We start from the raw sequence: 137,013 nt of genomic DNA on the forward strand, positions 1-137,013 counted from the left end.
GAAAACTGGATGTGGAAGTGAAAGTCAGAGTCCTCCAGCACAGGGTGCATATATATATATATATATATATATATATATATATATATATATATATATGTATGTATATACACACTCATCCCTCGTTAAATGAGTACTTCACTTATGAGTACTCGCTTAAAAGAGGGACACATTTACTTACCGTCCTTCACTCTACAAGTGAACTCCCCCCGCAATACAAGGCTAATCCCTTTCCCCAGGTTCCAACCTGCCCCAGTCTGACGCCCCGTGCTGGTGCCATAGCCCCTACCTGCAGCAGCCTGACCCCTCTCCCAAGCCGCCGGCCCCACAGACTGGCTCTGCAGCAGTCTGACCCCTGTGCTGGCCCCCTGTCCCCAACCTGCAGCATTCTTAACCCACCCCTCACTGGCCCCGCAGAATGGCCCCATGGCAGCCTGACCCCCACCTCCCCCCGCTCCCCACCAGGCCACACACCCAAACTTCAGCAGACTGAACCCTCCACCCACCCCACAGACCCAACCAGCCACCCGGTTTTAACCCCTTCTCCCACTCATGGCCTTAAACGGCCTCCAGCCTTTCAACTCCCTCCCCCGAAACCCGAGGCTCACTCACCTTTCAAAAGCAGCAGCACATGTTGCCGCTCCTTCCCGAGCTCTAGGAACAAATCAGAGACTTTTACGTGTATTCTCGTGAGAATTCAATGTCCCTCTGATGAGTTTTCGCCTATGAGCACAAAGTTGGGAACCAATTGTGCTCATAGAGGAGGGATGAGTACATATATATATGTGTGTGTGTGTGTATATATATAAACTAATTTTTCAGTCAAGTGAGGAATTTTACCCAATAACAGTTATGTAATTTCAATGACAGTTTTGGATTGCTTTTCAGCTAGCTCTGATGTTTCATTCGTGCTTGGGTTCACTTTTCTCTCATGATGTCTGGATTTATTTTTATGATCGCTCTTTTTCCTCTACAGAATGTTAAGAGGAAGGCTGTTACAATTAGTAGAGGACCTGCTTTCCTCACTGGAGACTTAGAAGTGAGTTCTGGGGAAAACCTATGCTCAGAAGTTTGATAATTACCATGCAGTCAGATAGGTGGCCAGATCACTTGTTTAGAGGTACATAAGTATCCCACTTAAAACTGTAAGGCTATGCCTGAATGAGAGGGTTTATCTGACAAAACTGGGCTTTTGTTGAAAATCACCCCGGAGCATCTACACGCAAAATGTGTTTTGTCAACAGACAGTTGACAAAACCCAGCACATCTGCTGGCAGCATTGTACCTCTCTGCACTGAGGAATAATGCCTTTGTAGACAGTTTCCTGTTCACAAAAAAACAGCGTAAACACACCGGGGCCCATTTGTGGACAGACAGGCCTTCTGGTTCACCAGCAGTCCTGTTTGCTGAGCTTCTGGTTGGCCATTCTGTTGACAGAGCAGCCGGGCAGTCTGGCTGCTTCTCCGTGGACCGCGGATTGTGACAGAAATTTTGCCTGAAGATCTCTTCTGACAATAACTTTGTCGACAGATTGCTGCAATGTTGACAGAGCCTATGAGTATCTTCCAGTAAGGAAACACCCCTATGTAGGGATTTCATTGGGTATTTGATTTTACAGAATCATAGGGCTGGAAGGGACCTCAGGAGGTCATCTAGTCCAGCCCCCTGCTTCATGCAGGATCAACCCCCACTAAATCATCCCAGCCAGGACCTTGTCAAGCTGGGACTTAAAAATCTCAAGGGTTGGAGAATCCACCACCTCTCTAGGCAACGCATTCCAGTGCTTCACCGCCCGCCTGGTGAAGTAGTTTTTCCTAATATCTAACCTACACCTCTCCCTCTGTAACTTTAGACCATTGCTCCTTGTTCTGCCATCTGACACCACTGAGAACAGTTTCTCACCCTCCTCTTTAGAGCTCCACTTCAGGAAGTTGAAGGCTGCTATTAAATCACCCCTCAGTCTTCTCTTCTGTAAACTAAACAAGCCCAAATCCCTCAGCCTCTCCTCATAGGTCTTGTGCTCCAGCCCTTAATCATTTTCGTTGCCCTCCGCTGAACCTGCTCCAGCAAATCCACATCCTTTTTATACTGGGGGGCCCAAAACTGGACACAATATTTCAGATGGGGCCGCACCAGTGCCGAATAGGGGGGAACAGTCACTTCTCTAGGTCTGCTTGAAATGCTCCTCCTAATGCACCCCAATATGCCGTTAGCCTTCTTGGCTACAAGGGCACACTGTTTACTCATATCCAGCCTTTCATCCACCATAGCCCCTAGATCCCTTTCTGTTGTGCTGCTGCAAAGCCAGTTGGCCCCCAGCCTATAACAATCCTTGGGATTCTTCCATCCCAGGTGCAGGACTCTACACTTTTCCTTGTTGAACTGCATCAGATTTCTTTTGTCCCACTTCTCCAATTTATCCAGGTCCCTCTGGATTCTCTCTCTACCCTCCAAGGAATCTACCTCTCCCCCTAGTTTTGTGTCATCTGCAAACTTGCTGAGAACATAAAACATAAGAACATAAGAATGGCCATACTGGGTCAGACCAAAGGTCCATCAAGCCCAGCATCCCATCTGCCGACGGTGGCCAATGCCAGGTGCCCCAGAGAAGGAGAACAGAAGACAATGATCAAGTGATTTATCTCCTGCCATCCATCTCCTGCCCTTGTTATGAAGGCTAGGGCACCATACTTTATCCCTGGCTAATAGCCATTTATGGACCTAACCTGCAAAAATTTATCAAGCTCTTTTTTAAACCCTAATAGAGTCCTGGCCTTCACAGCCTCCTCGGGCAAGGAGTTCCACAGGTTGACTGTGCGCTGTGTGAAGAAAAATTTCCTTTTATTAGTTTTGAACCTACTACCCATCAATTTCATTTGGTGTCCCCTAGTTCTTGTATTATGGGAAAAGGTAAATAATTTTTCTATATTCACTTTCTCCACACCGTTCATGATTTTATATACCTCTATCATATCGCCCCTCAATCGCCTTTTTTCCAAACTGAAAAGTCCCAGTCTCTCTAGCCTCTCCCCATATGGGACCCTTTCCAAGCCCCTAATCATCTTAGTCGCCCTTTTCTGAACCTTTTCTAATGCCAATATATCTTTTTTGAGGTGAGGAGACCACATCTGCACGCAGTACTCGAGATTTGGGCGTACCATAGTTTTATATAGGGGAAGTATGATATCTTTTGTCTTATTATCGATCCCTTTTTTAATAATTCCTAACATCCTATTTGCCTTACTAACTGCCGCTGCACACTGCGCGGATGTCTTCAGAGAACTATCCACTATAACTTCAAGATCCCTTTCCTGATCTGTCGTAGCTAAATTTGACCCCATCATGTAGTACGTGTAATTTGGGTTATTTTTTCCAACATGCATTACCTTACACTTACCCACATTAAATTTCATTTGCCATTTTGCTGCCCAATCACTCAGTTTGCTGAGATCTTTTTGTAGTTCTTCACAATCCGTTTTGCTTTTGACTGTCCTGAACAACTTGGTGTCATCTGCAAACTTTGCCACCTCACTGCTTACCTCATTTTCTAGATCATTGATGAACAAGTTGAACAGGATCGGTCCCAGGACTGAGCCCTGGGGAACACCACTAGTTACCCCCCTCCATTGTGAAAATTTACCATTTATTCCAACCCTTTGTTTTCTGTCTTTTAACCAATTCCCGATCCATGAAAGGACCTTTCCTCCTATCCCATGACCACCTAATTTACATAAAAGCCTTTGGTGTGGGACCGTGTCAAAGGCCTTCTGGAAATCTAGGTATATTATGTCCACTGGGTGCCCCTTGTCCGCATGTTTATTAACCCCTTCAAAGAATTCTAATAGATTAGACAGACACGACTTCCCTCTGCAGAAACCATGCTGACTTTTGCCCAACAATTCGTGCTCTTCTATGTGCCTTGCAATTTTACTCTTTACTAGTGTTTCTACTAATTTGCCTGGTACTGATGTTAAACTTATCGGTCTATAATTGCCAGGATCTCCTCTAGAGCCTTTTTTAAATATTGGTGTTATATTGGCCGTCTTCCAGTCATTTGGTACCAAAGTGGATTTAAAGGATAGGTTACAAACCACTATTAATAACTCCGCAATTTCACATTTGAGTTCTTTCAGAACCCTTGGGTGAATGCCGTCTGGTCCTGGAGACTTGTTACTATTCAGCTTATCAATTAATTCCAAAACCTCCTCTAATGTCACTTCAATCTGAGTGAGTTCCTCAGATTTGTTGCCTAAAAAGGCTGGCTCAGATTTAGGAACCTCTGTAACATCTTCAGCCGTGAAGACTGAAGCAAAGAAATCATTTAATCGCTCCGCAATGGCACTGTCTTCCTTGATCGCTCCTTTTATATCTTTATCATCCAAGGGCCCCACTGCTTTTTTAGCAGGCTTCCTGCTTCTAATGTATTTAAAAAACATTTTACTATTGTTTTTTGAATTTTTGGCTAGCTGTTCCTCAAACTCTTTTTTGGCTTTTCTTACTACATTATGACAGTTAATTTGGGAGTGTTTATGTTCCTTTCTATTTTGCTCACTAGGATTTGACTTCCACTTTTTAAAAGCTGCCCTTTTCTCTCTCACTGCCTTTTTAACATGGCTGTTTAGCCATGGTGGTTCTTTGTTAGGTCTCTTACTGTGTTTTTTTATTTGGGGTATACATTTAAGTTGGGCCTCTAGTATGGTGTCTTTAAACAGTTTCCATGCAGCTTCCAGGGATTTTAGTTTAATTACTCTACCTTTTAGTTTCTGTTTAACTAGCTTCCTCATTTTAGTGTAATTCCCCTTTTTGAAATTAAATGCCAGAGTGTTTGACCGCTGCGGTGTTCTTCCCAACACAGGAATATTAAAAGTTATTATATTGTGGTCACTATTTCCAAGCGGTCCAGTAACAGTTACCTCTTGGACCAGATCCTGCGTTCCAGTCAAGACTAGATCGAGAATCGACTCTCCCCTTGTGGGTTCCTGTACTAGCTGCTCCAAGAAGCAGTCATTTAAGGCATCAAGAAATTTAATCTCTGAATCCCGTCCTGAGGTGACATGCACCCAATCAATATGGGGATAATTGAAATCTCCTATTATTACTGTGTTTTTTATTTTGATAGCCTCTCTAATCTCCCTCATCATTTCAGCATCACTATCACTGTCCTGGTTAGGTGGTCGGTAATATATTCCTAATGCCATATTCATATTAGAGGAATGAATTGTTATCCATAATGATTCTATGGAACATTTTGATTCCTTTAGGATTTTTACTTCATTTGATTCTATATTATCCTTCACATATAGTACCACTCCGCCACCCGCACGACCTGTTCTGTCTTTCCGATATAATTTATATCCCGGTATGATAGTGTCCCACTGATTGTCCTCATTCCACCATGTTTCTGAGATGCCTATTATGTCAACTTCCTCCTTTGATATGAGGTACTCCAGTTCACCCATCTTATTAGACAGACTCCTAGCATTAGTGTAAAAGCATGTTAGAAAACTACCACTATTTATATGTCCGCCTTTCACAGACGCGTTGGATTTTTTTATGCACGATTGTTTCACATCTGATCTTGCCCATATATTATTTCCCACGTTCCCTATCTGACTAACTTCTAGGGAATCCCTGTCTATGGAGCCTCGTGTAAGAGAAGTCTCCGTCCGATCCAGGTGCTCCCCCGCACCAATCGGCTTTCCCCCACCTCTTAGTTTAAAAACTGCTCTATGACCTTTTTAATGTTTAATGTTTTAATGAGGGTGCAATCTAGTCCCTCATCCAGATCATTAATAACGATGTTGAACAGTACTGGCCATGGAACCAATCCTTGGGGTGCTCCACTTGAAAATGACCACCATACAGATATTGAGCCATTAACCACTACCTGTTGGGCCCGACTGTCAAGCCAGCTTTCTGTCCATCTTACAGTCCATGTGTCCAATCCATATTTCCTTAACTTATGGGCAAGAATGCTGTGGGAGACTGTATCAAAAGCCTTGCTGAAGTCAAGGTATATCACATCCACTGACTTCCCCATGTCCACAGAGCCTGTTACCTTGTCATAGAAGCTGATCAGATTGGTGAGGCAGGACTTGCCCCTGGTGAATCCGCGTTGGCTACTTTTGATCACTTTCCCCTCTTCCAAGTGCTCCAAAATGGATTCCTTGAGGATCCCCTCCATTATTTTCCCAGGGATGGAGGTAGGGCTGTGACCAGTTTATAGTTCCCTGGATTGTCCTTCTTTACTTTCTTAAAGATGGGCACTACATTTGCCTTTTTCCAGTCATCTGGGATCTTTCCCGATCTCCAAAAGTCTTCAAAGATAATGGCCAAAGGTTCAGCAATGACCTCTACCAATTCCCTCAGTACCCTGGGGTGCATTAAATCCAGACCCATGGATTTGTGCACATCTAGTTTTTCTAGATAGCTCAGAACTTGTTCCTTCCCCACAGATGGCTGCCCTCCACCTTCCCATGCTGCATTGTCTGGGACCGTCGTGTGGGAGTTGACTTTGTCCGTGAAGACTGAGGCAAGAAAGCACCGAGTACTTCAGCTTTTCCTCCATCATCTGTCACTATGTTACCTCCCTCATCCAGTAATGGCCGCACACCTTCTCTGATACCTTCCCACCCTCTTATGGTTAACCTGCCTGTAGGAACCCTTCTTGCTACTCTTCACATCCTTTGCCAGCTGCAGTTCCAGCTGTGCTTTTGCCTTCCTGATTACTGCCCGGCATTCTCCAGTGGCATGTTTACACTCCTCCTTAGTCAACTGTCCATGTTTCCATTTCTTGTATGCATCCTTTTTGAATTTAAGCTAACAAAGGATTCCCTTGTTAAGCCAAGCTGGTTGCCTACCATGTTTGCATTTCTTACTATGCAGTGGGATGGTTTGTTCCTGTGCCTTCAGCAAGACTTCTTGACAATACTGCCAGTTCTCCTGAACTCCTTTCCCCTTCAGCTTTGTTTCCCAAGGGATCCTGCTCATCCCTTCCCTCAGGGAGTCTGGACAGGCAGAGAAGTAACATAACCAGATTCGAAACAAAAAAGCAGTCAAGTAGCACGTTAAAGACTAACAAAATAATTTATTAGGTGATGAGCTTTCCTGGGACAGACCCACTTCTTCAGCCCATAGCCAGACCAGAACAGACTCAATATTTTAGGCACAGAGAACCAAACACAGTGATCAAAGTTGACAAATCAGAAAAAAATTATTAAGGTGAGCAAATCAGAGAGCAGAGGCGTTGGAGGGGGAGTCAAGAATTAGATTAAGCCAAGTTTGTACCTAAGGGCTTGACTGTGAACAATGGATCTAGCTGTGTGTGCAGGATGGAAGCTAGAAGGGTGCTAACCAGAAGCTAACCAGGGTCAGGGTGGGGTCATGGGGGTGGGGCCCTGCTCTGCCGAGGTGGGGAGGGGTCTTGGGGGCAGTGCCCTCAGCTGTCTGAGTTGGGGGAGGGGCTGCGGGGGCGTGACCCTGGTGTGTCTGAGGTGGGGGTGGGGACATGGGGGGGCGGGGCTCTGAGCTGTCTGAGGTGGGGGAGGGGACATGGGGGTGGGCTCTGAGCTGTCTGAGGTGGGGGTGGGGACATGGGGGGGCGGGGCTCTGAGCTGTCTGAGGTGGGGGAGGGGACATGGGGGTGGGCTCTGAGCTGTCTGAGGTGGGGGTGTGGGACATGGGGGGGCGGGGCTCTGAGCTGTCTGAGGTGGGGGAGGGGACATGGGGGTGGGCTCTGAGCTGTCTGAGGTGGGGACATGGGGGGCGGGGCTCTGAGCTGTCTGAGGTGTGGGAGGGGACATGGGGGTGGGCTCTGAGCTGTCTGAGGTGGGGGTGGGGACATGGGGGGGCGGGGCTCTGAGCTGTCTGAGGTGGGGGAGGGGTTTCTGAGGGCGTGGCTCCTCCCCCAGGGGACAAGGCCGTCGCTCGGCCCCGATTGGTCCGCGTGAGCGAGGCCGGGGGGTGGGGCCGAGACGTGGCAGAGCGAGCGCGGGACCCGGGGCGCGTCCCCGCGCTGAGAGCCAATCGGCTTGAGCGGTGGCGCGCGGCCCCGCCCCCGGCCTGCCTCCCGCGGGCGCGCGCCTTGGTCGCGGGTGCGGGCTCGGCGTGCGGGGACGGGCGGCCCATGGCCTCGGCGGGCGCGGGGCGCTGGGAGCTGGTGCGCAGGGGCCGGCGGCCCGCGGGGGGCGCTGCGGGGCGTCGGGCGCTGCGGGAGGCCAACAGCGCCCGCCTGCTGCCCGCGGCCCGTGAGTGGCGGGCGGGGCTGGGGGGTGCGGGGGTGGGGAGTGGGGATAAGCTGAGCTCAGCCCCGGGGGTCCGGGTGGGGTGCGGGGGTGGAGGAAGGGTGACCGGGGATAAGCTGAGCTCAGCCCTGGGGGTCCGGGGGGGTGCGGGGCAGGGAGCGGGGGGAAGCTGAGCTCAGCCCCGGGGGTCCGGGTGGGGTGCGGGGCTGGGGGGGGTGCGGTGCAGGGAGCGGGGGGAAGCTGAGCTCAGCCCCGGGGGTCCGGGTGGGGTGCGGGGCAGGGAGCGGGGGGAAGCTGAGCTCAGCCCCGGGGTCCAGGTGGGGTGCGGAGCTGGGGGGTGCGGGGGTGGAGGAAGGGTGACCGGGGATAAGCTGAGCTCAGCCCTGGGGGTCCGGGGGGGTGCGGTGCAGGGAGCGGGGGGAAGCTGAGCTCAGCCCCGGGGTCCGGGTGGGGTGCGGGGCAGGGAGCGGGGGGAAGCTGAGCTCAGCCCCGGGGTCCGGGTGGGGTGCGGAGCTGGGGGGTGCGGGGGTGGAGGAAGGGTGACCGGGGATAAGCTGAGCTCAGCCCTGGGGGTCCGGGGGGGTGCGGTGCAGGGAGCGGGGGGAAGCTGAGCTCAGCCCCGGGGTCCGGGGGGGGTGCGGGGCTGGGTGGCGTGGGAGGTGCAGGCAGCGTGCAGGACTGGGGGCCCTGGGGTGCGGGCAGGGCTGGGGGGTGCGGTGCAGGGAGCAGGGGGAACCTGAGCTCAGCCCTGGGGATGTGGGTGGGCCTGGCCTGCCGAGGGGGAGTGGGGCTTTGGCCCCAGGGGGTCCGCTTTGGGGCAGAGTGGGCCAGGGGGTGAGTGCAGGGGCGGCCCTGCTGCACAGGCTCCTGGCTCAGGTCTGATGCAGGGCGCCACCAGGGCTGGGCCCGGCTGTGCAGGAGCTGGGAGCCTGCCCGGGGTGGGCACTGCAGGCAGGTGGGGTACCATGGGTGGGGGGTTGTTCCACATGGCCCAGTCCTGCACAGCTCTCCCCAGGAGCTGCATGTCCCCCCGAGCCTGGCATCTGGATACTGCAGCAATGGGCATGCCACCAGCAATGCCCAGGCGGCCCTGAACCCTGCCGCAGCCCTGGGGGAGTGGGTGGGCGATAGGGGGAGATGCATGCTCCCCTGTTGTCCAGGATGCTGCCCAAGGGAGGTAGAGGTGTTAAGGAGCCCCTGCCTCCTAACTGTTCTATTAATTTCATACTTGATTTACCTTTCCATGGGGTCTTTTTCAGCACATGTGCTTCGTTCCTAAAGATCTGCTTGTACTTGAGCTGCCTTTCTGTCCCTTCTCTGTGTTTTTCTTATTTCTAGTGCCAATTGCTACATCAGACACCATTTTTGAGCTGGGGTTTGAGAAACCCTCGAAGAAGCAGAACAAAGAGCAAGTGCCTCCAGCCCCTGCACCTGAGCAGCATCACAGAAGACAGAACATGGGGAAAACTGCTAAGAAATCAGCTGCTGTTGATGCAGGACTCAAGCAAGGCAAATTCCGAACGCTGGAGGATGCACTGAAAGCTGTGAGTTTTAAACCTGCTGCTGCTGGGGGCCTCTCTGCTGGATATTTTGGTGATCAGTCGACTGGGGGTCAATTTAGTAGGGCTGGGACCCACTAAATCAACTGCAGATAGCTCTCCCGTCAGCTCCAGTACTCCAGTGGAAGAAGCATAGGTTAAATCAAAGAGAGAGTTTCTTCCATCAACCCAGTGCTGGGTAGACCATGCAGTTAGTTGATTTAAACTGTGTCAACTCCCGCTACGTTATTGACATAGCTGGAATTGTGTGACTTAGGTCAAATTGACCCTGTGGCATAGCTCCGCCCCAAGGCAGGAGGGCCTGAAGAGCAGGGGGTGAGAGTTTATATAGGGATTGCTCCTCTGAACTTGTCCTGCTGTTGTCATAAGAGGCCAGGCCCAGAGCTGCAGCAGAGCGTAGGGTGCCCGTCGTCTTCCACCCGTGTGAAAGTTTCAGAAGCTGAAGAGCTGCACTTGGCTAGTGGAAAAGAGCAGCTGCTTTTGTAGAGTGGTGCAGCTGTCCGAGACGTATGCGTGAATCTATGTAAACACCCGCTATTTGCTCAAGGCTGTCCCAGAAACACAGCCCTTAGCCTGAAGCTCTTAGCTTCCAAAATTCAAACACAGGTGAGGAAAGATGCATTGGAAAAGCCATTGTAAGGCATTCCTTTCCTCCCCCCACCTTTCCATTTTACAGGTACTACCTGCTCTTTGGGGTGGGGTGGGGTGGGGTGGGGAAAGCACTTGCCTGAGGTGCGCTGTATCAGTGGGCTGTGTGGAACAAGTGAGCTTTTAGATTGAGAGGGGGCGTGTTGGGACACGGGGGGGGGCTGAGATTTTGTTTGGTGTGTTGGTGAGGGTGCTGCTGGCCTTTCTCAGCAAGCAGTTCACTGTGCTGGGATCAGTTGTCTCCAGCATTTGCTCTGCGGGGTGAAGGACCAGGTTGGGCACATGCTGTGTTATAAAATAAATATATGGAGATACACATCTCGTAGAGCTGAAAGGGACCTTGGGAGGTCATCAAATCCAGTCCCCTTCCCTCTGGGCAGGCCCGAGCGCTATCCACTTTTGTAATCTGTTTGCCCCAGATCCCTAAATGCCCCTCAAGGATAGAACTCTCAGCCATGGGCTTAGCAGGCCCATGGTCACCCCCGCCCCCGAGCTGTCTCTCCTGTAGGAGTCTTTAAAGGTGAAATGTGGGAGTGGGCTGAAAAGGAAAACGGAAGAATGTGGTGTGGGGGGAACATCAGGTTGAGAGCGTGACAACAAGTAAAGGAATATCAGAGAGGTGGCCGTGTTATTCTGTAGCTTCCAGAACAGCAAGAAGTCTTGTGGCACGTTATAGACTAACCGATATTTTGGAGCATAAGCTTTTGTGGGCAAAGACCCACTTTGGGTCTTTCTTTGCACACCAAAGCTTATGCTCCAAAATATCTGTTAGTCTATAAGGTGCCACAAGACTTCTTGTTGCTTTCACGTGGAGGAATGTGGGTCAAAGGGAAGGTCCGTGAGCTCGTGGGAATAGAAAAGTCAGAGGACGTAAATGAAAAACAGCTCTCAGGAGCGGTAACGGGTCATTTCAAGTGGAGGGGAGCATCAGAATGTAGGAATCGAGAAGGTGAAGGTTTCTGACCTCACTCCTCCTATGCTGGGCTCTTTTCTCTGCCCTCTCCTGTCCTGGGGACTTGGATACTGGCCTTGATGCTTTCAGCGCTGGGAGAGGGTGCTTGTCCAGACTGGTGGAGCAAACGGTAATGCCTGGCTTACACATGCACCTGGGGAAGCAGCGTTCTCTTCTGTGCCTGTTCTGGGAAGCCCCCATCTTAGCTCATCTTAGAGCTCAGATTTCAGAGGTGGCTGTCTGTGATGTGCCTTTGTCCTCACTGAGCCAAACTAGTGGTTTGCTGTTCACCACAGCATTGCCTGGATAAGCAACAGGGACTCTCTGGAGCTGTAACACACTCTGGGTTGTCTGACTTTTAAGCCAGCCTGGGTGCTTGCCGGTAATTGGAGCACGGTGCTTGCTTGTACGGACATGCTTTCCATTAACCTGGGTACTGTAGAATTCGAACATTAGCATTGATCACACTTCTGAATGTTGGTGAGGAAAATGTGCCAGGGAAGCACACGGCCTCTGTCCCCGTATCACTCTTGAGCTCCCAGTGCGGGTGGGGGCGGGGGGCTCCCTTCGCAGTGACGTCTTGTAGTGAACGTTGTCTTCCCTTTTAAAGAGACCTTGTTGCTCTGACTGGCCAGTGTCCAAGCAGGGGCTTTCTCTTTGTTCTGTGTTGGCCCAGCCTCTCCTGCAGTGGGGCTGGCCCATGACTGAGGCTTTTGGCTGCTACTGTGATATGGTTGGGAAGGAAGCACTGGCTTCTCTTCCCCCCACTCCTTGTGCGTATGGGAAGGGCCCAGGCGACGCTTTGCTTGCTGGGAACATTTGTTCTTCCGCAGCGTGTTCATCATGCATCGTGGTGAAGTGGGCTGCAGCTCAGTGGCACGAGCGTCACCTGCTTTAAGGAAGCCTGCCGGGCTGCATGTGCGTCTTGGTGCCTGGCGCGGTGGCTGAGGGGAGGCTGACTCTTCTGGGAGGATTACATTGGAATTCACCCTGGAGAGTTTCCTCCTGACCTGCAACGTAACGAACACCTGACACACCAGCCATCTGCTGGGCTCCTCAAATCAGTTCCTTCTGCTTTATCTGGGTTCTTATTCCGTGCTCGTCAAAGAGGGATGTGCCCTTTCTCTGTTGGCGAAGGGTGTTACCCTTTGTGTTTGGATTATTGGTTTAACCCTTGTGCCTCACGTGGGTGTTTTACACGAGCAGCAGAAGTTGGGTGGTAAAAAGAGCAATACAGAACTAGTGAGCAGGGAAGGTGGTAAATGGGCCTGTTTCAAATGAACATTCGGAACAGAAGTTAGGAAGCTGAGCGGGCGAGCTGCTGAGCGTGCGGTGGGATAGACTTCCCGTTGCTGTGCAGTGAAGCTCCCAGACACACAGGGCCCGTCCTGGGGTTGGGCACATTCTGAAATCAGCCAGAGGTGGCCCTTGCTCCGAAGGGCTCACGATCTCATTTTAAGCGGAGATGGGACGGAGGAAGAAGGTGACAGCTGCAATGAAGTATCTTCAGGTAGACTAGTTGTTGGGCCAGTGTGTGGGTTTAGGGTTACTCAGACAAGTAAGGAATACTGCTGTCAATTCACATCCTGGCTCCAGGACTGACGCCCCAAAGCGCTCTGATTCTGATACACTTGTGCACAGCCCCTAACTTGTCCTGAAGTGTGGACAGCTTGGCATGGCTGATTCTCACACTGCTAGAAGAAATGCAGCTATGTGCTCCCTCATTGTCTTCAGAGAACGTCTTTGGTAACACCTGTGTGGTCCCCTGGCCAGCTGGTGAGAAATACACAAGGGGACCAATTGGCCTTTTAACTGAAACTTAGCAAATAGTTCTGTTGAGTCAAGAAACAGCAGAGTTCAGCTTCAATAGAGCGCAGTCCCTCTCAGCTGTGGGCTTGCTAGCGCTCCCAGGAGCTTAAGGTGGTAAAAACGTGTTTTAGTCGCTGGCTCTTGCTGTGATACTCACTGGGAAGGAGAGGGGCCAGGTTCCGCAGGTCAGAAGAGCACTTTGTTTTCATTTGCTCTCCCAGCTCCCAGGCTTCCTTTGTAAATATAATCAGCTCTGGACTCGTGTTCGGCTCCCTGCACATTTGTTCTTTTTTCTTTTTTCCCTCAGCATTGGGCTTGACTGGTTTTGACAGTTTCTGCATCAAACACCAAAACCCCATCTTGTGTGTCAATACCGCTGCCGCTGTTCAGCAGCGATGACGCAAAGGGTTGGCGAGTGGAGGCAGCAGGGTTAGTTGGAGCTGTGGAATCCTCTATTTCCTGTCTGGGAAATGTCGGGCTCTTTTTTGAACCAGGACGAATGGAGACTTGGTTCAGGGAGAGCGTGTGGCAATACCATTGAACTAGCTTAGAGTTCAGCTCTCGCGCTCCCCTACGGAGGGTCCTTAGGTGCCAGGCCTGTTCTCCTGAGCGTGGATTGAGATTTATGCCGTATTCTTTGCGTGTCTCTCTCAGCTTGATTTGGCAGAACTGCAGAAGGAACTGGATAAAAGTCAGAACATGTTTCCTGAGAACCCGTCTGTGTGGGTGAAGGACCTGGCTGGATATCTGAACTACAAGCTGCAGGCCCCTCGGAGCGACCCCACTCTCAGCCAGCATACTCCAGGTCAGCGGCTCGTTAAATAACAAACTGTGCAGCATGAAACGTCGGGCAGTAAAACTTCACCTGGTAGCCACGCTCTGCTTTACAAATGCTGAGCTCAGCCTGCGTACGCAATAGCAGGGTAGCTGGCGAGAGCACTCTGACCACTTATGTTCCTCTGAGTCTCTGCGCTCGCTTCTACCAAGCGAAATGAGTGATTAAAATGTAAGCAGAAGAAGGTGGAATTGAAATGAAAGGGAGAGACAGAGGTTCTTTCCTGGCTGGAATCCCAGTGCATTGCTGTGGAACGCTGTGTTGAAGAGAGACAAGCTGAACCTGTGCTGGCAAAAATGGACCCATCACATGTCGCTCCCGGGTGCACTCGGGCGTTGCAGAGCTGGAACTTGTGGTGTAGACTGACCGCAGGCACTTCTACCATTCTGTCGTCTGACCCTGCGCGGAGCAGCTCTGCGTGGCATTTGTGCTTGGAATTAGTCAGTCTGCAGAGCTGCTGAATAGCGCTTGGCTAGCAGTGGCCATGAAGAAACCTGCTTCTAACCGTAAAGGCAAGGGAGAAGTCTCACTTTAAACCTCACTCGATAGCTTCCAGACAAGCCTACTCCCCCTTTGTCCCTGCATATTTGTACCCCAGAGGGGAACTCTTGAACCTGACATTGCACAATATGCTAAAGAAATCGAGCTCTCATTCATGCTGTAGTTCTGTTGTTCCTCATACATGTGGCCCTGGAGGGTGAGAGCAAAAGCCAGGATAGTAGTTGGTGTCTCTGACAGACCACCAGGTCACACAGAGGAACCAGGTGATCGCCTCCTTAGGCGCCTATCTCTGGTGTGTAGGAAAAAGGTGTGTAAATACAGGGGACTGCGGCCGAGTGACCCGTGCAGGCATCTCAGGCTCCCAGTAGTAAAACATCCTTGGACTTTCTAAAGATTAGGGGCAGTCTCCCAACTCAAACGGTGTTGCAGTCAGTGCTGGGGAATTCTGTGCCAGCACCTCTAACAGACAGAGGAAGAGTTTGAGGAACTAAAAATTAACGGTAGCTGAGATACAGGAGAACGCAACTCGATCACGTTATAACCCACAGCCGGACGACCTAACTGCACGTGTGGTGCTTTAATCGGGCCAGTTCCGCAGAGCTGAAAACAATGAGGAGGCGGATCAGCTGGGGGGATATTGGCGTTTCTGTGAGGGGGGAGGTCGCTAGCGGACAGCGTGCGTTAAATCAGGGGTTTACTGTGTCCCTTTTCACAGCCGGGGTGGAGCCCTGCAGCCTTTGTTTCCGCACTGCTGCGGATGGCGCAGAGCTGTGTGCTGGCCCTGCATTGCCTGTGGTCTGGGGGTTGCTGTGTTTCCTTGAAGCCACTTGCAAGCTTTATAGTAGCATCCGTTAGTGGGGGCCCACAACATTCATTTCTGTTTGTGTGTCCCCCTGGCTCCAGATTATCCCTACAGCCTGGTAAACAAGGAGCTGAGGAGCATCATCAAGACCCTGCTAGCAAAAGCCTCTGGCGTGCTGGAGCTCTTCTTCGATCACTGTGTTTACACCATGTTGCAAGAGCTGGACAAAACTCCTGGTAAGAGCCCACCGGCGCAGGGGCCAGGCAGGCCAGCCTGTCTCTAGGCTATGGGCTTTGCACATGTCCTGGCCCAAGATCTGGTAGTGCTGGAGGCCCACTCGGCGCCTGGCCGGGAGCTAGTCGGTGTGGGAGGGTCTGGGGCTGAGGAAGGTTTTGAAGCTCTAGGAGTGTCTCTTTGTGTTTCTCATCCGAACAGCTTGGTAGGGAGGAGGGCGCTTGTATTGCAAAGACCCGTTCTCTCAGCTCAGACTGAACTGGGGGAGGAGGGAATTCCTGGGCTGAGGCCCCTTGCTGGAAAATACCATTTCCAGCCCTGAGCTTTCCAGAGCAAGCCTTGAGTGGTTGTGCCATGGGGCTTGGGTGTGTCGGACACTGGGGGGGCCTCGTGCCCTGCTGCTGCAAGACCTCAGTGGCTCCCCTTCTCTTCCCACAACCCGAGCCAGAACCTGGGCTGAACGTGTGCCCAGGGCGTGAACTGCTTCTGTCTGGCGCAGTGGCTCTGACTTGCCCCATTGATCGCAGTGATTGTTCACTCTGGAACCTAAGGACGACACCAGCGCTTGCATTGGTGGTTTTGCAGCTGAAGTTTTAGCAGCGCCATTCTGCCAGTGAGCTGATGCTACAGCCTGAAAGCGCTGCCTGTGCCTCTTCCACCCTCAGGTTTTCATTCCCGGGGAGCTGCCGCAGAATGGCTGTGCTGTGCACACTCGTAGTGAGTGGTGAGGAACCGTTGGGGGCCTCTCGCATCCTGCTCCCATCCCACGTCACCCTTTCTAATTTAAGCAAGGCTGAGGTTCGCCCAAGCTGCTTCAGCCGAAGGCGGTACCTGTCTGGAAGCCGGCAGCAGCCCCACCCCCTGCCTTTCTTGGAAGCCTGGGCTAGGCAGGCGATTCTTCTGCCTGGAGAAACTATTGGGGATCTTTTCTGAGAGCCTGGGTGGGGCTGGGTCTGCTGGAGATCACTACAGTGCTGTGGTTATCCCCTGTGGTGGGAGTGAGCTTCGCTTGCCCCAGCCGGAGGTGTGCGCTGCCAGTGCAGCGGGGGGGGGGGAGGGAAAGGGAGAGCAAATGGGAAGTGAGGGGAGTGGGTAAGAGGAGGTGGACTCCCAAGCATCTTGCAGGGACCTGCCTCTGTTACCAGCGAGTTAGTGGGTGAGAAGGGGTGCCGTTGTGGGGGGGGTTGCTACAGAGCTGTGTGAACCCAGCCGGCTGTGCTGTTCCAGGGTAGCGTTTCCTTTTGCGGCCAGGATGTCTGAAAGTGACATGATGGTCAGCCGCTGGCATTCAGTCCGGTCCTGGTGCTGTGTGTGTTGCAGGGGAGTCGCTGCACGGGTACCGGATCTGCATACAGGCGGTGGTGCTGGACAAGCCCAAGATTGCAACGGTGAATTTGAGCAAGGTGTGTGTCCGGCTGCGGAGCCGTGAAACCGAAGAGCGGAGCTCTTCTGCTTGAGTGCTGCTCCTTCTCTTGTCCCTTGACCCCAAGGGCTCTGCTTAGCCTATGGCAGAGCATTGCGCACCCCTGTGCATCCCGGGGCTGGTGAGCGTGCATAGCAACCGGGGTACCCAGGGTGCTTCCAGGGGTACATCAGCTCTCCTAGCTGCTTGCCTAGTTTGTCAACAGGCTACATAAAAAGCGCTGGTGAAGTCAGTGCAAAGTAACGTTCCATACAGACTATGCCCTGTTTCAAGTCCTCTGTACACACCAGACCCAGAAGTGCAAGCACGGTAACGTGTTCCACTAGATTTGCACTTGTACATTAACGGCAAGAACGCCCTTTGTCAGTGCGCACCTGCCGTGACACTTGTGTGTTTCAGTCTGGCTTTGTAAGCGAGTCATTTGGAAGGGAGGAGAAACGGGGAGGTGCAAGACAAACCAGACTCCTGAAAGGGGTACAACAGACTGGAAAGGTTGGGAGCTGCAGAGCTAGTGTGCCCTGAGAGCTGCCTTCCCAGACGGGGTGTAGACAGAGTTCCCATAAAAGGAAGTATCAGAGGGGTAGCCGTGTTAGTCTGGATCTGTAGCAGCAACGAAGGGTCCCGTGGCACCTTATAGACTAACAGAAAAGTTTAGAGCATGAGCTTTTGTGAGCACAGACTCACTTCTTCAGATGCTGGTCCTGGAAATCTGCAAGGCCAGGTATAAATAGGACAGAGCAAGGCTGGGGATAACGAGGTTAGCTCAGTCAGGAAGGCTGAGTTGTATTGTCATCAGTAGATCTGGAGGTGTGAACTCCAAGAGCGGGGAAGCTCCTTTTGTATTTAGCCAGCCATTCACAGTCTTTGTTTAATCCTGAGCTGAGGGTATTGAATTTGCAGATGAATTGTAGCTCAGCAATTTCTCTTTGGAGTCTGATCTTGAAATTTCTTTGTTGCAGGATAGCTACTTTTAAATCTGCTACTGTGTGGCCTGGGAGATTGAAGTGCTCTCCTACGGGTTTTTGTATATTGCCATGTCTGTTGTCTGATTTGTGTGCGTTTATTCTTTTACGTAGAGACTGTCCAGTTTGTCCGATGTATATGGCAGAGGGGCATTGCTGGCACATGATGGCATAAATTACATTGGTAGATGTGCAGCTGAATGAACCCACGATGGTGTGGCTCACAGTAGCAGATTTAAAAGTAGCTATCCTGCAGCAAAGAAATTTCAAGACCAGACTCCAAAGAGAAATTGCTGAGCTACAATTCATCTGCAAATTCAATACCCTCAGCTCAGGATTAAACAAAGACTGTGAATGGCTGGCTAAATACAAAAGCAGCTTCCCCTCTCTTGGAGTTCACACCTCCAGATCTACTGATGACAATACAACTCAGCCTGCCTGACTGAGCTAACCTCGTTATCCCCAGCCTTGCTCTGTCCTATTTATACCTGGCCTTGCAGATTTCCAGGACCAGCATCTGAAGAAGTGAGTCTGTGCTCACGAAAGCTCATGCTCTAAACTTTTCTGTTAGTCTAAAAGGTGCCACGGGACCCTTCGTTGCTGCATAAAAGGAAGGACAGGCATGCCTCCCGCGCAGGCATGCAGAGGGAGAGTAAATACAGGTGCCTGCCTAATAAGCGGCTTCCTTGCTAGAGGGTGCTGCCAGCTTTTCGCTGGGCTGGAGAGAGAGGAACTGGTTAGCTTTGCTTTTTGGTGTTAGTCAGGAGATGAGATCACAGAATCCTAGAACTGGAAGGAACCTTGAGAAGTCCCCAAGTCCCATCCCCTGCCCTCATAGCAAGACCAAGCACGATCTGGACCATCCCTGCCTGGTACTTGTCTAACCTGCTCACAACCTCCCTAGGCAATGCTTAACAACCCTGGTAGTTGAGAAGTTTTTCCTAACGTCCAGCCTAAACCTCCCTGGCTGCAACTTAAGCGCATTGCTTCTTGTCTGTCCTCAGAGGTAAAGGGGAGTAACTTCTCTCCCTGCTTCCGTAACAGCCTGGGCTCCTCCTCAGCCTGTCGCTGCTTGAGCTTATGGTAGTGCCTGGCTCTCCAGTCCTTCCTCTTGTCTTCTGCATCCATTTCTTATAGCCAGTCTTGAGGTGCAGCCTGATTAGAGCTGGGGCTGCATCTGTCCTGGGGCGTGTGGGTGGGGGCCATGCACTAAGTGCGGGCTGGTTCTCAGGGTACCGGTGTATTTGTGGGCAGTGTGAGTCCAGAGCCTGGGAGTGGTGACTGGGGATAGGATCGAGTGCGCAGCACTCAAAGGACAGCAGTGGCCTCTCACCGGGTGCTCACTGCCGCCCCACTGCGTGTCTTGACGGCTGGGTTAGTAGCGGTAGCTCACCTGTATCCTCAATGCACTTGTAGATTGACTTGGTTTAGTCAAGGCGCGTTGTACAGCCTGGGGACTTGCACCCTGTGCAGAAGTTATGTGCAGGCTAATTACGACAGGGCTTGTGCTGCTGGACCACGTATTTGTTCCCTTGCTGGGCCCTGAAGCAGCAAGTCAGCTTGGAGCCAGCTGTGGTGCGTTGCCAGGGGCATGCCGGAGCCGAAGTACAGAACATGGCCCGTGGCAGCCTCCTCTTACAGCGGTTGCTTTGACTTTTGTGCAGTTATCTCCCTTGCTGCAAATGCTTCCGTGTCAGACTAGCCTCAGCTACCGTTGTCGTCGTGTTTCCTGGCCCCAGATTCCTAGCTCCGGGCCATGGCCCAAGGTGGGTGCGCTGAGGTCAGGATGGAGACGGCAGCTGTGAGCCTTTCTCTACCATTGCTTGGGCGAACGTCGGGATGAGAGGAAGGCTTGGAGGTTCCTTAGTGTAACACCTTTGATGTTCCCGGCAGTACTTGGATCTGCTGCGGTCCTATCAGAACCGGCCGATGAAATGCCTTTTGATCATGTGGGCTCTGGGACAAGCTGGATTCACAGACCTCGCTGAAGGACTGAAAGGTGAGATGGGGTGAGCTGCCTGAGCCCAGAAGAGGCAGTCTGGGGAGACCCAGGAGCGAATTGCCACGCGGGCGCTTGTCTTGCTCTGCTTGAACGCAGGGCGGGTGCTGCTGGCATGCCCCTGTGGGATGCTGCTGGGGAGGGACCCCAGACCATTCCTGCAGGACACGTGAAGGCCTGGTCAGGCTCCTCTCGTGAATGGCCTCGGCCTTCCTGTACCTCACCCGCAAGATGTTTTCATTGCGGGGGTAAATCCTTGTGAAAAGTAAAAGCACGGGGTCACCTGACTTGTTTGCCTGTGAGATAGCAGACGTCCCTCTCAAAGTGGGGCTTGGGGGAGGTGTCAGTGCAGCGCAGCGCAGATGTAGAATGTGTTAGGATCACCGCCTGGCCTAGGAACTCTGCTGCTTGTTGGCTTTGCACATTCCTTTGCTGTTTAACTCTGGCACGAACACGCACTGAATTTAAGCAGTGATTGACGGCTGGAAGGGGCTCGTGTGTGCTGTGCCTCCGTGTGCTCCCTGATCCATAAAGTGCAGCGTCTCAAACCTACCAGCTGGGTAGCTGCAGGACGCGGTTTGTTACTTCGAGGGCAGCCGGGGGCATGGGCAGAGGGGAGCCGCTGTTCGGGACAGACGGTGGCGTTGGCCGTGACTCTACGCAGCGGTCTGCCTTCACTGTGGAGCGCGGCCGCATTGTGGTATCCTGCCTCTGGAAGGCACCTCTGTGGTACTGAAGGTTAAACGGTCTCCTGATGGTGGGTGGTGTCCATCCTGGTGATAGACACAAACCTCCGCTGCCCAGCACCTGAGACTGCTGAGCTCATCCCGTGGCTCAGCGGAGAGTCTCACTTGTTGGAGAGAACTGATGGGCCGGAGCCAGGCTGCTCCGTGGGGGGCAGGAGGGGGCGGGGGCAGACTCACTACAGGCGTAGCTGATGGACTGGCCTAGTGGTGCATTCTGAGCAACGTTCTAGAGCCCAGACAACCCAAGTTAGGCCACCTCTCCGTGTATGGCCGTATGCGTGGCGTGCTGCTGTGCTGGCGCGGGGGTGGCGAAGATGCTCTGGGCGGATGGGGAGCTTTCCTTGGGGTGTAAAACCCCGCCTCCGGGAGCTGTCTGCCGGCTTAGCGCTGTGCCACGGCCGTTTTCAGCAGCCTCACTTCTGTCCCTCGGGTGCTTCCCCACCACCCCGCACAGCATGAGCCTTAGTCGGGTGATCGCACCCCACCAAAAAGGAGGCCCATGTACCTTCTGGGAAGCAGTTCCTGTCTCCCAGGACGTTCCCCTTGCACAGAAGTCGAGCAGCTGAGAGTGTCATTTTTTCTGGCAGTAGTTGCGGTATCACTTGTATATGTTACAAAGCCCTGTGTCGCGAACAAGCCCGCCATTGTAAGCGGTCCTCACCCCATTCGCTTTGGTCAGTCCTTTTCCTGTCTGTGGTTTGGCCGCTGCATCCCACCAGCAGGTACAGAACTCTGTCTCAGCCGGTGTCCGAATCGCCATGCCTGCGTGTGGGCTTTGAGAGGCTGCTGCTCTTCTGACGCCAGAGCCGTGGCCCCTTTGCAGTGTGCTGTGGGGTATGTGACCTCGGTAAATGGCACTGGGGGAGAACACGTCACCTTCAGCTAAGCTCTGCTGGGGGCTCTGTGTGCGTGGTACCCACTAAGGTGTGGGCTGCACCCCCCACGTGCCGGGCTGTCAGGCGGGGCTCTGGGTTAGGGTTACTTATCCAAACAGTTCTGGCCCTTTGACATTTCTCTCCCGGCCTGCCTCTCTGTGGCTGTTTGGGTGGAACCAGGAGCGGATCCCACACAGCTTCAGGCAGGGGAGCTGCTGGTTCAGAGGTGGACCTTTGCCCTGGTTGAGTTGCCGGACAGTCATCAGGAAATGCCAGCAGACTCCCTGGTGCTGCCCTAACAGCTTTCTCCTTCTGCGCAGTGTGGCTCGGCATTATGCTTCCTGTGCTGGGGATCAAGGCGCTCTCCCCGTACGCGATTGCCTACCTGGACCGGCTGCTGCTGTGAGTTACACCTGCATGTCATTGATCTCTCTCTGTGAGGGACAAACCTGGCCCAGTTGTCCTGCAGAGCACTGCCTGGCTCAGGGCGCTCGCAGCCTGCTGCCCCTGAGAGTCTGGAGGGGCTCACCCGCCAGAAGGGAGCTGGCCATGTAGCCATGGTCATGTGACAGTCCCTAAACTTGCACTGAGGTCACTGGGTCTACCTGACGTATCGGCGATGACTGTATCTGATCATCTCAGTAGCTCACAGAGTCTGGGAAACCCTTAGAAAGTGGCTGCTCCCCCCTGCGCGCTCCCTCCCTGCCCGACTCCGGAACCTGACAGCGCTAAGCCCTCCAGGAGAGACGGGACCGGGCAGGCTCTCCCTGGCTGCGCAAGGACGGTGCCCGTGCACGAGAGAGCACTTAGTGAGTTACGTTGCTCCAAAAATTGTCCGTTGCATGAATTCATAAACTAGAATTCCAGGTTGACAACCTCCTCGTGGTGTCGTGTGCCCGAGAGTTAACAGCCCAGCGGAGCTGTCCCGGAGGCCCTGAAACCTGGACAGAGAGGGAGGGATTAGATGCCTCGGCAGCAGAGGGTGGATTGGGTCCATGTGTCTGATTTTCCTTGCAGAAGAGGTGTGAGGCGTATCTTAGTGCAGGGCCGGGAGAAGCGCTACAGAGTACCCGAGGCTGGGGCAGGTAATGCCAGGACAGACGTCGGATCATTGGGCACGTTAGTGGGGCGTGGTGGGGTAGTTGTTCAAAGGCTATGCGCTGTCTGTCCTGGAGCGAACGTAGGGGGCTGGGCACTGCAGGAGGACAGGGCAGGTGTGCCCAGACAGCTGGAATGACCCTGGGCTTTAAGAAGGGGGTGAAGAGACTTTCTGGCATGGGCTACACAACGAATAGGCTGAGTCTAGCCTGCAGCCGAGGGAAGTCTATGCTTTCCTCGCACCACTGCATCTTGCTGCTGGGAGCCGCTAGCTCTCTGACCAGCCCTTCAACTCCTTCAGGCACAGGATCTAGGCCTCCTGGTATCTTCTCCTGTCCCTCGTACACGCAGAGACTGGTGGAAGAGAGAGTGGGGCCCGACAGCCCCACGGCGGAGCTTTTTACCCACAGCATAGGGCTGTGAGGGCAGGCTGCACAGGGTCCTCAGCATCCTTCCTCTAAAGGCTGGAGAGAGGCCATTTCATGTTGGTCTGGGAGGGTAAAGGGGATGTGCTCTCTTAGGCAGCCTACAGCAACCGAAGGAAGTCCAGAAAAGACGGGGGTTTTTCCCCGTTTGCCCTTTCCCTCGGGAACACCACCTCTGCCGTGTCCCAAGCAGTCCTGTGGGGCCTTAGACACTAACGTGTTGATGGGCAGGACCCACTCATGAGCAGCCTTTCTCCAGAGTCGGAAGAGAATGAGGAAAGAGGGTGTTACCAGTGACCCGGGGGCGAGGTGGCAGGGCACAGTGTATTCTGGAGATACCCGCTCCTAGGGAGGATGTTAAACCGTTTCAGAGGCGTCCATGTGCTGAGGAGGTGAGTGCTCTGTAGGGAGGGTAAGCAGAATAACACAGCGGGGTCAATTTTAGACTGGCAAGTGGTGAAAGGCACGACTGTGGCTTCAGTTGGATGGGCAATGACACTGCCCCAGGCCAGGACATGGTTATTGCCAAGGGTCCCTGGGAAACTTGTAATTTGGCCTTCAGTGGACTTGTTAAAATCTTTACTATCTGGTTTTTAAGTAAACAGGTTCCAGACGGTTTTAAAGATAACTGGACTATTTTAATCCCAAAGGTACAGGAAGAGGAGGAGTTGGCTAAATTAGCCTCCTGGAGATCGCTACCAATTGGCTGTTTGAGGGGGGCAAGGTCCAAAAACATTTACAAAACAACCACAGATAATCGTTTTGCTGTGGACAAAAGGGTTCTCTCTTGGTTCCAGGTTGTGAGGAAAATGCAGCAGCTTTAGATGATTTAATTAAAGGGCCAAACAAAGTGGCCAGTAGCCAGCTATTGCTTTGGTAGATTTGGCCGAAGCGTTTGACTCGGTAGGGCAGGGATGTAACATGGCAGGCGTTTAGCGGCTTGGCATTAATGAGAGATGTTTGCAGTAATTGTGTCCTTAGGGTGTGGGTGGGTGAGAAGTGCACTGAGTCTGTAACGTACCCAGTGGCGTCCAGCAAGGAGACCCCTTGTCTCCAATCCTGTTTACTTTGGCTGTTGATCGTTTGCTGGTGAAGTTGGAGACTGAGGGCTTGGACTTTAATATTCAAGGGAAAAGTATTAGGGCCTTAGCGTTTGCCGATGACATGGCGATTTGAAGCAGGACAAACCAAGGGATGATTAGGAACCTTGAGCGTTTTTTCTGCAGGAATGCTAGTTTGCCGGTAAATGTTCGGAAAACAAAAGGATTTCACTTAACAGTTAAGGGTGAGACCTGTGTAGTTCATCGAAGGGTAATTGGAAAGTGAGTGAAGAGAAGATGGGCTCTGGGAGCCAGGAAGGTTTGAAAACAATTGGGGTGCAAAGTGAAGCCCGAGCAGCCTGCTGGTCTGTCACTTGAGGGGAAATTGACTGAGTGGCACAATAAATTATGTGAAGTGCCTCTGAGCCCTGCTCCCAGACTTTGCAGCCGTGCGCTACCCAGTCTGTTCTTTCACTGAGCCTCCTTTCTATGGTTTGGATGTTTTAGTGAGGGTTTTACATATTCCTCAGTGTACAACTGATGGGTTATTTTCTGCTAGAGGAAGAGACGGGGGCCTTGCATTGACTAAATTTAGCACAGGTTGAACCTCTCTCGTCCAGAACTCTCCTGCAACAGCATCTGCAGTCCAGCATGATTCTCGTTAGCCCGATGGCCACTTACCATGGGTGTGGCCAAGTTTCCTATGGTCCCATGCAGTTTGTTTCCAGCCACCAGGCCTGGCTCTGTGTTCTGCGCTGTTATTTAGCTGTAATTTACCCCTAAGTGTCTGTATTTGAATCCCAAATGTGCTAATTCAGGAGTGGAGAAAGCATGTAGTTGCATGGAATGATTGGCTAGATTTAGCACACAGCTATGTGTGCGTGCAGGAAAATTTCGTTACGGTTATAATGTATAGTGTGGCTGCCCCGCAGGCGGAGGGGGAGGAATTTGAGAGCTGCTGTACCTTAAGATGCCAGAGAATTGGGGTTAAGTATTTGAAAAAGACCCAATGAGTAATTCTTTTTGCTTAGCTTGTGTGTGGCTAACTCTGGTGCTTTCCCTACCGGCGAGGCGCTAGCTAGCAGGAGAAGTGAAGTGCAGGCTATGTGTAGACCGTGTGGGAAGATTGGGGAAATGGTGCCAGTGGAGAGACAATTACCAACACGTCTCTTGCAAAGCCCATTGCTTCCTGTGCATGTGCCTGTGGAGACAGAAGGGTGTGAGGCTGGGTGTGCAAGAGCCCCGCTGTGAGGCGGAGTGTGTAGGAACGCAGCAGCCTGCATTCCACAAGGAAACTGGCTGGCGAGGTACTGGGAGAGCGGCAGTGAAATGGTGACTGAATCCCTGGGGTCACTGATCTATTCCCCCTCCCCCTCGGTCGCCCCAGTGGCTCGTGGCCCCCCTGCTGTCCTCCCCAGATCAGGGCTTAGGCAAACTGCTGGCTGCGTTAGGCCTGTCGGACCTCATAATCTGGCCTCGAGCTCCCCCCCAGGGAAGGGGACTTGCCTTGCTTGGCTCTGCAGCTCCTAGAAGCGGGGGCAGGCAGGGGCCTCTGTGCGCTGTCCCCCCACAAGCACTAGGTCTGCAGCCAGTCAGCCAGTGGGAGCTGGGGGGTGACGAGCCATCTGGCCGTGCCTTCCCGTGCAACCATGAGCTGGAGCAGGGATAGGCTGCGGCCGCCAGGCGCTGCTTTGGGTAAACGCTGCCCGGAGCTCGCTGCTGTCCTCCCCACTCCCCGTCCTGCCACCGCAACCTGCAAGGAAGGAAGGACTATCCAGGGAACTACAGACCCGTCAGCCTTACCTCAATCCCTGGGAAAATAATGGAGGGGATCCTCAAGGAATCAATTTTGGAGCACTTGGAAGAGGGGAAAGTGATCAAAAGTAGCCAATGTGGATTCACCAGGGGCAAGTCCTGCCTGACCAATCTGATCAGCTTCTATGACAAGGTAACAGGCTCTGTGGACATGGGGAAGTCAGTGGATGTGATATACCTTGACTTCAGCAAGGCTTTTGATACAGTCTCCCACAACATTCTTGCCCATAAGTTAAGGATATATGGCTTGGATCCTTGGACTATAAGATGGATGGGAAGCTGGCTTGATAGTCGGGCCCAACGGGTAGTGGTCAATGGCTCAATATCTGGATGGCGGTTGGTTTCAAGTGGAGTGACGCAAGGCTCAGTTCTGGAGCCGTTGCTGTTCAACGTCTTTATTAATGACCTGGATGAGAGACTGGATTGCACCCTCAGCAAGTTTGCAGACGAGACAAAGCTAGGGTACAGGTAGATACGTTGGAGGGTAGGGACAGGGTCCAGAGTGACCTAGACAAATTGGAGGACTGGGTCAAAAGAAATCTGATACTGTTCAAAAAGGAGAAGTGTAGAGTTCTGCACTGGCGATGGAAGAATCCCAAACACTGTTATAAGCTGGGGACCGACTGGCTCAGCAGCAGTACAATGGAAAGAGACTTAAGGGTTATGGTGGATGAAAGGCTGGATATGAGTAAACAGTGGGCCCTTGTAGCCAAGAAGGCTAACGGCATATTGGGGTGCATTAGGAGGAGCATTTCGAGCAGATCTAGAGAAGTAGTTATTCCTCTTTATTCGGCACTGGTGAGGCCACATCTGGAATATTGTGTCCAGTTTCGGGACCCCAGTACAAAAAGGATGTGGATTTGCTGGAGCAGGTTCAGTGGAGGGCAACAAAAATGGTTAGGTGGCTGGAGCACAAGACCTATGAGGAGAGGCTGAGGGATATGGGCTTGTTTAGTTTAGAGAAGAGAAGACTGAGGGGTGATTTAATAGCAGCCTTCAACTTCCTGAAGGGGAGCTCTAAAGAGGAGGGTGAGAAACTGTTCTCAGTGGTGTCAGATGGCAGAACAAGGAGCGATGGTCTGAAGCTGAAGAGGGGGAGGTGTAGGTTAGACATTAGGAAAAACTACTTCACCAGGAGGGTGGTGAAGCACTGGAATGCGTTGCCTAGAGAGGCGGTGGATTCTCCATCCCTCGAGGTTGACAAGGCCCTGGCTGGGATGACTTAGTGGGGGTTGATCCTGCTTGAAGCAGGGGGCTGGACTAGATGACCTCCTGAGGTCCCTTCCAGCCCTGTGATTCTGTGATCTCTGCAGCAGCCGTGCTCCCCCTCCTGCCCTCCAATCCCTTGGAACCCAGCCTGTCAGCCCGAACCCCTCGTCCCCAGCCGACCCCACAGCCCACACTGCCGCCTCCTGCACCCCGAACCCCTCGTCCCCGGCCCGACCCCAGAGCCCACAGTGCCGCCTCCTGCACCCCACCCCCCAATTTTGTGAGCAGTCAGGAATTCCACCCAGTTTCCACTCTGAGGTGGGCCTAGCACCAAAGGCATTGCCCAGCCCCGCTCCAGGTGCATGCGGGGTGGAGGTACAGCCTGTCGTCCTGCTGGGGGCTGGTCCCGCAGAGCGGCACAGCTGGGGAGGGGCTTGGTTCCCCCCTCAGAGCAAAGGGGGCAGCGAGACGCACCAGGCAGCCCTGCCCGACACCCGTGTGGGGTGATCCTGGAGCTGCCCCAGCTGCGTTCTCGGAGGGGGCGCCAGCTTCCCTGCGCTCAAGGCTGGCTCTGGGGTGTGTGCCCTGGCAGCGGGAGTCCCTGGGGAGAGAGCCAGCAAGTGGGGGACATGGCCGGCCAGAGGTGTGTGACGCTCCCCCTGGGAGAGGGAGCAGCTTGGACTGAGCTGGTGCTCGGCCTGGCGGCTGGCGAGAGTGCGCTCTGCCCTGCAAGCGGCTCGCCAGGGGCTCCCTGCCGCCCGGCTGCCGTGCCCGGCCAGAGGTAACCCGGCTCGCGCTCCCATTGCAGGATACACCCAAACCTGACCAAGGGCTTCGGCATGATTGGCCCAAAGGACTTCTTCCCCCTCCTGGACTTCGCCTTTATGCCCAACAACTCCTTATCGCCCAGGTAAGGCTGAGCGGCCGGGCGAGGCGGGCGGCCGCTGGAGCAGAGGGAGCAACGTGGGGACGGCGGCTTGGCAGGGCTGGGGGAGGCAGCGTGGGCTGGGGGAGAGACTGCTCCCCTCTTCCGGCGCTCTGGGCGGGTGGGTGGGGCTCTGGGTCCCTCCAAACCAAACCTCGCTGCAGGCTGCCCCATGGCGCAGGCTGGCGTGCACCTCGCTGCACTGGACGGCAGGAGCCAGGCAGCGCTCAGGCCTTGCTGTGCCTGGGGCACGCCCAGCCAGCTCCCCTTGGAGGGCGAGTCTGCGTCCCACGGTGCAGCTGCCGTTCCCAGCCTCGGAGGGACGGCACGCCCGGCGCCAAGGGCGTGTCTAACAGGCGAGCAGATGGAGGAGGCTGCTGGGGGCAAGTCAGACGGGACTGGAAGAGATGTGTTGGCCAAGGGGAGGCTGTCGTAACGCTGTGATCCTGCAGCTCCTCTGCCCCTCCCCATGGGGCCAAGCAGGACCCGGCTCTGGCTGGGACTGCGCAGGGGCTGGGAGCTGCCTGCTGTCCTCTCCCCGTGGGGCTCAGCCGGACCCGGCGGCTGTCTGCACAGTCGCTCTCTGCCAGCCGCCGCACTGGGGCGTCCTCGCTGCGCCTGTTGCGGTGGCTCCCAGCCGTGTGTGCTCTGCCGGCGCTGGCGCCGGTCCCCCAAGCCGACGGGGTAGCCGGGCGCCTGGCCTTGAGCGAGCGCTGGGAGTTGACGTGATGGGCCCTTCAGCCTGCAGGAGCAGTTACGCCAGCTGTACCCCAGGGTGAAGGTGTTGGCGTTTGGCGCCAGGCCAGAGACCGTGCTGCACACCTACTTCCCCTCCTTCCTGTCCAGAGCCACCCCCAACTGCCCTGCCGACATGAGAAAGGAGGTGAGTGCTGGGCCCGGCGGGGCAGCGCCTCCTAAGGCCTGGTGATTCCCAGCAGCTGGGAGACCGGCTCCGTGGGCAGAGCCGCCTGCCTCACGAGGGGCCGAGAGGGCTCCCGCTCCAGCCAAGGCAGGTTGTTCTCTCGGCCTGGGCCTGAAAGGGGGTTAGTAAAACGCCTTCCAGGCCCTCTGTGTCCATGGCACCAACGCACAAAGAGCGGCGCGGCGGGCCGGAGCGAGGGCCCAGGCACGGCGTCCGAGGCACCTGGGAGGGGAGAGCTGGCCTAGAGAAAGGGGCTGGCTAATCGGCTGACGGTGCCAAGCGTGGCAGTGCTGGCGCGTCCCAGCTGGCGCTGTACCAGGGCTGCCTAGGGCACCAGCGCCAGGTCGGAGACACCGGCTCGTTTACGTGAGGGCTGGCTTTTGGAGTGGCCGTGGGTGTCGGGGTGAGCTGCGGCTGCTCTGTCCCCCTGGGAGTCGGACCATGTGCCCTAAGGTGCCAAGCTCCCCAGACACGCCGAGGTGCCCGGGCGGCAGAGCTGGGGGTGTCCTTTGGTGGTGGCAGTTTGCAGACACACCTGGAAGCCATAGCGAGCGGCCGTCTGCCCTGTCTGTGTTCCTCCTGTGTAGCTCCTGAACTGCCTGAGCGAGTGCCTCCGCCTGGATCCCCTGAGCTTCAGTGTCTGGCGGCAGCTGTACACGAAACACCTCTCCCAGTCCGGGTAGGCACGTGGGAATGGGCGGACGCCGGGCTGGGCTTGGGTCAGCGTCCGGCTGGAGGACTCGGGCTGCAGAGGGCACAGTTCTATTGGGGATGGCAGGAAGGCGCCTGGCCTGGGATAGCAGCGAGACCGAGAGGAGCTGCCGAGCCCTGATGCCGGTGCAGTTCCTGTCGCTAAGGGCAGCTGTCTGAGCGGAGCCTCGTTACCACCCTTCCTTGCAGACCACCCTAGGCGCTTTCCCCACCAGCCCTGCCCCTCCGCCAGCAAGGCCAGAGCTGGGCTTCAGGAAGCATTTGGGAGGGTCCCTGTAACTGGGGTTCCTTTGAACCCCAGCGTGAACTCTGTGGGGCTGGTCGCGTGGGCCGGAGTGGGGGACTGCTGCCTGCAGGGCGGTCCCAGCTGCTTTGCCCTGTGCCTGGAGCCTTCGCCGGATTAGGCCTCGGTGAGCACAGCTGGGCAGCCTGGCAGCATCTCCCAGAGGGCCTCTGACACAGCAGCTTTTCCTTTTGCTCCATAGCTTGCTCCTGAGCCATCTGCTAGAGACTTGGGACGGCTGCACCAAAAAGGTGGGTGAGATGCCGGGGGCGGGGCAGGGCGGAAATGCAGATCGGTTCCCGTTCGATTTCACTGGGGCGGGGCGGGGAGTCGAGTCGAGTCGAATCTCCCAGCTCCGCCCTTGTGCATATGCAGAGCACCTGGCTCACGCGCAGGAGTTCAGAGGCCGTGTGCACACCCCCCGGCTGCAGCAGAGCGAGTGCAGTCAGGCCCAGCTCAGCGCGGCGTTTCCTGGGCAGCGAGCCCAGCAGGGCGGAGTGCGGTGCTTTCGTGCAGGGCGGTTTGTGTGGCGGGAGGAGAAGGCGCCAAACCGGCGCTCCGGAGATCTGGCGCCAACCCACTCTGCCCTGTGCATCTCAGCCCTGCCTTGCCGGGGAGCTGGGCAGAGCCGCTGCTGTGCTCTCTCCAGCAGCCGGTAGCGACCTTTGCTGTAGGCGCTGCTCGGCCTGTCGTTCAGCGCTCAGCCCCGGGAGGTGCAGCTGTTACGTGCGGCAGCTGCTGTCAGGATTCAAAGGTTTTAAACCTTAACGGCCATCAAACCCTGGTGTCAGGATTGCATGGCCGGGTACGCGGAGTAAGTCCCTTGCCGTGGAACTCTGAGGTCTCAGCCCTGTTCTGTAAATGTCAGTTGTCGCTGGAAGCACTTCCTGGCACCTTGCACAGGGTGAGATCAACGTGCACCGCCAGGAGTCGAACCCTGGCAGCCTCCTTGGAGGGCCTTTTTGGCGTGGGCTGCCGAGAGCTCACTCCACACAGGGCCTTGTGCCCGCTGGCCCTGTCCTTTGGGAAGCGCTCGGTCACTGTGGAGGTGGGAGCGTCCAACACACCTGTGTAGACCGAGATGGGTCAGCTGCTCCTCCTCGCCTGCACAGCATCACATCAATGCCCTTCTCCACCTGGTGCTGCCAGTCTGAGTGCCTGGTCCCCTGCCCCACCGCTCCCCCATGCTGCCTGCCTTTGCGTGAAGCCCACCCCAGAGCAATGTCCCTGTCTGTGCAAGGCCTGCTGGGGGCGTGTGTAATGGAATGGCTCTGGGTTTGCCAGGGCAGCCCATCTTCCTCCTCTGCCTTTGGGACTGCAGCCCGTCATGGCTCTTTGAGTCCTGGCCTCAAACGAGAGAATGTCAGCACGAGACACCAGACTGGAGAGCAGACAAGAGACCAACCCCGCCCCCAACAGCTGTTTCTGGGCTGCAGGGAATGGACTGCGAGTGACCTGACTAGCCTTCCCCCTTGCTGGGTTGGGCTGCCCCGTGTGGCCGCCGTGAGTCTGGGCAGAGGTGGATATGCCGGACGGTAGAGACGGGGTCCAGAGCGACCTAGACAAAGTGGAGGACTGGGCCAAGAGAAATCCGGTCAGATTCAACAAGGAGGAGTGCAGAGTCCTGCACCTGAGGTGGAAGAATCCCAAGCACTGTTGCAGGCTGGGGACCGACTGGCTCAGCAACCGTGCAGCAGAAAAGGACCTGGGGAATTACAGAGAAGGAAAAACTGGACCTGTGTTAACAGTGTGGCCTTGTAGCCAAGAAGGCTAATAGCACACTAGGGTGCATCAGGAGGAGCATTTCCGTCAGATGGAGGGGAGTGATTATTCCCCTTTTATTAAGCACTGGAGGATCACATCTGGAGTATTGTGCCCAGTTCTGGGCCCCCATTACAGAAGGGATGTGGATGTGCTGGAGCAGGTTCAGCGGAGGGCAATGAAAATGATTAGGGGCTGGAGCACATGACCTGTGAGGAGAGGCTGAGGCATTTGGGCTTGTTTGGTTTGCAGAAGAGAAGTCTGAGGGGCGATTTGCTAGAAGCCTTCAGCGTCCTGCAGGGGAGCTCCGAAGAGGACGGAGAGAGGCTGGTCTCAGTGGTGACAGAGGGCAGAACAAGGAGCAATGGTCTGAAGTTACAGGGAGAGCTGTAGGATGGATATCAGGGAAAACTGTTTCCCCCGGCGGGGGGTGAAGCGCTGGAATGCGTTGCCTGGAGAGGTGGTGGAGTCTCCATCCCTAGAGGCTTTTAAGTCCCCATTTGATGAATCCTGGCTGGGGTGATTTAGCTGAGGCTGATCCTGCTTTTTTGCAGAATGAACGATGAAAGAAAAATCCAGACCCTGGTATTTATTCGGCGTAATGGACGGTTCGAATAGGAGAGTCAGACCCCACAGAGAATGGATGGATGATGTAGTGGATTGGTGCAGAGCTAGTCTACAGAAACTAAGCCGCTCCGCACTGGACAGGGAAAGATGGTGTCTGGTGCCTCTCTCGCTATGTCCTTCCAACGGGCGCTGAGCCCGCGGTTATTGATGATGATCCTGCTTTTTAGGCAGGGGGCTGGACTCGATGACGACCTGAGGTCCCCTCCAACGCTGTGGTTATCTGGTCTGTGCTGACCATGGGAGAGCTCGGCCTACGCTGACCCAGCACGACCTCCTCACGCTGCCAGTGGCAGAAGTGTGACAGAGCGAAGCCTGTATAACCAGACTGGGGGGGATCCCTGTGCAGGGCCAGTGTGGGAGCAGGCTCTGGAGCTCTGCACCGCAGGGGGCAGCTAGGCCCAGCCTGGGGGGTTCTGTTGCATCTGTGTCATGGAACTCAGTGTCTGTCTGTCTCTGTCTTCCAGGTGCGGAAATCCCTCCAGGAAACCGTTCATTCCTTCCAGGTGACTAATGAAGAGCTTACTGTGAAAGGACCCTGCAGCCTCCAGGACCTGGCAGCCTGCCACGCCGTCTGCAAGGTGGCTGGCTTTCCCGTGCAGGGCGGGTTGTGGCTGGGGAGGCCAGACAGGGCTTGGAGGCTGGCTCCACCGACCTAGCACCGCTCGGTGTTGGGGTGGGACTTTCCCCTCCTGCCCTGGTGTTTTCTCGCCTGGCTTCGGCGGGGAGTTAGTTGGTTCTGAGCACAGCTCGGGAGCGGTGCTGAGTGGTGCCTGCAGGGCGCTGGGGCGCTCTGCCAAGAGGAGCCTGGGTAATCGGGGAGGTGGGGGGAGCTCTGCGAAGGAGTCAGCTGCTGTCGGCGTGTGAGGACGTTGTGGCTAGTGAGAAGCCATGTGCCAGGGGCTCCGAAGTCCAGGCGCTGGGAACAGCAGAGTGGAGGGGGAGTCAAAAGAAAAACCCAACTGGGGACCAACCCGCTCAGTGGCAGGAGCCACAGTGAAGCAATCAGGGTGTGGCCGCGCTAGCAGCATCGGTGACTTGTGCTCCGTCCCTCAGAGCCTGCTGCAGAAGATGAAAGGCCGGGGCATCCCCTGGGCTCGACTGCTGCTCGTGGTTCTGGTGTTCACTGCCGGTTTCCTGCTGCACGATATCCGAACGCAGGGGTCTCTTCGAGGTAAGCCCTCCCCCGCTGAAACGCAGCCAATGCTGGGCCCCTTCGGCGTCTTGGAAAGACGTGGCAGCCATCCATCGGCAACGCTGCCTTGCTGTTTCCCCCGCACACCAGGCTAGCCTCACCCCTGGGCTGTGGCGCGACCCGCTGGGAGTCTGTGGGCTTAGTGATGTGCTGGGTGAGGATTGTCTTCCCTCCTGCAAGGGCGAGCCCGTCCCATTCAGACTGTGCGGGCGTCCACCCGGGTGTGGCCCTTGTCATGGGGTTTGGGGTTCCCCAAGCTCTGCACCCCGTCTGCAGGCAGGAGTGACTCTCACTCAGCAGGAGAACAGCGGGTTTATTAGACAACAGGGCACAGCGTCGTACAGAGGAGTCAGTGCAGCCGGCAGAGACAGCCAGTCAAATCCAGATTGGGGAGAGGAGGCCCCGAGGGGCCCCCAGAGCTGGGGCCTTGCCCCCTCCTTGGTCTCTCCCAGCCCAGACTAACTGCTTCCTAACTCCCAGTTCCAATTCAAACCCCTCAGGCTCCACCTCCTCCTTTGTCTCCAGTACAAAGGTGTTACCTGGTCATCAAGGTTGCCCTCAGCAGGAGCCCCACACCCTCTGTGAGCCACTCACATACACACAGGTATCCCCCACTCCATCACAGCCCTATTCATCCGTCTGTGGTCCACCATTCAGCCCTGCTGCACTGTTCCCCAAGCACCCAGCCCCGGAGCTGCGCAGCTCAGTTTGTGGCCTCTGCACTGCAGCCTGGGGCACCACGGAACTGCTCGCTCAGGGACAAGGCCCTACAGCAATGTGAGCCACCCCCTTCCTGGCCCGGCGTGCGTGGGGCCACTCAGCCCTTGGGAAACCGTTGCCTCACCAGGCACTGCTCAGGCTGTTTCTCACCACGGCTGCTCCCCATGGCTGGTGCCTGGGTGTCTAGTGCCTGCTGCCATCGGCAGAGCTGCTCTGCCCTGCTGCTGGCAGCTGTTTGCCAACGTCCCTGGAAGCCTTCACTTCCTGCTAGTGCGCAGGCGGTGGTGGCCCAGAAATCGGACCAGCCTTGGCATAAGCCTGCTCCTAGAGGCAGCTCTTCTTTTCCAGCTTCTTCAGCTCACCTACTTCACTCCTCGGGCATCGTGTCAGCCTCCCAGCAAGCCTGGAATAAAGTGTCCCATTACTCCCTGGAAGGGTACAGGTCAGTGCAGCTCTGAATTAAGCAAAGGGGCCTAGTGCCCAGGAATGTCTGTGGGGTTCCTAGTGCCCTGCAGACCACAGCTGTTAGGAAATCCCCTTGTACTGGAAAGCTGCTGTGAACGGTCCCTGGTTTCCTAGTTTGCTTCATGGGTCAGACACCACCCCACCCACCCGCCCGGCCAGCTTCCCTGGTCTCTCCCAGCAGGTTTCCCTGTCCCTCCGTTTCCCTGGTTGCCTGTGCTGTTCACACACTGATGCCAGCTGTCTTCTGTCTCCCAGCTGGCTGGAGAGGAATGTCCCTGTTTACTATTCCCAAATGCTGACGGTGCTGGGACCAAACCTGAAACTTGTCTGGACCAAGACCAACGAGACTGCAGCGTATGTCTCTGGGAAATGCTCCTCTCACATCTCCTGGGTCAAGAACCACCTGCCCGGGCTTGTTGAGTGGGTAAGTTCCAACTGGCATTAGCTGCCTGCTCACCAGCTCAGGAGTGGTGCTTGCTGCAGTCAGTGACACCAGCTCAGTCCTCACCCGCAGGGCCAGGGGAGTGGAACAGGCTGCCCCGGCCATGGCACCTGCGTTTCGGGGAGTTTTAGGGACAGCCCATTGTGCTAAGGGGTTGTGGCAGAGGACCTCGCCCCAGGAGGCTGGGCTCAGAGCAGCGTGCGGGCCAGCAGGGGCTGCCAAACCTGTGCCTGGGAACAGCTGCAGTTGCCCAAGGACGTGGGAACTGTTCAGTCCAGTGCGGGGTTTAGGGAGGAGGTTCGTTATCCCCACACAAGGGAGGAGTCTTGCACTCAGGGTGTGCTGTAACTCAGCAGTGGGCAACCTCTGGCTGCAGTTCGCATCCCACCCCCAGCCTCCCTGGATCTGGCCCATGGCGAGGCTCTGGGCCTGCCTTCCCCTCACAGTGGAGTGAGCTGGTGCCTGCGCTCCTGCCCCACACGTGTCCCTGCTGTGGTGCCCCCTGCCCCAGTGGGGCTGGAGCACTTTTGCCAGCTTGCCCCGCGTGGGGGTTGGGGATGCCCAGTGTCTCGCCGTGGGTGGGCTCAAGGGAAGACAGGGTCTGGATCTGGCCCTGAGGAGCTGGAGGAGGAGGGAGTCCTGTCACCTTGTGTCTGTCTCTCTCTCTCCTTGGGCCCACGCAAGTGAGATGCTCCTTTGTGTGTCCTGGGGCCAGGCCACTGAAGGGGTTTGTTGTGCTTCTAGCCGTGTGGTCCCTGCAGGATTTTTCTTGGGGTCAGTGGCCCCTGACCAGACAAAGGCTCCTTCTCACCCCTGCTGTAACTGGCCGGTGTTGGGGGGCCTGCAGGCAGTGAAGACTCTGTCCGACAGGAGCTGGGCAGATAGCAGGGATGGTGCGGCCCAGGAGTCTAATGAAATGGTTCTCCCAGCTCCAGGCCCGGGTTCCGGACTTCGTGTTGCACTTCGCTGAATGCATCAAGGAGCTGTTACTCTTCCTGCTGCAGAGCTGCCTGCTGCCAGCGCTGGAATCTGTAGCCACAGCCCTCGGGCAGGGATGGGAGCTCTGTGTGGATGCCTGCAAGTGAGCACTGGCTGCTTGGTCAGCTGCTGTTCCGGTTCCTTTCTTCCCGGGATGTTGAGCCATTAGTATTCTCTGTGCTTCAGATCAAAATGGAGCCCCTGCCATGGGTCAGGCCCCCGGGCCATTGGTCAGAAAGGAGAGGAGCAGGTCTTGAGGCTGCAGATGACTCGTATGAGTTGTGTTGGCACAGAGCCATGGCAGTGGGTAGTGGGTAGTGCCAGGCTGGGGCATGTGGGAAGACGGTCCCCACCCCAAAGAGTGCAGGCTCAGCAGAGTGGAGGCAGGGGCACTGAGTGATCGCCATTCACGGAGGTGGAGCCGACACCAATTAACACACGTGCCTGAGGTCACGTGGAGAGAACTGAGGCTTCACCCTATATTTCCCAAGCCAGTGCCTTGGCCCTGGGGCTGTCCATTCTTCCAGAATCCCCCTGCCCTGGACACACGGCACAGCCCATAAACTTCTTTGTCCTGGGCTCTGCTGCCGTGGCCTGGGGCACACCATCTCCCTCCCGTACAGGCGGTCCCCTGGGACTGTGAAAGGCCCTGGATATTGCTGCTGCAGTGGCCAGGCAGCAGGGGCAGTGTCTCTTCCATTCGTGGGGGGTTGTGCAAGGGCTCCCCATGCAGGGTCTGAGCTATTTGTTTGCTTCTTGCAGTCGTGAGTGGACAGGCCCAGACTATCTGCCTGGGGGAGCGTTGAGGGAATGCTGGAAGAGCCCTGTTGACTCTGTATGCGGGTGTCTCTGCACAACTCTGGGAGGGGACTTTCCCTCCTGTAGATTTGGTTGTCCGCCTTAGTGGCCTGCACGTCAGCCTTGGCTGGATTTGCTGCTGCAGGTCTCTAGCAGCTGGCTGGATGCTGTTAGCCTATAACCTGTTCTCTGTACTCTTCCAGTGGAGAAGTGTCGTGGGATTGCATGAGAAAACATCTGACAAGCTTTACCTATTCCTCCTGGATGTACCTGCAAAACACAACGCTAGCCCTCAAGAACTGGGCCCTGGACATGATCTCGGGACGCTAGAGCCTGCCTCCCTGGCGTGCTGGGGACGAGGCTCGCGTCGTTAAGCTCTTGTACAGTGATGAAGGATGGCGTCAGCGGTGTGCTTGCAGCAGCGCCTGCCTGGCGGGGACAGAGGAGTTGTCCATGCAGGCTGGAGGGAAGGGGGCTAGATGGGGAGATGTTTATGGGGGAGGGGTTGTCCAAGCTTTACGCACCCTGTGATTTACCAGCCCCTAACCCTGGTAAGTGAGCAGCTGACGAGGCCTCTCCACTCTGGGTCTGGCCCCCTCACACACCCTGTGCTTTGCAGTCCTAACAGGCGATAGCAGGAGAGCAGCACCCCAAAGGGCTGTGGCTCATCTGGGGCTGCCGTTCCTGGCTAGCATCACGCCTCTCCCCTCCCATACAGCCTCCTCCACCCTGCTTGGTTCAAGCTGCTCTGGACCGCCCCCGGGGCCATCGCTGTCCCCCCTGAGCTGACGGCATAGAGCTGTTTAGTTTAGTGCATGGACTTGGGAAGGTGCTTGAGGCTGGTGTTGAAGTGCACTGGTAAGAGCCCTCAAGTGATCTTCCTGACTGACTCCGCGAGCCCCAGCCTCTGTCACTTAGTTTGCTGAATCTTGCCAGCAGCCATTAAGGCGCTCTGATGCAGTGCCCTGCCCACGGCGCAGCTGCTTGGCCCATCTTGCTCAAGGAGAGCCTGCATTAACACTTCTTGGACCCAGGGCCCCCAAGCTCCCTCCAGGGGCAGCTTTCCAAGGGCTGCAGCATGGACCAGAGCAGCCCTGATCTCCACAGAACCACCTTGCCTGTTAATGGGGGGGAGTGGAGCCATGATCTGGTGGACTGTCCATCCTGGAGCTGGCTTTGGCAGTGCAGCCCTGTACGCCTGGGGAAGCCATCAGCAGCGGGGGGTTGAGGCTGCACTTTGGGGGAAGGTGAGAGGGGAGTGTTTCCTTCATTGCCCTTGGGCAGCCTGACGGAGTGGTAGCCTCTTTGCTGTGTGTTGTAGGAGTGGCCGGAGCAGGACTGTCCCAACGCCATTCTCACTCAGCTGGATGGGTCTGTGCAGTGAGGGCTGCTCTGTCGTTGGGATAAGAGCTAAGCGCGAGCCAGATTCTACCCTGGTTTATAAAGGTGGGGGGAGTCTGTAGCTCCACCCGTGGGCATGTAACGGTGTCTGACTGCAGCCCCTCCAGGCTGCTGGGAGTTCAGCTGCGGAGCAGCACAGCCGGGGCTGGTGGGTGGGCTCAGACCTGTGCTGGAACTGATCATCCTCAGGATAAAGGGCACCACTGACAACTGACTTCCTTGTTCTCTGCTCCCAGGGATGAGGGGTCTGGGAAATGAGCTGGTTAGGTCTCAGCCAGCCTGTGCACTACTGCCCAGCCTGGCCAGAAACAGCAGCGAGCCCCTGGCTTGCAGGCTTGACTGCCTGGGCGTGGGGTGGGGTGGGGCTGCTCTTCTGTCCAGGGGGAGGGGGGTGGCGGCAAGGCTCTTGCGTGTCGGGCCGGCTCTGGCCACCAGCAGAGCCTGCCCAGGAGCGGACGCGGAGGGGGGTGGTACGTGCGCACAAGCCACAGTAACCATGCGAAGCCGAGGCAGGGAGCGGCGGTGGCTGCTCGGTGCGGTGCAGGCCTGCTGAGGCCCTGGGGGAAGACGAGGCTGGGCTCGAGGAGCCTGTGGTCGCGCACCCCTGCGTCCTTGGCCTGCGGGGAAGGGGAACGCAGCTACCGCGCGGCCGGGCGCGTTGCCGGAGGCTTCGCTTCTCCGTGCGGGGCTGTGCGCGCCTGGCCGCGCCCCAGGGGAGCCCGGGCCGCTACGGGCTGCCTGCTGGCACCGCCGGGCTGGGGTCTGCAGCGCCCGGCTCCGCTCTGGCCCGCCGGGGAGGTGGGGGGGGGGCACCTGTGCCGGCCGGGCCGGGGGGAGGGGGGGTCACCTGTGATCTCCGTGAAATAAAGGAACCCCCGCCCCGCCCCGCCGCACGTGGTGTCCTGGGGGGGCCTGCGGGGGGTCAGCCCCTGCACCCCGCGGCTGAGCAGCGGCTGCTGCTTCCCGGGAGGGGAGGGTGGCCGGAGGGGCTGTAAAGATCAGGGTCCCCCCCCTCCGTCTACAGGGCTCGGACCCGCCCCTTTCTCCGGCCTCCCGCGGAAGTCGCGGTCCGCAGGAGTCCCGCCCCTCCGGGTGCTCAGCCAATGGGTGGGTGCGTTGCTCCGAAAGGCGCGTCGGCCAATGGGCGGGCGCGTTGCTGTTGTCGGGTGGGTCGGCGGCGTCTGGCGGCCGCGGTTGCTGGGCTCCCGGGCGGGGTCAGGCTCCGCGGAGCGGCCGGACCCGCCAGGCGGAGGTGAGAAACCCCGGCTCTGACTGCTCGGGGCAGCGGCCTGGGACCGCCGCTTCCCCCCGCCCCTCTAACCTCCCTCGCGCTGGGCCCCGCCCCGCAACGCTGGGCTCCCTCGGCCCCGCCCCCTTAGCCTCCCCCGTGCTGGGCCCCGCCCCCCAACGCCGGTCCCCCTCGGCCCCGCCCCCTTGAGCTCATCGCGTTGGGCCCCGCCCCTCCCCACCCCTGGACCCCCCTCGGCCCCGCCCCCTTAGCGCCCCCCGCGCTGGGCCCAACGGCCCCGCCCCTCTCCTCGCGCTCGGCTCCTCCCCCTTTCCCTGACCAGCGCTGGGCCCCCCCCCCTTCATCTCCCCTCCCCCTCGGTGGGCCCAACTGCCCCGCCCCCCGCGCCGGGCCAGCCCCGGGGTCTGCTCGGCCCGGGCCCCCGCCGCGCCCCGAGGTGTGTAAGTCCTGGGCCGGGGCGGGGCGGGGCGGGGCGGCGGCGCCTCCCCCGTCGCTGCGCCCGGCCCGGCCGGCGGGGCTGCCCGGCCGAGCCGCGCCCCGGCAGGAGGCAGCGGGGTCCCTCGGCCCGTGCCTGACGGACACGTGGCCCAGCGGGAGACGTCTCGGCCCTCCGCCGTCGGGAGGCTGCTGCCTTGCGGGGAGCGCGCGGGGCAGCCGCCCGGTGCTCTGGCCCTCGTGCGAGGGCGAGGCGCCCTGGGGGCGCTTCACCCCACAGCCGGCCGGCCGGCGTGGCTGCTGGCGCGCACTGCCGCGGGTGCCGAGCAGCAGGGCGGAGGAGCCTCTAGCAACACGGCTGCGTGGGGAAGGAAGCCGCTTCCTGCGGCACGGGCTACCCTGAGCTGAGCTGACCTGACCTCTCCCTGCCCTGGGCTGCGTGTGTCGGAAGTGCGCGGGCTCGGAGTCGCACTAAGGCGCGTGGCTTAGTTTGGGTTCGGCAGCTCTGCTCCGCGTGCAGGCGTGTTGACGTGAGCCCCTCGGGGCAGAGCTACGCAGGCCAGAAACCTCCCTGGATGCTCTCCTGAGCCGCCTCCCCCCGCCGAAACAAAAAGGAATTTTTATATAACGGCACCTCGAGCGCACGGAGTGTTTAGACTATGTCCATTTCTGCTGACCTCAGGGTGGGTCGAGTCCGTGTGTTCGTTTCTCAGATCGGTAAATAAGTTCCTCTCGGATTCCTGCAAGCAGGAAAGAGGGGACCACGCTCTTTCTTCGAGGGGGCCAGCTCTGTAGGAGCTGAGTGCTGTAATTAAGCTCTTTGCCTACATTTGGCAGCTTTGTTACATGTTTCTTCTACTTTTTCTTGATGCCTTCTCAAGGGGTGGGGTTCCCGTTCTTTGGGAAGAGCTTTCAAATTTAGGCGCTTAAAGTTTCTAAATCCATATTTAGGCATCTGAGTAAGTGGCTTGTACCCAACAGCTCTTGCTGAGATGTGTCTGCTTCCCAGGTGTCAAATGCAATGGGCTTCTGCGGAATGAAAGGCTCTGTGGAAGCAGCATGAGTAGTGGTAAGGTGCTAAGTAGTGGGCTGTGTACGTCTAGAGCAAATAAAAAAACCTGTCCTTGCCCCACATAGCCTCCAGTCTCGCTTCAGGCCTCCCGCAGCACTGGAGCTGAACAAACGACACGGCAGGGACGGTGTGTGGCAGGTCGCGTGTGCTGGCCAGGAGTGTCGTGCTGTGTGCTTTGTACAAGGGTGTACTTTGATGGCCCCAGTGCTTTTGTAACGAGTCCTTGTGGGTCTCGGGGCGGGGGGGGGGGGAGCAGCATGCGGCCCTGGAACCAGGAAGTTACGCTACGGTGGCCACGTGCCAGTGGTGGGCAGGGAGGCGCTTCTCATGGTCAGGTTGTTTTCTGCACTCCTCAGCTCAGGGACAGCCTGCGGCAGCCTTGGCACAGCCGAGAGGATGAAATCGCACTCTCGGTGGAGAGTTAAACATGGAGATACGCTGCGGTGGCCTCTTGTTCAGCTCCAAGTTTGACTCGGGGAACCTGGCGCACGTGGAGAAGGTGGAACGCCAGGAAGGAGAAGGGGATGCTGCTGGGAACAACAGCAGCAGCAGCAGCACTGCCTCTGCTGTGTTTGGCAGCTCCTTGCCCGCGGCAGACTACGAATTCAATGTGTGGACCAAGCCTGACTGTGCCGAAACGGAGCATGAAAACGGGAACAGGTGACGTGGCCGTGTGGGTGGAGCCTGTCCTCTGAGAAGTCCTCTCATTTTCTGGGTGCTAACAGCTTGCGCCAAGCCAGTCCAGGCAGTTTCTGAGCATGTGGTTCCATTCCTTGGCCAGCCGCTGCCTTCTACCCTTACATGGTGCTGAGGGCAGCACAAACCTTTCTGCCGCCAAGTGCACAAAGAGCATGGAGAAAGCCAGGAGTTTCTGGTCTGGCACTCTAAAAATCCCTCCTGCACACGTGCTAATTGTAGAGCTTCTCTCGGGAAGGGGCAGATCCATGTACCAGACTAGTCTTCAGGTTCTCCCACAGCATGGGTGACTTCTGCAGCACCAAGAGGGAAAGACGCTGTCCCTCAAGTCCCCAGAGAGGTCGAGATCATGCTTGGTCCTGCCATGAGGGCAGGGGACCAGACTTGATGATCTCTTGAGGTCCCTTCCAGTTCTGTGATTCTGTGCCCACTTCTCTGATTGTGCTGCAGAGGTTGCTGGGATGACTGTTCACGGCTGGGTTCCCTTTAGGCTCCTGATCTTACTGCCAGCACGATGCTGTAGTAGACAGAGCTAGTCTGTGGGATACAGGAATGTCAGCTCGATTACTGACCTGGTTCCTCCTTGTGTCCTTTTCAGATCCTGGTTTTATTTCAGTGTGAAGGGGGGAGCTCCAGGCAAGCTGATCAAAATCAACATAGTGAACATGAACAAGCAGAGCAAACTCTATTCCCAAGGCATGTCACCTTTCGTCAGGACCCTGCCTGTCAGGCCGCGCTGGGAGCGCATCCGGGAGCGGCCCACCTTCGAGGTATCTGTGCAGTGAGTGTGTTGGGGGAGTTAGGGTCAGGCCCTGTCTGCAGCTTTGTGACTTGTCAGCATTCTCTTTGGCCCAGGGAGCAGTATATCACAAAGGGGTTAGTTTAGTAAAGGAGGTGTGACCGGCTGGGTCTCCAGAGCGTCTTCAGTGAGTACTTCAGTCTCTCTTACCACCCACATGAGTGATCAATGGTCAGTTGCACCCACAGTCACAAAACAGGTCGTTCCCAAACCTAAGAGACCATTTGCTTACCTTGGATCAATTTGTACCTGGTAGTGAGCCCTATAGTTAGCTAACTAGGGGGAAAAGTTCCATACAGATGAAAAGAGGCAGTGCATATACCCAAGCGAGTTTATTCTGTGGTTCCACAAGGTGCCAGCACTCTGGCAGAGCAGTGTGTCTTTGGAGGGCTAGCCCAGCCTGGTCCAGGGCATCTCTCTGCTTTGTTTCTTAGTTTCAGCCCTTGTAAGAGTTCAGACAGCAAGAAGATGAAAAGTCGTCTTGTCACCATCTCTAGTTCCCCCTTCCAGAATTCAGGCTGATGGGACGTGTGGTGCCGGCATGGTCCTCAGATGGCCATTACCTGAGTGTTTGCATTGTGGTGTTCCATAATGGCCCCTTTAACCTTGGTAGTTCTCCTGGATGACATGGGAGCCACCTTTCCTCTCTGGCGGAAGTAGTTTTACACTTCCCATGGAAAAGTGGGATAGAGGTTAATGCAGGCAACATCTCACCAACATGTCCTAAAAACGCATTCTTACAAGATCAGCCCCCAGCTTGAATAGTGTTAACAGACAGGTCAGCTGGCCTGGTTTTCTGGTGCCTACATATGCTGGCATGTGACACCCAGGAAGCTCCTGCAGCTGGTTTCTCTAGTCCTTAAGTTGTAACGGTAGCTGGGAAACAGGCTGCTGGACTGCAGTGCGATTAAGATGGTAGTTTCATAGTTACGAAAAACCACCAACTGCAAACTGCGAGACTGAGAGTCCTGTGGGTTGGCGGAGGTAAGGGGGTGAGTTCCAGCCTGGGCAGCGACAGGGGAGCAGTCATACTGACAGCCCCCATCACTGACGGGCCTCGCCCCCGCTGGAAATACGCCCTTTGCAGTGCCCCAAGCGGGAAGATGTGCGGCGCTCCTGGGGCTCTGCTCCTGCCCCTCAGCCTCTGCTCTGTGCGTGTCTGTCTCAGATGCTGGAGACCCAGTTTGTGCTGTCCTTTGTGCACCGCTTCCTGGAGTACCGCGGCACCACCACCTACTTTGCCTTCTGTTACCCGTTCTCCTACACAGAGTGCCAGGAGATGCTGGCGCAGCTGGATAGACGCTTTGAGGAGTGCCAGTACATGTCGCCCACCAGGTGCGTACCGCCCTTGTTACCCTCACGCTCTGCCTGTCTTCTGCCAGCCTGCTACCGTAGCCGCCTCCCCTTTTGTGGTGGTTCTTGTCTGGGTGGGGAGTTGGAATAATTGTGCCGCTGCTGCCCTGTTCGCTGCCATGGCCACGTGTCTCTTATCGCCGGCTCTGGAGGGGCAACCACAACCATTTTCTCTGCTCCCCTGGGGTTCCAGGGAGTGGCCTTGGCAAGGGTAGAAGTGAGCTGAGATGCCCTGTGGGTCTCCTCCCAGAACTGCATTCTCCATCCAGCTTCCATGCGTCCCCTTTGCTGAAAGCTGAGCCGATCAGCAATACCCACAGCTCTCAGCTGCCTTGGCGGGGACCCAAGTGTGGGATGCAGGGAGCGGAAGTGATGAGCCGAGGATCCCGGAGCCTCCCTGCCTCCTGCCGCGTCAGTGTTGTTTCGCAGTGCAGAGAGTGGTGATGGAGAGAGGTTCCAGAGCCCCATCTAAACAAGCACTCATTCCTGGTACCTTGCCAGCGGCAGACTGCCATCCCCGTAGCTCCTCTCCTGGGGCTGATGGCAGCACTTGCACCACCTCCTCTGCTCCTGGGAGTTGCTTCTGCCCCCTTTTCAGAAGCTGAGTCTAATGCCCTGGCGGCCGGAGTCCCTGCAGAGCTGCTCTTTGCAGTTTCTCCCTTCTCCATTGCTCCTGGCCCAGGCTGCTCTTCCACTCTGCTGCTATGGCTCCAAACGGCTGTCTGCAGGCAGGCAGGCAGGCAGGCAGGAATCCTTTGTCTCCAGGCCACTCAAAGGCATTCCCTCCTCTGTGTCCTCGTGAATTTCACACCTCTGCTCATGTCTCCCGGGGCAGGTGTCAGGGACCAGAACACTGTTGGCTGTGAAAAGGCAGCTGGTATTGGCGCTTGGACCCTGCAGTCTCAGAGCACAAAGCTGCTGTTGCCGGACGGCCCCTGGCCTCTCCTAGGCCCTGGCGTGACAGGCTCACAGGAGCACTGGGGCTTGTAGTCCTTGGTAGCATTAGGAAAAGAGTGGAAGCAGGACTGTGAGTCCTGACACTTGCTCCACGTTTACCCACCCAGCCTGAGCGTTACATTCACTGGCGCAGGTTCACCCTGGCCACTGAAGTCCGTGGTGTTGCACTGGGCATGCATTTGGCCAAATAAGGCCAGTGCTCCCTGCTCCGTCAGGCCAGTGACTGGGGCATCCCTTGGTCATGCTTCCTGCTGCTGCACTCTCCCTCCCCAGGGTCTGGGTGCCCACCCCGTTTCCCTCTCCACGCCCCCCCACTTTGAATTCACAGCTCAGGAGGAATTCGGAGCTGCACAAGTTTTCTCTCTGCAGACCCCAGGCCAGCTCTCTCTGCTTCTCTTGAAGAGTGAACGTCTTCCTGAGAGCTCAGGTCTGGAGTGCGCCCACAGGCCTGGAGTGGTGCCCATGGCAGGCTGCCAGTCTAGAAGGGCCAACGTGTCACTACCCAGCAGTGACTCTCTGCTCCCGTCTCAGTGCAGGAACCCAGGCCCAGCCTGCCCTGGGGATTTCAGGGAAGAGGAGAGCCATGTGCACAGAGCCAGTGACTAGCTGGGTTGTGGAATTCAGACTCTGATGTTTCCTTGGATTTCTGCCGTGATCTGTGTGTGTGGGTCGCTGGGGTGGAAGTGCCAGGCTGGGAAGAAGGCGCTGTACTCTCAGAACAGAGCTTGTTGACCTTCTGTGCCTGTGCTCATGTCTGATTTCCAGCCCCTGATTCTGGCATCCAGCCCTCCCGAGAGAGCCCGTCTGCAGCTTCTTGTGCAGTGCTGCTTGCACAGGGCCCTTCAGGCAGTGCCAGCCAGCACCCCCAGGGCAGCATGCCTGTTCCTTCGGCTGGTCCTTTGCCTTGCATTCCTCGAAGAGCCTTGGGCTGAATCTGAGCCCTCCGTTTGGGCCCTTGTTCTACTACTGACGTGATCTATTGTCCTTGGCAACACTTGATCTCTCAGGCTGTTCATGCCATCGCCACGGTGACTGCCTTTCATCTCTGTCCTGTCCCCCCCTCTCCCGCCCTTCCGTTCTGAAGCACATGGGCATGCTAGGAATTTCCTGCCTTGTGACCCCCAGCTGGAAGGATCCTGGGGATGTTAGGCCCCCAGTCGCTACCTCCTCCCATCTTATTGTGCAATAAGGTTACTGGCAAACCAGTAGCCAAGGCACCACCTCTCCCTCTGAGTCCTGTGTGATCTCTGGCCGGGGATTCATCTCATGGCTGTTTCAGATCAAGTCCTGCTGGATTCCAGCCGCCAGGGCTGGCCCTAGGCACGTACACCCCTTCTAGGCAGAGTTGTGTGCTTGGCTTCCTGCCTTCTGCATGTGCTCTGGATTCTTGGCTCCTGTCCAGGGCTCTGCAGTGCCCACCCAGCTTGCCCTCCTCATGCCCCCTTTGAATTGAGGAGCTCAGCCTGTGTGCCCCACGCTCACCCAGGTGATACTGACATCCAAAAGAGGGCACCTGAGGGTTGGCCTGGGGCAGCTTGGTTTAGTTGCTCCTCTTCCCATTAACTTGGTCTTGGAGCTCTCGGGGTATTTCTGCATGGTGACAGCAGCCAAACAGTGACTTCCCCTTGCTTTTTCACTCCTCTGCTGTTCTGCACCCCCAGCAGAGGCCTCAATGGGAGCTCAGTCAGTCGACGGAGGAGCGCTGGGGCTGGGTGGGTCGTGGGAGAGTCCCTGGGCTGCTATCTCGAGTGTGGCGGGAAGAACCCTTCAGATCAGCTGGTGCCGGGATGCTCCTTGCGGGAGGAGAGGGCTGGGGAGGACAGGCATATTGCTGAGTTCACAATACTGGGAGGAGGAAGGAGTTGAATGGGGGGGTGGGGCAGGGCAGCAGGGTGCTGGCCCAGCTGGAGAGAGCGTTGGGTGCTGGAAGGATACGTCCGAGACCCTAAACGACCACTAGAGAAATGAGAGACGTAGAGCAGTTAGCTGGGGAGCAGGCACCGAAGGTGGGATACGTCCCGGCAGGCCCAGAGTGAGACAGGCCCCCACGGGACGAGCAGAGGGTAGAAGAGGGGAGCTGAGAGCTCTTGTAAGGGAGGGAGCACTTTGGTTATCCCATCAGCCGAGCAGGAGCTGTGTCATGGTCGTCTGCACTGCTCCATGCAGCGGGGTGAGGCTGGGCAGAACGGGCTCAGCTGAGACCTCGCGCTGTGTGAAGCGCTCAGAAAGAGCAGCCAGCTTCGTGTCTGCCAGCTGCCCATTGGTGCTGTGCGGCGAGGAGCTGGAGCCCGGGGTCAGAAGACAGCACAAGGACAAGCAGGTGGGCAGGGCAGCTCCCTCCTCCCGGGCAGGCTGGGCACTCCTGTGCCAGTTCTGGCAGCACGCTGCTTCCTGCCGAACGCCATCCTTGCTGCTCTGCTGTTTGACTTTTGGGCTAGAGGGGCAAGGTGGGGAACGAGGCGGACACTCCCGCCGGCTTGGGACCACGGCAGGTACGGTTCAAAGTCTTTGCAGCTTTTGGTGAGAGAGAAGGAGGAACAACGGCTAAAGCCTCTGGAAGGGAAGTGTTAAATCAGGCTTTCATTGTAACGCCAGCGCTTGGGCCCATTCCCTTTAGCTGGAGGAAGCTGTGGCAAGAAAGCCCCTTGTTTCCTGTCTCTGAGCTGGCACTAGAGAAGGCGAGAGCTGTCCCGTTGGGACAGGAGCGAGAGCCGCTGCTGCTCAGATCCCATTGGCTGGGATTCGGCTGCAGCTGTAGAGATGTTGAAATCCTTTGCACCCCTCTCTCCGGCCTTAACTGGTCAGGACGTGCTCAGGGTTAGGGTGAAGAAAGCATCCCAGGAGGCCCTGGCTTGCTCCAGTAGCTTCTGGTTTTCCTGTCTGTTCTTCTGTTTGCTTCACACCTCCCCTGCAATTTCTCCCTTGTTGAGGACCCAGAAGGGCAGCAGGGGCATGGCCTAGCCCCTCATTCCTTCGCTACTAACTTGGCCTAACAGCCGACGCATCAACTTTGGTGTGTAAATTTCTGGTTTCACACATTCCCTTCTTACTAAGCGTGATTTTGACAGTCTTTGAACGAGGTTAATGTGGCCTGTTATGTCTACTCTAGACTAGCTCCATTTGTGTGGCTCTCTTGCAGCTGTTGTTAACGCTCTCCGCGTAAAGCCCTTACGTTCCCTGGTAGAGTCCTAAGTTCCAGACCAGTTGTCCCAACACCATCCTGCTGTTGCCCAGAGCCGAGCAGGGTCCCACCAGCTCCGCTATCAGTCTGTCCTCGGCCAGCCCTCCTGGTGCACTCTGAAGTGCCTTGGGGCTGCCCCACATGCTTTGTCTCAGTGGCGTCCCTTCTTGCCCAGATTAGGCCTGTTCCCGTTCTCGTGTCCCCCGTGTGAGGAGGGAGGCTGGAGAGCAGGACTGTCACTCCCAGCCCTCTGTCCCTCAGTGAACAAGGACCCCCGTAGTGCTCCTGTTTCTCTGATCCAGCAGCAGGTGGAGCCCGGAAGGACCAGTCAGGCTGGCACTCTTCAGTGGGTTGGCTGCAGCGGCCAGTGCATCCTCCACACCGAGCTCCCACAGGACCAGCTCTTGGGCACATATCAGGCCTTGGCTTCAGCCTCATCCCTTGTCGTCTCTGTTCTGACTGCAGCCAGGTCCTCCAGCCTCTCCTCTCTCTGGTTTCTTGGGGCAGGATTCGCCCTCCCTCCTGCCCTTGGGGCCTGAGATTTTACCCTTCTCAGGGCAAACAATGTCCAATCTGGACTGTCCATCACCAAGGATGGTTTAGTCTGCCAGGAGCCTTGGGAAATTGTTCTAATGGTTCGTGTTTATTTCTTGTCTGAATTTCCAGTCCCTGGCTCAGGTCAGACCTGTCTCTGCTAGCTTGAAGAGCCCAGTACCAGGTCTTTGTTCCCCCGGTAGGTACTTACAGACTGGGATCAAGTTGCCCTTTAACCTTTGCTTTGTTAGAGTCAAGAGTCTGAATCCGTCCCCATCGGTCAGGTTTCTAGCCCTTGAATCGTTCCTGGGGCCCTCCTCTGTGCACTCCGCAACTCAAGAAATGTGTTGAGTTGGAGACACCACATCCAGACGTGGGACTCCAGCAGAGGTTTCACCAGAGCTAGACAGCCCCCTGCTCTGACTGAAATCCCACCTTTGCACGTATACGTGTGCGCTGCTCACCTAGCAGTGCAGCCTGCTCTGGCTCAGTGCCCTGTCCTCTTCACTGTGGCCCCCAGCTGTGTCTCCTCAGCAAACAGGCTCCATGGGGGTTTGTTTTCACTGATAAAACAGGCAGTCATATTGTGCAGGCCAAGAACTGAGCCCTCGGGCAGCCCGTTGGACATGGCAACTCCTGGAGAACTCTGCTTGCAGGTCTGGGTTCAGACTTGCTGTGTGCCAGGCAGATCTGGTTTCCACACACCTGTTGATTTAGGTTCTCCTCCCCCAGTTCCTTCGTAATGAGTTCCTACCAAGTGCTCTGGGACATCCGTGGGCAAGCCCCTAGTTACCAGTGTCCCACCCACACACCTTTGCTGCCTGGCTCCACTGCCAGCTGATCTGTTCTCCTGGTCCTCTGGTAACCGTGTCTTCACTCTGTCAGTGAAGGCGTTAAAGCACGAGAGCCCATTCGATCCGATCTGCCGTTGGACCTGCCTTGTGTCACAGGTGGGGCGGCCCGGCAGGACCACTTAGCTCTGGGATGAGCCCAGCAAGTCATTTGGCCCAGGTGTTTTCCAGAAAGCCACTGAGAGACTCCGCTCCGTAGCCTGTCCCAGCACCGATCACCCCATGGTACAAGTGTGTGCTTTCTGCTGTGAGCTCGCCCTCCCACCCGCTGGCGGCTTGCCTTTGGGCTCCTGGCTGCTTCACGTGCACAGAGACCACGTCCCCTCTCAGCGGGCTGCTCTCCTGGGCTCACTGCCTGGTGTTTCCTCTGCTCCTTGAGTCGTTCATGTGGCTCTTTTCTGCATCCTCTGCAATTTTTCACAGTTTTTTTTAAAGGGGGGCCTCCAGAGCTGGGCGCCGTACTCCAGCGTGGGCTCCCCAGAGCCAAACACCGGGGGAAGATCACCTCCCTGCCCCTACTCGGTAATCTGCCAGCGCCGCCACCCTCTGGCACGTGGGCATTGCTCGGGCGTCCTTCCTGTCTGGACCTGCACACGTAGGCCTGGCCTTGTAGGTGCTTCCGTACAGCATTCCTAGGTGCTGCCTCTCAGCACCGCCCCATTCTCTTGGGCAGGTGTCAGAGAGCTGCAGGTTGGTGCAATGCCCCAGCTTTGGAGGGACTCTGGGAGGAACACCTGCTGTCGTCTGGGCCTGCTGGGGGGGTCCCATTCTTCCTTCAGAGCCCTGCCTCCTGAGGTAGGGGCCTGCAAGCTCAGAGACCTGTTCTTTACATGGGGAGCCCTGCTTAGCAAGCCCCCTAAGACAGACCCCCCAGTAGAGACTTGTCTGCCGAGGTTCTCTGCAGACGGGTCCGCCTGAGGCCGTCCTTCCCAAGTGCCCCAGCCCAGCTCTGATTGCTGGTCAGCAATCATGCCTGTGTCTCTCAGCCTTCCTGAGAGCAAACAGTCCCTTCCCTCTGCTGGGTACTACTGCTATGTGGGGGAAACCGAGGCGCACACAGGTTTCACAGACCTATTTCAGGTATTCCCACCTCATCCCAACCGCCCGTTCCCCACCTGCCCTGTTTGGTTAGTGCTGCTCCTGTTCCGTGGCCTCCTGGGCGCCCATTGGATCTGCCCAGAATGTCTTTGTGAGAGTCTCTTCCTGGTCATCACGCCGGCTGCGCCAGTCTCTCGTGACCCCAGCCCTGCCTCCGCAGTACTCAGTGTGGGCTGCTTCTCATTCCTTGCACAGCTGTGTTCCTTCCCTGTGCCGGCACCTGTGTCATGCCAGCGCATCCCTTCTCCCGTGAGCAGTGCCAGCCTGCTGCGCCCACCCACCAGCAGTGTCCTCCTTGAAGAGCCAGCCACATCCTTCCTTAACACCCTCCCCACCGTGCAGCTGGTAGGGGCTGGCAGCTGGCGGCCTCCTGCTGACACAAGCCACCCCTCTCAAACCTGCGAAGTGTGTACCGGGCGCCACTCCCTTGACCACTCCTTCCACCTGTGAGTTACACCAGCTGGGGTATCTGCTCTGCTCTGGGGCCAGGATGACGTTGCCCTGCGAGTTTGTGAGGCGGCAGGTGCTGCTTCAGATTCCAGGCAAGACTCGGAGGCAGGGGGAATAGGGTGGCTTAGGCTTTTTGCACGTGGCTGGCGAGGCGAAGTGAGCCAGGCCAGGCCAGGCTGGAGCCCCAGGGTGGTTCTGGAGGGTGGCAGCTATGCCAGCACTGAGGGAAGCTAGGAGGAGGCAGCTCCCAAAGAGAACCCAGCGGGAATGGAGCCCAGGATGCTTGCAATGGGCGGGACTTCTCAGGAGAGCTGCCAGTTGCCCCCGGACTCAGGTGGGACTGTGCTAGCCCTCCTGAGTGGGGAATAAAGGGGTCCTTGGGGAGTCCCCTGGCTGGACAGGTGGGCTCTCTCCCATGTGCTGAGGCCTGGCATTTCCTTCCCTAGGGAGGTGGGGGTGAGCTGCCCTTCCTCAGCCGTCACACCTGCTCTTCAGGGCCTTTCTGCCTCTCCCCTGCAGCCCCCTCGACTCCATCTATTATCGGCGAGAGCTGCTGTGCCGCTCCCTGGACAGCCTGCGTGTGGACCTGCTCACCGTCACCTCCTGCCACGGCATGAGGGAGGAGCGCGAGCCCAGGCTGCACAACCTGTTCCCTGATGAAGCCACTCCTCGGCCACATTGCTTTGCAGGGAAGAGGGTGAGTCTCTGGTACCTCTGGCAGGGACAGGGACTTTCTGGGAGCAGTGACTGCCCTGCAGCCTGGCTGTCCTGCTTGCTGGTTGTCGTCTTCAGGTCTAGGAGCCCAAGCATGGAGGATGCAAGGGAGCATCCCTTAGGGGAGGGTTTCCTAAGGGGAATCCTGGAGCCTAACAGAGAGGAGAGGAAGGAATTGACCTAGCACACAAAAACAAAATCAAATGAGAGCCCTCACCGGTGACATCACACAAAGGCAGACCTCTAAACAGCGACCCATGTGTAAGTGCTTGTGTACAAGAGCTAGGAACCTGACTCCTAAGGAGTGACTGAGTGCCAGATGCTCAGCAGGGTACTGAGAGGCAGCTTGGAAGCATGCTGTAGTGCAGGTGCTCAATGAGACACAGCAAGGACAGGAGGGCACACCCGCAGCACTGTGTGGGAGAGAAAAGAGTTAAATACTGTAAAAGTCTTGAAGGAGTCAAACTGCCACTGAGTCTCAGTGGCTAGAAATTCCACCCCTGTGTAACAGGAATACAGCAGTTGGGATGTACTACCAACCACCTGATCCAGTTGGTGACTGTGACTGGGAAAGGCTCAGGAAGACTGAGAGGCTGTGCAAATAGAAACCTCAGTAATACGGGGGGATTTCGGCTGTACCCCCAGACTGCCTAACCTCAGACTGGGGCACAGAGTAACATTTCTACTAACCATTACTAGCTACTTTATGGAACCCACAATGGGAGTGGCAATTCTTAATTTAGTTCTAAAAGGTGGATGGAGTCTGGTTGAAGAGAAGAAAGCTGAACCACTTGGTAATGTCATTTAATTAACATTCTTGGTGGGGAAATACCAAGAACCCCATCAGAGTTGCATTTAACTTCTAAAAGGGGAGCTACACCAAAGGAGGGTATTAGTTAAATGAAAATTAAGAGGAGGGGTCACACAAGTGAAATGATTCAGGTTGCATGGAACCACTAGGAAACACCCTCAGAAAATCTGCACTTCATTTGGGCCACCAAGTAAAATCAAAAACCGGGGGAGCAAAATGTGTAGCTAATAAAAACCACTCAAGATAGGTAAGTTCAGAATGGGCTGCAAAGAACTGCAAAGGAGCCTCCCGGAACTGGGTGATTGGGCAGCAAAATGGCAGATGAAATTCAGTGTTGATAAATGCAAAATAATTCACATTGGTAAACAGTCCCAACTGCAGACCCAGGATGAGGGGCTACGTTAGTTGTTACCACTCGAGAGAGATCTTGGAGCCGTGTGCAGTGGCAGTTGAGAAAGAGAACTTTGTTACAGAGGAATAAGGAAGTGTCACTTACTCCCTTTGGTAAGACACGAATCAGATGTCACGTAATGAAACGAACAGGCAGCAGGTGTAAAACAAGCCAAAGGAAGTGAAGTGTTCCTTTGCATAGTGCATGGTCAGCCTGGGGGATTCTCTGCCTAGGGGTGTTGTGAAGGCCAGGACTAGAGCCGGGTTCGGAAAAGACGGAGGTAAGTTCATGGAGGGTTGGTCCATCACTGGCTGTTAGCCAGGCGGGGCAGGTTTGTCCGAAGCCCGGGAGTGGGATGTCGGGATGGATCACTCAGCGATTCCCTGTTCTGTTCATTGCTCTGGGGCACTTGGCACTGGCCACTGTTGGAAGACAGGACACTGAGACTTGGGGTGGTTGTTATGTTCTTGTCTGTGAAAGTGCCACAGTGTCTAAGGCCCGGTCAGAGGGGCGGTTTGAGACAGAAGGGCGCCCTTGAAGAAGTGGATTCAATGAGAAGAGCGAGAGGAGGCTGAACTCTGAGGAGCTCAGTGTAAAGGGAGAATGAGAGGCCCACAAAGAGTTTGAAGAGCAGCTAGGAACTGACCCCAAAGCTCAGAGTGGAACCGTCACGGGGTGGGCGTGGTATAGTGTTGTACTGAAAATCTTGCAGGGGATCTTTCCAGGGGAAAAGGCAAAAAGCTGCATTTATTGGTAATACACACATAGCAATCAACACTTATGATATGCGTGTGATAGATTACACACATGCGCGCGCGCGCACACACACACTCTCTCTCTCTCTCTCTCGTCTTGTTGCTGTTACCAGTAGTCACACCCCCTTTCTGCCCTGGCCAGGTGAGTTAGAAGGGGGAGGGGTGGAGCCGGGCTTCTGCGGATCCAGGTCGGTGCTCCAGTGCTGACAAGACAAACGCGGGGTCCCTGTGCGAGATGCCTTCCACTGACTGTGTCCCCTCTCGCGTGCAGGTTGACACCAGTTAGCCGGCTCATGCATATGCATAATCTGGAAGAGCAATCTTATGAATATGCATTTAGCCCCTTCTTCTGGGTGGCGCTTCCAAAGGCGGCACTTGCTGGTGACTCCCGTGTGTCCAGTCTTCTCTCAGTGGGCCCACTTCACAGGTTCCATTGTTCATCTCATGGGCTTGTGTGTCCAGTCTTCTCTCAGTGGGCCCGCTTCACAGGTTCCATTGTTCATCTCATGGGCTTGAGTCTGCCTCCTCCAACCCTTGCAAGTACCTGGAGGTGCTTTCGCCCACGCCCTCCCATTCCACCTCATTCACGCCACAGGGCAATCAATGAAGCAGTCCGGAAATAAAGGGTGCAGAGAGGTTTTCTTTGCTTTGCCTACTTCCAGGAACTGTTGTACAAAATAGAACAACATGTCTGTAGAACAGGGCTTGACACAGCGATACATAAAATGACTTGGTACAATATTTAAAAGCTGCGATGAGGAAGTAGTTCAAACAAAGATGTATCTACAACAGGAGCACTCAAGGAGACAAGGCCACTGCAGAGAGGTTAAAGGAGTCTTTGCTTTGGCCTTCACTGCAGAGGTAGGCTGACGCCCCTGCCAGCCATTGTCTGTAGGTGAGGAGCTGTTTCAGACTGAGCTGGGGGAAGAGGCTTGGGTTAGGTAGTGGCTGATGGATGTTTTTCTAGTGGTTCCTTCTCAGACTGCTGCTGCCCGTTGAAATGGAGTCTGTTGGCAGTGTTCCAGCATGGTGAGCTGGGGCTTGGATGCGTCGCACAGAGCTGGAAAGGGAGCAGTGGGCAGCTGTATGTCTCTCTCCACTAGGTCTTCTTCCTGAGCAGCAGAGTCCACCCTGGGGAGACGCCCTCCAGCTTCGTCTTCAATGGCTTCCTGGAGTTCATCCTGCGGGGTGACGACCCCCGTGCCCAGGTGCTGCGGCGCATGTTTGTCTTCAAGCTCATCCCCATGCTGAACCCGGATGGCGTGGTGCGGGGCCATTACCGGTGAGAGTGGCACCAGCTGCATGCTGCCCACTGTAGTGTGATTCTGGGGACTCTGGGCAGCTGAGAACCAGTCCTGGGTAAATTTGCTTAAACCTGGGCCACTTACGGCCCAGGCCGGGATTTCCCTCTCGCTGAGACAAATCAAACCAGCCACAACAGTACCTCTGCCAGCCCCCCTGGCCAGCCAGAGCCACACATGCAAACCCGCCGACTTCCAGCTGCTCCAAATGCCCATAGCCAGCAGCCCCCTTTACTCCGATGAGAAGTTGTTAAAGCCTGTTTAATCAAATCCACACAGATTCTTCTGGGCCCCAAAGGATCCAGCCACATTCCGAGGGTAGTATATACTTAATCTTACCCAAACCAGCACACTGGGCCCATCCTTGAGACTCTAACTTCTAAAAGTTTATCGAAACGAAAAAGCAGTCAAGTAGCACTTAATCATAAAACACTAGGACTGGAAGGGACCTCGAGAGGCCATCGAGTCCAGCCCCCTGCCCTCATGGCAGGACCAAGTACTGTCTAAGCCATCCCTGACAGACATCTATCTAACCTGTTGTTAAATATCTCCAACGATGGAGATTCCACAACCTGCCCACGTAATTTATTCCAGTATTTGACCACCCTGACAGTTTGGAACTTTCTCCTCATGTCCAACCTAAACCTCCCTTGCTGCAGTTTAAGTCCATTGCTTCTTGTTCTATCCTCAGAGACCAAGAAGAGCAAGTTTTCTCCCTCCTCCTTATAACACCCTTTTAGATACCTGAAAATGACTGACAAATGCTTCAAAGACTAACAAAATAATTTGTTAGGTGAGCTTTCGTGGGACAGACCCACTTCTTCAGACCATAGCCAGACCAGAACAGACTCAATATGTAAGGCACAGAGAACCAAAACCAGTAATCAAGTGGACAAATCAGAAAAAAAATGATTCAAGGTGAGCAAATCAGAGAGTAGAGGGGCAGAAGGTGGGGGCAGAGAAGTCAAGAATTAGATTAAACCAAGTATACAAACTATGCAAATGAGCCCCTACAGTGACCCAGAAAATTCCCATCCTGGTTCAAACCATGTGTTAATGTGTCAAATTTGAATATAAAAGAGTTCAGCAGCCTTTCTTTGAAGAGTGTTGTGAAAATTCCTCTTCAGTAAGACGCAAACTCTTAAGTCACTAACAGAATGGCGCGCTCCATTAAAATGCTGGCTGCTAAGTTTGTGAATCAGGAGTGTTTTTATGTCTGTTTTGTGCCCATTAACTCTTTGTCTGAGAGAGTTTGAAGTCTGTCTCATATACAAAGCATCTGGGCATTGTTAGCGCACGATGATGAATTTTCACAACACTCTTGAAAGAGAGGCTGCTGAACTCTTTTATATTAAAATTCGACACATTAACACGTGGTTTGAATCAGGATGGGAATTTTCTGAGTACTATAGGGGCTCGTTTGGATATTTGGCTTAATTTAATTCCACACACACACACACACACACACACACACACACACACACACACACACACACACACACACACACACACACACACACACACACACACACACACACACACACACACACACACACACACACACACACACACACACACACACACACACCCCCTTCTGCTCTCTGATTTGCTCACCTTGATAATTTTGTGTCTGATTTGTCCACCTTGATTACTGTTTTGGGTTCTCTGTGCCTTAAATATTGAGTCTGTTCTGGTCTGGCTCTGGTCTGAAGAAGTGGGTCTGCCCCCCGAAACCTCATCACCTAATAACTTACTTTGTTAGTCTTTAAAGTGCTACTGACTGCTTTTTGTTTTGATAGTATATAGACTAGCACGGCTCCTTCTCTGTTACTATCTAAAAGTTTGTTAACAAAGAGAGAGAGAACAGGGGGAGAGCAGATGGTTATGGTGATACTTTACATACACCAATTAAGGCTGTTGGTGCAGCCAGCGATGTGCTGTGCTCTGTGCGGAGGTTTTGAAAGTCTCTGAGAGCACAGTGCCTGCGTGGCGGGATCCCAGTCGCACAGGCTTAGATCTCGGAGACTGGAGAGCAAAGCTGGGCACTGCCAGGGCCATCTTGTACCTTGCCACGTGGAGGGAAAAGCTCCTTTCTTCTCCCATCGGCACTGCAGCATCTCCTGGCCAGGTGCCTGCTGTGCATGTTGCCATTGGTTGCTGGGCTAGCCAGCGCATCCCGTCCACTTCCACAGTGTGTGCAATCAGTGTCTGGGCCTTTGTTGTTTTGGTCCATCACCCTGGGGGGGTGGTGACCACACCTCCTATTGTGCACCTTTAGCTGCAGATCATTTCTGATACAGATACGGAGCCCATGTCTATAACTTCCCATACACACACGGCACAGACCGACTCAGCGTCACCAGCTTTCGTTAGACCCCTCCCTTGGCCCCCTAGCGTGAGGTGTGGTGTCACTACGTGCACTGCTGACAGAAATGACTGCCGTATTTAACTTTTAAAAACCCGGTAACATCACACCCAGCCTGCTGGGGCCGGGGCAAAGGTGCAGTTCATAGCCGGCAGGGGCCTGGGCGCAGGCAGCGCTGGCCAGCCGGTGGGGAGCGACTGACAGGCTCTGCTTGCGTCTGGGCTCTAAACTCTGCCCAGGGCTCACCTGCCACAGATTTCCAGAGGAGAGCCCCCTTGAAATGCTTGAGCCCCCCGCGGTCACTTGCCAGACCACACGCAGAGCTCAGCGAAGGGGAGGCACGACCGGCCCAGCAGGGAGCGCGAGGTTTTTCTGCCTGGCTGGCTGAGCTCCCCGGCGTCTGCTGCAGTGTCGGGAGCAGCAGGGCTCCAGCTGGTGCCAGACACTGCTCTTCCACCCCACGCTACCTGCACCACCTCGTAGGCGGTGCAGCCCCTGTGGTTGGGAGGGTCGCAGCTGCCCTGCTGGCCCTGCAGGAGAGCAAGCGTACTACTCTGGGGGAGATCTGGGCCTACCTGAGGGAACCTGCCCTGGGCAAACTGCTTAAACCTGGGCCACTTACAGCCCAGGCTGGGATTTCCTTCTCAGTAAGGCAGATTGAACCAGCCACCAGAGCACCTCGGCCAGCCCCACTGCCAGCCAGAAGCTCCACAAACAAACCCCCAGCTTCTCCAGCTGCTCCTAATGCCCAAACCCGCAACCCTCCGACTCAGGGGAGAGGCTATGAGAACCGATTTCACCAAATCCACACGCATCCCTCTGGGCCCCAGCGGGACCCGCTGCAGTCCTGGTCAGTCTGTCCTTAGCCTGTCCCAAAGCAGCACGCTGGGCCAATGCTTCAGAGTGTAAAATGGAAGATTTATTGATAAAGAACGAACAGGGTGAGAGAAAATTTGTGAAGGTGGTTAAATTAGGTACATCCATTACAGCTGTTGGTAAAAGCTGCTGTTCTCCAGAGCCTCTGAAAGTCCATCTTCTGGGGAACAGGCCCCCTAGTCCACACAGGCTTAGTTCCTGGGGGCTGAAAGACAGAGATGGCCACTGCCAGGGACGTCTGTATGGACTCGCCTGTGGTGGGAACAACCCTTTTTTCTTCACCTCGGCCATGGAGGGTCAGCTGATCGGGTTGCTTGTTGGGGCGTTCTGCCATTGGCCGTCGTCTCAGTCAGTGGGGGTCTCTGGTCCTTTGTTGAGCGCATGTCACCTGGCTGGGGAGATGATCGCCCATTGCACTGTGGCCCTTAGTGCTAAAGCATTTCTAACACAGGTGCAGAGCCAGGGCCTTTAACTGGGCATCCGAGCAGCAGAACCAGACTCAGAGAATCACCAGCTTTCATCACACACCTCCCATGGCCCAGCTGGCGCGAGATTTGGTGCCGGCTTAATGCCGTGGGCACAGAAATGGTTCTCGTATTTCCCTTGCAAGTCCAGTAATGGCACAGCAGCGGTGGGAGCCTGGTGTGTCTGACGCACACACGGTGCTTCCTGAGCGCTCGGCTTGGTGCGGGGCCAGGCTCTGAGCTGGGCGGGGGGGAAGGAGAGCGGCTCCTGCTGGCTGCTGAGGGAGCTGCAGCACCGCTCTGAGTGTGACCAGCCCATTGGAGCCCCAGGGACTGGTAGCAGTGGGCTGTGTCTTGGCCAGCCCCCTCGAGCCGGGATGGCAGACAGGGCAGGGGGGACGTAGCTGAACTGGAGGCCTGGCTGCAAGGCCTGAACGCAGGGCAGGGCAGGGCAGCTGCAGCAGCTTCTCCTTCAGTGACTGAAGCTGTAGGAGTGAGTCCTGTGGAGGGATGAGGGCAGGGCTGCTTCCTTCAGTAGCTCTCCTGCACTGCTCTGCGAAGACCCGATGGGCTGGGGATGGCTCCTGCAGCCCCCGGAGCTGCCATCGGCTGGCCCACCAGCGAGTGGGGGGAGATCGAGGGGAAGGACTCTGGGCCAGCCCCAGCCTTCCGGCCGCGTGCCCTGAGGCCTGCAGCGCCCCAGGGAGTGTCACGGCTCCCCTTCCCCTTCTGCAGGACTGATGCCCGGGGGGTGAACCTGAACCGCCAGTATTTGAGCCCTGATGCGGAGCTGCACCCTGCCGTGTATGGGGCCAAAGCTGTGCTCCTGTACCATCACATCCACAGCCGCAGCCCAGCCGGCGCCCCTGACTGGAGGGCACATGCCTCCCCGCTCACCTCTAGCTTGCTGAGCACAAAAGCGTCCAACCAGTCTGTCCGCAACTGCCCCCGGGCCCCAGAGGCACCTCTGTCAGAGCTGGAGAAAGCCAACAACCTCCGCAACCACCCCTGCCGCTGGGACGCCAGCACCGACCTCAGGAGCTCTGCAGGCCCCCTGCTGCAGGAAGCGCCCGCTAGCGAGCTGGAGCGCAAGGACCAGGCTGTGTGGATCCTGCCAGCTGAGCCCGCCGAGGAGCACGGCGAGAGCGGGCTGGCGTACTACGTGGACCTGCACGGGCATGCCTCCAAGCGCGGCTGCTTCATGTACGGCAACAGCTTCCACGACGAGAACGCCCAGGTGAGGGCGGGGGCTTGTGCTGCTGTTCTCCTTCTCTCTCAGCGCATGCGAGGGTCCTGCATTTAACCCCACACCAAGTTGAGTGTGGCATGGTGAGGGCGGCGGGCTTGGCACAAGGTTCCCATGGCCGTGCAGGGGTCCCAGGGCTGCCGGAGGTTCAGGCTGGAGTGTGTGTGGAAATCACGGGGCCTTGGCCTGTCGGGGTGCTAGCGTGCAGGTTTGGGGGGTGACGGCCTGGCCGGTGGGGCACTAGCCTGCAGGCTTTGGGGGCGGGGGGTGATGGCCTGGCCCGTGGGGCACCAGCCTGCAGGCTTTGTTGGGGGGTGATGGCCTGGCCCGTGGGGCACCGGCCTGCAGGCTTTGTTGGGGGGTGATGGCCTGGCCCGTGGGGCACCAGCCTGCAGGCTTTGGGGGGTGGGGGTGATGGCCTGGCCTGAGGGGCACCAGCCTGCAGGCTTTGGGGGTGGGGGGTGATGGCCTGGCCCGTGGGGGACTAGCCTGCGGGCTTTGTTGGGGGTGATGGCCTGGCCTGTGGGGGACTAGCCTGCGGGCTTTGTTGGGGGGTGATGGCCTGGCCTGTGGGGGACTAGCCTGCGGGCTTTGTTGGGGGGTGATGGCCTGGCCTGTGGGGGACTAGCCTGCGGGCTTTGTTGCGGGGTGATGGCCTGGCCCATGGGGCACCAGCCTGCAGGCTTTGTTGGGGGGTGATGGCCTGGCCCGAGGGGCACCAGCCTGCAGGCTTTGTTGGGGGGTGATGGCCTGGCCCATGGGGCACCAGCCTGCAGGCTTTGTTGGGGGGTGATGGCCTGGCCCGAGGGGCACCAGCCTGCAGGCTTTGGGGCAGTGCCCAGAGAGGGGGAAGCAGGAGTGATGCCTTGTGGCTGGTGGGGAGGCAGCCTGGCTGCCGGGCAGTGTGGCAGGAGAGCTGCGTGGAGCTGCGGTTACGCAGGCGGTGGCGGCGCTCTGGGCTTGCCTTGCAGCCTGTGGTGTGCCTGTGCCTTGCGGGCTCCGCTCACGTCTACCTCTCTCATCCCCTAGGTGGAAAACATGCTGTTCCCCAAACTCATCTCCCTGAACTCGGCTCACTTCGACTTCACGGGCTGCAACTTCTCCGAGAAGAACATGTATGCCAAAGACAAGCGGGACGGGCAGTCCAAGGAGGGCAGTGGGCGAGTGGCTATCTACAAGGCCTCAGGCATCATCCACAGGTCTGGAGGCCTCCGGGGAGCTCTCCCCAGCCCTGGGGTGTAGTTGGACCACACTGCACAGGCGCGGCTGGGGGGCGGTGCAGGTCACGCCGGTCGGCAGCGTGCCTGGGGGTGGTGCACTTCCGCAGGGGCCTCAGTGCACAGGACTCATTTCCGCCCTCCGTGGGTGGCCAACGCTAGCGCCCTGTCCTGTGTGACTAGGCTGGAGGCTCCTCCAGGTGAGGGCTGCGTGTGCGGCAGCCAGCGCAAGGGGCTGGCGCAGGGAGCCTCTGTAACAAGCAGTACCCGTGTGCTGCCCCTGCCTCCTAGGGAGACGGCTGCAGCACTCCCCGGCCTGCCGTGCTTAGCTTGCAAGGTGGGCTGGGAAAGGGCTGCTCCCCTCAGCAGTGCGGCGGGCTGCCCTGGCTCCGTTCCAGTGGGGCTGCCGGTGGGGCGTGCCTTGCTGGGCGGTGCTGAGTGCATGGTGTGGAACTGGACCCCCATGGGAATGGCAGTGGGGACAGTGCTGCTCCTCGTCCAGGCGGGGCTGAAGTGACGTGAGCTTCCCCTGTGTCCCCTAGCTACACGCTGGAGTGCAACTACAACACTGGGCGCTCGGTGAACAGCATCCCCGTGGCCTGCCATGACAACGGGCGGGCGAGCCCTCCGCCCCCCACCACCTTCCCCACCAAGTACACCGTGGAGCTCTTTGAGCAGGTAACCCGGCAGGCCTGGGCGCTCGCAGTGCCCGCTGGAGCCGTATGAGTGGGGAACCTGGCGGGCTCAGGCACTCGCAGAGCCATGTGACATGAGTGGTGACCCTTGGTGTGGGCTAGGCCACTCGCAGAGCCATGTGACACGGGTGGGGAACCCCAGCAGGCTCAGTGCCAAGCACTGAGCACCAAGTAGGTGAGCAGCTAAACTTCTGGGCTTTGGAGGAATCCTATAGACTAAGCCACTGGAGCCTAACTAGGCAAATCCTAGGGCTAGAAGGGACCTCAGGAGGTCACTGAATCCAGTCACCCACCCAAAGCAGGACCCACCCCCACTAAGTCATCCCAGCCAGGACTTTGTCCAGCCCGGACTTAAAAATCTTGAGGGATGGAAAATCCACCACCTCTCTAGGCAACGCATTCCACTGCTTCACCTCCCTCCTGGGGAAGTAGTTTTTCCTGATATCCAACCTACAGCTCTTCCTCTGTAACTTCAGACCATTACTCCTTGTTCTGCCCTCTGTCACCACTGAGACCAGCCTCTCTCCATCCTCTTTAGAGCTCCCCTGCAGGAAGTTGAAGGCTGCTATCAAATCACCCCTCGGTCTTCTCTTCTGCAAACTAAACAAGCCCAAATCCCTCAGCCTCTCCTTGTAGGTCTTGTGCTCCAGCCCCTCAGTCATTTTTGTTGCCCTCTGCTGAACCTGCTCCAGCAAATCCACATCCTTTTTATACTGGGGGCCCCAAAACTAGACACAATGTTCCAGATGTGGCCTCACCAGTGCCGAATAGAGGGGAACAACCACTTCTCTAGATCTGCTCGAAATGCTCCTCCTGATGCACCCCAGTCTGCCGTTAGCCTTCTTGGCTACAAGGGCCCACTGTTTACTCATATCCAGCCTTTCATCCACCATAACCCTTAAGTCTCTTTCCATTGTACTGCTGCTGAGCCAGTCGGTCCCCAGCCTATAACAGTGTTTGGGATTCTTCCATCGCCAGTGCAGAACTCTACACTTCTCCTTTTTGAACCGTATCAGATTTCTTTTGGCCCAGTCCTCCAATTTGTCTAGGTCACTCTGGACCCTGTCCCTACCCTCCAACGTATCTACCTGTACCCTAGCTTTGTCTCGTCTGCAAACTTGCTGAGGGTGCAATCCAGTCTCTCATCCAGGTCATTAATAAAGACATTGAACAGCAACGGCTCCAGAACTGAGCCTTGCGTCACTCCACTGGAAACCAACCACCATCCAGATATTGAGCCATTGACCACTTCCCGTTGGGCCCGACTATCAAGCCAGCTTCCCATCCATCTTATAGTCCACGTGTCCAATCCATACTTCGTCAACTTATGGGCAAGAATGTTGTTGGAGACTATATCAAAAGCTTTGTGAGGTCAAGGTATATCGCATCCACTGACTTCCCCATGTCCATAGAGCTTGTTACCTCGTCACAGAAGCTGATCAGATTGGTGAGGCAGGACTTGCCCCTGGTGAATCCATGTTGGCTACTTTTGATCACTTTCCCCTCTTCCAAGTGCTCCAAAATTGATTCCTAGAGATCCCCTCCCTGATTTTTCTGAGGACAGAGGTAAGACTGACCGGTCTGTAGTTCCCTGGATTGTTCTTATTTCCTTTTTGAAAGCTGGGCACTACATTTGCCTTTTTCCAGTCTTCTGGGACCTTTCCCGATCTCCAACGGACTTCAGAGATAATGGCCAAAGCTCGGCAGTCACGTCTGCCAATTCCCCCAGTACCCTCAGGTGCATTAGATCCAGATCCATGGATCTGTGTACATCTCATTTTTTTAGGTAGCTCTTAACTTGTTCCTTCCCTCCCCCTCCTCCCCGATGGAACCCAGCTCATCATGTCTGAGACCATTGCTCCTTGTTCCACCATCTGTCACTACTGAGAACAGTCTCTCTCCATCCTCTTTGTAATCCCCCTTCAGGAAGTTGAAAGCTGCTATCAAGTCGCCCCTCACTTATTCTCTTCTGTAGACTAAATAAGCCCAAGTCCCTCAGCCTCTCCTCATAGGTCTTGTGCTCCAGACCCCTAATTATTTTGATTGCCCTCTGCTGGGCCTGTTCCAATGCATCCACATCCTTTCTCTACTGGAGGGCCCAGAATTGGAAGCAATACTCCAGATGTGGCCTCACCAGTGCCAAATAAAGAGACATACTTTAGGGGTTTGGAACGGGTCCCATATGGGGAGAGGCTAGAGAGACTGGGACTTTTCAGTCTGGAAAAGAGGCGATTGAGGGGCGATATGATAGAGGTATATAAGAACATAAGAACATAAGAATGGCCATACTGGGTCAGACCAAAGGTCCATCGAGCCCAGCATCCCATCTGCCGACGGTGGCCAATGCCAGGTGCCCCAGAGAAGGAGAACAGAAGACAATGATCAAGTGATTTATCTCCTGCCATCCATCTCCTGCCCTTGTTATGAAGGCTAGGGCACCATACTTTACCCCTGGCTAATAGCCATTTATGGACCTAACCTGCAAAAATTTATAAAATCATGAATGGTGTGGAGAAAGTGAATATAGAAAAATTATTTACCTTTTCCCATAATACAAGAACTAGGGGACACCAAATGAAATTAATGGGTAGTAGGTTCAAAACTAATAAAAGGAAATTTTTCTTCACACAGCGCACAGTCAACCTGTGGAACTCCTTGCCGGAGGAGGCTGTGAAGGCCAGGACTCTATTAGGGTTTAAAAAAGAGCTCGATAAATTTTTGCAGGTTAGGTCCATAAATGGCTATTAGCCAGGGGTAAAGTATGGTACCCCTAGCCTTCAGTACAAGGGCAGGAGATGGATGGCAGGAGATAACTCACTTGATCATTGTCTTCTGTTCTCCTTCTCTGGGGCACCTGGCATTGGCCACTGTCGGCAGACGGGATACTGGGCTGGATGGACCTTTGGTCTGACCCAGTATGGCCATTCTTATGTTCTTATACTCATTCCTCTTGATCTGCTGGAAATGCTCCTCCTTATGCACCCAATGTGCTGTAAGCTTTCTTGGCTACAAGGGCACACTGTTGACTCTTATCCAGCTTCTCATCCGCTGTAATCCCCAGGTCCTTTTCTGCTGCACTGCTATGTAGCCAGTTGGTCCCCAGCCTGTAACAATGCTTGGGATTGCTCTGCACTTGTCTGTGTTGAACCTCATCAGATTTCTTTTGGCCCAATCCTCCAATTTGTCTGGGTCACTCTGGACCCTGTCCCTACCCTCCCGTATATCTGCCTGTCCCACCAGGTTAGTGTCATCCGCGCAGCTGCTGAGGTTGCAATTCATGCCCTCAGCATGGTCATTAATAAAGATGTTGAATAAAACCGGCCCCAGAACCAACCATGGGTCATTCCACTTGATACCAACCGCCAACCAGACGTAGAGCTATCATTCGGTACCTGTTGAACCCAGCAGTCCAGCCAACCTTATCACCCATGTGCCCAAGCCCTAGATCTTTACCTTGCTGGCAGGGATACTGTGGGCGTCTGTATATAAAGCTCTGTTACAGTCCAGGGATACCATGTCCACCGCCTTCCCCTTGTGCACAGCTGTTCTTCTTCGAGTGTCCCCGTGGGTGCTCCACATTAGGTGTCGGGCTCGCCCGGCGCCGCAGATCGGATCTTCCAAGCAGTTTCTGCCGGACCGCACATGTGCCGGTGCGCGCCACTCCCCCGCGCGCTCCCGGCCACGTGCGCGATCCGGTCCCCGCCAGTTCCTCTTAACCGCCGTCGGCTGCAGACGGAATCCGAACTAGGCTAAGGCCAAGTAGCGTATTCAATGACTTTAACTGCTTTTCTTTAAAGTTTTCAAGTACTTAGGCTACTGCAAGTTAGCCGATTGTTGTTTTTCAAAAAAAAAAACCAAAACAAAACAACAAACAAACTACAAGCGGGACAGCTTCAATCCAGTCCCAGTAACAAGCGCCGGAGGCCAGGAGCATCGGGCCGTCAGCCCTCCTGCTGAGGCAGGCCATCGGACGGGGAAAACAGCACAGGGAAGGTGCTAAGTACCCGCTTAACAACTGAAAGACTCACCAACAATGTCCTCTTCAGGATTTAAAAAAATGTGAGTCCTGCCCAGAGGCGATTAAGGAGAGACAGGGAGATGTGGCTTAAAATGCTGCTTTGGATAAGGCCCTCCAGCCAGACGTGCCGGAGCGGCCGCAGCAGGAGGGACCCTCCGGGGCCCATAAAAGGAAAGCTGCCTCCCTCACCCCATCAGCGCAAAAACGGAGGAAAGTCTCCCCAACCCGATCCCTGCCGGCAGCAACAGCGAGCGGGACGGGAGGAGCGAGCAGCCCCCAGCCGCAGCAACAGCTGATCGGCGGGGGCACGGAGAGCCACGTGGAAGCGGCTCAGCCTCCGATAATCAGCCAGCCGCCCCGCACCGCAGGCAGGGCGGCGGCTTAAAACTGCTTTTCATAAGGCCCTCCAGGCAGACGTGCCGGAGCGGCCGCAGCAAGAGGGACCCTCCGGGGCCCATAAAAGGAAAGCTGCCTCCCTCACCCCATCAGCGCAAAAACGGAGGAAAGTCTCCCCAGCCCGATCCCTGCCGACAGCAACAGCGAGCGGGACGGGAGGAGCCAGCAGCCCCCAGCCGCAGCAACAGCTGATCGGCGGCGGCACGGAGAGCCACGTGGAAGCGGCTCCGCCTCCGATAATCAGCCAGCCACCCCGCACCGCAGGCAGGGCGGCGGCTTAAAACTGCTTTTCATAAGGCCCTCCAGGCAGACGTGCCGGAGCGGCCGCAGCAGGAGGGACCCTCCGGGGCCCATAAAAGGAAAGCTGCCTCCCTCACCCCATCAGCGCAAAAACGGAGGAAAGCCTCCCCAGCCCGATCCCTGCCGGCAACAATAGCGAGCGGGACGGGAGGAGCCAGCAGCCCCCAGCCGCAGCAACAGCTGATCGGCAGCGGCACGGAGAGCCACGTGGAAGCGGCTCAGCCTCCGATAATCAGCCAGCCGCCCCGCACCGCAGGCAGGGCGGCGGCTAAACAAGCGCCGGTACCGGCGGCACCGCAGGCAGCGGCACCGACCCCCGGGGAACCGGCGGTGCAGAGCGCACAGGCACGCAGCCTGCAGGCACCGGAGGACACCGCACCTGCGGCACTGCCCTCGAGCGTGCGGAGCTCGGTGCGGAGGGGGCCGGGATCCCCTGTACGTCAGGGGGCGGAGTTACCTCCTCAAGGGAGGGGGAAGGCTGCACACAAGAGGAGGCATTGCAGCCCCTCTCCGCACAGGGCTGTGGAGTTGCTTTCTCACAGCCCTCTGCTTATGTTGCAGACTCCAACCAGAAGGCAGGGGTCCCCCCTAGCCTACCCGGAGCCCCCTTCTCCATTTTTTGCAACCAGCCTCACCCTGGCTGGGACCACCTTCACCCTTCCTGGGGTTTGAACCGCTGGACTATTATGCAAAATCGCTCTCTCCAGCCCTCCCCCAGACGCAGAGGGTACGCACCAAGGGAGTGGTCTAGGTCACCTTCCCAAGAACAGTGCCTATACTGCCATGGTCGCCCCTACCATGCGGGGCATAGACACCATCGGCTATCTACTAGGGAAGTATCCCCACAAACGATCTCGTACCCCCGAGGGCAATTGCGACCGGGGACAGAGACTCAAGCATCTCAGGGGGGACTGGTTATGGAACCCCGAGATTTTCCCTCGCAAACCTCTAGTGAGAGGGTGTACCATCACCAGCAGGAACCGGAAGGGTCCACAGAGACGTACCCCAGCGGTTCCTCGCTCTCCTCCCCGGATGAGGCTACGGCCCCGGGGGACGTCCATCCTCCGGACGATCTCAAACAGTTCCAAGAGCTGTTTTACGAGGGTGGCCTTCACGCAAGGCATCCAGACAGCTAAGGTGCAAGAGAAACACCATAAGCTCCTCAAATATCTGAGACCTCCGGCCTCCTCCAAAATAGCAATACCGCTTCATGACGCAATCTTGGAGTCTGCCACTATGATATGGCAGACCCCCGCGACTATTCCGCCTGTCCAAAAGAGCGGAAAAAAAAAAACAAAAACAAAAACTTCGTGCCGACAAAGGGCACGGAGTTCCTGTTCAGCCACCCACAACCAACTTCCTTGGTGGTGGAGTCGTCGCAATGTGGGGGAACAGACAAACATGCCAAAAAGCTAGAGCTGTTGGGCAGAAAGGTCTACTCCTCCTCCACTCTACTGTTGCAAATGGCAAATTACGCAGCGCATCTAGCGAACCATAATTTCGATAACCACATTAGGTTAACCTCCCTCATGGACTCGCTTCCAGAGGGCAAGAAACCAGTGCTCAAGGCCATCATGCAAGAAGGCTACGCGGCCTCAAGGACGGGAGTTCAAATTGCCCTGGATGTTGCGGACTCAGCAACAGCGTCCCCAGTACCACAGGGGTTACGAGCAAGGGCGACATCAACAGCACCAGCAGTACAGAACTCCCAGGCGTCGTTCCCAACACAGCCGTGCGTCCTTGGGGCAGGGCCAAAGGCCACAAGTTTGACACACAGATCCAGGGCTGCGCCATCACTACCATCGCAAGGTCATCCGAAGCGGTTATTCCACCGTCGCCTCCGACCATTCTATAACCAGTGGCAAAGGATCACCACAGACAAATGGGTGCTGGAGATCATAGCCACGGGGTACGCCATCCCCTTCCAGTCGCTCCCACCGCCATGACCTCCACGCAGGCCCCACCTCCAGGAAGCCTCCCACGTGGCGAGGCTCACGCAGGAGGTAGACCATCTCATGCTCATAGGGGCAGTGGAAAGAGTGCCGGAGCAACTGCAAGGGAGAGGGTTCTACTCGAGGTACTTCCTCACGGGGAAAAAGACAGGAGGCGGGAGGTCCATCTTAGATTTTCGAGGCCTCAACTGGTACCTGCGCAAGCAACGCTTTCGGATGATCACAATCGCCTCCATCCTTACGGCACTAGACGATGGAGATTGGTTCGCAGCCCTCGACTTATAAGACGCGTATTTTCACATAACTATTCATCCGGCTCACCGGCGATTCCTCCGGTTTTTCATGTTAGGCAAAGAACATTTTCAATACAAGGTCCTACCGTTTGGCCTCTCCTCGGTCCCCAGAGTCTTCACCAAGCCCTTGGCAGTGGTGTCAGCCTACCTGCACAGACAGGGGGTATTTATATTCCAGTATCCGGATGACTGCCTACTCAAAGGGGCCTCGAAGGAGGAGGTACTACGCATGATACGCGTCACAGCAGGCACGTTCTCTTCGCTCGGCCTGGTTATCAATCTGACAAAATCAAAGATAGACCCCACGCAGGACATAGAGTTCGTAGGGGCACGCATAAATTCTATTACAGCGAGGGCGTATCTACCAGAGACTCGCTTTCGGGCCGTCGGCTCCCTCGTGCAAGTCTTCACCTTCAGCCCTACAGTGCTGGTTCTGACGTGCTTACAGCTGCGGGGCCACATGGCAGCAGCGACGTTCGTAGAACAGAACGCCAGGTTACACATGCGCAGCATGCAGCACTGGCTGGCGAGCGTATACAACCCGGCAGCACACACTGTTCACAGGGTGGCGTCACCCACAACAGAGGTGCGCAAATCCCTGCAATGGTGGGTAAACCCCGAGAACCTGCTAACAGGGGTACCCTTCCACCAACCACACATATTGGTTTTTCTTACTACAGATGCCTCCCTCATAGGGTGGGGAGCACACATGGGCGAAGAGGTGACGCAAGGGCTGTGGTCCTCCACGGAGCAGTCACTGCACACAAATATACTGGAGCTCAGAGCAGTGTTCAATGCCTGCAGACACTTTCGAGACCATATACAAGGCAAAGTAGTCGGGATCAGTACAGACAATACCTCCGCCATGTTTTATATAAATCGGCAAGGAGGAGCTCGGTCCCGTGCCTTATGTGCGGAAGCAGTCCGGTTGTGGAACTGCTGCATCGTCAACAATATAACCTTGAAAGCCTCGTACTTACCAGGCGCTCACAATGTGAAGGCAGACCAGCTGAGCAGGCGTTTTCGCATTCACGCACGAGTGGCAGATCCGTCCCAATCTGCTGCAACCGATTTTTCATGCATGGGGTTTTTCCCCAAATAGACCTGTTTGCTACTCAGCACAACAAGAAGTGCCCGCGATTCTGCTCCAGGGCAGGACTGGGACGGGGGTCCCTGAGGGATGCCTTCGCGATCTCATGGAGAGGCCCCCTGCTTTACGCTTTCCCTCCCACAGTGCTCATCCACAAAGTGTTGCAGAAAGCCAGGAGGGAAGGAGCCTGAATGATCCCGATAGTCCCAACGTGGGATCGACAGCAATGGTTCCCCCTACTCCTGCGCATGTCGGGCCGGCCACCGATGCCCCTTCCGGTGGCGCCGGATCTGCTCACGCAAGCCCAGGGGTCCGTAGTGCATCCGCACCCCCAAGGCCTGCGACTACAAGCGTGGTTAATCCATGGCTCAGCTCCCTAGAGAGCACATGTACGGAGGAAGTGCAGCGAGTCCTAGAAAGTAGCAGGAGGACTTCCACCAGGAAGACCTACAAGCAGAAATGGACTCGCTTTACGGCATGGTGTTCTACCAAACAGCTAGCCCCCCTTTCGGTGCCTATACCTGTGATATTAGAGTATTTACTGGACCTCAAGAGAGGAGGACTCTCGCTATCCTCGTTTAAGGTCCACCTTGCCGCCATTTCGGCGTTCAGACACGGAGAGACAGGGCACATGGTGTTCGCCCATCCTATGGTTACCAGGTTCCTTAAAGAGCTGGTAAACCTATACCCCCCTCGGAAACCGCTTCTACTTTCGTGGAACTTGGACCTGGTGCTTAATGCGAAAAGGGGACCACCGTTCGAGCCTTTGGCCACGGTTTCCCTCTGCCTCCTTATGATAAAGACGATCTTTCTTCTCGCAATCACGTCAGCTCGCAGGGTGAGCGAGCTTGCGGCAGTTATGGCAACGCCACCCTGAGCTGTTTTTTCCAAGGAGGCGGTAACCATACGGATGCATCCAGCCTTTGTTCCTAAAGTTTCTTTCTGAGTTTCATACTAACGAACCTATTGTTTACCCTCGTTTTATCCAAAGCCTCATAACTCTAACAAAGAGGCGCGTCTACACCTCCTGGACATGAGGAGGCGCTAGCTTTCTATATAGACAGGACCAAGTCCTTCCAGAGAACGGATAGACTCCTAGTCTCTATCGCTCCCAAATCGAAAGGAGAAGGTCTCTCTTCGCAGAGAATCTCGAAGCACATCGTATCCTGTATAAAAATGTGCTACGAACTCAAAAAGACTCCTTTCCTGGCCATGCCCAGGGCTCATTCCACTAGGGCGGTGGCAGCATCAACACCCCTTTTTCAAGGGCGTTGCGCTAAAAGACATTTGCAGAGCGGCGACCTGGTCATCCTACGACACCTTCGCTAAACATTACGCCCTTCACAGGGTATTCCAAGAGGATACCCGTCTCTCGACAGTGGTCCTCTCGGGGACAAGCTGCACATAATCCGATTACCCACCTCCTATCTTGGGTTACTGCTGGGTAGTCACCTAATGTGGAGCACCCACGGGGACACTCGAAGAAGAAAGATAGGTTACTCACCATAGTAACGGTGGTTCTTCGAGATGTGTCCCCGTGGGTGCTCCACTACCCGCCCATCCTCCCCGCTCCGGATCTCTGTTTAGTGTTTTGCAGGAGCATCCGAGGCGGTTGGTCAAGGAACTGGCGGGGACCGGATCGCGCACGTGGCCGGGAGCGCGCGGGGGAGTGGTGCGCACTGGCGCATGCGCGGTCTGGCAGAAACTGCTTGGAAGATCCGATCTGCGGCGCCGGGCGAGCCCGACACCTAATGTGGAGCACCCACGGGGACACATCTCGAAGAACCACCGTTACTACGGTGAGTAACCTTTCTTTTCTCAGCCTTTCACGTCACGGGTCCCTTGCTCACAGTCTGGTATTTGCAGTTCCCTGATAGTTATTGTACATTCTTGGTGCAGCTGTGTGGGTGTGGCATGGCTGGGGGTACCAGGGGGCTGAGTTGGGAGCGGTGGGAGTGGGAGGGGGCCTGGCCTCACGCTTAGCTGCCTTTCGTCTGGCTGCGATGAGCGCGGAGGCCCTGGGTGTGACTAGCCTGGCTGCAGAGCGTGGGGCCATGGGATTCTCCCGTTTGCTGTGTCGTGCGCAGAAGCTGCTGCTGCTCCCTGCTGAGTGTCTCTTGCCTCCACAGGTTGGGAGGGCGCTGGCCATCGCAGCGCTGGACATGGCGGAGTGTAACCCCTGGTCCCGGCTCGTCATGTCTGAGCACAGCAGCCTGAGCAACCTGCGAGCCTGGATGCTCAAACACGTGCGCAACCTCAGGGGCATGGCTGCCAGCTCCCGCAAGAAGGGCTCCAAGTAAGGCGCTGCCGGCTCTTCCCAGGCAGGCCGGGGGGCGGTCCCAGCAGCACTGTGCTGCCCGAACTCACCCAGGCAATCCTTGGCTGTGGCTGGGCTAGGAGGCAGCACGCTGCCTCAGAGGGGAGCAGCTTCCTGGCAGGCAGGAGACCCTCCCCGCACCACCAGCCTGGAGAGCAGGGGTCGCTGCCCAGCTCTGAGAGCTAGTGTGGTGCAGGAAGGAAGAGGAGCTGGCTCAGCGCCAATGGCAGGGTGCTGGAGTGCGGCACAGGGCAGGTTCTTGCTGTGTCACCCTGGTTTCACATGCTCTGGAAAGGGAGCTGGAGTTTGCTGAGAAATGGGCCCGGGCCACTGGGAAGGGAGGCATTTCTGCAGGCAGCAGCCCCCATGCGTACAGAGCTGGTTGGCAGAAAGTGCTGGCCAGGGCCACGCTCGCTGCCCTCTTCTCTGTCTCTTCCAGCGGGCTGCCCACCTCGAGCTCCGAGAATGCCCTCTCCCGGGCCAGGAGCTACAGCAATGGCACCAGTGGGAGCAGCAGCAGCCAACAGAACTCACCTCAGATCAAAGCCTCCCCCAGCTTCACCTTCGGCTGTGCCCGGCCTGGTGGCCCTGCTGGCGTGAGTCAGAGCCCTCCCAACAGCAGCCCCAGGGTCCTGGCGCCGGTGAGAGGTAAGCTGGGCAGGGAGCCCCGTGGTGCCCTGCTTCAGGATGTGTGGGGCTGCTGCAGGAGGGGCGGGCCCCGGCCTGACTGTGCATTGCTTTGACGTGGTAACTGGCCTGCGTGGAGCAGTGACTGCTTGGGAGGTGCTGCTGCCCGTATCGCCAGCTGTGTTCTGTGGGGCCGAGTGCAGTGCGGAGCCCGGGCACAGCGCTCCAGCTCGGTTCAGCGGCCGCCCCTTGTCTCAACAGCAGGGGGAGAGTGAGCTGCAGCCCTGGCCTCCGGCCTCCTGCCCCCACGCCTGGGGCTGGGTCAGCTGCTGTTCCTGAGGGCCCAGGGATCTGTGCTGCTGCAGGCAGGGGTGCACCAGCCGGTGTGGCAGGCTTGGTATGAGCCACACCCCGGGCTGGTAAATTGGAGAGCAGGGCCCAGAGCCCCGCACTGGGAGGGCAGCAGGTGGAGGAGCTGGCAGGGGGCGTTGCTGCTCATGCCAGGGGCTCTTGGGTACTGGTACAAGTGCCTGCTGTGTTTGCAGGCAGTGTGCTGAGAAGTGGGGTGGGGAGGGGCAGATGCAGAGCCCCCACACAGAACCAGTGGGGGAGCCCAAGCAGTGCTTGCTCTGGCCTCCTGACTCCATGCTGCCAAGGCCTGTCTTCAGACCTGCCTGGTCTGGGTGATTGCAGCCCCTGCTCCTAGAACCTCTGGCCCCCGCTTGGTGCTGCAGTGCTGAGTCCAGCCAGGGTTCATTGAGATGGAAACCAAGCCCCTTGGGGGTGGCCACCCCAGCAGTGTGCAGCCCTCACTGCTCTGGCTTTGTCTCGGGTGCTTGCTTAGCCTGGGCTGGAGAGCACACTAGAAAACCCCAGTGGGGTGTGCTGGCTGACTGGCCAGACACATGACCACTGCGATTGCTGTAATTCCACAGCCAGTTCCACCAGGCTGTCCCAGTGGCTGGCAGGCAAGTGCTGACGCCTTGGGTCAGACTCAGGCTGAAGCGAGGCCCAACGCACCAGGGTGTGCAGTGCGCCCTGTGTCTGAGCCTGCCACGTACTGCCGTGTGCAGTGCGCCCCGTGTCTGAGCCTGCCACGTACTGCTGTGTGCAGTGCGCCCCTGTCTCTCGGCCTGCCACGTACTGCCGTGTGCAGTGCGCCCCCGTCTCTCAGCCTGCCACGTACTGCCATGTGCAGTGTACCCCGTGTCTGAGCCTGCCACGTACTGCTGTGTGCAGTGCGCCCCGTGTCTGAGCCTGCCACGTACTGCCGTGTGCAGTGCACCCCCATCTCTCGGCCTGCCACGTACTGCCGTGTGCAGTGTGCACCCGTCTCTCGGCCTGCCACGTACTGCCGTGTGCAGTGCGCCCTGTCTCTTGGTCTGCCACGTACTGCCGTGTGCAGTGCGCCCCGTGTCTGAGCCTGCCACATACTGCCGTGTGCAGTGCGCCCCGTGTCTGAGCCTGCCACGTACTGCCGTGTGCAGTGCACCCCCGTCTCTCGGCCTGCCACGTACTGCCGTGTGCAGTGCGCCCCGTCTCTCGGCCTGCCACGTACTGCCGTGTGCAGTGCACCCCCGTCTCTCGGCCTGCCACGTACTGCCGTGTGCAGTGCACCCCCGTCTCTCGGCCTGCCACGTACTGCCGTGTGCAGTGCGCCCCGTGTCTGAGCCTGCCACGTACTGCCGTGTGCAGTGCGCCCCGTCTCTCGGCCTGCCACGTACTGCCGTGTGCAGTGCACCCCCGTCTCTCGGCCTGCCACGTACTGCCGTGTGTAGTGCGCCCCGTGTCTGAGCCTGCCACGTACTGCCGTGTGCAGTGCGCCCCGTCTCTCGGCCTGCCACGTACTGCCGTGTGCAGTGCGCCCCGTGTCTGAGCCTGCCACGTACTGCCGTGGCTCCTTCTACCAGAGTCTGCTCCCTGGAAGAGAGTGTTGAATTCCCAGCTGGCTGCATGCTGCCTTCCTTTCACTTGTAGCTTTGCCCTAAGCTCTGTAGTGCTCTTGCCTGGCCACCTGCCTGGGAGCCAATAAAAGCCATGCGTGTCCCTGGGCACATTGCAGTGTCTCTTCCTTCCACGTGGCTTGTCTCAGCCTCTGGAGCCATGGAGCCTCTGGCCTGAACCTGCCAGGCTAGAGAGCAGGCCCTGGAAGGGCTGGGAACTGGCCAGGGACAAGCCTGAGGCCAGAGGAGTGACAGAGACTGGGCTTCTGGGGCGGGTGCGGGGGGACCAGCCCTAGCAGTGACCCCAGAGTCCTTTGCAGCCCTGGGCCCCAGCTTAGCGTGGGGTGCCTGGCTTCCGGCCTGCATGTTCCCCAGGGCTGGGACTCTGGCAGTGCGCGGGCAGAGCTCAGGGGGGCCAGCAGCATGGGGAGTGGCTGTGCAGACAGCACGTGGGCAGTGGCCCTCGGGTGCTTGGGCAGTCGGGGGTGGTTGCCAGGGCTTGCTCGAGGTGGGGGGACTCGTGACTCGCTGCTCTTTGCTCCGGACCTGGGGCCTGAAGTGCCCACCTGCTCCAGTGGTAAGCGTGGGGCACCCCGTCTCCTTTGCAGCCTGGGACCTGAAAACCAGGCGCCTGTCTCACTGCCCTTCCCTGCACCCCAAGTCCTCCCCCATCCGCAGCGTCCAGCCCCTCCTGGTGCCCTGTGGTCCTTGGTGGGGGCTGCTGAGAAGCAGCAGCAGGGAAAGGAGGGGGCTTCTGCTGGCTCTGTGATTGCCAGCACCTCCCCTACACTGCCCCACTGTAATGCCCCCAGCTGTGTCCTGCGGCTGGGCGGTCCGTGTGGATCGGATTGCTGTGTGCACCCAGCTCCCACCCCTGCCCGGCCCCTCTCAGAACTGGCTCTGGCCGTGTGTGGCCAGGGGCTGTGAAAGGGGAGCCCCTCCCCACGCCTGCCCCAGTGGAGGAGAGTTGCCGGCCACAGAGCCAGTTCACACATTCACTCGGCTGCTTCAGGGGCTGTAGGAACTGAGTCCAAGGCCTGGGAGTCCTGCCCCTTGCTCTGCTGTGTGGCTCCTGCTGGAGTTCAGAGCCGAGGCCCCATGGGGCAGGGTCGGACTCTTCCTTTACCCTCCAGTCAGCTGCACCTCCCAGCCCAGGGCCTGCTGCAGGCCAGCTTCTTCCCCCTTTCGGCCCTCAGCCCACAAGGCGAGTTCCCTCTGGCTGCTGCCAGCTCTGCTTCATTCCCAGGGGATGGGGCAGCAGAAAGGTGCCCAAAGGTGCCGGGGCATTGGAGCCCTGCTCAAAGAGCTCTCCAGCCAGTGCCAGCCTTCCCTCCCCCTTGGTCTGGCCCTGCTCCGAGACGGGTCGCCGGGTCGCAGGAGATGCAACGTGGTGGCCTCAGCATCTCATGAGCCGTCCCGGTGCTTGGGAAGAGTTTAACCTCAGTATCTTGGCCTGGCAGCTACTTGCTCATTGAAGTGTCATCTTAAAATTCCCTGGCCTGTTTTTCACTTCCTGTCCTAAGCTGCTGTGGGGCTGTAATATTATGGGGGGCTCTGGGCCCGGCCGAGGGAACCAATCCAGGGCAGATTGCTTAAACCCAGGCCACTTACAGCCCGGGCTGGGATTTCCTCTCGGTGAGCAAATGCAACCAGCCACCACAGCACCTCTGCCAGCCCCACTGGCCAGCCAGAGCCACACATGCAAACCCCCAGGTTTCCCAGCTGCTCCTCACGCCCAAACCCGCAACCCTCCGACTCAGGGGAGGGGTCACTAAAACCTCTTTCACCAACTCCACACGGCTTCTTCCTGGCCCCAAAGGGTCCAGCCGCAGTCCCAGGTCAGTGTACACTTGGCTCTTACCCCAAGCAGCCCGCTGGGCCGGGCCTGAGAACCCAAGAGCTGAAGGCTTAGGAAGAAAAGAAAGAACCGGGTGTTAGTGATTTGTTACATACATCAGTTACAGCTGTCGATGCAGGATACACCTGATACATCTCCACCCTCAGTGTCCCCTAAACGCTCCCCTCCCCACATGGCACATCCCACCCCTTCAGTATCAACCTCAGTGGCCCCCATCCTCTCAGCATCACCCTCCACCAAGGGCTGAGTATATGCTGCTTTCTAGAGTCTCTGAACACGCCCTCAGAGGGATGGGCTCAGTCCATACAGGCTCAGTTCCTGAGGCCGGAGAACCGAGCTGGGCACTGCCAGGGCCATCTTGTACCTTGCCACGTGGAGGGAAAAGCTCCTTTCTTCCCCCATCGGCACTGCAGCATCTCCTGGCCAGGTGCCTGCTGTGCATGTTGCCATTGGTTGCTGGGCTAGCCAGCGCATCCCGTCCACTTCCATACAACGTGGGCTCCTCGTCTGGGTATCTGGGCTGTTCCCTTGTTCGGCCCACGGCCCCTGACTGGGGAGGTGATTGCGCCTCCCATTTTGAAGACTAACAGTAGTGTGTGAGGTGCTGGGCTTTCATGGGGCAGACCCACTTCTTCAGAGCTCATACATTATTGTGCTAGTCTTTAAAGTGCTACAGGGCTGCTGGTTTGTTTTGTGAAGGTGCAGCCTGCCACAGCCAGCTCGCTGTGACTGTACGCTTCCCATTGTGAATCTCAGCACTAAACCATTCCTAGGGCGCGCACACAGCCAATATCTGTAACTGTCCATGTGAACATGGCACAGATTTAGGGCATTACCAGCTTTCGTTAGACTCCGCCCTTGGCCTGCCTGGCACAGGGTTTGGTGCAAACCTAGTCTAGTGATCACAGAGGTGATTTCCATATTTAACTTAAAAATCCAGGCACGTCATGGGGGTCGCCGTGTGTTGCTTTGCAGCTGCTGTGTTCCTCCCAGAGGTGGCTGCGTTTCCTCTCCAGCCCTCTGGCTGTGGAGTGGTGTGGTGTGTGGCCTGAGTGCTGCACTCTGCCCCCAGGGCTGAAGGTCCAGGCCCCATCCAAGCGGCAGAGCGCTGGAGGGGAACGGGGCAGGCGATGAGGAGCGCGGCTATCGTGAGCTGAGCGAGTCGCCCAGCCTGATGCTCAAGTGAGGCCTGAGCTATCTGTAGGTCTGCCCCCGGCTCCCCAGGGCTGGCCGCCTGGCCATGCTTTGAGCACAGGTCGTGGGGAATGGTCCCCCTGCTCCGACCCCTGGCCCTGGCAGCGAGGGCAGGTCTCTGCGCACAGCACCCAGCCTGGGCAGAGCCCTCAGCAGGGAGAGGAGCTGCTCTCTGGTGCTGTGCCTGACAGGCCGTGGGGCGGAGAGGGCTCTGGTGCTGCCCAGCGGTGTGTGGGGGCGGGGGGGCTGTGTTTGGGGTGGGAATAACTGGTGGTGGAGCTGGGGAGAAGTACTGTGGGGGAGGGGCATGTTCAGGGCCCACGGGGGGTGAGACTGGGGGGATGGGTCGTGCTGTCGGGGGAGGGTGCCCAGGAAGACAGCACTGCCAGTACCTTCCTAAACTCCCTCTTTGAACTGCCTCCTCCCCAGAGCCCCGCGTGCAGGACAGGCAGCGCCAGCAGCACCTGACTCTGCTGCGAGCAGCGACCCACAGCCTCCCGCCGCCCGCCCCCCTCCCTCCCTGTGCCAGGCGCCTGCCCCAGCCTGCAGTGCCCACCAGCCTGCGCTCCTGCCCCCTGTCAGCCTCCCTCGGCATGTCAGGTTGGTGACCTCTCATCTCCCAGACCACAGCAGAGCGGCTCTGTGGCTGCGGGTCCACTAGCGGGGCTGGGTGCTGGACTCCGTGGGCTTTCCGCCTTCCTTTGACCTCTGAGGCGCTGATCGCCCGGTGTCACAGCAGGGCTGGCGCAGCCTCCTCCCTCTGCCTGGGAGCACGGCGTGCCCCTCGGTACCGCCAGCAAAGCCCACCAGCCCTGTCCTTCCCAATGCACAGGGGTGGCTGTGCCAAGCTCTTCTGTCTGTCACCTAGGGCCCTCGCCCACGGGCAGCAAGGCCACGGCTGTGGCGGTCACCAGGCGAGGACTGCAGGCAGCAGAGCACAGCCGAGAAGAGCGGAAGGGCCCCCGTGGCATAGCACTGGTGCAGGTAACCTGGGTAGCTGGGAACCTGGGATTCCTAAGTGCCCCTTTCGAGGGGGGTCTCCTGCCACGGCAGTCGGGCGCCAGGCAATAGGGCCCTTAGCTCACCCGGTCTGAGCCCTACATCTGAGCCCAGGAACTTGGCTGCTGGAGCCTGACTGGCAGCCAGAGACATGGGCTGGGAGAGCCTGAAGTGCCACCCGTGCCTGGGGCCCTGCAGCACCCGAGCGCCAGTGGTGCCTCGTGGCCAGGCTGCGTGAGAGGAGGCTCATGGGCACCCAAGGGGCTGGCGGGCTGGGCGGGCGCATCCGCATGCACCTGGGATGATTCCAAAGGGGCACAGTTTGGCCTTGACGTGTGCCTCAGGGTCTCTGCTCCTTGTCCCCTTCTAGCCAACCCCCGTGTGGGCCAGGCCGGGGCGGAGGAACTGCTGGCATCTGCTTTGCTCTCTCAGTAGTTGCTGGGTGACTGCCGGCCCCAGGCTTCTTTGGGAGAGCCTGAGAGCTCGCCCAGCCCCAGAGCTCTGGGTGTCAGCTCTCCTTGGCTGGCTGGGGTCCTGGGCTTGGAGCGGCCCTAGAAGCCAAGGGAAGGGCAAGGAAACCCCATAGTGCTTGGCTGTTGGCCTACCTGCAGGCTTGCTGGGCTGGATCGCCCCGTCTGCCCACTCCCTGCCTCTCCAATTGTCTCCTGTCTCCACTTAGGACCTGCCGAAGAGGCTGAGCACCAGGAAGGTCCTAGAGCCACCCAGGTACAGGGCATCCCGCCCGGGGGGCGGGCCTTGGAGTGGCAGGCTGCAGGGCAGGGGCTCCAGGCAGCTCTCCCACGGCATGTCCTCTGCCCTCCTGGAACCCCTGTCCTACCAAGCGCGGGTCTGGCTTCCTGGTCTCTCCTGCTGCCCCTCTGGGCACGTGGCAGCCGTTGGGCTGCACAGATCACCCCCGGGGCCTGTCTGGTTCCTGCAGGCAGACTCTGCTGCACCGTGTGGGCAGGCCCATGGTGTGGTGCTCTCTCTGCTGGCTTCTGGCCCCAGGGGATGCAGCACAGACGCAAGTGAGCTTGCCCGCCTGCCCCCTCCTGCTGACACAGGGCCTGCTGCTGGGGGAGGGGACCCAGCTCTACTGGCGGCCGGGCAGCTGCCTCTGGTTACAGTTGTTGACTTCTAATCCTGGCTACATGGGCAGCCTTCTCCCTCTGTGCTCCCTTGGCCAACATCCTTACGCTGGCCCCTTGCTCCAGATCCTCCCGCCGGGTCTGGCAGTCCTGGCCCTGTGGCCTCAGTCCTGCAGTGGCTGGAGGGGCGGAACTAGCTGCAGCCAGGAGCTGAGCACTGGTGCCCTCTTGCTGGCAGAACAAGCCAGCAGTCCTGCAGCGCTACACAGACTAACAGTAACGCCGTGATGAGCTTTAGTGGGACAGCCTCACTTCTGCAGATCTGCCCGGCAGTGCCAGGCCAGGGGCTGGTGCGTGAAAACAGCTCCCCTGGGTATTGGAATAAAGTCTGGACACTGTGTATGAAGCAAGCAGGAGGGTTGATTACACACAGCGCTGGCAGAGTGCCACTTTGCCCATCAGGACTCAGTGGGGCACGGCCAGACAATAGGTTACAATTGATTCTGTAGATTATTGATGGGCGGGGGGAAAGCTATACCATAACCTGTCTCAGAAATTTCCATCCTACACTGGGTCAGACCAAAGGTCCATCTCCCTAGTGTCCTGTCTTCTCACAGTGGCCAGTGCCGGCTGTCCCAGAGGAATGAACAGAACAGGGAGTCATCCAGTGATCCCCCACACCAGCTCCTGGCACCCATGCTAGGAACAGCAGCCCTGGCCAGCCTGGCTAACAGCCACTGATGGAGCTATCCACCGGGAATTTATCTAGCTCTCTTTCGGAGCCTGTAAAAATCCTGTTCTGGCGAGGAGTTCCACAGGTCGGCCCTGGGCTGCGTGAAGAAACACTTCCTTGTGTTAGTGTTAAACCTGCTGCCCATTAGTTCCATTGGGTGACCCTGAGTTCTTGTGTTACGGAACAAGTAAATAACTTTTCCTTATTTATTTCTCCACACCTGTCATGATTTTATAGACCTCCAGCACATCCCATCCCACCCGTCTCCTCTCTTCTAAGCTGAAAAGTCAGTCCTTTTCTAACCCCCCCTGCCCAATCATTTTATTGCCCTTTTCTGAACTTCTTCCAGTGCCAAGATACCGTTTTTGAGATAAGTCAGCCACACCTGCACACAGTATTCAAGATGCGGGCGTACCAGGGATTTATATAGATGCAATAGAGATTCTTTGTCTTACTCTATCCCTTCCTAATGATTCCCAGCACTCCGTTTGCTGTTTGACGGCTGCTTTACACTGAGTGGATGTTCTCAGAGAACCATCCACAATGACTCTTTGAAACAAAAAGTAGTCAAGTAGCACTTTAAAGACTAGCAAAATAGTTTATTAGGTGAGCTTTTGGGGGACAGACCCACTTCTTCAGACCATAGCCAGACCAGAACAGGCTCAATATTTAAGACACAGAGAACCAAAAACAGTGAGCAAGGAGGACAAATCAGAAAAAGATAATCAAGGTGAGCAAATCAGAGAGTGGAGGGGTGGGGAGGAAGGTCAAGAATAAGATTGAGCCAAGTATGCAGACGAGCCCCTATAGTGACTCAGAAAGTTCCCATCACGATTCAAACCATGTGTGAATGTGCCAAATTTGAATACAAAAGTCAGCTCGGCCGTTTCCCTTTCCAAAACGGTGTGATAATTCCTCTTAAGTAACACACATACCTTGAGGTCATTGACAGAATGCCCCATTCCATTAAAATGTTGACTAACTGGTTTGTGGATCTGGAGTGTTTTTGATGTCTGTTTTGTGCCCATTGACCCTTTGTCTAAGGGAGTTAGAAGTCTGTCCAATATACAAAGCATCTGGGCATTGTTGGCACGTGATGGCATATACGATGTTAGTAGAGGAGCATGAGAAAGTGCCCATGATTCTGTGAGTAACCTGGTTAGGTCCAGTGATGGTATTTCCAGAGAAGATGTGTGGACAAAGCTGGCAGCGGGCTTTGTTGCAGGGAAAGGTTCCAGGACTGGTGTTCCTGGGGTATAGACTGTGGCTGTTAGTGAGGATCCTCATGAGGTTGGGAGGTTGTCTGTAGGAGAGAACAGGCCTGTCACCCAGGGCCTTCTGGAGTGTGGCATCCTGATTAAGAATAGGTTGTAGGTCTTTAATAATTCGCTGCAGTGGTCTGAGTTGGGGGCTGCAGGTGATGACCAGTGGTGTTCTGTTCTTGGCTTTTTTGGGCCGATCTTGGAGTAGCTGGTCTCTGGGTGTTCGTCTGGCCCTGTCGATTTGTTTTTTTACTTCTCCTGGTGGCTAATTCAGGTTTATGAATATTTGGTAAAGTTCTTGTAGTTTTTGGTCTCTGTCAGTTGGATCAGAGCAAATGCGATTGTACCTAAGAGCTTGACTGTAAGCTTGACTAGATCCAGGAACGGGAAAGAGAGCGTGAGCATGAGCGACAGGAACGAGAAAGAGAGCGTGAGCGCCAGGAACGGGAAAGAGAGCGTGAGCACGAGCGCCAGGAACGAGAAAGAGAGCGTGAGCACGAGTGCCAGCTACAAGAGAGACAGCGGGAGGAGAGAGAGCGAGAGCGGGAGCATGAGCGAACCATGGCAGAGGCGAGACGCCAAGAGGCCCCAGCTGCGGTAAGCGGGGAGAGGGCCAGACGGCTCGGGGTGGCCAGTCACTTGGAGACGCGTGTGCTGGCCCAGTGTCAGGACACAGGGGACATGGACGAGTTCCTTACCGCCTTCGAGCGAGCCTGTGAGTTGCATGAGGTTCCCCCAGATGAGTGGCTCCGGCACCTCACCCCCTTGCTGGGCCGGAAGGGCGCAGCGGTGCTCAGCCAGCTGGTGGGGCTGCAGCCTGGGGACTATGAACGGTTCAAACAGGCCCTGCTGCATAAGTTCGGGCTGACTCCGGAGATGTACAAGAAGAAGTTCCAGGAGGCGCAGAAGAGGCCAGAGGAAACCCACGTAGATACAACCGCCCGCCTGAAGCAATACTACCAGAAGTGGGCATTCGGAATGGGAGTCCAGTCCGTAGAGGACCTGATCGAGCTGGCGGTTGTGGAGCGATTCTACGAGATGTGCGCACCTGACCTGAGGGTGTGGCTCGTGGACCGGAAGCCGGGGGACTCACATGATGCAGGGAAACTGGCAGATGACTTCACAAACAGCCGGGCCAGGTTTGAAAGTGAGCCCCACAAGGAGAGGGAGTCTCGGAGAGAGAGGGAGTCCCGGAGGGAGAGGGAGTCCTGGAGAAACCGAGAATCTCAGAGAGACCGGTCCCTAACTGTACGACAGAGGGGACCACCTCTTGGGCAAGCCCAGGAAAGAGGGGCCAGCCACCCCCCCCCCAGAGAGCCAAACAGAGCCCGGACAGAGCAGCCGGCCCGAGGGACACAACCAGACCCAGGCTGTTACCGCTGTGGGCGAAAGGGGCATAGAGCAGCCCAGTGCCCCAGGCTCCCAGACAGGTTGAGCAGGCCGGGGGGTCATGGAGTCAACTGGGTGGGGTCCCAGAAGTCAGAGGGGCTGGCGGCCAAGGCGGGTGGTGCTGACAATGGGCACTCGGATTGGGCCGAGTCCGCCCCACAGACCAGCTCCTCAGGGGGACCAAATGCTCAGAGGCCAGTTTACAGAGTGGGGGCAGCGCTACCTCTGTGGAGCAAGTGTCTCAAACACCTCGAGGTAGACGGGAAAAAGGTCACGGGGTTCTGGGACACAGGCGCTGACGTGACGCTGGCCCGACCCGGGGTGGTGGCACCGGGCTGCATGATACCCGATTCCCACCTGACGATAACAGGAATTGATGGGACCCCTTTCAAGGTGCCCATGGCGAGGGTGCACCTGAAATGGGGGAAGAAGGAAGGCCCCAAGGAAGTGGGCGTGCACAGCCATTTGCCGGCAGATGTACTGATGGGGGCTGACCTGGAGAACTGGCAAGGTGAACGCCCTCGTGCCCTGGTCCTGACCCGTAGCCAAAGAAAACGAGGGGTGCGCTCCCCAGATTCAGGGGTACAGGCCCAGCCAAAGCCACAGGGGCCAACCCTGAGAGAAAGGGGGCCCCCAAAAACCAGATCTCACAGGCCAGGGATGCTGGAGCCAGGCAGGGATGGGGAAGTAGCCTCCGCTCCTGCCCGAGCGGAAGAATTCCAGGCAGAGCAGCAGAGAGACCCCTCCTTGCAGAAGCTGAGGGAACTGGCCAGTCTCAGCCCAGCTCCGCAGCTGGGGGAGGGCTGCAGGGAGAGATTCCTGTGGGAAAAGGGATTCCTGTACCGGGAATGGGCTCCCAGACGCAAAGCGGAGCCATGGAAGGTCCAGAGGCAACTGGTGGTTCCCCAAAAGTACCGGCGCAGGCTGCTGTACCTAGCTCATGATGTCCCGCTCGCAGGACACCAGGGGATCCACCGCACCAGGAGAAGGTTGTTACAGAACTTTTTCTGGCCAGGGATCTTTGCAGCTGTCCGTCTGTATTGCCTGTCCTGCGATCCCTGCCAGAGGATGGGGAAGAGCCGGGACAAGGGGAAAGCTGCCTTGAGGCCACTGCCCATCATAGAGGAGCCTTTCCAGAAAGTGGCTATAGACATAGTGGGCCCCTTCAGCAAGGCAACGCGTTCGGGGAAGAAATATATTTTGGTAGTGGTAGATTTTGCCACGCGATACCCAGAAGCAGTGGCCTTGACCTCTATCGACGCTGACACCGTGGCAGATGCACTGCTGTCCATTTTCAGCAGAGTGGGGTTCCCCAGGGAGGTCCTGACAGATCAGGGGTCCAACTTCATGTCGGCCCTGCTGCAAAGCTTGTGGGACAAGTGTGGGGTCCGGCACACCTGGGCCACAGCCTACCAGCCGCAGACCAATGGGCTGGTGGAGAGGTTCAATGGGACTCTGAAGCAGATGCTGAGAACCTTCATGAATCAATACCCCCATGACTGGGACAAGTACTTACCCCACCTGCTGTTTGCATACAGGGAGGTGCCCCAGGAATCCACGGGGTTCTCCCCGTTTGAGCTGCTGTATGGAAGGAGGGTACGGGGACCCTTGGACTTGCTCAGAGAAGAGTGGGAGGGGACGGCCTCCCCTGAAGGGGAGTCAGTGGTACAGTATGTACTGACCTTCCGGGAAAAACTCACCGAGCTCATGGGCCTGGCCAGGGAGAACCTCTCCATGGCCCAAAGGAAGCAAAAGGTCTGGTATGACCGTAACGCCAGGGCCCGAGCCTATGCCACCGGGGATCAAGTGATGGTCCTTGTACCTGTGCGGCGGAACAAGCTGCAAGCGGCCTGGGATGGGCCCTTCAAGGTCGTCAAACAGCTAAATGACGTGAATTATGTGGTGGAACTGTCGAACCGGGCCCACAGCCACCGGGTCTATCATGTGAACATGATGAAACCTTACTGGGACAGGCAGAACTTGGTGCTGGCCGTGTGCAGACACTGGGAGGGGAAGGGGGAAGATCCCTTGGTGGATTTACTCACAAGGACTGGAGCCGGCTCCTTGCTGGAGTCTATTCCCCTCTCAGACCAGCTGACCCCTGCCCAGCAGACGGAGATCAAGGAGGTGCTGCATTCGCATCCACAGCTGTTCTCGGACAGACCCGGACGCACTGACCTGGCTGTCCACCGAATAGAGACAGGCACCCACGCCCCTATCAAGTGTGTGCCATTCAGAGCCACAGGGAGGACGGCTCAGGACATAGAGCGGGAGGTTGAAGACATGCTGGCTCTGGGGGTGATCCAACCCTCGTCCAGCCCCTGGGCCTCTCCCGTGGTGTTAGTCCCTAAAAAAGATGGGTCTGTTCGGTTTTGTGTGGACTATCGCAAGCTTAACGCCATCACTGTCTCGGACGCCTACCCCATGCCCAGGCCTGATGACCTTTTAGACAAGCTGGGGGGAGCCCGTTACCTCACCACCATAGACCTCACCAAGGGGTACTGGCAAGTGCCATTAGACCAAGATGCCCGGCTGAAGTCGGCTTTCATCACTCCTGTGGGGCTCTACGAGTTCTTGGTCCTGCCCTTCGGCCTCAAGGGGGCACCCGCTACCTTCCAGCGTCTGGTGGACCAGCTACTGAAGGGGATGGAGAGCTTTGCCCTGGCTCACATGGACGACATTTGCATCTTCAGCCAGACGTGGGAGGACCATGTGTCCCAGGTCAAGCAGGTGCTGGACCGACTCCAGAAGGCTGGTCTGACTATCAAGGCAGGGAAGTGCAAGGTGGGAATGGCTGAGGTGACCTACCTGGGCCACAAGGTGGGCAGCGGCTGCTTAAAGCCAGAGCCAGCTAAAGTGGAGGCTGTCAGAGATTGGCCAACACCCCAGACTAAGAAGCAGGTCCAGGCCTTCATTGGGATGGCGGGGTACTACCGGAGGTTTGTGCCCCACTTTAGCTCCATCGCAGCCCCCCTCACGGAGCTACGTAAAAAGGGAAAGCCTGACAAGGTGGTCTGGACCGAGCAGTGCCAAGAGGCCCTCTGCGCGCTGAAGGAGGCTCTGGTCAGGGCCCCAGTGCTGGCAAATCCAGACTTCAACAAGCCCTTCCTGGTGTTCACCGATGCCTCGGACGTGGGGCTGGGGGCGGTGCTAATGCAGGTGAATGACAAAGGGGAGAAACACCCCATTGTGTACCTGAGTAAGAAGCTGCTGCCCCGGGAGCAGAGCTACGCGGCCATAGAGAAGGAATGTCTGGCCATGGTGTGGGCGCTGGGGAAGCTGCAGCCGTACCTGTTTGGACGGCGTTTCACCGTGTACACCGATCACTCACCCCTGACCTGGCTGCATCACATGAAAGGGGCCAACGCCAAGCTCCTGCGGTGGAGTCTGCTCCTGCAGGACTACGACATGGAGGTGGTCCACGTCAAGGGGAGCAACAACACCATAGCCGATGCCCTGTCACGCAGGGAGGGCCCCGAACTTCCCCAGGTCACTGGCTAAGTGACCCCGCTCAGTGCGGTCTGGAACGGGGGAGAGATGTGATGGAGTGGGGGGGTGCATGTGTGAGTCAGGCTGGATGTCCGAGGCAAGCAGCAGCTCCCAGTGGCTAAGGATGACCCTGGGGCTACAACTGGCAGATAACACCTCTGCCTGAACAAAGAGCAGGGAGGAGCTGAGCTGGGTTTTGAATCGGGGGCGGCAGTTAGAGGCGAGGAGAAGGGAGAGCTGGAAGGCAGCCAGCCGGAGGAGGGGGAAGCTACACCCCAGAGGGGCACCCCTCGGGGTCTTCCCCCCAGGACAGGTTGGAAGGACTGTCTCGGGCTGCTATGCTGTTGCTTCTGTGAGAAACTGGACATCTGTTGCCTAATAAACCTGCTGTTGTACCTGCTGAGTGAGAGTCACTCCTGCCAGCGGACGGGGTGCAGTGCAGGGGGACCCCTGAACCCCATCACATATTGTTATTTTTTCCAATGTGCATTACTTTGCATTTATCAATATTAAAATTCATCTCCCATTTTGTTGCCCAGTCACCCAGTTCTGTGATATGTGTTTGCAGCTTTTCACAGTCTGCTTTGGGCTTAGTCTCAGAGGGGTGGCCATGTAGGTCTGTAGCTTCACAAAACACAACCAGTCCTGTAGCACCTTAAAAGGCTAACAAGTTTATTTATTTATCAGATGAAGTGGGTTTTACTTATGAATGCTCATTACTTAATAAATAGGACTGTTAGTTTCTAAGGTGCTACAGGACTGCTTGGTTTTTTGCTTTGGACTTTGCTATCCTGAGAAGTTTAGAATCATCTGCAATTTTTGACACTTCGCTATTTACCCCTTTCTCCAACTTGTTTAGGACTGTGTTGGTTAGGATTGGTCCCAGTACCACTTGATACTGCTCTCTATTCTGAAAAATGGTAATTTATTCCCACGCTTTGTTTCCTGTCTTTTAATCAATCAACTTTCAATCCATGAGAGGACCTTCCCTCTTGTCCCATGACAGCTGACTTAAGAGCCTTTGGTGAGATACCTCTCAAAGGCTTTCTGGACATCTAAGTACAGTATATCCACTGGATCCCCCTTGTCCGCATCCTTGTTGATCCCTTCAGAGAATTCTAGTGGGCATGATTTCCCCTCAGAAAGCATGTTGACATTTCCACCAACAAACTTTTATCACTCATGTGTCTGACAGTTCTCATCCTTGAGCACTCCTTAAGCATCTCCATTGTCCAGTGGCACTACTGGTTATTAAGCAGGCTTTCTGTTTCTCAGGCACTTAGCACAATTTTATTACTCTTCTGAGTTTTTGGACAGCTTCAAATCCTATTTAGCCTTTCTCAATTATAGTTTTACACTGGTTTGACAGCTTTTTATGCTCCTTTCTATTTTCCTTCCTAGGATTTAACTTTAACTTTGTGAACAATACCTTCGTATCTCTCACTGCTTCTTTTACCTGGTTGTTAGCCATGGTGGTACCAGCCTCAGGTGTTGGGAATCTGTTGGAGCCAGCTCTGCCTGCATTGCTCCAGTGCACTGACCCCCCAGCAAAGGGGAGCAGCTGCATAATGAGGCATATGGCTCCCAGGGGCTGTGTTGGGGGACACAATCCCTTCCCGCCCCTCTGTGCAGGGGCTGGATGGCACTGGCAGTCTGCTCCCTCCTACACACACGGCAGTAGCTCACAGCTGGATAACACAGAGCCAGGCTTGCACCGGGGGACCGAGCCAATCACGCGGTTGGGAAGGCCAAATGCGGCAGTTCAAAAGAGCTGAAGAAGGCTCTGCCAAGCAACCCGGCTCTGGGAGCTTGGGGGAGACAGCCCCATGGCAGGGAATGCAAGGCTCTGCCCAGCAAACACCAACGCAGAGCGTGACCTCTGCAGGCAGCCAGTACACACACGCAGAGAGCCAAAGACAGCCCTGGAGGCCTGGCTCTGCAGGTTAGCACTGTGTGCTCCATGCAGCTCTGTTGTGAGCCGTTCTGTGCTAGCTGCTCCACCAGGCACAGCCAGGGAAGCCTAGGCAAAGTCCCAGGGGTGTTTTATCAAGGGACAGCTTAGGGGAGGGGCTGGTTGTCCTAGAGGCAACCAAAGCCCCCTCCTTTCCCTGCTGCTGCTTCTCAGCAGCCCCCACCAAGGACAACAGGGCACCAGGAGGGGGCTGGACGCTGTGGATGGGGGAGGACTTGGGGTGCAGGGAAGGGCAGTGAGACAGGCACCTGTTTTTCAGGTCCCAGGCTGCAAAGGAGACGGGGTGCCCCACGCTTACCACTGGAGCAGGTGGGGACTTCAGGCCCCAGGTCCAGAGCAAAGAGCAGCGAGTCACGAGTCGTATCCCCCCTTCCTGACCAAGCTCTGGGTGGCCACCCCCGACTGCCCAAGCACCACTGAGGGCCACTGCCCTTGCTGCTGGCCCCCCGCGAGCTCTGCCCACACACTGCCAGAGTCCCAGCCATGGGGAGCCCCGGGCTGTAACAGTTCAGACAAGAGCCAACGATGCCCCTGAAGGATAGGTCCCCCCGTGGCAATCGGCCAGGATGGGGGCCCGAGCCTGTTTGTCAGAAGCTGGGAATGGGCTGCAGGGGCGGGATCACTCAATGAACAGAACAGGGCACTTATTCCCTCTGGGGCACCTGGACCCGGCCGCCATGGGAGGACAGGGCACAGGCCCAGCTGACCCCTTGGTCTGAGCCAGTGCAGCTGTTATGTACCTGCCATGCACTGGGCTGCCCAGAGGGAGGGTGCCTGATTCTAGTGGGGAGGTCATCAGATCCTTGGCTTGTATTTGCCAAGGTGCCAGCAGCATTTTACTGTGGCCTGACCCAGGCAGTGTCCCTTTGGGGCCCCTGGGAGCCTGGCAAAGGCTCTGTCCCATCATGGCATGTGCCTCCGCTCTGGCAGCTGCATGGCTGGAGCAAGCTAGTCATAGCGGCCGTGGACTGAATGCAGAGGGGATGGGTACAGAACAGCAGCAGCTCCAGCCTGGCCTGGCACAAACCAAGGGCAGATGGGACTGGGCCCTGCCCTGGGCACAGGGGGTTGGGTCTCCTGCCATAAGCACCGTCTCTGGTTCTCTGCAGCCTGGGGCCACTGCCACTCCGCCCCAGCAGGATCCCTGTCCGCAAGAAGGCAGCAGGGCGCCCACCGAGTTTGTTGAGACTCAGCAGCGAGAGCCCCTCAGCCCTCAAGGGCTGGAAATACGCCCACGCTGGAGCTGTGGCCCAAAGGTCTCTGCCAGGTAGGGAGCTGCGAGCTGATTACAGCAGGAGCAGGCTCAGGCACGTGCCCTGCCACAGATGCTCAGAGACTAGCTACCAGGCCTCAGACCCCAGCAGCTGCTGGGCCGTGCTGCCCTGGGGTCGGGAGCCTGGTGGCTGCAATCTTCAGTGTAGGCCCTGGGTTCCTGGCCAGCAGGTACTGTGCCCCTCAGCTGGGCCCCCTTCCAGCACATACCTGGGGCAGAGGCCATTATGGCTCACAGCCCTGGGCAGCTCCGGGGTAAGCCGCCTCCCGCCCGCGTGCGTCCATGCAGCCTGTGCCCAGACCTGCTGAGGCTCTGGCTCTGTTCCTCTGCAGTGTTCCCAGGGGAGGCTGCAGTGCTCAGCAGGGGGATGCAGCCAAGAGAGCCGCTCTTCATCTGTGACGACCCGGAGGGTCTGCTCAGCGAGGTACAGGGACCTGGGGGGCGGGAGTGGGCTGGGGCACCCGCGCCAAGCAGCACCCCTCTGCAACGCTGGCCCCCTGCTTGCTCACGCCTGGGGCCGTGCAGCGCCCGTGGCCCCCGCTCTGAGCTGTGCTGCACGAGCGCTCACCCAGCCTGCTCTTGTCTGTTGCAGCATCTGTCAAGCCAGGACCCGGACTCGCCCCACCTCAGCTCCTACCACAAGATCTTGGCCTTCTGCACTGAAGCCTGACCTAGCCACCTCTGGCCAGCCTGCCTGCCCCCGCTGCAGCCATCGCCTGCCTCGAGGTGCTCCAGCCTCCCACTGCAAACCAAAGCTGCGTTCTGGAGACAGCTTCCACCCAGCACCCCCTCCCGGGCGCCAGCAGAGCGCTGGGCTGCAGGCGTGCCCTGGCCTGAGCCAGAGGCCGTCACACTTGGGCAGGTCCTTGCTAACCTCCAGCCACGGCCATGGTGAGGGCACCGCATGCAGCCAGCTGGCTACTTTGGGTCACGAGAGAGGGGAGGGGAGCTGCACACCTGGCCACCTCTCCTCCCTGGCTGTGGAGGGGCTGGGCAAGGCACCCCCAAAGCAGGGCTGCAGGAGCAAAGGGCTTTTGAGCAGGGGGGCACGGCCCCTTCTCCCCCGCTGAGCCCGAGCTGCTGGGGTGCTTTCCCTGGTAGCTGACCTGTTTCAGGGGCTCGCCCATCTGCTGCCCTGCAGGGCTGTGGAGAGGCAGCTGAGTTGGGGGTGTTTTCTCAGGCAGAGCATGGTGCTACCAGAACCTCTGTGGGCTTTGGGGTCCCAGGCCCAGAATCTCCAGCCAGGGCTCTCCCGCCAGCCTGCGCCATGGAACAGCTCATGAGCAGAACTGAGTCAGGCCCTGGAGCTGCAGGTCAGCCCCTGCCTGCAAAGCACAACTCAGTGTGGACAAGGGCAGGCTGCAGCAGCCCCTTGGCTGCCCCTCCCCAGCTGAGCAGGAAGGGAGCTGTTTGTGGGTCTGAAGCTATTTTTAGGAGGGTTTTGTCTTGTAATGTGTTTCTATTAAAGTTGGTTTGGAAGAAATGTGCCCGGAGCTGCTCTGCCGTGGAGCCTGCATCTGGAGCACTGGGCCAGGGAGGCGGGAAAGGACTCTGCAGTAGAGCCGCTGTGTTCACAGCAGGAGCTGGCCTAGGAGAAGGGCTGGGCTGTGATAGACGAAGGGCCCCTTTTGTCCCCTTGGAGAAGGTGGAAAGAGCCCGTAATAGCACAGGCTGGCAGGAGGCATCTCTCTATCCCCTTTGCTTGGTCTCTGCCCAGCCTGTGTGCTCTGGGGGGGTCAGAGGGCAGGCTGCCAGGTCCCCTTCCAGTGTTAACACTGCTTTTGGCAGGCAGAGCCTGCAGGAAGTGCTGTGTGAGCCACACCCCACCCAGGCAGGAAGCACCTAGGCTTAACGCCTGCTCAGCCCCAGCCTGCAGGGCACAGGTGAGTTAGCTAAACATGAGCTGCTGGAGCAGCCCTAGGAGCCAGGGCTAGGCAGCTTGTGATCTCACCTGGGCTCTTGCAGCTAGCTGTGCTGGTCCCCAGTCACGGCGGCACTGGGTAACTGGGCCAGAGGAGGGCCCCACCAACGCTGACAGGGTTGGAAACAGCCGGGGCTGGCTCAAGCGGCACAAAGGGGGAGCTTGGGCCCAGGCTGGAACAAAGCAGGGGCAGGGGGCTCTTCAGGCTCGTGGAGGTGGGTGAGCTGGGCTGGAAGTCAGGTGTGACTTGCTGATCACTGTGGTCCCTTCTGTCCATGGGCTCTACCTGGTGGTGGCAGGTGGACCCAGGGCTACTCTGTTGCAAGTCACTGGGTCCTTCCGCAAGCACCTGCCTCAGCTTTTGAAGGGGAGGCCACAGGCTCTGCAAGGGAGCTGAGTCCAGCCCCATGTTCTAACTGGAGCTGGGGTCCAGCCTGGGGCCCCAGCAGAAGGCCCCCGGCGCAGGGCTCCGCCTGCAGCAGAGCAACAGCTACACGCAGGAGGGTTGAGCCATTTATTGGTATCCCGGGGGCTTGCTCCATCCACAGTGAGGGCAGGGTGCGAGGCGGGTCCGGGCGGCAGGGGCTGCTTCAGCTGGCGGCTCTGGTTCCGGACGTGGCAGGTGGCACTCAAGCTCTGTCAGGGCAATCAAAAACAAACTGCTCAGGCTACCGGGTGAGCCAGTGCTAACGGCCACCTGCCGCCTCACTCCCCCAGGCACAGCTCGCGCGCCAGGACCGAATGGAATCCACCCGGGCCTGCAGCTCAGCCGGGAAGGGCTTCGCCTGCCGGCCCAGGGAGACCGACCACGCCAGCTGCATGTCGGCCCAAACCCTCCCCGTGCCCATGGGGGCGCAGCGCCAGGCGGGGGGGCGAAGGCCCAGACCCCTCCCCGTGCCCATGGGGGGGCGCGGTGCCAGGCGGGGGGGGGGCGCAGCCCCAGACCCCTCCCCGTGCCCATGGGGGCGCAGCGCCAGGCGGGGGGGCAAAGGCCCAGACCCCTCCCCGTGCCCATGGGGGCGCAGCGCCAGGCGGGGGGGCGAAGGCCCAGACCCCTCCCCGTGCCCATGGGGGGGCGCGGTGCCAGGCGGGGGGGGGGCGCAGCCCCAGACCCCTCCCCGTGCCCATGGGGGCGCAGCGCCAGGCGGGGGGGGGGGGCGCAGCCCCAGACCCCTCCCCGTGCCCATGGGGGGGCGCGGCGCCAGGCGGGGGGGGGGCGCAGCCCCAGACCCCTCCCCGTGCCCATGGGGGCGCGGTGCCAGGCGGGGGGGGGGCGCAGCCCCAGACCCCTCCCCGTGCCCATGGGGGCGCAGCGCCAGGCGGGGGGGGGCGCAGCCCCAGACCCCTCCCCGTGCCCATGGGGGGGCGCGGCGCCAGGCGGCGGGGTGAAGGCCCAGACCCCTCCCCGTGCCCATGGGGGGCCGGGCCGGGCGCTACCTGCGGCGCCTCACTCCTGCCTCTTGGGGTTGTTGACGGCCACGTAGTGGTAGAGCACCACGAGCAGGAAGAGCGACACGCCCAGCATGTTGGCGAAGATGGCGAGTTGCACGTCCGTGATCATCCTGCGGGGGCGGCGGGTCAGTGCGGCCGGGCCCCAGCCCTGCGGGGGCCACGTGGCGGGGATGTGGGGCGGGGGGGGGCGCTGGGGGGGGGACCTGGGGGCTGCGGGGGGGGGTCCGAGGGCTGTAGGGTCGGGATGTGGGGGGGGGTCCCGGGGGCTGCGGGGGGGGTCCTGGGGTCCCGCCCCACTCACGCGGCGGATCGGGGCTCCCCGGACACGTCTCCAGCTGCTGCGGGACTTCCGGGCGCGGCGCGGTGCATTGTGGGCGGGCGGGAGGATCCGGGCGCGGCGCGGCGCGGTGCATTGTGGGCGGGCGGGAGGATCCGGGCGCGGCGCCCCCTGGCGGGGGGAGGTCTGGGGCGTGGCGAGCGACTGGCCCCGCCCCGCCCCACCCCACCCGGCCCCGCCCCCGCGTCCCCGCCCCTCCCCGCCCGGCCCGGCCCCGCCCCGCCCTAGCGCCCGCGCGGGCTGCACCGCGGCTGCAGGTTGCCGGTGCTGCGGGGCCGAGCGCCCCTTCCCCGGGGGCCCGGCCGGGGGCGAGGGGACCTGCCCGGCGCTGTGCCCCATTGTGAGGTCCGGGCCGCATCAGCGGCTCTGGCTCCCCCGCCCGGCCCGGCCCGGCCCGGCCCCATTGTGATGCGGCTCTCGGCGCCGGCTGCTCCCCGGCCATGAGCGAGCTGCTCCCGTGCCTGAGCTGGGGCAGCCCCCTGGCCGTGCTGCTCGCGGGGCTCTGGGCTCTCAGGAGCCTGGCAGCGCCGGGGGTGAGCCGGGGCTGGGGCACTCGGCTGCGTTAGCGCTGGGCGGGGGGGCTCAGGGCAGCTCCGCTGGGGGCCGGGACAGAGCTGGCAGGCGGGGGGGGCCCACGGCAGAGGGTGCGCAGGGCTGGACCCCAGTCAGGGCAGAGGCGGGTGGCCCTGAGTGACCTGGGGGCACCGGGCTCGGGGGCTGGACTTGCTCCAAACACAGCCAGGCCGCGCTCTGGGGCGGCGTCTCCCCTTGAGGTCACTGGGGCGAGGCGCCCGCTGGGCCTGGCTGCAGAGCGCTCAGCCCCCCACCCCCTGTAGCAAGGGCCACCCCCAGCCTTGCCCCGTGACAGGTTCGGGGTCTCCAAGCTCTGCCCCCCTCTGCAGGCGGGAGTGTGATGGGGGTCAGGGGTCCCCAAGCTCTGCCCCCCTCTGCAGGCGGGAGTGTGATGGGGGTCAGGGGTCCCCAAGCTCTGCACCCCGTCTGCAGGCGGGAGTGTGATGGGGGTCAGGGGTCCCCAAGCTCTGCACCCCGTCTGCAGGCGGGAGTGTGATGGGGGTCAGGGGTCCCCAAGCTCTGCACCCCATCTGCAGGCGGGAGTGTGATGGGGGTCAGGGGTCCCCAAGCTCTGCACCCCGTCTGCAGGCAGAAGTGTGATGGGTTCGGGGTCCCCAAGCTCTGCACCCCGTCTGTAGGTGGGAGTGTGATGGGGGTCAGGGGTCCCCAAGCTCTGCACCCCATCTGCAGGCAGGAGGGTGATGGGTTCGGGGTCCCCAAGCTCTGTACCCCGTCTGCTGGCGGGAGTGTGATGGGGGTCGGGTCCCCAAGCTCTGCACCCCATCTGCTGGCGGGAGTGTGATGGGGGTCAGGGTCCCCAAGCTCTGCACCCCATCTGCAGGCAGGAGTGTGATGGGGGTCAGGGGTCCCCAAGCTCTGCACCCCATCTGTAGGCAGGAGTGTGATGGGGATCAGGGGTCCCCAAGCTCTGCACCCCGTCTGCAGGCGGGAGTGTGATGGGGTCAGGGGTCCCCAAGCTCTGCACCCCATCTGCAGGCAGGAGTGTGATGGGGTCGGGGTCCCCAAGCTCTGCACCCCATCTGCAGGCAGGAGTGTGATGGGTTAGGGGTCCCCAAGCTCTGCACCCCGTCTGCAGGCAGGAGTGACTCTCGCTCAGCAGCAGAACAGCAGGTTTATTAGCCGACAGGACACAGCGTCGTACAGAGGAGTCAGTGCAGCCGGCAGAGACAGCCAGTCCCATCCATGCTGGGGACAGGAGGCCCCGAGGGGCCCCCGGAGCCAGGGCCTGGCCCCCTCCTTTGTCTCTCTCTCTCCCAGACCAGACTCACTGCTTCCAACTCCCACTTCCAATTCAACCCCCTCAGGCTCCACCTCCCCCTTTGTCTGCAGCCCAGAGGTGTCACCTGGGCACCAGGTTACCCTCAGCAGGAGCCCCCCACCCTCTGTGAGCCCCTGACACACACGCACACACCCAGCCCCCACTCCATCCCACCCCCAGGCCTTGGCCCGTCCCCAGCCAGTGAGTGACCCAGACGGCCAAGGACCCAGGGCAGAGCAGAGCTTCTTCATGCGGTAATCGGGGGCCTCCAGTGTCCTAGGCCAGGAGTTTGCTGGGCTTCCAGCTGCCCAGCCTGATGCCTGCATGGGCCCCCCTCTGCCTTGGTCTCTGCCCTCTGGTGCCTCGGCGGGATCCTGGCTCAGGCGCCTGGGCTGTGCTCTGTGACCAGGCAGCCAGCCCTAGTCACAGCTGCCCTGCAGAACAGTCAGCCCTGAGCCCACTGCCGAGGACCTCACGAGCACAGAGGGGAAACTGAGGCACACACTCCAGTAGAACCATGATGAACAGCCCCCATTTTAACTGGGTCCAAGGTGCAACTCCCCTGCGCGGCGGAGGTAGGGGCAGTATGCAGCACCCTCTGTGGGGCACCTGGGCCTCCCCACGCTGCGCCTGGGGCAGGGCACACCCGGAATCGCCAGCTCTGGGCGCCCCGACCCTTCTCGCAGTGTCTCATAGCCCTGCTGGGCCCAGCCGCGGGCTCAGCTCAGCTCAGCTCAGCTCCCCCGTCACAGCCTGCCCCACAGCTGGGGCGCCCCAGGGCCAGCTAACTGCCCACAGCTCACTGCCAGCTGGTTCAGGCCCCAGCCCAGAGCCTGTCTCCAGCCAGAGTCCCCCTGCCCCAGCCGAGCCCCTCGGCCCAGCCCTGCAACATCCCCCAGCTTGTGCTCTATGTGGAGGTCAAGGGCCCACATGGGGGAGAGCTGCTGGGCTGGGGCACAGGCCTGGCAGAGGGGTGACGGTCCCACATAATGTCCAGCAGGTCCAGCGCCGGAGGCGGGGACAGAGGAGCCGCCAGAGAGCACGGCGAGGTGAGCAGCCCCTTGGGCCCTGCAGCTGCCGCGCTCGGGGCCGGTACGGCAGTTCCCCACCACCGATGCTCTCTTTGTCCGCTCCAGCCGCCTCAGCGCCGCGCAAGCAGGGAGCCAGGGCCGGTGAGATGTGCCTGGGGCCGAGGTATGCACCCCCCGACGTCCCCCAGCCTGCACCCCCCCACGTCCCTCAGCCTGCACCCCCCGACGTCCCCCAGCCTGCACCCCCAATCCTGCACCCCCCCACGTCCCCCAGCCTGCACCCCCAATCCTGCAATGCCCCAACATTGTCCTGCACCCCCGCACCCCACATCCCCAAGCCTGCACCCCCAATCCTGCAATGCCCCAACATCGTCCTGCACCCTCCGCACCCCACGTCCCCCAGCCTGCACCCCCAATCCTGCAATGCCCCAACATTGTCCTGCACCCCCCGACGTCCCCCAGCCTGCACCCCCAATCCTGCACCCCCCCACGTCCCTCAGCCTGCACCCCAATCCTGCAATGCCCCAACATTGTCCTGCACCCCCCACGTCCCCCAGCCTGCACCCCCAATCCTGCAATGCCCCAACATCGTCCTGCACCCTCCGCACCCCACATCCCCCAGCCTGCACCCCCAATCCTGCAATGCCCCAACATCGTCCTGCACCCCCCCACGTCCCCCAGCCTGCACCCCCAATCCTGCAATGCCCCAACATTGTCCTGCACCCCCGCACCTCACATCCCCAAGCCTGCACCCCCAATCCTGCAATGCCCCAACATCGTCCTGCACCCTCCGCACCCCACGTCCCCCAGCCTGCACCCCCAATCCTGCAATGCCCCAACATCGTCCTGCACCCCCCACGTCCCCCAGCCTGCACCCCCAATCCTGCAATGCCCCAACATCGTCCTGCACCCCCCACGTCCCCCAGCCTGCACCCCCAATCCTGCAATGCCCCAACATCGTCCTGCACCCCCCACGTCCCCCAGCCTGCACCCCCAATCCTGCAATGCCCCAACATTGTGCTGCACCCCACATCCCCCAGCCTGCACCCCAATCCTGCAATGTCCCAACATTGTCCTGCACCCCACATCCCCCAGCCTGTACCCCCCAATCCTTCAATGCCTCAACAGCGTCCTGCACCCCCACATCCCCCAGCCTGCAACCCCCCGTCCTGCAATGCCCCAGTTTCTCTCATGCCTTCGGCCTTGCACCCCAGTCACCCGTGTCCCCCAATCCTGCAACAGCCCCAGCATTTCCCTGCACCCCCAGAACCCCGTGTTCCCTGCCCTGCACTACCCTGCACTACCCCAGAGCTCCCGTGGCAAACAGAGGCTTTCAATTGCCTTGTGAGGACTTTGTGTCGTTACGTGCCTCAGTTTCCCCAGGCACTGCACCCCCGCCCAGGAGGGGATGGGAGTTGCGGGTGTGACTCTCGCTTGCTGCGGCTGTCCTGGGTGCCTCCTCCCAGACAATGCCCTGAGTGGGGAGCTCTGACCCCTTCTGCCTGGGAAGGAGAGCAAAGTGGGGCAGGGCCGGGCAGGCCGGGGGGCTCCTGGATGGATGGGTCCGTCGGGTTGCAGGGAGGGGGTCGCAGCCTTGGCTCTGGGCCCCTCTCTCCGCGCGGGATGGGGCTGGCAGCCTCTGGTTTTCTGCTGACAAGTCTGTGCTATGTGGGGTCCCCGTCAGCCCACAACTCTGTGCCTGGGGAGTCCCCACAGTCCTGGGAACCTTCTACCCCCGGCTTTGCACCCCCACACCCCGCAGCCCATCCCCGTGTCCCCCCGTGTCCCCCAGCCCTGCACCCCCACACCCTGCAGCCCGTCCCCGCGCCCCCCGTGTCCCCCAGCCCTGCACCCTCACACCCTGCAGCCCGTCCCCGCGCCCCCTGTGTCCCTCAGCCCTGCACCCCCACAACCTGCAGCCCATCCCCATGTCCCCCCGTGTCCCCCAGCCCTGCACCCCCACACCCTGCAGCCCGTCCCCGCGCCCCCCGTGTCCCCCAGCCCTGCACCCCCACAACCTGCAGCCCGTCCCCGCGCCCCCCGTGTCCCCCAGCCCTGCACCCCCACACCCTGCAGCCCGTCCCCTACCCCAGGCCTGCTTCCCTCCACCCTCACCCTGCCCTTCACCTGGGTGACCCACTCCTGGCGGGGTGAGCGGGGCGCAGCGGGAAGGGCTCAGCTGTGGTGCTGGTACAGCTGCATGGCTGGGCTAGTGCCCTGGGCAGCCCACAGCCCTGCTGCTCTTGGCCTCTTGTACAACATGAGTGAGGGGCTGCCCCACGCCCCACGCAGCCCAGGTCCCGCTCCTGTCCCCCTGCGGCCCGGTGCCCCATCCCCCCCGGCGGCTCCTGCCGGGCCCGGTGCCCCATCCCCCCGGCGGCTCCTGCCAGGCCCGGTGCCCCATTGCCCAGGGCGGCTCCTGCCGGGCCCGGTGCCCCATCCCCCCCGGCGGCTCCTGCCGGGCCTGGTGCCCCGATTCACAGGGCAGGGCTCTGCTTGTAAGCAGCTGACGGGAGCTCTCAGGGAAAGGGCAGTGCGGCGCGTTCCCTGGGAACGCAGCGGAGACGCAGCTGGCACCACCTCACGCACACACTCACCGTCTTGCCAGCCGGTGTGATCGGTACCAGTCTGGCGCTCGCTGTCAGCTCCTCGGCCAAGCTAAGGAAGCCGGAGCCTGGAGGGGCCCAGGTTCTTTCAGCCGGGCCGGGATCCCGAACCTGGAGTCTGAGGCTGAGCAGCCCCTTCTCACGGCCGCTTTCCTGCCCTGGCCCCAGCGGGTTTTGCATTGACCGAGGAGCGCTCGTTTCCTTGAGTTGTCTTTCTCACCTCCTGTCTATTCTCCCAGCCTGAGGGGCTCCATCACTGCCCCCTTGTCCTCACCGATGGCAGCGTCTTCCTCCTCCAGAGGCGTCAGCGAGCTCCCTTCTCTCTCACGTTTCCATGGGGCTGTGCGACAGCCCGGTGCCTGGCCCGCTCCCGCCCGAGAACGGCTGCTGGTCTCGGCGGTCACTCGATAACGAGGAGGACGTCTTCGTGTCAGCCTCTGATCTGTGAGGCCGGCGATGGCCGCTCGGCCCAATTCCGGAGGCGCAGGTCTTACCACAGTGGGGGCAGGGCTGGCAGTTGTTGGAGGGCGCGGGGCAGATTTAGCTGCTTTTCCTCCTCTCCGCTTGTCCTCGTCTGCACTGCGGTTGGACCTCTCAAGCTGCGCCGCCCCCCACGGATTAGTGCTCTCCACTGGGGACCGTCTTGGGCAAGGGTCTGCCAAGTGTCGACACCGTTCACGTCTGCCTTCACCACATCCTTTGATCGCCCCCAACGCTCCTCCGGCCTTCCTCCAGCTCCGAATCTGGGGATGGGCTCACACGTACCTCACCGTGCTCACTCGCCACCGGGGCGTTCGCTAGCACGGAGACAATCGCAGCAGTGGGACAGAACAGCCAGGGACGTTTAACAAGCCCTCCTCACGCTCCTACGATAGCCTCGGAGAGGTGGCCCTTAGTCTGCGTCTTTGCAAAACAAACCAGCCGGCCTAGAGTGCCTTAAAGACTAACAAAATAACCTGTTAGGTGACGAGCTTTCCTGGGGCAGGTCTGGGGAACCCTGATAACTGATGACTGAGCAAAGAGAATCTCACAGGGAGACAGAGAGGTAGGGAACAATGAAATAGCAACTGACAAGTCAGCTACAGGGGACAGAAGTGGGGGAGGGGGGAAGCCAAGAGTTTCGGCGGGTGTCTGTTAAGGGACGTGGGGTCACTGTGGTGATCAAAGCTGGGCGAGCTGTCCTGGTGATGAGAGGGGGCTCCGGGCTTTGTGAAGCGCCGGACATGCGGATGAACTCCGGTTCAGTCTCCCTCTGCCACCTGGTGTTAAAGTCTCTTTGGTTTCTAATGCAGACTTAAGTTTTGAACAAGGTCAGATTGAAGTGCTCCCTGACCGGCTCGTGTGCATTCCGAGTCCTGAGCTCTGCTTTGTGGCCATGAGCCTTTGGCAAGGCAATTGTCCAGCTCGTCCAATATACCTAGCAGAGGGGCATTGCTGGCACATGGTGGTGTGGGTCAGACAGGTGGAGGTGCAGGACTACGAGCCCCTGCTCGCGTGACTGATGTGGTTAGGTCCAGTGATGGTGTCACCAAGACGGTGTCCTGTGCAATGTCTCTGGAGAAACATCACCTGATAAATTCTTGTCAGTCTTTAAAGTGCTCCAAGACTGCGATTTTGCTCTTTCACGGCATCCATCTTAAGTCTTCCAGAACAAGAAGTCTTGAGGCACCTTATAGACTAACAGATAGTTTGGAGCATGAGCTTTCGTGGGCAAAGACCCACTGCATCAGATGCATGAGTGCGGGATTCCAGAGGAGGGTCTAAATGTATAGGTTCATGAAAATGAAGGAGTCCCGGTCAAGAGGAGGGCCAGAGTTGGCCAGGTCAGTTCAGTCAGGGAGGATGTGACCCATTATCCACAGCTAATGTGGAATTGTGAACATGGAGAGAGGAGAAACTGCTCTTGTAACTGGCCAACCACCTGAAACAAATTCTCACCAGCACATGTACAGCTCACCACAGTAACTCTGAACCTGGAGCCAAACCCTGCAACCAACTTCAGCGCCAGCTCTGTGCTCATATCTACACCAGCGACATCATCACAGGACCTAACCACATCAACCACACCGTCAGGGGCTCATTCTCCTGCACATCTACTGATGTAATCTACACCATTGTGTGCCAGCAATGCCCCACTGCAATATGCATTGACCAGACTGGACAGTCTCTATGCAAAAGAATGAATGGACACAAATCAGGTAACAGGAACGGTTACATACAAACACCTGTAGGAGAACACTTCCATCTCCTCGGACACTCAGGCCATGTCTACACTGGCACAGATCTTCGAAATAGCCATCCTAATGGCCATTTCGAAGATTACTAATGAGGCGCTGAACTGAATATTCAGCTCCTCATTAGCATAGGACGCTTCCAGCTGCGGCACTTTGAAAGCACTGCTTTCAAACGCCGATGGCTCAGCGCAGCTACACGGGGGTCCTGAGAGGACTAGGGATTTCGAAAGATGCAGGGTCCTTTCGCAAAGGACCCCCGTGTAGCTGCACCGAGCTTCAGGCATTTGAAAGCAGCGGTTTTGAAGCGCTGCAGCCAGAAGTGTCCTAATGCTAATGAGGCACTGAATATTCAATTCAATTCAATGCCTCATTAGTAACCTTCGAAATGGCCATTAGGATGGGTATTTGGAAGATTTGTGCCAGTGTAGACACAGCCTCAGTAACAGATTAAAAGAAGCCATCCTGCAACAAAAACCCTTCAAAAGCTGCAATTCATTTGCAAGTTTGACACCATCAACCAAGGACTGAACAGAGACTGGGAGTGGCTGGCCAAGAACAAAAGCAGTTTCTCTGCTCTTGGTGTTCACATCCCCACATCACACTGGAAGTGGGCCACATCCTCCCTGACCGGACTGACCTCGTCAGCTCTGGCCCTCCTGTTAGTTGGTAATTCACTTCTTTTCATGAGCCTGTATGTTTACACCTGCCTCTGGAATCTCCACTCTGGGCATCTGATGAAGTGGGTCTCTGCCCACGAAAGCTCATGCTCCAAAATATCTGTTAGTCTCTAAGGTGCCACAGGACTTCTTGCTGTTCCCAAAGACGCAGGCTGACTCAGAGATTAACATCAGCGACAGGTAAAGCATTACAACATTGTCCTCCTGTTACCTCAGGGACAAAGGCCACTATAACAGCAGTCGAGCACAGAACGTGGGTTGTCCATGTCTCAGAAGTGCAGCCCTCTGGCCAGGGCTAAGTCTCTCGCCGGCGAGGATTTAACCCAGTCAAATCCTACGAGAAGTCCTGTGGCACCTCAGAGACTAATGGATTTTTTGGAGAGTGACAGAGAGGCGGCCATGTTAGTGTGCCTCCAACGAAACAAAGCAGCAGAAATGTAGCACTTTAAAGACTAACCAAGTGGTTTACTGGGTGATGAGTTCTCGTGGGACAGACCCACTTCTTCAGATGTTTGGAAGCATAAGCTTCCATGGGAATCCCCACTCCTGCACCTGACGAAGCAGGTCATTGCCCACGAAAGCCTCTGCTCCAATACATCTGTTCGTCTGTAAGGTGCCACTGGACAACCCAGCCCCCCTCAGGGACTTGTCCCAACCCAGCTAAAGTAGATCGGAAAGACAACAGGCACTGAAAGAAGGTGAGGGCTGATTAAGAAGACGGAGGAGGAGGGGAATGATGAAACAATCAGTAGCAAGCAGCCAGCACCCAGGAAGCGTACCGCTGAGCACAGCACCGGAGCGATTCCTCGGGCGTGGTCTGGGCAGAGAACAGCGACGGTGCCCGGCCAAGCCAGTGGGGAAGTTCCCAGGATAGTGTCTCTGGAGGGAAGCCTGGGACCGCGACCGTTGAACTGCTTGGAGGTGCGTCAGGAGGACCCTGGGGAGAGCCCCCCAGGGACACAGCCATGGGTCCTAGGCGGGTGAGGTTCTGCCCCTTCCATCACTGCAGCGCTGCTGGGATTCCTCCGGGCTGGCGGCCTGGACCGCCCGGGGCTCGCGCTGCTGGCACATGGGCTCCTCTGGCCTGTCTGAGCCACTGCCCTCCGAGTGACCGACGCAGCGCACTTTCCAGCTCAGCAGCACCAAAGGGCATCAGGCTGACGGCTCTGTGCGCGCATCGGCTGGGCTAAAGAGTGTCCAGGAGCTTGTGGCAGGAAAATCTGGTTGGACCCGGATGGACCAGCTCTGCCTGTGCTGATGCTACCAGGCACCTTAGAAAATGGAGTCCTATGGAAGGCATATGAACGTAACATTGCCACTTACACATCCCCCAGCACTGAAACAGGGTTTTATACGACGTTATCGCCGTGTGAGCCCCAAGCACAATTCTGCAGAGCACCGTTTTACAGCACGTACCAGGAAGCAACTGGCGCTTGTGGTTGCAACGTAGCAAACGTTTTCTTTATTCAACAGCGCGTAGAATACATTCCCGCGAGGCAAGTAGAAGACGAGATTAATACAATTAGCAGTGGGTGGAATACAATGGACAATGTTTTCGGAGGCAGGAGACTCTGGCTCGTGTCACTTGTTAGATTTAGAGAGGGAGCCGTGTTAGTCTGTATCTGCGAGAACAACAAGCAGCCCTGTGGCACCTGAGAGACTAACAGATAGTTTGAGCATAAGCTGTCGTGGGCAGAGACCTGCTTCATCAGATGCATCTGACAAAGTGGGTCTTTGCCCACGAAAGCTCATGCTCCAAAATGTCTGTCAGTCTCTCAGGTGCCACAGGGCTGCTTGTTGTTAGGTTTAGCAATTTTTGTATTTCCCTCTGTGTGTAGTATTTGAATGATGGTTTCACTGACTCCTTCGGGGGCTGGTGCAAATACTGGCTCACCCGTGTTTCCGTCAGGAGGCGGTCGGTTACATTGTGCCAGGTCGGAGCAGGGGACACAGAAGTTCCTCACGGCAGTACTCACAGGGCCGTGAACCTTTGTGTCGGTCGGTTGGCGGATGGTAGGTGTGAATGCTGGTGTAGAACACACTCACCCTGCGTTTATGGCCAATACTCCACTGTCCCAGGACGGAACACACACACACATTGCCCATGGTCCAGCTCGTCCCAAAGACGTGCCCAGTGACATATCCCTGCTCTGTGCTAGGGAGGTAGGGGTAAGCGCGCCCTCTCCGGAGGCTCCATCCTGTGCACCCTTGAATGTGCAAAACTGGAATTTCTTTCCTTCCCTAATCCCAAAGCCCAGGGTGACCCAAAGGCTCCCATGGCCAGTCCTGGAGCAGGCTTACTTTCCAGGTCTGTCTCCACTGACTGCGGGTGAGCATTTCCACAGTGATTTGACCAAGTGATAAATTAGGCCTAACTGTGCTACAGACGCATGGTACCCACTCGCACCGCTAGGCACTGAACAATGTGCTAACGCTCCAACACTTCCAGCTACTGCCAGTGCATTTCCTGTGCCAGTCACACCAAGCGAAGGGTTTGTGTTTTCGCGCACAGTGTACAACAACACTAGTGACCAGGCCAAATGCCACAAAACAAGGCATTAACCCCAGAAAACACCACCTTTGGCCCAATCTCCCTGGACACTCAGTGGCAGATTTAAGGGTGACAGACCTGAAACAAAGAAATTTCAAAAATCAAATGGAGAGAGAAATCTCTGAGCTGCAATTTATTTGCAAATTTGACTCCATTAACCAGGGATTACACAGAGACTGGGAGTGGCTCGCAGCTCATAAAGGCAGCTTCTCTGCTCTGGGTACTAATATCTCCCCATTAGACTCTGACAATGGCTCATATCCCCCTGTCTGATCTGACTTGTTTTTCACTCTTTTGATAAGTGCAGTTGATACGGGGCCATTTCCACCTTGCTGAATAGACCCTGTCAGCTCTGGCCCTCCCTCTTACTGGGACCCCACTCTCTAAATACCCCTCTGAAACCCTCCCCTCCAATGCATCCGATGAAGCGGGTCTTTGCCCACGAAAGCTTATGCTCCAAAATATCTGTTAGTCTATAAGGTGCCACAAGACTTCTTGTTGTTCTCTTCACCTTTGGCCTGACAGCTGATCCATGGTATGTTGGGATGATCCGGTACCAGCTTCTTCTGATTTTCTGAAAGACGAAAACAAAAAGCCCACATTTTCCTCCCCCTTTGGGGGTGGCCCCCACCCTCCAGAGCGTCACCCAGTCGTGGAGAGCAGGCTTGTGCGTTCCAGTGAAGCCAAGAGTGGTGCTGCAGGACGTCTCATACTCCCAGCAGGGACACCCCTGTGGCAAGGTCCAGGGGGATGGTCCAGACAAAGAACCACCCTCAGAGTCCTCAGCGGCAGAGCAGGCGGAGGACAGCCAGGGCAGCGCTACCAGGCTGGGAAGGCAGATGAAGACTGCAGTGTTCAGGGGATGCCCAGTCGTGGGGGGTCCCGCGCCATTCGACCTGGGCCTGCTATCTGTCAAGGGTCGTGTGGTGGGTGCAGTGAAAGAAGTCACATACGGGGTCTCCCTGCATCGAGGGGTGGGGTGGCAGATGGTATCTTAAATAGTCCTTTGACAAATAGCTTTGCAGAGCTGGGGTAAAAGAGGGGGATTGCTCCCAGACTTATCTGTGGGTTTGGTCTGTGGGCACACAAAGTTTTAATGGCTTCTGCCCTGTAAGCTGGTTTACAGTGAATTATCTGACTGCTCAGTTTTCAAAATTCATGAGTTGGCGTGCCTCAGTTTCCTTTTTATAGTAGTAGTAGTAGTAGCATCCTTCAGTCTACATAGACTATGGATTGCATCCTTCATAGTTCCATTTGGGATCATCATTTGCAGCGTCGGCTGTGACTGTGACTGTGACTGTGACGGCCCACACGAGAGTGACAGTCCTTGCTGCATCTCTTGCAGATGTGGTGGGTGTCTGGCAAGTCCTTAGTGTGCTTTCTGTGCACTCGCTTCTCCTCTGCTAGCTGTCCGATCCTCATCTCGCCCTTCTGAAGGCCCTTGTGTAACCCCTGCCTCCATCTGCTGCGATCATCTGCCAGCTCCTCCCAGTTGTCCGGCTCAATGTCTACCTCCCTGAGGTCCCTCTTGCAACCATCTTTGTAACGCAACTGGGGGCGTCCGGGAGGTCTTTTGCCAGAGGCTAGCTCACCATACAGGATGTCTTTTGGGATCCTTCCATCATTCATCCTGTGGACGTGGCCAAGCCAGCGGAGCCGACGCTGCCTGAGGAGGGTGTGCATGGTTGGGATTCCAGCTTGCTCGAGGACGGCGGTGTTGGACACTCTCTCCTTCCATGATATTCCAAGGATGCGCCTGAGGCAGCGCAAGTGGAAAACGTTCAGCCTCTTTTCCTGGTGGGCATACAGGGTCCAAGACTCGCTGCCGTAAAGGAGGGTGCTGAGGATGCAGGCTCTGTAGACTTGCATTTTGGTGTGGGTGTACAGCTTGTTGTTATTCCACACTCTGTCACTGAGTCTGGACAGAGTTGTGGCTGCTTTACCGATCCTCCTATTTAGCTCAGTCTCCAAGGTCAGGGTGTCAGTGATGGTGGATCCGAGGTAAACGAACTCGTGGACAACCTCTAACATATAGTTGTCAGTGGGGATCGATGGAGGTTCAGCAACATCCTGACGAAGTACATTTGTCTTCTTTAGGCTGATGCAAAGCCCGAAGTCCTTGCATGCTTTGGAGAACTGATCCAGCAGTTTTTGAAGCTGGTCTTCTGTGTGAGACACAACAGCAGCAGCATCTGCGAACAGCAGATCTCTGATGAGGACTTCTCGCACCTTAGACTTAGCTTTCAGCCTTGCAAGATTAAACAGTTTCCCATCAGATCTTGTGTGCAAAAAGATGCCCTCTGTTGAAGATCCAAAGGCTTCAGGAGGAGTGCGAAGAAGATCCCGAACAATGTCGGAGCAAGCACACATCCTTGTTTGACGCCGCTCCTGTTGCTGAAAACACCCGATAATGTGCCGTCATATTGGATGGTTCCTCTCATGTCTTTGTGGAAAGACTGGATCCTCTTGAGTAACCATGGTGGACAGCCTATCTTGTGGAGCAATTTAAACAGTCCATCCCTACTGACCGAGTCGAAAGCCTTGGTCAGGTCGATGAAGGCTATGTAGAGTGGCTTCCTCTGCTCCCTGCATTTCTCCTGCAGCTGCCTCAGAGAGAAGACCATGTCAATGGTAGATCTCTCTGCACGGAATCTGCACTGCGATTCGGGATACACCCTCTCAGCAATCTTCTGGAGTCTGCCGAGGATGACGCAAGTGAACAGTTTACCAGTGATGCTTAGGAGGGAGATTCCATGGTAATTGTTGCAGTCGCTTCTGTCTCCTTTGTTCTTATACAAGGTTACAATTCATATCCTGTGGAACCTCTCCCTCTCTCCAGCACAGGCACAGCAGCTCATGTAGGGGTTCCAGGAGCGTGTCCGCGGCACACTTGATTACCTCTGGTGGTACCGTCCTGGCCAGGGGCCTTTCCTGCTGCAATGCTGTCAATGGCTCTCTTCGGTTCATCCACAGTTGGTTCCTGGTCCAGTTCGTCCATTACTGGTAGGAGCTCGACGACATCGAGGGCTGCGTCAACCACAATGTTCTCGCGTGAGTACAGCTCGGAGTAGTGCTCGACCCAGCGCTCCATCTGTTTGGCTTTGTCAGTGATGACTTCACCAGATTTGGATTTCAGAGGTGCCATCTTGTTCTGGGTGGGTCCTAATGCCTTCTTGATGCCCTCATACATTCCCCTGAGGTTATCAAAGTCAGCACTGGTCTGGATGCTGCTGCATAGCTCGAGCCAGTGGTTCTTGGCACAGCGCCTGGCTGTCTGCTGTACTGTTTTTCTGGCTGCTCTGAGTGCTTGCTGGGTACTCTGGCTCGGTGAGCATTTGTAGTCCAGGAGTGCAGCGCGCTTCTTTTCGATGACTGGAATTATCTCATTGGAGTTAGCTTCGAACCAGTCATTTGTGTTTCTAGCTCTTCTTCCAAACACCGACAAGGCCGTGTTGTAAATTTTATCCCTCAGATGTTGCCATCTGGATGTCACATCGGCGCCCCCAGGGCCGCTGCGCAGATTCTCCTCGAGGGTCACTCTGAACTTTTCGGCTTTCTCTGAGTTTGCTTCTTTCTGGCGTCAATGCGGGGCCTTCCAGCAGGTTTAGAGTGGTACAGCTTCTTGGGTCTCAGCTTGAGCTTGGAGCAAACTAGCGAGTGATCTGTACCGCAGTCGGCACTATGATAGCTGAGTGTCAGAAGGACGTTTTTGAGGTTATCACGTCTAGTGATCACCACGTCTAGTTGATGCCAGTGTTTCAAGCATGGGTGTCTCCATGACACTCTGTGCTGTGGCTTGGTTTGGAAAAATGTGTTTGTGATGCACAGATTGTGGCACATGCAAAATTCGAGAAGACGCTGTCCGTTTTCATTCATTTTTCCCACACCGAAGTGGCCTAAGCATGAAGACCATGAGTCATCATCGGCTCCAACTCTCGCATTGAAGTCACCCAAAATGTACTGTTGTTCGCGAGCAGGTATTTGCGCTATGGCAGCACTAAGCACGTCATAGAACTTGTCTTTTACTTCTGGTGTGGCGTACAGGGTTGGAGCGTAAGCACTGATCAGGTGGACAGGAGTTTGAAGTTTGAAGTATGACCTGAAGGAGTCTTTCTGATCTGCCCATGACTAATTCCACCATTGGTAGAAGGTGTTTCTGATGGCAAAGCCAACACCATGCTCCCTGGGTTCATCTTGGGCTTTACCCTGCCAGAAGAAAGTGTAGTCCTTTTCCTTTAGAGATCCCGAATCTGCGAGTCACGTCTCTTGCAGAGCAGCAATGTCAACTTGGAACCTCTTCAGTTCCTCGTTGATGACAGCTGTCTTTCAGCTGTCACTGATGTGCTGAAGATCTTCAGTCAAACCGGTCAGTAGGGTCCGCACATTCCAGCAAGCAAGCTTAAAACTTTGATGGTTTCCTTTTCTTGTTAATTTTCTTATTTGTTTGCCTGGTGCTCAAATTTCAGTCACTTGTCATGTTTGGGAACCTTAAGCCTCACGCACCCAGTGAGGCAGGTGAACTGTGGCGGGACAGCACCCTATTGGCTGGGGGCTGCCCAGCTTAAGGTGGGCAGTGACTGTCCAATGAGATGCGATGATCTCTCCCACTGTCGAAGGCAGCCCCTGGCGCTCGTTCTCTACGCCAATCGAGCAAGAGCTTATAACCGGTATCTGTTGCCTCCCGTGTTGGTTCAACGCTGTTAAGCGATGCTGGAGAACCTCTCCAGGTGCGAGCCTGCGCAATTTTTTGGGACCCTGAGCTGCCCAGACATCAGTGTTCCCCTCTCAGCTTTACTGATATCATCCAAAGGAGAGGATCACCTGTATGTCTGGTACCAGCTCAGCTGCAGGAGTTGCCGGATCAGTGCCAGAAGTTGGCACAGAACCGCCTTAGGACTCCCCTCCGGATTTTCTGTCAGGGTTTACTCCCTTAGCCTTGCTCCTTCCCAGGATAACCCACAAGGCAGTGGGGCATGGAGAATGTGGGTAACGATCCCACTACCTCTTGCACCTCCCTGGCACCACATGTCCCCATAGCTCCCCGTGGCCTGATGACCTCCTCAGCTCCCCAGGACCCTCTTCCCCACCCCTCTGCCTCCCATCCACTCCCATGTCCCCCCACCTCACCACACTGCCCCCCATCAGCTCTCATTGTCCCCAGGTCCCCCCTCCCCTGGCCTCTCCGCACCTGTCCGCGCGCTGCTGCAGCCCCACGTCCTCCAGGAAGGCGCTGATCTTGCGGCCCAGCTGCGCCCTGGGTCCCCGCCAAAGCTACCAACTCTTCTTCTGGCTGCGGCTGCCCACAGAGCCCCACGAAGCTGCTGCAGGACGCGTGTGCAGGGATCGCAGGACTGGGCCTGAAAGCCCAGGCAATCTGAGCTGGGCGCGCCACCGCCAGCCTGCGTGGGCACCGCCATCCGCACAGCCCTACCACACCCCCAAACCACATGACCACCACCGACGCCCCTCGGTCTCGCCCCCTGCCCCCCACACTTCCCCCAGCCCACCTGCGTCCCGCTGCCCACACTGCACCCTGGGGGCGGAGGGTCCCTCAGCTCCAGCCAGCAGTTGGGAACGCTGCCGCCCTTGCCATCTTGCTGCCCCTTACCCCTGTAGAAGAAACTAGCTCCCTCTAAACTCCCCCCTCAAAACCCCCTCTTGTTAGCAACCACCCTGTTTGCAAGCTCCCTGGTCGCTTCCTTTTTATACAGCAGGCCCATTTGTAATAGTTTCTCTGTTGTGCTGAGCTTCGGGTTTATTCACAGGTAACTGAGAAGCATTATGACTGTAGTGCAAAAGACCATATGCATCACACCTCGTTATGGGGTTGCTGGTGAACACTGCATTTGTTCCACTGTTAAACCGTAACATTCGTAAAACGAAAAAGCCAAGAAGCTGTCCTGGAGCACATCAACGAACGCCAATCACATTTATTAGGTGACGAGCTTTCGTGGAACAGATCCACTTCGCCAGACCTGGAAAACCCTGATAACTGTGACAAAAAGAATTTAACAGAAAGATAGGAAAAAAGAAATAAAACCTGACAAATCAGCTAGATAGGCCAGAAGAGGGGAAGGAAACGGGGGAGAAAAATACTTACCACAAGTGTCTGTTAAGTGAGGTGGGCTGCCAGGGTTGCTGCGAATCTCAAAGGTGGGGCAGTAACTATTCTTCTTCTAAGTAGCAGGTTTGTCAGTTTTTATTTCATCGTTTCTGTCTTTCTGTTAAATGCTCTTTGTCTCCGTGAGCTTTCACGAGGTTCTCCAGCTCTGGGGAAGTGGCTCTGTCCCAGGAAAGTGCATCACCTAATACATTGTTCTGTTAGTCTTTAAGGTGCTCCAGGACTGCTGGTTTGTTTTGTGAAGATGCAGAGTAACAGGGCCACCTCTCTGAGACCAGCAACATTAGCATTACACCTTTTCCATGGGGTGTTTATAGGTATCTTGCTGTACTGTGCCTTTTGTTTAGACAGCGTACCATTGAGGCCCCGTGTTCAGCGCCTCCTTGAAATCTTTGCATACGTTTCAGTGGAATGACCCCTTCTGTATCGGCTTTCAGATCTCAGCACTGAGCAGCCACCATTATTCTCCTGCTTTGGGTTCCCCTTTTACTCTCAGGTTTGACTATTTATCCCCACCTTCTTTTCTCCAGGGTCAGAATCCGAGTGTTTTGCTTTCAGGTGGTTGCTGACCAGAGATATTCATTATTTGCAATCCTTTGGTGTGTCACTTATGGGCGGTTCTCACATTTTCCTATCAAAACTAACCAGCAGCCCAGTAGCACTTTAAAGACTAATGAACTAATTTATCAGGTGATGAGCTTTGGTGGGACAGCCCCAGTTCCTCAGATCATAGCCAGACCAGAACAGACTCAGTATATAAAGCAGAGGTCCAAAAATTCTTCTCAAGGTTAGCAGTTCAGATGGAAGTGCAGAAAGAGGGGGGATGAGGGGTGGGGAAGTTAAGTGTTAGGTCAAACATCAAAGTATGTGAAAGAGTCTGTATACTGGAACAAAGCAGCAGAAATGCAGCACTGCAAAAACAGCGTGATTTATTGGGTGACGAGCTTTTGTGGGGCTGGGGCTGGGAATTGCTGTCCCTGAATACAGACTAACACAGCAACCTCTCTCAAAAGACACAGAGCAGCAGAAATGCAGCACTTTAAAGACAAACCAAGTGATTTATTCACTGATGAGCTCGATTACATTTTCAATACAGACTGACAATAAAACCAGGCAAAGCGAATAGGCCGGGAGGAGGGGGCTGAGGCGTGGGGGCGGTAAGTGTCCTGCCTGAGATCATTACCAGCATCAGGGCTGTACTGCATCTCTGTTCACACACGTGTTACCTCCGTCACTTTTCCTAGCCTCGCACAGACGGTTTGTGCCCCAAGGTCTTAGCGGCTCAGAGCCGTTGTCTGTAAAAGGAACGATTCACTGGCAGCAGCACTTTGATTTCTTTTGGCTTGCACACCCTGCTCCCGCCACACGCCCTGTGTGCCAAGGGATGCCCGGCCTAGCTTGGCTCTTTCTTGGAGCTCCAACCCTAAGCAGTGTGTCTGGCCTGCATTATTTTTAACCCCTTCCCCAGCAGAGGCTGCTCCTCACAGGACAACGCAGGCCCCCTGCACGGTTAAACTCCCCTAGCACGAGCCAGGCGGTTTCCAATCATGGTCTCTCTGACGGGCACCGAGGCCTCGCCGACTCTGAGCCAAGTGCGTCTGCTGCCCTGAGCCCTACAGCGTAGAGTTCCTCCCAAGTTCGCAGCTGCTGATGGTCGCATGGATCACACCCAGTTCTTGCTCGCACTGGGGGGTTCGTTAGCGGAGGTGGGGGACCCCGGCCTGCCCCCGCCCGCAGGCAGCCGTGGCTCTCACCTCGCAGGGAGAACGGGGTTATGAGCCGACGGGGACACAGCGCGGAACAGACCAGCAGCCATCAGTACCGTCCATCTCGGGGAGAGGGGCCCAGAGGGGTCCCGGAGCCGGGCCCTGGCCTCCTCCCTCCCTCTCCAGCCAGCCAAGAAGCCGTGTGATGTGTGGGGGGCCGCCCACGCCTGTGGCCCTTGACCCACTCCGGGTTCCTGTTCGCCGGCTGCTGGCTGTGCTGTGAGATCCCACCCGCCCTAGCTGGGCTGTGTTGCGCCCACCGTGGGGCGCTCCCCTCGGGGAGCCCGCGGGAAAGGGCCCAGGCGCCGGCCAGCTGGAGGCTGTCTGAGCAAGGCCAGGGGCGTGACTGCCTGGGGCCGAGGGACCAGGGCCGGGAGGGGAGGGGAGGGGGTCAGGGTTGGCTGGGGAGGAGGAGGAGGAGGAGGAGGGAGCCTGGGCGCAGGAGAGGGGGTCCAGGGCCGGCAAGCCTCTTCCCCCAGAGCAGCAATGAACCCTTCCGCGCTACCGGCTGGCAGAGGCTCACGGCCGCCTGCCAAGGGGGCGCAGGGCTGGGGACTCCCCAACGCACCCCGCTCCCGAAGTGCCCAGCTCCAACGCAACCCGGCAGGGGCGGCGGTGGCGCCCCGCTGCCCAGCACAGGGTAAAGCAGCAGGGCTGTAGCGCTCAGAGACGCCCGACAGCCCCACCTCCCCAGCTGGGCTGGCCCCAGGGCGCCTCGCCCCAGCACCCCCTTTGGTAGCGCCAGGGCGGCGGCTTGGGGCTGGCGGGGGGCAGAGGAACACGGGCACCGTGCTGACGGGGCGCCTGGGTCACGCAGGCCACGCTGCAACGCCCACCCCCACTGGGGCTGTGCCCAGGGAAACTGAGGCACCACCTGGCGTCACCACAGGACAAGAGCCGACACCTGCACCCGAACCAAGCGACCCCCCCACCCCGACCCACTTCGTCACAGGCTCCAGCCTCAGGGCCGTCTGCCCCACAGAGCAGATCCCAGGCGCCGGCCTGGCCCAGCACCTCCTGCCCCACCTTGGGCCCGATCCCCTGCCAGGCCCAGCAGCCCCTGGAAGGGCCACCTCAGGGTCAGGGGCTGGGTGCAAGAGGGCCCCACCCTGAGGGGCTGGCTGGGGATCTGGCAGGGGGCCGCTGTGGGGTGCGGGGGCCGTCGGGGGGACCTGCCTGGGGGCTGGGGGTGGCGTGGGCCTGGCCGCCTGAGCTCTCTCCTGTCCTGCAGCTGCCCGGTGCTGCCCCCGGAGCTGCCCCTGGGCCGCGCCCTGCACACGGTGGAGCAGCGGATGCGTCACCTCGCCCGGCACCTGGGCCACCTCGCCAGCCCGTAAGGCGGGGGGGGGGACGGTGGGGGGTGGCAGGGCCCTTCGCAGCCACGCAGAGACCGGGGGGGGCAGGGCCCTTCGCAGCCACGCAGAGACCGGGGGCACGTGACCGGCAGGGCCTGTGGTCGTCGGGGTCCCCTCGCCATCCGTGAGCCCCAGGAATTTCTTGAGCCCCCACTTGGCCCCACAGGGCAAATGGCCTCCTGCTCTGTGTCCTGAGCTCCCCCTCAGTGCCCACAGCCAGGTGCCCTCCTCTGGCCGGTCCAACCCAGACCCCCCTCTCACCCTGCCCCTCTCTGTAGCGATACTCCCTCCCCCCGGCCAGCCCCACCTCCTCTGCCCAGCCCCCATCCCTGGCCAGCCCCACCCTGCCCAGCCCAGCCCCACCCCACTCTGCCCACTCCCCATGCCAGGCCCTGACTGCCTGGCTCTCTGTCTCTCCCCAGGGCAGCCTGGCCGGGGGAAGGCCCCAGTGGCACCAGCTCCGAGGACTCCTGCCCCTCTTCGCAGTGCAACTGTGCCTCCCACACACCTGGGCCCCAGCACAGCTGCCCCCCAGCCCCTCCGCCCGCAGGCGCGGGGCTCCCATCGCGCTGCCCAGGCCAGGCTGCTGCCCAGGGACTCTCCGCACCCCCTGGCACCTCCCCAGCACTCGCCCAGCGCCCGGCAGCAGGGGCGGAGCACAGCACACAGCTGGCCCTGCTGCCGGGCCCGGAGGTGCCCCACACCGAGTGCCGGGCCCGGCCAGTGCCCAGCTCGCCCCCCCTGCGCCCAGCGGGCAGAGGCAGCAGCGACAGCAGCGTGTCCAGCAGCAGCAGGGTTTCCTTCCGCAGCACCACGCCGTGGGAGCAGCTGGAGGGGCACCTGCAGGAGATGAGCTCCCACGGCCTCGTGCCCCTCACCGCCCTGCTGCCCGGGGCCCCGCACAGCCCCGACGCCAGGCTGACGGGCACAGGGCAGGGCTTGGGGCCAGGCAGTGCCAGGCCTCTGCGCCACGTGTGCGTCATGGCAGCCGGCTGCTCCTCCGCGGTGCTGAGCCGCCTCCCGCCGCCCAGCGTGGCCCGGCTGCAGCACCACCTGGCCAGGAAGAGCCTGCAGTGCCAGCTGGAGGTGCCGCCAGGGCTGGTGAGGGCGGCCCAGGGCAGCGCTGCCCCGGACCCTCAGGCTGTCCTGCCCTGGCCCAGCCGCCCCAGGCAACCGGCCAGGGCGGCCCAGGACCCAGACACACAGCAGTCGCCTGCCCGCGGCCCCTGGAGCAGCACCTCCTGCCGGCTCCTGGCTGCCCTTTGGCGCCTGCCCACGCTGCTCGCCGAGTCCCTGGCCAGGCTGGGCAGCCCGGGCGGCAGGCGCCAGCAGCAGACACTGGGGCACTTCTGGGCCCTCCCCAGCAGCCTCCTGTGCGCAGCCCGAGCCCTCCTGCCGCTGGCACTGGGTGAGAGGACGGCCCAGCCCCGTAAGCCGGGGACATGGGGGTACCAGCGATGGGTGTGGGGCACAGGGTCCCAGTTCCCCTGCCCCCAGCTAGGCCCTCCTCCTGGGGCAGCTGCAGACCCCCTGGGCACCCTGGGGGGGCACCAGGCAGACTGGGGCTGCCGAGGCCAGCAGCTCCCTGCGAGTGGGCACAGGGCAGCTTGTAGTACCTGGGGCCATGGGGAGCACCCCAGCCTGGTGCTCAGCAGGGCCGTATGGCTGATGGGGGGCGCTGGGCATGCATGGGGTTCGGGGGCAGCAGCATGTCTCAGACGGGAGCAGGGACAGGCCCTGGCAGCTCCCGGGGAGTGAGGCCCTGCGTGCCCAGCCAGGAGAGGGGCTGTGGGGCTGCCTGGCATGGGCCTGTTGCTGCCTCTGGCTCAGCCTCATGGCAGGTTTGCCGCACTGCAGAGGGGCAGCACTGGGGCCATGGGGCAGACGCCTTCCAGAACCCTCCCCATGGGCCGGTCTGCAGTCAGCCGGGGGGGTGGGCAGAGCTCAGAGTGGGGCTGGGGGCTCCTGGAGCTCTTGGGGGCGGGGAGAGGCGGGCGGGGGGCTCCTGGAGCTCTGGGGGGGCAGAGGTGGGTGGGGGGCTCCTGGAGCTCTTGGGGGGGGGCAGAGGCAGGCAGGGGGCTCCCAGGACACATGGGCTGGGGGATCCTGGAGCTCTGGGGGGGCAGAGGCGGGCGGGGGGCTCCTGGAGCTCTTGGGGGGGGCAGAGGCAGGCGGGGGGCTCCCAGGACACATGGGCTGGGGGCTCCTGGAGCTCTGGGGGGGCAGAGGCGGGCGGGGGGCTCCTGGAGCTCTTGGGGGGGCAGAGGTGGGTGGGGGGCTCCTGGAGCTCTGGGGGGGCAGAGGCGGGCGGGGGGCTCCTGGAGCTCTGGGGGGGCAGAGGTGGGTGGGGGGCTCCTGGAGCTCTTGGGGGGGCAGAGGCGGGCGGGGGGCTCCTGGAGCTCTGGGGGGGCAGAGGTGGGTGGGGGGCTCCTGGAGCTCTTGGGGGGGGCAGAGGCAGGCAGGGGGCTCCCAGGACACATGGGCTGGGGGCTCCTGGAGCTCTTGGGGGGGGAGAGGCGGGCGGGGGGCTCCCAGAGGGGCGTGGGGTACCCCGTGCTACGGGGGCTCCCTAAAGCTGTAGACCTCAGGACACGGCCCCCGCGACTGCTCACCCCTCCCCTGTCCCTTAGGTGCTGAGGCGGTTGGGCAGAGCCAGGAGCCCTGCGTGTGCCCCCTGGCTCTGCCCCACGCCGACACGGGCTGCACTGCCCCCCCCACGCGTGCTGGCCCGGGCAGGCTGAGCCCACAGGCGACTGCCAGGCTGCAGGACCCCGGGACCCGCGAACGTCTGGAGCTGCGAGCGGGGGCCGTGCCCGGGGTGGCGAGCGCGTCGCAGGAGGCCGTCTGCCAGCCGGAGCTGTCGGCTCTGCCCAAGCTGCTCCGCCCCCGCCAGCGGCGCTGCCAGCCCCGGCCCGGCAGGTGCCCGGCCCTGGAGCTGCAGGCAGCACGGCGCGTCGAGCTCAACGTGCGGTGCAGGGGGCTGCTCGCACTGTGGGGGCTTCCTACCCTCTACGCACAGTCCCTGGCCCAGCTGAGCCCTCTGGCTCCCGGCCTACCTGCCCCCCGCACGCCCCGGGGACCAGGGGTGGAGCCCTCCGAGCAGGGCACCCCTTTCCTGAGCGCCTCCACCCGCACCCGCCTGGAGTGGCATATCCGTAGGAAGAAGCTGGAGCAGCAGTGGGACCTGCCCCTCCTCCTGCAGCACTCCCTGGCAGCCTTCCTGGCTCCAGCCCCCCGCCCTGGCGCCCTGCCGTCCAGGCACCCCAGGGAGGTGGCCATCCGCCCCCCGGCACTGCACTTCCTTAGCAGCGGGATCCAGCGGGACCTGGAGTCCCATCTCCGCACCATGCAGGCCCAGCGTCATCGGGGGCTGCCCATGAGGGTCCAGGCTTCACTGCATTGCTTCATGCCACCCGCCCCGGGCCACATGCCAGCCAGCCGCCCACCCACCCCGGGCCACGTACCAGCCAGCCGCCCACCCAGCGTGGGCCACGCACCAGCCAGCCGCACGCCCACCCTGGGGCACATACAAGCCAGCCAGTCTCTGCAGCAGCTTCCCACACTGGGCCATGCTCCTTGTATCCAGCTGCCTGCTCTGGACCACCCACTAACCAACTGGTTTTTGCACCAGCCATGCCATGCACTGCCCAGCCTGGGCCACGTGTCAGCCAGCCAGCCTCTGCACCAGCCATGCCACATGCCAGCCAGCCCTGGCCACGTCTCAGCCGGCCAACCGCTGCACCAGCCATGCCACACGCCAGCCAGCCCAGGCCACATCTCAGCCGGCCATACCCTGCACCAGCCATGCCACACGCCAGCCAGCCCAGGCCACGTCTCAGCCGGCCAACCGCTGCACCAGCCATGCCACACGCCAGCCAGCCCAGGCCACGTCTCAGCCGGCCAACCGCTGCACCAGCCATGCCACACGCCAGCCAGCCCAGGCCACGTCTCAGCCGGCCAACCTCTGCACCAGCCATGCCACACGCCAGCCAGCCCAGGCCACGTCTCAGCCAGCCATACTCTGCACCAGCCATGCCACACGCCAGCCAGCCCAGGCCACGTCTCAGCCAGCCATACTCTGCACCAGCCATGCCACACGCCAGCCAGCCCAGGCCACGTGTCAGCCGGCCAACCGCTGCACCAGCCATGCCACACGCCAGCCAGCCCAGGCCACGTCTCAGCTGGCCAACCTCTGCACCAGCCATGCCACACGCCAGCCAGCCCAGGCCACGTCTCAGCCGGCCAACCTCTGCACCAGCCATGCCACACGCCAGCCAGCCCAGGCCACGTCTCAGCCGGCCAGCCCCCACTGGAGCTCTGCTTTAGGAAGAGTGACGGTGCCCACACACCCCTGCGAGCGCCCGGGCTGGGGCTGTTCGGGGCCACGCTCCTCGTCTCTGAGCTGCTCCCTGCGGCAGTGAGCATGCCGGGCAGCCTGGCTGCCAGGGAGGAAGATGGCCGTGCAGTGGCAGTTGGAGGGCAGAGCAGCTCTCGGCACTCCCCACAAAACGTGCAGCCTGGAGTCACCTGGGGAGACCCCCTCACCCCCGCCAGCACGGCCAGGCTGGCCGCCCAGCCGGAGCACTCCCCGCTGGCGCCCCGGAGTCAGACCCTGGGCAGGAGGCAGCGGCGCCCGAAGAAGCACGTTGTCCTGCAGACGGCCCAGGGCAGCAAAAGCCCCACCAGCCCTCCGCCAGCCGAGCCCCCCCCAGGGGCCCCCGAGCTGATCCGGTGCCTGGTGCACTCGCTGGGCGCCAAGCGGGTGGTGCAGGACCTGCAGCTACAGCTGCTGGGCTGGGGCCAGCTGAGCGTGGAGTACCCCGTCTGCCTGACCTGCCGCTGCTGCCTGGAGCGCGGCTGCCCCCACCACCCCGGGCCCCAGGCCCCCCGCGGGCCCCGCCTGGTCGCCTACCCCCAGCTGAGTGTGGGGCGGGGCCGCGGGGGCTGCAGCCGCCTCCACATGAGCCTGGGCTTCATGCTGAAGATCAAGCGGAAACAAGCCAGCCATTGGCAGCTGATCCTGGAGCCCCCCAGCAAGGGGGGCCCGGGCGGTGCTGGGGAGGGGGCGGCCTGGGGGCTCAGGCAGCCCACAAGCCTGGCTGGGGCCCTGGGTGCCCCTCAGTCCAGGGAGCAGCCGTCCAGCGGGGCGAGCCGCCAGGCTGCCAGGCCAAGGCCCCCACCGCGCCCCCACGCCCCTCGCTGCAGCCCAGAGGCGACGCCCCTCCGGCAGGGAGCCCAGAGCAGGGCTGCTTCCCCCCAGGGCTCTGCCTGTGCTGGCCCCCTGCAGCCTCCTCAGGACCCCAGGCCACCAAGAGAGCAGAGCCAGGCTCAGGGCCCACCGGGGACACCAGCCCCCGCAAGGGGAGCCGGCCCTGCACCCCCACTCTGGGTGCCAGGAGTCCCCCGCCTTAAGCACCTCTGCACAGCTGTCCGGCTGGCCTGGGCCAAGCTGAGGGGCAGAGGCCAAGCCAAGGCCAGTGCCTCCCACAGGAGATCAGGGCCTGCAGCAGCGCAGCCAGCCCGCGGTCGGCCCCCGCAGGATCAGGGCTGCAGCAGGCTGCGAGCAGGAACAGCTGGGGGAGGCCAGGCACCTCCCCACCTGCTCCCCTCTTCTGGGGGCCAATAAACCCGGCTGGGCCCGTGGCAGTGTGGCTTGACTTGGGGGGCTCCCCTGCCGCGCCATGGGGCCATCTCCCAGCTCTGCGCATGCGCTCGGGGCCCAGCCAGGGCTCCCCTCTCCAGCCACCACTGGGCTGTGGGCCCCGGCCCTGCCCAGCGGCACCCGGCTGGCACCAGGCTGGGCTGTGACGCTCTCCCCAGCATGGCACCATCATGGCGCACAGGCCTCCTGCTGACTGCGGCAGGCTGGGCAGAAGACAGCTGCCCCGCCCCAGAGGTGGCTGCAGCCCCACCGAGGGAGGGGCCTAAATAACCAGCTGCCCGGGGCGTCTGGTGGGTGGCTGTGCCCCATGCTCTGAGCGCACCCACGGAAGGGAGGAGGAGCAGGCAGAGCCCAGGCTGAGCAGGGGGACACCTGGCCAGTGGACGGAGTTGGGTGTCAGGCTCCCGGGGGGCTGTGCCAGCTGGGCAAGTGGGGGGCTGCATCCCTGGTGCTGGGCAGGGGAGGGGCGGCTGGGAGAGCAGGGGCTGCAGGGGGCAGAGCTCTGGATGGGCTGGAGTGGCAGAGCCCACGGTGAGGGTCAGGGCCCCTCTCTGAGTCCCAGGCAGGGAGATGGGCCCAGCTGGGGGCAGGGTTGTGGCCTGGGACCCAGCCCATGGCCATGTCACCTGAGGGCTCAGAGGCCAGGGCCTCGCCCGAGAGCCGGGGGCCAGGTCAGCGCGGGCGGCGCTGAGCCTGGCGCTGGGCTCCAGGAGGGAACAAGGGCCATGTGGGTGGAATCCCCTGCCCTGCCTGCTCCCCATGGCTCAAGGCACAGGGCTGCGCTCAGCAATGGTCAGGGCACTCCACCTCTGCACTGCCCCACCGCAGCCTGAGGCCAGCGCTGGTGTAGTGAGGCCCCCCCCTCGGGCAGGCGCCAGTCGGCAGGGGAGGGGCAGCGCCAGGTTGGCAGGGATGGGTGGCGCCAGTTGGCAGGGTCGGGCAGCGGCAGGTTGGCATGGACAGATGGTGCCAGTCGGCGGGGGACGGGCAGCGGCAGGTTGGCATGGACGGGTGGCGCCAGTTGGCAGGGTCGGGCAGCGGCAGGTTGGCATGGACAGATGGTGCCAGTCGGCGGGGGACGGGCAGCGGCAGGTTGGCATGGACAGATGGTGCCAGTCGGCAGGGTCGGGCAGCGGCAGGTTGGCATGGACAGATGGTGCCAGTCGGCGGGGGACGGGCAGCGGCAGGTTGGCATGGACAGATGGTGCCAGTCGGCAGGGTCGGGCAGCGGCAGGTTGGCATGGACAGATGGTGCCAGTCGGCGGGGGTCGGGCAGCGGCAGGTTGGCATGGACAGATGGTGCCAGTCGGCGGGGGACGGGCAGCGGCAGGTTGGCATGGACAGATGGTGCCAGTCGGCGGGGGTCGGGCAGCGGCAGGTTGGCATGGACAGATGGTGCCAGTCGGCAGGGGAGGGGCAGCGGCAGGTTGGCATGGACAGATGGTGCCAGTCGGCAGGGTCGGGCAGCGGCAGGTTGGCATGGACAGATGGTGCCAGTCGGCGGGGGTCGGGCAGCGGCAGGTTGGCATGGACAGATGGTGCCAGTCGGCAGGGTCGGGCAGCGGCAGGTTGGCATGGACAGATGGTGCCAGTCGGCGGGGGTCGGGCAGCGGCAGGTTGGCATGGACAGATGGTGCCAGTCGGCAGGGTCGGGCAGCGGCAGGTTGGCATGGACAGATGGTGCCAGTCGGCGGGGGACGGGCAGCGGCAGGTTGGCATGGACAGATGGTGCCAGTCGGCAGGGTCGGGCAGCGGCAGGTTGGCATGGACAGATGGTGCCAGTCGGCGGGGGACGGGCAGCGGCAGGTTGGCATGGACAGATGGTGCCAGTCGGCAGGGTCGGGCAGCGCCAGTACTCCTACACTCTGGCCCACCTGGCCCAAGCTTTGGTGCAAGCCGAGGGTGGTGTTGGCAGCATGCTCAGAACTGGGTAAGGTCGCACCCAGCCCAGGAAGTGACCCCCCCACCCCCCACCCTCCCCGCCTGCCTTCAGAGGGGACCAGCACCCGCAGGGTTAACATGAAAAGTACCGGATAACTCCGGGCACATCGCTTCCCCCTCCCTTCAGCCAGCGCCCCCCGCTGGGAGCCGCCCCCCAGCCAGCGCCCTGCCCCCACAGCGCCCTCCGCTGGAAGCCGCCCCCCAGCCAGCGCCTTTCCCGTACAGAGCCCCCTGCTGGGAGCCCCGCCAGCGCCCTCTCCCGCCAGCGCCCCCCGCTGGAAGCCGCCCCCCAGCCAGCGCCCTGCCCCCACAGCGCCCCCCGCTGGGAGCCGCCCCCCAGCCAGCGCCCTGCCCCCACAGCGCCCTCCGCTGGAAGCCGCCCCCCAGCCAGCGCCCTGCCCCCACAGCGCCCCCTGCAGGCTGCCACGGGGCGGGCCGCAGTGGGACGGGGCAGGTGCGCAGGAGGCGAGGCGCCCAGCACCCCCGTGGCCCCAGCGCAGCTTTTCCAGGCGGGCGGGCAGGCGGGCAGGCGGGCGTGGGGCAGGACGGGGCCCCAGGGGCTGGGGGCACCCCGGCGGCTGGGAGGCCCTGCACGAGCGGGAGGGGAGCCGGTCCCCTCTGCCCCCCAGAGCCAGCGCCCGCCCTGGGGCCGGCCCGACCGCCCCCCGCCCCCGAGCTGAGCTGGGGGGCGCAGTGATGGGGGGTGAGCAGCGTGCGCTCCAGCCGCTGCGTGGGAGCCGCCCACTGAAGCACGCGGGGGGCTGGGACCGGGGCTGTGCACCCCTCCCCCACCGCGCTGCCGCTCCCCCCGGCCCGGCCCGGCCCGGCCCGCAGCTTTTGCCATAAAAGGGAGGGTGAGCGGCCGGCCGGGCTCCAGCGCTGTCAGGGCTAATGGAAGCCAGGCCGGGCCAGGCGCTGCCAGAGGCGGGGGCGGGGACTCCAGCCAGCGGGGCAGCAGGACCTGCCCCCCCCGGGGGCCCTGGCTCGACCTCTTCGCCAGTCCCGGGGAGCCATGCAGGCCGCCCCACCCCCATCAGCCCAACTGTGCCTCCCCACGCTCCTGCCAGGCCCCCGCCTCCAGGACCTGGGGGAGACGGGGGGGGGTACATGTGGGGGCAGTGCCAGGGGGTGGGCAATGCTGAGGGGTACGTGTGGGGGCAGTGCCGGGGGGTGGGGGTACTGAGGGGTATGTGTGGGGGCAGTGCCAGGGAGTGGAAGGTTCTGAGGGGTACGTGTGGGGGCAGTGCCAGGGGGTGGAGGGTGCTGAGAGGTATGTGTGGGGGCAGTGCTGGGGGTGGAGGGTGCTGAGGGGTATATGTGGGGGCAGTGCCAGGGGGTGGAGGGTGCTGAGGGGTACATGTGGGGGGTAGTGCCAGGGGGTGGAGGGTGCTGAGGGGTACGTGTGGGTGTAGTGCCAGGGGGTGGGGGTGCTGAGGGGTATGTGTGGGGGCAGTGCCAGGGAGTGGAGGGTGCTGAGGGGTACATGTGGGGGCAGTGCCGGGGGTGGGGGTGCTGAGGGGTACGTGCGGGGGCAGTGCCAGGGGGTGGGGGTGCTGAGGGGTATGTGGGGGGCAGTGCCAGGGGGTGGGGGTGCTGAGGGGTACGTGTGGGGGCAGTGCCAGGGAGTGGAGGGTGCTGAGGGGTACGTGTGGGTGTAGTGCCAGGGGGTGGGGGTGCTGAGGGGTATGTGTGGGGGCAGTGCCAGGGAGTGGAGGGTGCTGAGGGGTACATGTGGGGGCAGTGCCGGGGGTGGGGGTGCTGAGGGGTACATGTGGGGGCAGTGCTGGGGGTGGAGGGTGCTGAGGGGTATGTGCGGGGGCAGTGCCAGGGGGTGGGGGTGCTGAGGGGTATGTGGGGGCAGTGCCAGGGAGTGGAGGGTGCTGAGGGGTACGTGTGGGGGCAGTGCCAGGGGGTGGGGGTGCTGAGGGGTACGTGTGGGGGCAGTGCAAGGGAGTGGGGGCGCTGAGGGGTACGTGTGGGGGCAGTGCAAGGGAGTGGGGGCGCTGAGGGGTACGTGTGGGGGCAGTGCCAGGGGGTGGGGGTGCTGAGGGGTACGTGTGGGGGCAGTGCCAGGGAGTGGAGGGTGCTGAGGGGTACGTGTGGGGGCCGTGCCAGGGGGGTGGGAAAGAGCACCTAAGGAAGCAGCATCCGGGGGAGCGGCGCAGACCCCTGAGAAATGGAGAGGGCAGTGAGGGAGGAGAAGTTTGGGGGAAACGGAAGCTGCAGGAGATGGGGGCAATAGGGGAGAGGCCCACCAGCACAGCAGGTGCCACCTAGGCCAGGGGTCCTTGGGGCACCAACAGCCCTGACTTGCTGGAGGGCAGAGCCTGGCCCTGACCTGCCCAGCAGCAGGGGGTGGGGAAGGTGGGTCTGGGCAGGGTGACAGGAATCAGTGGGGCTGGGGCGGGAAGCGGGAGTGGGGGGCTGTAGGGGCCTGCATGAGCACGGGGGCATTGGGTGAGACTGGCACAAGGCAGGCTGGGTCATGGCCCTGGGTGTGGTTGGGGGCGTGGCCCCGGGGGTGGTGGGGGCGTGGCGCTGGGAGAGGTGGGGGCTTGGCCCTGGGGGTGGTGGGGGAGGGCTGTGACCTGATGCTGGGAGGGTTGATGGCAGAGGATGAACCCGGGAGACTCTGAAGTGGCTCCTTGTGCCATCTGCTGCGGCCCGCGCCGAGAGCTCTGGGGTCGGCGCCCGGAATCAGATCAATGACGGGTGTCACTCTCGCCCTGTCGTTCCTCGGGGGTCAGACCTGAGCTGCACACTGACCTGGGGACGGGCTGGTCCCTCTGGGGCTGGAGGAACCTGTGCAGTGCTGAGGCTGGTTTCCTCGGCCTCCCGCCTGTGTGTGGAGGGGACTGGCCGCGGCTCAGGGGCGCTGGCATGTGGGAGGGAATTGCTGGTGCCACGTCTGGCCGAGCACTGCGGGGACACACCTGCTGCGTGCCGGCTGGGGCCATATGGCAGAGGACCTGCTCTGTTCTCAGCAGTTTGGTCTGCTTCAGCCATCTCAGCGCTGTGCCAGGAAAACCTCCACTATTATGTACCCCCATCCCAGGACAGCAGAGCCCCAACTTCCCTGGTCCTGACACTCTGGCACCAGGAGAGGAGAGCTGGGGGGGCACACGCTGCCCTGGGCCAGGAGAGGAGAGCTGGGGGGGCACACGCTGTCCTGGGCCAGGAGAGGAGAGCTGGGGGGGGCACACGCTGCCCTGGGCCAGGAGAGGAGAGCTGGGGGGGCACACGCTGCCCTGGGCCAGGAGAGGAGAGCTGGGGGGGGGCACACGCTGTCCTGGGCCAGGAGAGGAGAGCTGGGGGGGGGCACACGCTGCCCTGGGCCAGGAGAGGAGAGCTGGGGGGGGCACACGCTGCCCTGGGCCAGGAGAGGAGAGCTGGGGGGGCACACGCTGCCTTGGGCCAGGAGAGGAGAGCTGGGGGGGCACACGCTGCCTTGGGCCAGGAGAGGAGAGCTGGGGGGGGGCACACGCTGTCCTGGGCCAGGAGAGGAGAGCTGGGGGGGGGCACATGCTGTCCTGGGCCAGGAGAGGAGAGCTGGGGGGGGGCACACGCTGCCCTGGGCCAGGAGAGGAGAGCTGGGGGGGGGCACACGCTGCCCTGGGCCAGGAGAGGAGAGCTGGGGGGGGCACACGCTGACCTGGGCTGAGAGGAGAGCTGGGGGGGGGCACACGCTGTCCTGGGCCAGGAGAGGAGAGCTGGGGGGGCACACGCTGACCTGGGCTGAGAGGAGAGCTGGGGGGGGGCACACGCTGCCCTGGGCCAGGAGAGGAGAGCTGGGGGGGAGGGGTCGCTCCCGCATCCCTGGGCCATATGTGGTGGCCGGACCAGGACCACACCCCGTGGCTGAGCCGCCAGCCCAGTGCCAGGAGGAGAGGGGGCTCAACCGCACCCTGCCTGCCCCAGACGCCCCCCTGCAGCAGGTGCTGGGGGTCGGGCTCTGTGGTGAAGCAGGGGTGGGACTGGGTGAGGGTGCGCGAGGTGCTCCCCGCCCTGACACCTGCAGAGCCCCCAGCCCCACCCTGCCCTGAGCCCCCAGCCCGGCCCTGACGCCTGCACTGCCCCCAGCCCAGCCCCACCCTGCCCTGAGCCCCCAGCCCGGCCCTGATGCCTGCACTGCCCCCAGCCCCCAGCCCTGAGCCCCCAGCCCCACCCTGCCCTGAGCCCCCAGCCCAGCCCTGACGCCTGCAGTGCCCCCAGCCCCACCCTGCCCTGAGCCCCCAGCCCAGCCCTGACACCTGCACTGCCCCCAGCCCCACCCTGCCCTGAGCCCCCAGCCCGGCCCTGACGCCTGCACTGCCCCCAGCCCTGAGCCCCCAGCCCCACCCTGCCCTGAGCCCCCAGCCCAGCCCTGACGCCTGCAGTGCCCCCAGCCCCACCCTGCCCTGAGCCCCCAGCCCAGCCCTGACACCTGCACTGCCCCCAGCCCCACCCTGCCCTGAGCCCCCAGCCCGGCCCTGACACCTGCACTGCCCCCAGCCCAGCCCTGAACCCCCAGCCCGGCCTCACGCCTGCAGTGCCCCCAGCCCGGCCCTGACGCCTGCACTGCCCCCAGCCTGGCCCTGAGCCCCCAGCCCGGCCCTGACACCTGCACTGCCCCCAGCCTGGCCCTGAGCCCCCAGCCCGGCCTCACGCCTGCACTGCCCCCAGCCCCGCCCGGCCCTGAACCCCCAGCCCGGCCCTGACTCCTGCACTGCCCCCGGTCCAGCCCTGAACCCCCAGCCCGGCCCTGACACCTGCACTGCCCCCAGCCCAGCCCTGAACCCCCAGCCCGGCCCTGACACCTGCACTGCCCCCAGCCCAGCCCTGAAGCCTCAGCCCGGCCCTGAGCCCCCAGCCCCGCCTGACGCCTGCACTGCCCCCAGCCCGGCCCTGAGCCCCCAGCCCCGCCTGACGCCTGCACTGCCCCCAGCCTGGCCCTGAGCCCCCAGCCCGGCCTCACGCCTGCAGTGCCCCCAGCCCCGCCCGGCCCTGAACCCCCAGCCCGGCCCTGACTCCTGCACTGCCCCCGGTCCAGCCCTGAACCCCCAGCCCGGCCCTGACTCCTGCACTGCCCCCGGTCCAGCCCTGAACCCTCAGCCCGGCCCTGAGCCCCCAGCCCCGCCTGACGCCTGCACTGCCCCCAGCCCGGCCCTGAGCCCCCAGCCCCGCCTGACGCCGGCACTTCCCCCACCCGGCCCTGAGCCCCCAGCCCGGCCCGGCCCTGGGCCCAGGGTGCAGATGTGGCCGTTTGCTGTGTGGGCCCAGCTGGCTCCCTGGCGCGCTGAGCACAGCGTGGGGATGCCGGGGCGGGGGGGGGGTTCCAGGCCAGCTCCCCCCGGACGTGACTCATCCGGCCGTGCCGGGAGCCCAGCACAGGCAGGTCCCTGGGGAGTCTGGCGCTGGGGGCTGGTGACCCCCATCCCACCCACAGCGCACAGCGCCCCTCCCCCAGCCCTGGCCCCGCTCCCTGGGCGCTGGCTCCTGCGGCCGGGCTGGAATTAGCCGTCTCCAAATAGCTGCGGTGGGTTTGCCCGACGCGGCCAGGCCGGGAGCTGCGCCTGGGAAAGGGCAGCGTGGCCCCCCCCACCCCACAGCGCAGGAGGGCGGCCGCCCTATGCCCGCAGGCAGGGAGGCCAGGCTGGGGCCTGGGGGGCTCTGTCCACACCCCCAGAGGTAACACCAGTGACGCCCCCGCACCTGGGCAGCCATCCAGCCCCCGCCTTAGCTTGGGACGGGCTAGGACCAAGCCCGGCCCTGAGCTTTCATGGGGGCCCCTCCTCTGCCCCCACCCCCTGGCCAGTCCCTCCTTGGGCCAGCCCCTCCTCCCCCTCCCTGGGCCAGCTCCTCCCCCACCCCGGCCAGCCCCGCCTCTGCCCCACACTGGGCCCTCCCCTCCAGCATCCCCAGGCCAGCCCCTCCTCTGCCCCCAGCCAGCCCCTCCAATGCTGTAGGAAGGATGTGGACGTGTTGGAGTGAGTCCAGCGAAGGCCAATAACAATGATTAGGGCTGAAGCACAAGACCTATGAGGAGAGGCTGAGGGATTTGGGCTCGTTTAGTTTACAGAAGAGAAGACTGAGGGGTGATTTAATAGCAGCCTTCAACTTCCTGCAGGGGAGCTCTTAAGAGGATGGAGAGAAACTGTTCTCAGTGGTGTCAGATGGCAGAACAAGGAGCGATGGTCAGAAGTCGAAGAGGGAGAGGTGTAGGTTAGATATTAGGAAAAACTGTTTCCCCAGGCGGGTGGTGAAGCACTGGAATGCGTTGCCTAGAGAGGTGGTGGATTCTCCATCCCTTGAGGTGTCTAAGTCCCTGCTGGACAATCATAGAATCACAGAATCACAGGGCTGGAAGGGACCTCAGGAGGTCATCTAGTCCAGCCCCCTGCCGAAAGCAGGATCAACCCCCACTAAGTCATCCCAGCCAGGACCTTGTCCAGCCGGGACTTAAAAACCTCTAAGCTATCAAATCCTCAGTCTTCTCTTCTGTAAACTAAACGAGCCCAAATCCCTCAGCCTCTCCTCATAGGTCTTGTGCTCCAGCCCTTAATCATTTTTGTTGCGATTCACTGGACCTGCTCCAGCAAATCCACATCCTTTTTATATTGGGGGGCCCAAAACTGGACACAATATTCCAGATGTGGCCTCACCAGAGCTGAGTAGAGGGGAACAACCACTTCTCTAGATCTGCTCGAAATGCTCCTCCTAATGCACCCCAGTATGCCGTTAGCTTCCTTGGCTACAAGGGCACACTGTTTACTCATATCCAGCCTTTCATCCACCATAACCCCTAGGTCCCTTTCCATCGTACTGCTGCTGAGCCAGTCGGTCCCCAGCCTGTAACAATGTTTGGGATTCTTCTGCCCCAGGTGCAGGACTCTACACTTCTCCTTATTGAACCGCATCAGATTTCTTTTGGCCCAGTCCTCCAATTTATCCAGGTCCCTCTGGATTCTCTCTCTACCCTCCAACGAATCTACCTCTCCCCCTAGTTTTGTGTCATCCGCAAACTTGCTGAGGCTGCAACCCAGTCCCTCATCCAGGTCATTAATAAAGATGTTGAATAACACCGGCCCCAGAACCGAGCCTTGCGGCGCTCTGCTTGAAACGGACCACCATCCAGATATTGAGCCATTGACCACTACCCATTGGGCCCGACCATCAAGCCAGCTTTCTATCCATCTTATAGTCCAAGGATCCAATCCATATTTCCTTAACTTATGGGCAACAATGTTGTGGGAGACCGTATCAAAAGCCTTGCTGAAGTCAAGGTATATCACATCCACTGACTTCCCCATGTCCACAGAGCCTGTTACCTCCTCAGAGAAGCTAATCAGATTGGTCAGGCAGGACTTGGCCTGGGTGAATCCATGTTGGCTACTTTTGATCACTTTCCGCTCTTGCAAGGGCTCCAAAATGGATTCCTTGAGGATCCCCTCCATGATTTTTCCACGGACGGAGGTAAGACTGACCGGTCTGTAGTTCCCTGGATTGTTCTTACTTCCTTTTTGAAAGCTGGGCACTACATTTGCCTTTTTCCAGTCTTCTGGGACCTTTCCCGATCTCCAACGGACTTCAGAGATAATGGCCAAAGCTCGGCAGTCACGTCTGCCAATTCCCTCAGTACCCTCAGGTGCATTAGATCCAGACCCATGGACTTGTGTACATCCAGTTTGTCTAGATAGCTCATTATATTGGGTTTCAGAGGACCCCAAGCTCTGCACCCGTCTGCAGGCAGGAGTGACTCTCACTCGGCAGGAGAACAGCGGGTTTATTAGCTGACAGGACACAGCGTCGTACAGAGGAGTCAGTGCAGCCGGCAGAGACAGCCAGTCCCATCCATGCTGGGGAGAGGAGGCCCCGAGGGGTCCCCGGAGCTGGGGCCTGGCCCCCTCCTTTGTCTCTCTCTCTCCCAGCCCAGACTCACTGCTTCCAACTCCCAGTTCCAATTCAAACCCCTCAGGCTCCACCTCCCCCTTTGTCTGCAGCCCAGAGGTGTCATCTGGGCGCCAGGTTACCCCAGCAGGAGCCCCCCACCCTCTGTGAGACACACACGTACTCACACGTATCACCCACTCCATCACACTCATAACTCGTTCCTTCCCCACCAAGGGCTGCCCTCCACCTTCCCATACTGCCTTGTCTAGCCCTGTAGGGCGGGAGCTGTCCTTGTCCGGGAAGACAGAGGCAAAACAAGGTCTGAGTGCTTCAGCTTTTCTTACATCGGCTGTCCTGGCTGGGATGACTTAGTCGGGGTTCGTCCTGCTTTGGGCAGGGGGCTGGACTCTGACCTCCTGAGGTCCCTTCCAGCCCTAGGGTTCTATGATTCTAATCCCCCCAGACACTCCAACACCCTGAGTGTTCCAACCCCCCCAGACTCTCCAAGCCTCCAGGTGCCCCCCAGGCCCTGGAACAAGGTGACAGGAGGGGCTCTGGGCTGGGGGATCCAGGCAGCATTTCATGGTGGGGCTCGGCCAGCCTGGGGGCAGGACCAGGTCTTGGTGCCTTGAGGCGTTGGGGTTCCCTCATGCAAGCCCCAGCCGTGTGGCTCTTGGGCCGTGCCCTGCAAGGGGGGCCATGTGGGTGGGAGCCAAGCTCAATGGGTGGAGGGGACTCCCCAGGGCCGGCCCACACCCAGGGCCGGTGTGGCTCAGCATGTCCCGCCAGCTGAGCTCCGATGGGTGTCCTGCCCACCGGGTGCCTGAGAACCAGCTGCTGGCTTGGGCTGGGCCAGCTGGGGGCTGGGGCTCCAGGCTGCTTCCTCAGCTGGCTCCTGCCCAGGGTGGTGGCAGGACCCACCCTGCCCATCACTGGCAGCTCCCCGGGGACCCAGGCAGCGGCACATCAGACACCTGGCAATGGGGGTCAGGATAGGCGCACCAGGGAGGGGATGCCTGGAGGGGCGGGCAGTCAGGGGCAAAAGGGAACACTTGGGAGGCTGACACGGGGCAGTGGGGGCTGGCGGACCAGACCCTGGTCCAGGGCCATGAATGCCCTTGTGAGCTGTTGTGGCTGGCTGGTCACCCCATATCCCGGTCATTCCTGCATCACCGCCGGCCCCTTCCATCCCGCTCACCGCCGGCCCCATCCATCCCGCTCACCGCCGGCCCCTTCCATCCCGCTCACCACTGGTCCTTTCCATCCCGCTCACTGCTGGCCCCTTCCATCCCGCTCACCGCCGGCCCCTTCCATCCCGCTCACCGCCGGCCGCATCCATCCCGCTCACTGCTGGCCCCATCCATCCCGCTCACCGCCGGCCCCTTTCATCCTGCTCACCGCCAGCCCCTTCCATCCCGCTCACCGCCGGCCCCTTTCATCCTGCTCACCGCCAGCCCCTTCCATCCCGCTCACCGCCGGCCCCTTCCATCCCGTTCACCTCCGGCCCCTTTCATCCTGCTCACCGCCAGCCCCTTCCATCCTGCTCACCGCCGGCCCCTTCCATCCCGCTCACCGCCGACCCCTTTCATCCTGCTCACCGCCAGCCCCTTCCATCCTGCTCACCGCCAGCCCCTTCCATCCCGCTCACCGCCGACCCCTTTCATCCTGCTCACCGCCAGCCCCTTCCATCCCGCTCACCGCCGGCCCCTTCCATCCCGTTCACCTCCGGCCCCTTTCATCCTGCTCACCGCCAGCCCCTTCCATCCTGCTCACCGCCGGCCCCATCCATCCCGCTCACCGCCGGCCCCTTTCATCCTGCTCACCGCCAGCCCCTTCCATCCCGCTCACCACCGGCCCCTTCCATCCCACTCACCGCTGGCCCCATCCATCTCACTCACCGCCGGCCCTTTCCATGCCACTCGCTGCCCTCACCAGATATCCAGCCCATTTTGGGCCCAAGTTGTGCCCTGCCTGGTGTCAGGTGCTGCCTGTAAATGCTTTTCACCCACCTTTGTTCTCTCCTGTGCCCCGGCTCCCGTGGCGTGCAGTGTGCCAGTGTGCAAACCTGGGCACAGCTCTGGGCAGGGGGCAGGGAACCCCAGCCCAGACACCCTTCACCCGTTGCACTGGCCAGAGGCCAGCCCCACAGCCAGACAAATGTTCTCTGCTTGCTCAGACCAGACCAGAGTCAGTATTTAAGGCACAAAGAGCCAAACACTGTCATCAAGGTGGGCAAATCAGAGAACAGAGGGGCAGCAGGAGGTGGAAGTCTCTGTTATATTCAAATCTGACACATTAACAAGTGGTTTGAACCAGGCGCCAGTCACCTGCCCATTAGAAGGACTCTTTCACTTACGTTGCTTTATCTGACTCTTGACTCCCCCTCCTGCTGCCCCTCTGCTCTCCCATTTGCTCCCCTCCATCGCATTCTTCTGGTTTGTCCACCTTGAGTACTGGTTCTGCTCTCTGTGCCTTAAATACTGAGCCTGGCCTGTCTCGCTCTGGGCTGAGGAAGTGGGTCTGTCCCAGGAGCTCGTCGCCTCATCAATGATTCTGTTAGAGCTCCAGGACTGCTGGGCTGGTGGGGTAGTACAGAGGCTGGCTCGGCCTCTCTGTTACTGCTCTCTGCTTGCTGACCTGTAACCCGCACCCGCCCCAGGCTAAACATCAACCCCTTGATGCCTGGGCCACCGGCCTCCCCGCTAAACATTAACCCCCAAGGGAAGGAGGTTCTCCCTCCTTACGGGGGTGTGGGAGCTCAGTGGCTGCAGCACTGGCCTTGTACACCCCGGCTTGGGCGCTCCAGCTTTTAGGGGCCTTTCCAGGGTGTGGGGCAGGGAACCAATCTCCCAGAGGTGGGTTAGAATTGGCGCTGCTCCTGCTGTGAGGGCAGGCGACTGGTCCCTTCCAGCTCTGTGTGCTAGCTCTAGCGCCATGTTCCCCATGCTGTACAGCTCTAGAGCCATGTTCCCCGTGCTGTACAGCTCTAGCGCCATGTTCCCCGTGCCGTACAGCTCTAGAGCCATGTTCCCCATGCTGTACAGCTCTAGAGCCATGTTCCCCATGCTGTACAGCTGTAGCGCCATGTTTCCCATGCTGTACAGCTCTAGAGCCATGTTCCCCGTGCTGTACAGCTCTAGCGCCATGTTCCCCGTGCCGTACAGCTCTAGAGCCATGTTCCCCATGCTGTACAGCCCTAGCGCCATGTTCCCCGTGCTGTACAGCTCTAGCGCCATGTTCCCCGTGCCGTACAGCCCTAGCGCCATGTTCCCCGTGCCGTACAGCCCTAGCGCCATGTTCCCCGTGCCGTACAGCTCTAGAGCCATGCTCCCCATGCCGTACAGCCCTAGCGCCATGCTCCCCGTGCCGTACAGCTCTAGAGCCATGTTCCCCATGCCGTACAGCCCTAGCGCCATGTTCCCCGTGCCGTACAGCCCTAGCGCCATGTTCCCCGTGCCGTACAGCTCTAGAGCCATGCTCCCCATGCCGTACAGCCCTAGCGCCATGTTCCCCGTGCCGTACAGCTCTAGCGCCATGCTCCCCGTGCCGTACAGCCCTAGCGCCATGTTCCCCATGCCGTACAGCCCTAGCGCCATGCTCCCCGTGCCGTACAGCCCTAGCGCCATGTTCCCCATGCCGTACAGCTCTAGCGCCATGCTCCCCGTGCCGTACAGCCCTAGCGCCATGTTCCCCATGCCGTACAGCCCTAGCGCCATGCTCCCCGTGCCGTACAGCCCTAGCGCCATGCTCCCCGTGCCGTACAGCCCTAGCGCCATGCTCCCCGTGCCGTACAGCTCTAGCGCCATGTTCCCCATGCTGTACAGCTCTAGAGCCATGCTCCCCGTGCCGTACAGCCCTAGCGCCATGTTTCCCATGCTGTACAGCTCTAGAGCCATGCTCCCCGTGCCGTACAGCCCTAGCGCCATGCTCCCCGTGCCGTACAGCCCTAGCGCCATGTTCCCCATGCCGTACAGCCCTAGCGCCATGCTCCCCGTGCCGTACAGCTCTAGCGCCATGTTCCCCATGCCGTACAGCTCTAGAGCCATGTTCCCCATGCCGTACAGCTCTAGAGCCATGTTCCCCATGCCGTACAGCTCTAGAGCCATGTTCCCCATGCCGTACAGCCCTAGCGCCATGTTCCCCGTGCCGTGCAGCTCTAGAGCCATGTTCCCCATGCCGTACAGCTCTAGAGCCATGTTCCCCATGCCGTACAGCCCTAGCGCCATGTTCCCCGTGCCGTACAGCTCTAGAGCCATGTTCCCCATGCCGTACAGCTCTAGAGCCATGTTCCCCATGCCGTACAGCCCTAGCGCCATGTTCCCCATGCCGTACAGCCCTAGCGCCATGTTCCCTGTGCCGTACAGCTCTAGAGCCATGTTCCCCGTGCCGTACAGCTCTAGAGCCATGCTCCCCATGCCGTACAGCCCTAGCGCCATGCTCCCCGTGCCGTACAGCTCTAGAGCCATGTTCCCCGTGCCGTACAGCTCTAGAGCCATGTTCCCCGTGCCGTACAGCTCTAGAGCCATGTTCCCCGTGCCGTACAGCCCTAGCGCCATGTTCCCCATGCCGTACAGCCCTAGCGCCATGTTCCCTGTGCCGTACAGCTCTAGAGCCATGTTCCCCGTGCCGTACAGCTCTAGAGCCATGCTCCCCATGCCGTACAGCCCTAGCGCCATGCTCCCCGTGCCGTACAGCTCTAGAGCCATGTTCCCCGTGCCGTACAGCTCTAGAGCCATGTTCCCCGTGCCGTACAGCCCTAGCGCCATGCTCCCCGTGCCGTACAGCTCTAGAGCCATGTTCCCCGTGCCGTACAGCCCTAGCGCCATGCTCCCCGTGCCGTACAGCTCTAGAGCCATGTTCCCCGTGCCGTACAGCTCTAGAGCCATGTTCCCCGTGCCGTACAGCCCTAGCGCCATGCTCCCCGTGCCGTACAGCCCTAGCGCCATGCTCCCCATGCCGTACAGCTCTAGAGCCATGTTCCCCGTGCCGTACAGCTCTAGAGCCATGTTCCCCGTGCCGTACAGCCCTAGCGCCATGCTCCCCGTGCCGTACAGCCCTAGCGCCATGTTCCCCATGCCGTACAGCTCTAGAGCCATGTTCCCCGTGCCGTACAGCCCTAGCGCCATGCTCCCCGTGCCGTACAGCCCTAGCGCCATGCTCCCCGTGCCGTACAGCCCTAGCGCCATGTTCCCCATGCCGTACAGCTCTAGAGCCATGTTCCCCATGCCGTACAGCCCTAGCGCCATGTTCCCCGTGCCGTACAGCCCTAGCGCCATGTTCCCCGTGCCGTACAGCCCTAGCGCCATGTTCCCCGTGCCGTACAGCTCTAGCGCCATGTTCCCCATGCCGTACAGCTCTAGCGCCATGTTCCCCATGCCGTACAGCCCTAGCGCCATGTTCCCCGTGCCGTACAGCTCTAGAGCCATGTTCCCCGTGCCGTACAGCCCTAGCGCCATGTTCCCCGTGCCGTACAGCCCTAGCGCCATGTTCCCCGTGCCGTACAGCTCTAGAGCCATGCTCCCCGTGCCGTACAGCTCTAGAGCCATGCTCCCCGTGCCGTACAGCCCTAGCGCCATGTTCCCCGTGCCGTACAGCTCTAGCACCATGTTCCCCGTGCCGTACAGCTCTAGAGCCATGTTCCCCGTGCCGTACAGCCCTAGTGCCATGTTCCCCGTGCCGTACAGCTCTAGCGCCATGTTCCCCGTGCCGTACAGCTCTAGCGCCATGCTTCCCGTTCCGGGACTTCTTGGCTAAACGTTAACCCCCGGTATGCCCATTACGAACCTGCTGCCCATGCAGGGCCGTGGCCAGGCTGTGCCCCAGCGCCTCTGGCTGTGAGTGAAGCTGAGGCAATGGGGCTCGGGGGCCTCTCACTCTAAGGCAGGTCTGACCCTTGGACCATTTTCTTGGACTCTTCTGGCCCCTGCAATGGCTCCACCTGTTCCCAGAGCTGTGGCCCTGACACGGGTGTCCCAGACTGCGGTTGTGCCCACACCCCAGGGATCCCCCTTCAGTGCACCAGCCCCTTCTCAGGGGGCCACTCTCAGCAGGGGGCCCCTCTGCTTCGGGGGCTGAACCAGGTAGCAAGCAGCAGCCTCCCACCTCCCCTCCTGGCCCAGTCACACCCAGGGAGGCCGGGTGCCCCTCCCACCTGCAAACCCCTTGTACCCTCACCCCCACTTTTGTCACCGGGCCCAGGGGGCCTGTGCCAGGGCACACACTGCCCCAGTGGTGCAGGCATGGGCCAGTGGGACAGCTCCGGGGCCAGGGCCCTATCCTCACACTAACCCCCACCGCCCCATGCTGCCCCCCGGCTGCCTCGCTGCAACCAGGCTGGAAGTTGCCTGTAGGTGGATCCCCCCTGCAGGAGCTGCCCCCCGCCCCTCACCGGGCCTGGCACCGCCTATACATGTGGGCAGTGACTCAGGGTTCAGAGCTCACTCCCACTGGCAGCTCGGCAGACTCCAGGGTGCCCAGGGAGAGCAGTTCGCCCCAGGCTGGGCTTGGACCGGAACTGGCTTCATGCCAGGGCTGGCTGCAGACCAAAACCAGCCCCAGGGCCGCCCATCTGCCCACCTGGGGTGCCAGATGCTGAATGGCAGGGCTCATCTCCCAGCAACAGCACGAGTGGGGTGTGGTGGCAGGACACCAGGTGCTGGAGTCAGATCGGGGGCTACGGCGGGGCTGAGAGGTGTAGCAGTAGGGTGTAGTGCTGGGGTTGGGGATTCAGTGACAGGCCTGGGGGCTCTGAGGAGGGGCGAGGGGTGCAGTGACTGGGCTGGGGGGGTGCAGTGACAGGGCTGGGGGTTCTGCAGTGGGGCTAGGGTTGCAGTGACAGGGCTGGGGTGCAGTGACAGGGCTGCGGGGTTCAGTGACAGGTCTGGGGGCTCTGCGGAGGGGCTGGGGGGGTGCAGTGATGGGGCTGGGGGCTCTGCAGAGGGGCTGGGGTGCAGTGACGGGGCTGGGGGCTCTGTGGAGGGGCTGGGGGTTCAGTGACTGGGCTGGGGGCTCTGCAGAGGGGCTGGGGTGCAGTGATGGGGCTGGGGGTTCAGTGACTGGGCTGGGGGCTCTGCAGAGGGGCTGGGGTGCAGTGACGGGGCTGGGGGTGCAGTGACGGGGCTGGGGGCTCTGCAGAGGGGCTGGGGTGCAGTGATGGGGCTGGGGGTTCAGTGACTGGGCTGGGGGCTCTGCAGAGGGGCTGGGGTGCAGTGACGGGGCTGGGGGTGCAGTGACGGGGCTGGGGGCGCAGTGACAGGACTGGGAGGCGGCAGAGGCAGCGGGGGGCCCCAGCAGGGCCAGAAGCCCGGCAGCAGGGCCCGGCAGGGACCCCGCTCAGTAGCGTCTGCCGTCCTGGCTGCTGTGCAGCCCCTGGCCCCCTGCCCGGCCTCTCGGCGTTTCCCGTTTTCGGCGTTTCCCCAGCCCAGCTGGCCCTAACGAGAAGCAGATGTGGGAGCGGAGCTGGGCGGGGGAGGGGCCGCGGGGGGGCCGGGAGTGGAGCAGCAGAAAAGCCCCTGGCAGGCACTGGGGGGGCGAGGGCC

At 59.3% G+C, this 137,013-nt stretch overlaps 3 protein-coding genes across 16 annotated transcripts; 2 read left to right on the forward strand and 1 right to left on the reverse strand.

Annotated features, from left to right (window-relative positions):
* Positions 1-8,098: 8,098 nt before the first annotated feature.
* On the forward strand, positions 8,099-38,611 carry TMEM214 (transmembrane protein 214). 2 transcript variants are annotated; one of them, XM_074991555.1, is made up of 17 exons: positions 8,099-8,243; positions 9,579-9,784; positions 13,863-14,013; positions 15,448-15,582; positions 16,901-16,983; positions 19,859-19,964; positions 21,906-21,987; positions 27,981-28,082; positions 28,839-28,980; positions 29,607-29,698; positions 30,216-30,264; positions 32,866-32,979; positions 33,455-33,572; positions 34,662-34,755; positions 35,034-35,202; positions 36,150-36,301; positions 37,200-38,611. In XM_074991555.1, exons 1-17 carry the CDS (start codon positions 8,123-8,125, stop codon positions 37,324-37,326), a joined length of 2,043 nt encoding a protein of 680 aa, XP_074847656.1. In that variant the 5' UTR covers positions 8,099-8,122; the 3' UTR covers positions 37,327-38,611. The 2 variants fall into 2 exon arrangements, with proteins under 2 accessions (XP_074847656.1, XP_074847657.1); XM_074991556.1 differs by lacking the exon at positions 8,099-8,243 and adding an exon at positions 9,180-9,191.
* A 971-nt stretch (positions 38,612-39,582) lies between these two features.
* On the forward strand, positions 39,583-90,922 carry AGBL5 (AGBL carboxypeptidase 5). 13 transcript variants are annotated; one of them, XM_074991545.1, is made up of 17 exons: positions 39,583-39,649; positions 41,510-41,813; positions 42,448-42,619; positions 43,817-43,983; positions 51,592-51,769; positions 54,847-55,025; positions 59,485-59,986; positions 61,025-61,194; positions 61,755-61,890; positions 72,086-72,252; positions 72,713-72,921; positions 78,325-78,495; positions 78,764-78,879; positions 79,574-79,620; positions 89,937-90,094; positions 90,433-90,524; positions 90,693-90,922. In XM_074991545.1, the coding sequence occupies exons 2-17, from the start codon at positions 41,581-41,583 to the stop codon at positions 90,768-90,770; spliced, it is 2,775 nt and encodes a 924-aa protein (XP_074847646.1). In that variant the 5' UTR covers positions 39,583-39,649; positions 41,510-41,580; the 3' UTR covers positions 90,771-90,922. The 13 variants fall into 13 exon arrangements, 11 of the variants coding, with proteins under 11 accessions (XP_074847646.1, XP_074847647.1, XP_074847653.1 ...); XM_074991546.1 differs by lacking the exon at positions 39,583-39,649 and adding an exon at positions 40,042-40,082; XR_012645165.1 differs by lacking the exons at positions 39,583-39,649; positions 90,693-90,922 and adding exons at positions 40,117-40,764; positions 89,087-89,136.
* Positions 90,923-92,521: 1,599 nt separating this feature from the next.
* Positions 92,522-93,888, reverse strand: OST4 (oligosaccharyltransferase complex subunit 4, non-catalytic). Its single transcript, XM_074991563.1, has 3 exons — positions 93,775-93,888; positions 93,459-93,583; positions 92,522-92,657 (listed from the first exon to the last, which is right to left on the reverse strand). The coding sequence occupies exons 1-2, from the start codon at positions 93,840-93,842 to the stop codon at positions 93,469-93,471; spliced, it is 183 nt and encodes a 60-aa protein (XP_074847664.1). The 5' UTR covers positions 93,843-93,888; the 3' UTR covers positions 92,522-92,657; positions 93,459-93,468.
* Positions 93,889-137,013: the final 43,125 nt, after the last annotated feature.

The sequence above is a fragment of the Carettochelys insculpta genome, chromosome 3 (genome assembly GCF_033958435.1).
Source record: "Carettochelys insculpta isolate YL-2023 chromosome 3, ASM3395843v1, whole genome shotgun sequence".
NCBI classification, from domain to species: Eukaryota; Metazoa; Chordata; order Testudines; family Carettochelyidae; genus Carettochelys; species Carettochelys insculpta.

What these genes read in the sequence shown, in the direction of transcription:
- TMEM214 (XM_074991555.1), top strand. Translation starts at nt 8,123, where the DNA reads ATGGCCTCGGCGGGCGCGGGGCGCTGGGAGCTGGTGCGCAGGGGCCGG. An exon ending in TCTCAGCCAGCATACTCCAG is followed by an intron (nt 14,014 to 15,447) that starts GTCAGCGGCTCG and finishes CCCTGGCTCCAG; the next exon opens with ATTATCCCTACAGCCTGGTA. An exon ending in GGGACGGCTGCACCAAAAAG is followed by an intron (nt 30,265 to 32,865) that starts GTGGGTGAGATG and finishes TCTGTCTTCCAG; the next exon opens with GTGCGGAAATCCCTCCAGGA.
- AGBL5 (XM_074991545.1), top strand. Translation starts at nt 41,581, where the DNA reads ATGGAGATACGCTGCGGTGGCCTCTTGTTCAGCTCCAAGTTTGACTCG. An exon ending in GGGAGCGGCCCACCTTCGAG is followed by an intron (nt 42,620 to 43,816) that starts GTATCTGTGCAG and finishes TGTCTGTCTCAG; the next exon opens with ATGCTGGAGACCCAGTTTGT. An exon ending in GCCTCAGGCATCATCCACAG is followed by an intron (nt 61,195 to 61,754) that starts GTCTGGAGGCCT and finishes TGTGTCCCCTAG; the next exon opens with CTACACGCTGGAGTGCAACT.
- OST4 (XM_074991563.1), bottom strand. Translation starts at nt 93,842, where the DNA reads ATGCACCGCGCCGCGCCCGGAAGTCCCGCAGCAGCTGGAGACGTGTCC. An exon ending in GGGGAGCCCCGATCCGCCGC is followed by an intron (nt 93,584 to 93,774) that starts GTGAGTGGGGCG and finishes CCGCCCCCGCAG; the next exon opens with GATGATCACGGACGTGCAAC.